Raw genomic sequence first — 143273 nt, forward strand, 5'->3', positions numbered from 1 at the left:
ACCTAAAGCTAGTGGACCTTGAAGCTCTGGGCATGGGGTCCAAGGTCCTAGAGGTGGGGAGACCAGTAAAGGATGCAAATGGGAGCGGTCAGGGAAGCTCTGTACTGAAGGCCGACACTGGATTGGAATGGAGGGAGACCCCCGCCCCCCGCGCGCGCCCCAAGCAGGCTATCGAAAGTCCCCTGCGGGTCAGCTATGCGGTCCGCTGGGATCTGAGGGCTCTGCAGCCAGACAGTAAGAGACAACTGTATTCTCGGGTGTTCGAAACCCTCATGGGCTGGAGACGAGGTCCTCTGGGAGCTTTATGGGGACTCCTAGGCAACCTCCCCCCGTCCCGAGAGCGCAAAGCCACTGGAGTTGAGATTTGGGTCCTTGGAGTGGGAAGTGGGCATCCTCTGGGTCCTTCATTAACAATCCCCTCACCCGCATCCACCCCACCCCCACCCCAGGCCAAGAAGCTGAGAAAACCGGCGTGTGCCCCGAGCTCCAGGCGCCGCAGGCCGACGGGAACTGCATCCTGGACTGCCACTCCGACACCGACTGCGCAGACAACCGCAAGTGCTGCCCAGCGGGCTGCAGCGCCCTCTGCTCCATGCCCAACGGTAACGCCCAAGCCGGCCACCTGGCAGGGGACAGGGCGGGGCCGCACACGGCTGAGGGGGGGGGGGTTCCGGGAAGATGGGCGCCCCCCAGACCTAGAGACCCCTGCAAGGCCGAGGCAGATGAAACTGGATCTTCCCGTGCCCTCCCTCGGCCCCCCTCGGAGGTGTGTGCGCTCGGCGTGGTGGTGGGGGGGGAGACAAAGACATCACTGAGGCATGCACCAGGGCAGGGCGGTGTCTCCCCCACCCGTCCCCCCACTTCTGGGCTGGACTCGAGGCGCTGGTGCATGACGAGCTTCCGGGCACGCACAGCAGGACATTGTTCCGGGGGACCCGGGGTGCAGACGTTTCATTCCCAGGCTAGCTGGAGGCTGGATGCCCGGGCTGGCGTCAGAGCTGGGATCGGAGCCCAGGCCTCCCCAGAGTCCCTGCCTTGGAACCTTCCGCCACTGCAGGGTGGCTGGGGTGATGGACCGAGGGTGCCTGGCTTGTCCCAATCCCTCGGATCCCTCCCGACGGAAAGAACTTTTCAGGCTTAGGAGAGATTGGCCCACATTTTAGGTCCGTGGAAGTTGAGAGGCAGAAAGAAAATGCTCTTGCCCAAGGTTACACTGCCATCCCGTGGCTGGCAAAAAGTCCGTTTCTTCCTCGTTGAGTGGTTTAAGGAAAAGTTGACTCTCCCTGGGCATTCCATCTCTCCTTTATCTGTAAAACAGAATCTCCCCTACCCAGAGGGACTGAGTGTGTGAGAGAGGTCCTGGCGATGCTCCAGGAGAGGTGCTCACTGGAGGCCAAGGCTCTCCACCAGACCACAGACTGATGAGGGAAGGAAGTGGCCTTCATCTAGAACCCACGCTTCCCATTTCCCAGAGGGAAAAGCTTAGGCTGCGGGGGATGTGAGGGTTGGGTGGGGTGAGGTGGGAGTGGAGAGAAGAGGGGACACCAAGGTTCTATCATTACTGGTCTTCATGTAGAAGACAGCGCCTTTGATTCTTTTTTCTTTCTGTCTTTTCTTTTCTGTTTTTTAACATTTTATATTTTTATTTGACAGAGAAAGGGGGAGGGAGAGAGAGAATGGGTGCACCAGTGCCTCCAGCCACTGCAAATGAACTCCAGATGCATGTGCCCCCTTGTGCATCTGGCTAACATGGGTCCTAGGGAATTGAACCTGGGTCCTTTGGCTTTGCAGGCAAATGCCTTAACCACTAAACCATCCCTCCAGTCCGTCCACCCCCCCCCCCCACTTTGTTTTGAAGTAGGCTTTCACTGTAGTCTAGGCTGTCCTGGACTTCACTATGAAGCCTCAGGGTGGCCTCAAACTCTCAGATCCTTCTACCTCTGCCTCCAAAGTGCTGGGATTAAAGGCGTGTGCTACCACACCCAACTCTTTGATCCTTTTTAAAAAATATTATTTATTTATTTATTTGTTTGTTTGTTTGTTTATTTGAGAGAGGGGCAGATAGGAAGAGAAGGGGTGGGGAGAATAGGCATGTCAGGGCCTCCAGCCTCTGCAAATGAACTCCAGATGCATGTGCCATCTTGTGCATCTGACTTACATGGAGTACTAAGGAATCAAACCATGGTCCTTTGGCTTTGCATGCAAGTGCCTTAACCACTAAGCAATCTCTCCAGCTCCTGATTCATTTCTTTCTCCTCTTTGTTATTTCCTCAAAGAATGCTAGCAGAGAATAGTGTTTCCAGTGACCAGACACCAAGAGCAGAGAGGTGGAGGGACAACTTGCCTATCAAGGGTAACTTTTGGATATGTAGATCCTATGGATGCACAGGAGAGAGGAGGACCAGAATGAGAGATGGAGATAAGCAGACTGACATCAGAGAGGGCGCGGAGGAGGGATGATAGGGGCCAGTGTTGCTATGTGCATAGAGACCTTGTTCCCTTGTCTCAGATGGACAGGCAGGAAGAGAAATAGGCCAGATGGTCTCTTAAACTAGGAAGGGAGCAGGGAGGCCTGAATCTCAGCCCCACTATTTCCTAGGTGTGTCGTCCTGAGCCATTTGCCTTATCTCTCTGGGTCCCTGATTTCTTATCAGCTAAGTGGGAATGATAATCTCAAACACTAGGATTGATATGAGGGCTAAATAAACTGGCACACAGGAATTGTCTCCTGAGTGAGTGAACAGTCTGTACAAGGTAGATTGCTTTGTAAATTGTTCCCTGTTTATTCTCATTCTGTCCCGGGCCAGCACTGTATCTTCTGAGATCACCTAACCTACACTAGGAAGGAAGTCAGGACACAACTTCTCCAGCTACTTAAAAGAATATTTTAAAAAAATATTTATTTATTTATTTTTATTTATGAGAAAGAGAGAATGGGCGCACCAGCCACTGCAAATGAACTCCAGATGCATGCACCACCTTGTGCATCTGGCTTACGTGGGTCCTGAGGAATCCAGCCTCAAACCGGGGTCCTTAGTCTTCACAGGCAAGCCCTTAACCACCAAGCCATCTCTCCAGTCCCCAAAAAATACTTTTAATGTGTATATGTGTGCAGGTGCACATGCATGTGTGGGGGCCAGAGTGTCATCCTCAGGAATGCTGTTACCTTTTTTGTTTTTTATGCAAGAGAGCAAGAGAGAGAGAGAGAGAATTGGCACATCAGAACTCTATAGACTCATGCGCCCTCTTGTGTGCATGTGTGACCTTGTGTACTGCGTCATTTTATGCATCTGGTTTATGTGGGACCTGGAAAGTTAAACATGAGTCCTTAGGCTTTTCAGGCAAGCACCTTAACCACTAAGCTATCTCTCCAGCTCTGTTACTTATTTATTTATTTATTTTTGGTTTTTCGAGGTAGGGTCTTGCTCTAGACCAGGCTGACCTGGTAGTCACTATGTAGTCTCAGCCTGGCCTTGAACTCACAGCGATCTTCCTACCTCTGCCTCCCGAATGCTGGGATTAAAGGTGTGTGCTACCGTGACTGACTCCCTGTTACCTTTTTTTTTTTGAAACAGGGTCTCTCATTGGCCTGGAGCTTATCAATTAGGCCAGAGTGGCTGACCCAGGGATCCTCTTATCTCTGTCTCCCCAGGGCTGAGAGGACAAGTGTGTGACACCATGCCTGGCAGTTACATGGGTTCTAGGGATGGAACTCAGATCCTCATGACTGCAAAGCAAGCACTTTACCAGCTGAACTATCTCCCCAGTCCCTTTGCCATTACTTATACTTACCCCGTTCTGTGTCTGTATTTTACCTTTTACTGGGCCTCACTCTCTCTCCACCTGCAGGAGTATGGCAGGTGTGAGTGTGTGTGTGTGAGTGTGTGCATGCACACGCACACGTCTGTGCATGTATTTAATCTATGCATGAGTTACTGAGTATATGTGGAGGCCTTGGTGCTTAGCGGTTCTATGGAAGTGAATGAAGGGAACGCAAGTGTGTCATCTTTTAGATATGCCCTGCACTTTACAGTTTCTGAAACAGCATGGAGCCTGGTGTTTAGTGCACACACTCTGAAGCCAGATTTCCCTTGGTTCAAATTTTGCCTCAATCCTGTAGAACTTTAAGCAAAGTAACCCCATAGTGCCTCGGTTTCATTCTCATTAGCTACAGATCCATTTCCTTCTTTTAAGATGGCTGTGAGCAGGGCTGCTGACCCAGTTTTGATTCCCCCAGTACCCACATAAAGCCAGATGCACGAAATGTCACAGGAATCTGGTGTTTGTTTTCAGAGGCAAGAGGCTTTTGCATGCCCATTCTCTCTCTCAAATATATAAAAAAAATGTAATAAAAAAAGTGATTGGGAGCCGAGCATGGTGGCACACGCCTTTAATCCCAGCACTCGGGAGGCAGAGGTAGGAGGATCGCCATGAGTTCAAGGCCAGCCTGAGAATACACAGTGAATTCTAGGTCAGCCTGGGCTACAGCGAGACCCTACCTCGAAAACAACAACAACAACAACAAAAAACCCAACCAACCAACCAACCAACCAAACAAACAAAAAAAAACAAAAACAGGCGATTGTGAGAATTAGATCCGATAGTGCCTAAACACAGCCACTGGCCACACAGCAGAAGCTCATTATGTGTTTGTGGTTATAATTACTCATTATTACCAATTAGCCTGACTCTTCAATGAGAAATGATCCATGTTGGCTTCTCTTGCAACAGCCTCATGAAGGCCAGCGCTCTGGGAGATTTCTAGCCATTGCTCTCAAGGTTAGAAAATGGCAGATCCGGGGCTCAAACCGAGGATCTGTGGTTCCAAAGCCAACTGGGAACACGATGAGGGAGGAAGCGATCTCCCAGGATATGACGGAACAGCGCGAGCCCTGTACATAACTCAGGCCGGCAGCTCTGCTGTTGGTGAGGCAGCCGAAGGACTGTGAGCAAGCATGCTTTTCTGCTTGGCTCCCTGCATCCCTAAGCCTACTTCCCCTTTCCTTCTTTTCTACCCAGAAAAGCCGGGCACCTGTCCCAGTGTGGACTTACCCCAGCTTGGCATCTGTGAGGACCAGTGTCAGATGGACAGCCAATGCCCTGGCTTAATGAAATGCTGCCGCAATGGCTGCGGGAAGGTGTCCTGTGTCACACCCAACTTCTGAGGTAGGTGAGGATGGAGGAGAAAGTGCACTGACACCCAGGGGTGGTGATAACCTTGCAGCAGATCAAAAGGGGAGACCTTGGGAAGCACCTCAATGCTGGTGAACGTTTCATTAGTTCAACCAATGTTTATTGAGCATGTGGCACATGCCTTGTTTGCTCCATGAACTAGTCAGTCAGACATGTATCTGTGATGGAGTTTATGGTCTACAGTGTGATAAACTGAATAAGCAAAAATAATTTAGTAGGATTTTATATGGACATAAATGCTATGAGAGCCAGAAAACAGGTGGGGAATATGAGGTACCTGGAGACAGGGGACATTATTGCATGGAATAGAAGGTGAAGACCTCAGCAACAAAAATAGAGGCTAGAGCTGGCCATGGTGGCTCATGCCTTTAATCCCAGCACTCAGGAGGCTGAGGTAGGAGGATCACCATGAGTTCAAGGCCACCTGAGACTACACAGTGAATTCCAGGTCAGCCTGAGCTAGAGTGAGATTCTACTTCCAAAAAAAAAAAAAAAAAAAGGAGTTTCTTATTTTGGGGGCTGAAGAGATGGCTTCATAGTTAAGGCATTTGCCTGCAAAGCCTGAGGACCCAGGTTCGATTCCCTAGTACCTACGTAAGTTAGATGCACAAGGTGGTGCATGCATCTGGAGTTTATTTGCAGTGGTTGCAGGCCCTGATTTGGCCATGCTCTCTCTCTCTCTCCCTCTCTGTCCTCTCTCAAATTTTTAAAAGGAAATGGAAACTAGAGAAGTCACGATGGGAATGTCAGGAGGTGTTGTAAGCAGAGGCAGCAGCAGGTACAAAGGCAGGAGCATGACTGGGGCATTTCAGGAAGCGCCGTATGACTTGGCCAAAGTGAGCAGGGGAGAGAGAGAAGACAAGAAGCATGAGGTCAGCGGGACGTAGGGCTGCTCATTTGGAGCCTTACAGGCCATGTCTTGACCCAGCGATGGTATGGCCTCAGAAAGAGACGTGTTTTGACTGACATTTTCAAAGGACTCTCCTGTGATATGCTGTGGTATGGATAGACTGTAGAGGGCAGTACAGGTTCATATGTGAGTGGACACATGAGATGACCCAGATGGAGGCAGGGTTTGCTGATCAACTTGTCCCTGAAAGAAACAGATGGGTTTTCACGTTGTTTAACTTTAACAAGTCAGAAGTGAGAAGAGAATAGCTATATCACGGGGCGGGGGGACAGAAGCTGGAAGTAGAAGGGCCGGTGTGGCCTGAAGGGCTGGAGAGAAGCAGGAGTCTCTCTGCATGGGAAGCAGAAGAGTTGACCTTTACTTTCACAAAAAGACTTTGCTTGGTGGAGCATTCATGGCAGAGATAGTTAACTTGAGCCCAATGTATCAGATGTGTTTTTAAACATTTTTATTTATTATTTACTTGAGAGAGAGAGAGAGAAAAGAGGCAGATAGAGAATGGGCACACCAGAGCCTCCAACCACTGCAAACAAACTCCAGACACATGCTCCACCTTGTGCATCTGGCTTATGTGGGTACTGGGGAATTGAACCTGGATCCTTAAGCTTCACTGGCAAGCACGTTCACCACTAAGCCATCTCTCCAGCCCCCTCGGATGTGCATTTGAAGTGTTAAGCACTTAACTCTGAGCAGAAGGCATGGTGGGGCTTCATAGTGGAAGAAAGGTTCCTAGGGAAGTAAACTGTGACGGGGCCTTCAGGAAGGCCACCGTGGTCAGTGGGGGCTTTGATACACCCAGGAATGCCCTGGTGCAGATAGGGTATGAAGCAGAAGAGATGAGCGTGGAGCCCGCAGAGAAATGCCAGTGTTGCTGTGTGGGAGTGGGGTGGGGTGGGCAGGGAGAGCTGGTCCAGGATTTAAGCTGTGGGTACTGTTGTCTAGTGTACAAATATTATTGCTGATGGCACTATTACGCCCTTCTTCTTTCAGCTTGAGCTGCCAGCAGCCTGAGGAATGGGGCGGGGACATTTCTGCTGAACGTTGCATCTGACTCCATCCCCGCTGCCCTCCCCGCTCTCTCTGGCATCTGCATTTCTTCCTGGATGAACCACAGCATCTCCCGTTTTCAGCCAATAAAGTGTCCGCTTTCAGCACTGGTGGAGCCGTAGTGTCTGTTCTTATCACTGTGTCTCAGTTTTCTCTGACTTGTCTTCAGGTGGGTGGGCAAGTCAAGGGGCTGCCACGCCATCTGGGCGTGAAGCCCGGGGAGAGATTAGCTCTGAAACAGTGAACGGTAATTTGGAGCTTGCCTCGCGTGTGTCAGAACTTCCCTGGTGATTGTTTGCCCCAGTTCTGCAAGGCTGGTCATTGGATTCTCCAAGGCTGAGGGATGTGGACACAGGCTCGGAAACATGAAACATGTCCAACATCATTCAGATTCACTGCTGGGCACTCTGGTAAGAGCAACATAAGTCCCAGGTACCGGCCACATGCTGAAAGGCTTGCTTATGAGATCTTCTGGCTATTCAGAATCCTTGCAGTAGCTAATTGCAATGCATCATCCGGGACTCCAAGAGGTTACTTGAATCTGGCCACTCATAAAGCACCTTGGGATGGTTATCCATGTTAACTCCTTTTTTAAAAATTTCTTTTGTTTTTTTCTTTATTTGTTTTGAGAGTGACAGACAGACACAGAAAGAAAGAGGCAGAGAGAGGGAGAGAGAGAGAGAGAGAGAGGGAGAGAATGGGCGCAACAGGGCCTCCAGTCGCTGTGAATGAACTCCAGATGCATGTACCACCTGTGCATCTGGCTTATGTGGGTCCTGGGGAAGTGAGCCTTGAACTGGGGTCCTTAGGCTTCACAAGCAAGCACTTAACTGCTAAGCCATCTCTCCAGCCCATGTTAACTTCTTTCTGAAACTTTTATCTCATAGGCTGGACTCTCACTCATGGCTGCATGAGTCACTCTCAGTTCTCAGGTTGACATGGAGGTTGTTGGTCCCTGGACCACACTTTGAGGGACATGGGTCTAATCATGTTTTCTGAGTGATGTTGCAGTTTAGGTGTGTTATTCATAAAGAGATAGTACAGTGCCCAGTGCAAGGAATGGTAGCTTGGGCTGGAGGAGAGGACCTGAATGAGTGTGGTGTCCAGGTAAAGTGTTCCCTCTTCATTTCTGCTCTACATTTCCAAGGACAGAGGGAATCTTGGAAGATCATGGGGAGGTCACTGCAATGCAGTAGAAAGTTTTTGTTTTTTTTTTTTGTGGGGAGGGGGATCAAGAATGTGCTTGTGGGGACTGGGGAGATGGCTCAGTTGGCTACGTGCTTACTGTGCATGCATGAGGTCCTGAGTTTGGATCCCAGAATCTACATAAAAGCCAGGAGCTGGGCGTGGTGGCGCATGCCTTTCATCCCAGCACTGGGGAGGCAGAGGTAGGAGGATCGCTGTGGGTTTGAGGCCAGCCTGAGACTACAGAGTGAATTCCAAGTCAGCTTGGGCTAGAGTGAGTCCTTATCTCAAAAGACAAACAAACGCAAATCAACAACAAAAAAAGCCAGACACAGTGGCATGCAGATGGGAGAATCCATAGGGCTTTTTGGCCAGCGAGTGGAGGAGAATCAGTCAGTTCTAGGTTTAGTGAGAGACCCTCTGTCTCAAATAACAAAGTGGAGAGCAATTGAGGAAGCTACTCAGTGTCTTCCCCAAACACATTCCTATGTGCATGCACACCTGCACACAAACACGTGCACTCACACACTCCTTTAAAAATGTATGTGTCTACTTGATGTGTGTGGGAGTGTGTGTGTGTGTAATTAAGGACATGGGAGAGGGGTGTACATGTGTGTCATAGCACTTACAGGATATGTTGTGGGTATGTTGAGGCTACATTTTGGCACGGTCTCTTCATTGCTGTTCAGTGTTTTTTCCTCCTGCTGTTTTTTTTTTTAAATTTTTTTTTGTTTTAAGATATTTATTTATTTTTATTTGAGAGTGACAGAGAGAGAAAGAGGCAAATAGAGAGTGAGAGTGAGAATGGGCGTGCCAGGGCTTCCAGCCACTGCAAACGAACTCCAGACGCGTGTGCCCCCTTGTGCATCTGGCTAACGTGGGTCCTGGGGAACTGAGCCTCGAACCGAGGTCCTCAGGCTTCACAGGCAAGCGCTTAACCGCTACGCCATCTCTCCAGCCCTGTTTTTTTTTTTTTTTTTTGACTTGTGATTGATTTTGGCCTCCCTACTTATTGACTCTGTTTTGTCCTCAAATCCCAATATTCTGCCCTCCACATGATCTATTCTGATAGGCTTTCTTTTTTTTTTTTTAATTATTTATTTATTTATTTGAGAGCGACAGACACAGAGAGAAAGACAGATAGAGGGAGACAGAGAGAGAATGGGCGCGCCGGCGTCCTTAGGCATCACAGGCAAGCACTTAACCGCTAAGCCATCTCTCCAGCCCCTGATAGGCTTTCTTAAAAGCCTTTTAAAAGAGTTATTTTATTTTTGTTTTCTATTAAGGCTTTCCTTCAGTATCTCCATCTGTTATTGAATTCATTTTCAAGTAATTAACTGATTAATTAATTTGACAGAGAAAGAGGGATACAGAGAGAATGGGCACTCCAGGGTCTCCAACCACTGCAAACAAACTCCACACACATGTGCCCCCTTGTTCATCTGGCTAACGTGGGTCCTGGGGAACTGAACCTGGGTCCTTTGGTTTTGCAAGAAAATGCCTTAACCACTAAGTCATCCCTTCAGACCCATTTTTATTTCTTAATTTGACTTTCTTATTGTCTCCTGGAATTCATTCCTGCATTTAATCATGTCCTCAGTGAGTTCATCCCACTGCATGTTCAGCTCTTTTTATGTTGTTCATGATCCTCATCTGTGGTGGCTTGAATAGATGAGCCCATAGACTTAGACTTGAACTTGGCGTCTTCAGTGGGTGGAGCTTTACTGGGTAAGCCGTGTCACTGTGGAGGTCGGGGGTGGCTGTTGGAGTCCAGCCCTAACGTGTGTTTGGAGGAGGATCTGAGTCCAGCCGTACTAGGTGTGTTCAGAGCACTTTGAGCTCTGGGTGTTCATACTTGCTGGTGTTGGTGTTTGCTGGCTGCAGTGGTGTCGTTCTGTTTAGATCTATGAAAGGAAGCCAGCTTCTCCACCATTGATGATGTCCCCTGGATTCTGCAAGCCTTAACTAAACCCCTTTCTTCCCATCAGCTGTGTCTGCTTGGATGTTCTTCCCAGCAACGAGAAGCTGACTGCAGCATCATCCATCTCATTCAGCCATTTATTAAGTTATATTTGATTCTCTTCTGTTCTAGTCAGCCACCTGCCTGGGTCTCTCTCTTTTCTCTCTTGTTTCTCTTCCACATAATTTAGCCATATGTTCGTGCCCTTCTTACATTTATTGTACGTACCCATCATGATTGCATTTTGGAATTCTATGTCTGGTGTTTCTTCTAAGTAGTTTCATAGGACGCGTCCACTTTGGGACTAGCATTCTTGGTGGGGATATTTTACCTTGTCTTCCTCTGTTGTTTGTCTACCACAGACAATGTGAGGAGGATCATCAGACCCACCTAAGGTCCAGACACCCCTGTGCCAGCTCGATACAATGACACGCAATGTCCCACGACCTCACGAGGGGAAATAGAGTGTGTAGAGAATAAAAGATCCAGGAACAATGTCCTCCACTAAGCAGTAGCTTCGGAGTCTCCACTCTCTGTAGCTAAGCCCTCAGCCGAGGCTGATGGAGGAGCATTTGAAGGGGTAATCCTGGTGTAGTTAGACCCCCAGAAGTGCTGTTTCAGGGTCTCATGCTCTGTAAGTAAGCCCTCACTCCCTGCTGAGGGAGAAACATCTGTGCGGGTAACCCTGATATCGTGAATCCCACTGAAGCGATGCCTATGGTCTCATACTCCTTTACAGGGAAATGGAGCTTCTAGAATGGTCACAGGGAAGATGTCAAGTTGTCACTCAGGGTGCAAAGAGACTTCTCCATGTTGCAGCTGCTCTGGAGTCCCGATGCTCTGTTAGGAAGCCCTCATCCTGAGGCTGAGGTAGGAGCATCCTAGGAGTAATTTTGACATGAGAATCGCCACCAGAGTGGCTGTTTTGGGGATGCCATGTTCCTATAGTAACCCCTGTTAGTAACCATAAGTGGCTTTCCCAATAAACTCGGTCGTTCACCCAGCTTGTGTTGGCGTCATGGCACCTTCATGTGACATCTGAGCGCAATCTGTGCCAAAGATGTGTGTCTGCATCTCCCCAGAGGAAAAGATTCCCACAGCAGACATGCTGACCTCTTGTTCTCTGAAAGCTGTTCAGAGAAGGTTATGAATACATGTAAGTTACTGGACCTAGAGATGTCAGTTCTCACAGGGCACTTTATTGAGGAAGCCAAAATATTTGTAGGGATAAATGTGGGTCCTGAAAGGTGAAGAGAAAGGGCCTCTCAGTGGGAAAGGGTCACGGGTGAAGGGCATAGTGTTTGAGGAGAAGTTGAGTTATGGGAAGAGAGAAAACAAATCCTGGGCTACATTTGAAAGAGTCAATGTCTTGGTGGCAAAAAATGTGCTCATAGCTCATAGCTGACTAGGTGCTCTCATATTGCTTCTTCCAAGCCCTTTCTGGGAGGGATAATTGACACAGAAGTTGAGTCAAAAAAGAAAGAAAGGTCACTGGGGTGGAGAGATCAGGAGTGAAAGGATTACATTTGCCAATATAGAACACTAGTCAGGAATTCATGGATAAAGCCCTGGATTGAGACACATTCTTGAGATCCTGGAGATCTTCCAACTTCCAAAATTGATACCAGGGTTTTTTCTCTGAAATACAGTAGAAGAAAAGTTTAGATGCTTTGGACCTGAACTCCTTAGGAACCGAATCTTCTGATGAATGGGAAAAGGGACATGGGATCATGTTTTTACACCTTTTGGCAAGATGTGCCGAGAGAGGTGACAGGGCCCTGGTGGCTCACAGAGGGTCAGCCATACATTCAGGTGTGCTAGCTTCACAGCTGTTGTGCTGACCTAGTAGTCCATGACAACCGTCTTTATCTCCCCTGGGACTCGGTCTGGTCCTTTACACCACTTGTGGTTCCTTTCTGCTGCTCACGTGACACCTGCTGCCTCCTTCTCATCTCTCTTCCCCGGTGTATCCTTCAACCTACACCTCTAAAACGTGCATTACTACTGTCCACACAGGCCACCCCAAGACTGCCAAGGTCTTGCAATGGACTTTCACAAAGATCTCTGTTTGAGCCTGGAAGTTGCGGGAGAGGGGAGGGGCGCGGAGCTTGGCGACTTACTTGGTTTTTTCTCACAAGCTTGTAAGCACATTTGTTCAGTTTGGAAGTTGTTTTCGTTCCCAAAGCAACCACCGTAGTTGAATCGTTCACATTTGTTATCTGTTGCTCTATACCACCAGCGTGGAATGCGGCCCCTACAGTGTCCAATTACACGTGGAAGCGTGCAGAAGTCTGCGGAGAGACAATGGAACACTGATGCCTGGGTGCCAACTGCCCTGGACAGCACCCACCTTCCCTTCCTTGTCCATGGCTCTCTTACTCGCCACGAGAGGCAAACCTGACCCAGGCTGTTCTCCTCATTCTATGGGATCTGGACCAGTCCCTGCAACGTCTCTGGGCTTTGACTTCCTCGCACCTGAGAGAGAACACAGACTTCCTGCTCGTCTCACAGGATCCGTGCAGGAAGCAGAAGAAGCATCGCCACCAGCGCTCAGCTGTGTCTCCTCCACACCCGGACACCTAGAGCTTCGGGATCGAGCCCGTTACACGGCTCTCCGTTCACTCCTCTCTGCCTCTTTCTTTTGTAAAAATTTATACATATACATAAATATATATATAGGTATATATATATATATAATAAAATGAAATAAGTATTAAATAAATTATTTTTATATTTTAAATGAATTAAAAATATTCAAATAATTTTAAAAAAACTTAAGTAAATTATAAATATGTATATTAACAGGTTAAACTCTTTCATCCCCTCCCTCCTCCTGTGTTCATGTGACCCTCCTCAGTGTGGTTATAGGATTTACGGTAGAGTCATGAAGGCCTTAGCTAGTCCCCTAAACGTATTGGGGGGACCATTCCTCAGGGTACTCTTACCTACTCTATGGTTATTAAAATCTTACCGCAGTAATCCTGGCACCTTGTATTTTTATTATTTGTTTGTTTGTTTTCTGAGGTAGGGCCTCGCTCTAGCCCAGGCTGATCTGGAACTCACTGTGTAGTCCCAGGCTGGTGTTGAATTCACAGTGGTCCACCTGCTTCGGCTTTCCCCTTGCTAGAATTTAGGGTGTGTGCTTTCCCTCTTCCTTCATCCAAATAGCATCATCAATTGCCAAGACTGTTAGCAGGGGTGGCCATGTGACCCCCAAGACCAAATCTAGTCACATCTGTGTCCACAATACACTGCTCTGTGCACCTTCAAACCGCTGTGCCGCCCGAGCTCAGAGCCCAATCCCGCCTCTCCAGCTTCCCTCTGTTGCCACCTCTGACACTCATCTTCTCAACCTCATGCTCTGCGATCACGGGTTCCTGCTCTTGTCCACCCAGGGTAGATCCCAAGCTTTGCTAGCTGCCTAGGTGCTCTCCTATTGCTTCTTCCAAACCCTTCCTGGGAGAGATACTGGACACACATGTTGAGGAAAAGGAAGAAAGGAAGAAAGGAAGAGAGAAAGAGAGAAAGAAAGAAAGAAAGAAAGAAAGAAAGAAAGGAAGAAAGAAAGAAAGAAGGAAAGAAGGAAAGAAAGAAAGAGAAAAATGGGAAGGAAGGAAGAAAGAAAAGAAGAAAAGAGGGAAAGTGTTGAAAGGTCACTCTGGTGGGGGGTTGGTAAAGGAAAAAATTACATGAAAACAATGTCAACATGAATCTATTCCAATAAGGGCGAGGGAGAAACCAAACAGAAAACCCCCATAGAAGGTGGACAAAACTTAACCCTAAAGCCATGGGTTTTGATGGTAAATCCCAGGGCCAGAATTGAGTTGCCCCCCGCCCACCACCACAGACACAATGAGCGATTGGTCAGACTGATACATGAGGTCCCCAAAATAATGCATGCCATGGCCAAAGCACTTGGTTACCTGCCAGATTAAAAGGTAAGACTATCACTGCAGACACCCCAGCCTGTGGTCACAGGACTCTGATAGACCATGCTAGAACAGAGAGGGAATCAAGTCTGCTCCTGCTCGCCCTCCTAGCGCTGGAAACTGCTATGGGAGTTGCTCGGGCATCATGTTTGCAAACAGTGAATAAGCAGGAGGTTCTGCCAGGTTATAACTCACCCAGCTGGACAAGAAGTACAGACCCATGCAACAGTGGCACAAAGCCTAAGCAGGCAATCAACTGTTCTTGAATTGGACAGGAGCCCTTCTCAGAGGGCAAGAACTTTTATTGAGTGCTAGGAACTGAGCCAGGTTGCCAAGGAGAGACTCTAGAGGGAACCTCCACTGCTCTTTGACTATGCAGTTGGGCGTACGCATCAGGAAATCTAATGACTCTATTTATCCTCTTTAATTGAAGCTGCTCTCAGTTAGGGCTGGAAAGTTTCTACATGTGTGTGCACCCACACACGCACACATGTGTGCATAAAGTATGAGTGGGGTAGTGTATGCACACGTGTGTACAAATGTGCAGACTCTAGGGGGATGTTTGGGGAGGCCAGTAGGGAATGTTGAGTGCCATTTCCTATTGCTGATCCACATCCATCAACTTCCTTTCTTTTTCTTTTTTCTTTTTTGTAAAGACAATGGTGTTTTGAAATTTTCATATATTTATTTATTAGAGTAAGAGAGAGAGGGAGAGAGATTACAAGAATGAGAATGGGCACTCCAGGTCTTACAGCCACTGCAAACGAACTCGAGACACATGTACCCCATTGTCCATCCAGTTAACAGGGATCCTGGGTTATGAAAGTTGGATCCTTTGGCTTTGCAGGCAAGCTCCTTGGCCCCTAAGCCATCCTTTCAGCGCGGCCCCCTCTTTTTTTGTTTTTTTCTATGTAGGGTCTCATTCTACCCCAGGCTGAACTGGAATTCGCTAAGTAGTGTCAGGCTGGCCTCGAACTTACAGATATCCTCTTACCTCTGCCTCCCATGTGCTGGGCTTAAAACCATGTGCCACTATGCCCAGCTCTAAATACTTATTTGAGATAAGATCTACCCCTCAACTAAAAGCTGCCCTTGGTTTTTTTTTTTTTTTTTTTTAGTCAGCAAGCCTCTGCTATTTTCTAGTGTCTGGATCCAGCATGATGGGGGTGCAAAGGTAAAAGGCTACACTGAAATGTCATGTGAGTTTTAAGGGAATCTAACCTAGTGGTTTTAAGCCTTCTCAGGCCTTCATCCTCAAAACACGCATTCTTGACCAACATGCCATCTCCCTAACACTGCTGTTTTTAAAGCAGGATATCCTTCAATGTCGTTCCTAGGTCGAGTCTTTACCTCATGATTTTTTTCATTAGTTCCCAGCCTTACATGTTGATGTGCATTTCTCATGTTTGCTCACACGTTCTGACTTCTCACTGGGAATGGAAGGTTATCATGGGCAAGGTCTGAGTTTCAAGTCGTGTCGATGGTGAAGTGCCTGTCAGACCATCTGGCACAGGAAGGATGTGTCAGGAAGGTTCTCAGTTAGAGAGAAAACCTGAAGCTTAGCATTTAATGAGCAGAGGTTTGTCCAGTGCACTATGAGGTAAATACAGCCCTTTAGGTTCTCACACTGTGAAACTGTCGGCTATTGCTCTCAGCATGTGACAGCTGGTATGTGGTGACCCTTTAATGGTCCTCACTGTGCACACCAAGAACACAGAAGCCGAGAGAGGCTGATCACCGTTCCTGAGGTCAACAGCTGCTCAGGGACTTAAATGGAGGTGACGCATCAAAAAGAGCACTGAGGCAGCGAGATCTCAAGATGGAGGCCAGCCTGCGGTGCCGGCGGAGTCGTGCTTCCGAAACAAAGCCCCATCCGGGGAGATGGCTCAGTGGTCAAACACTCGTCATGCAAGGGCGAGGCCTGCCTGGATCTCCAGTACCCGTGTCAGATCTTAGATGTGGTGGCTCACACCCGTAACCCTAGTGCTGAGAGATGGAGGTTGGCTGCTTAGTTTGTTTGGTGAATGCAGCGAGGCCCAGCTTCAGTGAGGAGAGGGGAAGCCTCCACACCACACACACACACATGCACGTGACCTATACCAACCACACACAGACACACACATGCACACATGTGCACTTGACCCACTCCAACATGAATATACCCAGACCACACACACATGCACATACAGCAGTCCCAGAAAAGCTGGGTGGCCCATTGCTCTGAGGATCAAGTTCAGCCCTCTGAGCCTTTCTCCATGTCCAGTTTCATCCTTCTCATTAGTAAACCTTCTCATCTCATAACTTTCTCCAATCGCTGCCCTTTGTAGGTTTAATCATGCTGCTTCTTAATGCAGAGACTTCTCTCGAGCTGTTCCACGTGTCTGCCCTTCCCTTTTATTTGGCTGTGTGAGATCCCTCTTTGAAACCTTCACCCACACATCCCTTTCCCACGAAATCCTCCTATGGACACAGTAAGTGGAGCCCGTCGTTGGTGTCAGTGCCACAGGTACCCAGACTTATTCTTGAATAAATAAATGGACGAAGCCGGGCGTGGTGGCACACGCATTTAGTCCCAGCACTCAGGAGGCAGAGGTAGGAGGATCACCGTGAGTTCGAGGCCACCCTGAGACGCCATGGTGAATTCAGGTCAGCCTGGGGCAGAGTGAGACCCTACCTCGAAACCCCCCACCAAAAAAAAGGGCTAACCGCGTTTGATGGTCTTCTTTGGAGCCCGAGAATATGAGCAGAGAGGTGAAAATAGGGAGGCACTCAGGGTTTTACTAGACAGAGTCCTCAACATTAAACCCGGAAGTACCATGTACATAGTTCCTCCTTGTCATACCACCTGATACACTGTTGGCATCTCATGAGTCCTTAGTGGCTACAGGACAACTTAAAGAGCCCCAAATAGCAGCCCAAAGTTTATGTGGTCCAATACCTAACACTGTGGAATAAAAGATAAAACTAAGGCCCTCAAAGTAAAGCTACATCTTTCTCATCATAAAATGGATGGAAAAATTGAAATAAAGGTCTCTCTAGCCGATTTTGACAGCTTTTTTTTTTTTTTTTAAATTACTTTTGGGTTAGAGAGATGGCTTAGCAGTTAAGGTCCTTGTGTGTAAGAATGCACGTTATGCAAGCATGCAATGTCACAAATGCACCACAAGGGGACGCACGCATCTGGAGTTAGGTCATAGTGGATGAATTGGTGGCTTTTTGTGGATACTGGCATTTGAACCTAGGACTTCAGGCTTACAAATAAGCACCTTAACCACAAAGCCATTTCTCCAGCCTCAAGCAATACAACTTTTGTGTGAAATAGAAGCTACATTGACATTCTTGGCCAGACATTTGCCCTCAGTGAGCAGAGATAGTGGGTGGGAAAATGTTGCAGCAAGAGGAGAGGAGGAAAGGACAGGAGACAGTTCAGCATATTGAGGCGTACCGACACCGACGCGTATACATTTCAACCCACAGCTGTACTTGCAGCATATCTTCTTATTGTCTCGGCAATCCTCGTGCTTTTTACACTGGTTGATTTCATGATATTCACAAGTTACTCTCTTTTTGGGACATTTTCCTGTGGGAAGAGAAGACATGTTCCCTTGAGGCACTGAAGAGGCTAGTATTTCCCTCCTCGGGTCCAGAGCACCACTGCAGAGGTGTGGATGCTATTTTCCCCTCACCTGTCACCTCAAGAATGGGACCCCAGAACCTCATAATTCTCACCAGGCCAGCTGTGCCTCAACCACATACTGGCTCTGCATCCATTCACGAACCCTAAACCTCTGGGGCTCCCTGAACAAGGACCTGCTCCTTTGGAACTATTCTGGTCATTTGGCCTTGTGCCTGGATGGTCTCAGGAGGTCTGTAGCCGTTGGTGACTGACATCCCTATTCTCACTTCAGGAGGCTGGGCTGGGCTGCTGTGCGCATGGTAGGCAACTTGTTCGGACATTGTTTCCCCATTGTCTAGAGGCTCATTTTGAAGTCTAAGGCAACAAATTTTGAAGAGTCACAGTCAAGCTGTCTAGGATTAGATAACAGCTAGTGCATGAAAACACAAAGCTCCTTCTATGTACTTGACCTTTAACCCTTTATCCTCATAACAAAATGATGGCTGAGTCCTACCAGAATTTACAGACGCACTGCAAGCATGTGTAGATCCTGTCATATGTGCAGAGTGCCATAGCTATTAAGGAGTAAAGGCTGGATTTGAAATTTCCACATGGCACCTGAGCACTCAGTTTCAACTCTGACTTATTGAGTGTTCCACAGATTTCAGTTATGAAGTATTTCATCATTATGCAGGAAGTCTATAGGATTTTTTTTTTTTAATTTTGGTCTGGCTTCAGCCATGGCTGACCTGGAATTCACTCTGTATTCCCCAGCTGGCCCTGAATTCATAGGAATCTTCCTATGATTGCCTCCTGAGTGCTGGGATTAAAGATGGGCACCACCATCTAAGAACCCACGCCATCAGTAAAAGTCTTGTTGGTAACCAGTTTCTAAAGCCTATTCCATGAGCTCTTGTTAAGACACCTTCAGAAAGCACACTTTGGGTAGGTGGGGGTAGAGCTCCCTGCTAAAGCCAAGGTCCATGCATTCACCAGGCGGGTCTTCCTGCAGAAAGGTATTGAAATAGAGATTCTACACGTCCCCATTCCCACCTGCAATCCCAGCCTGAAGGGAGACAAGTATTCCCTATTGGTGAAGCTGTCCTTGTTTCCCCACTCAAGTCCCCTCTCTGTGTTCCAAAGACTGTCCCCAGTACTTACCATCAAAGGACCCCTCAGCCAGCTCATGTTCCTGGAAATCGCAGAAAAGGATGAAGGGTACGAGGAATAGCAGAAGTCCAGAGTGTTCCATTAAAGGAGATAGTGACCAGGCTGGAGCGCACACAGCTTCGACGCAGCTAGTCACTTGCCCTGCCTGTGCACTAGGGCTTCCTGAGCCAAACTCCAGGAAGCAAATGTGGACACTCCCCCCACTGGGAACAACAGGTCCCTGAGGCTACCAGTGAGATGCGCTGTAGCTACAGAGCTGACTCTTCAAAGATTCACCCCATCCACGCTCTCTGATTCCTGATCTCCTAAGGAGAAGAAACCTGTTTTCGTGGTTATTGCAGAATCTCTTAACAGAAGTGATGGCCAACTCCAGAACCTTCTTTTCTCTAGGAATACTTTTGGTGTCAATAGTAATGTAGTTCTTAGATGTAGGGACACGAATCAGTTCTTAAGACTTCTCCTTCACATGTGATATTCCCTCACCAAATGGAGAGGACGTGATTTAAGATCCCCAGCAACCACAGATGTGCGAGATGTGGTCATCTAATCAGCCACCTGCCTGGTTCTCTGTTTTTTCTCTCTTGTTTCTCTCCCACATAATTCAGCCATATGTTTGTGCCATCATTACGTTTACTGTACGTACCCGTCATGATTGCATTTTGGATTCTTATGTCTGGTGTTTATTCCAAGTAGTTTCATAGGACGCGTCCACTTTGGGACTAGCATTCTTGGTGGGGATAATTTACCTTGTCTTCCTCTGTTGTTTGTCTACCACAGACAATGTGAGGAGGATCATCAGACCCACCTAAGGTCCAGACACCCCCTGTGCCAGCTCGATACAATGACACGCAATGTCCCACGACCTCACGAGGGGAAATAGAGTGTGTAGAGAATAAAAGATCCAGGAACAATGTCCTCCACTAAGCAGTAGCTTCGGAGTCCCCACTCTCTGTAGGTAAGCCCTCACCCCGAGGCTGATGGAGGAGCATTTGAAGGGGTAATCCTGGTGTAGTTAGACCCCCAGAAGTGCTGTTTTAGGGTCTCATGCTCTATAAGTAAGCCCTCACTCCCTGCTGAGGGAGAAACATCTGTGCGGGTAACCCTGATATCCTGAGTCCCACTGAAGCGATGCCTATGGTCTCATACTCCTTTACAGGGAAAAGGGGCTTCTAGAATGGTCACAGGGAAGATGTCAAGTTGTCACTCAGGGTGCAAAGAGACTTCTCCGTGTTGCAGCTGCTCTGGAGTCCCGATGCTCTGTTAGGAAGCCTTCATCCTGAGGCTGAGGTAGGAGCATCCAAGGAGTAATTTTGACATGAGAATTGCCACCAGAGTGGCTATTTTGGGGATCCCATGTTCCTATAGTAACCCCTGTTAGTATCCATAAGTGTCTTTCCCAATAAACTCTGTTGTTCACCCAACTGGTGTTGGCATCATGGCACTTTCATGTGACATCTGAGCTTAATCTGTGCCAAAGATGTGTGTCTGCGTCTCCCCAGAGGAAAAGGTTCCCACAGCAGACATGCTGACCTCTTGTTCTCTGAAAGCTGTTCAGAGAAGGTTATGAATACATGTAAGTTACTGGACCTAGAGATGTCAGTTCTCAGAGGGCACTTTATTGAGGAAGCCAAAATATTTGTAGGGATAAATGTGGGTCCTGAAAGGTGAAGAGAAAGGGCCTCTCAGTGGGAAAGGGTCACGGGTGAAGGGCATAGTGTTTGAGGAGAAGTTGAGTTATGGGAAGAGAGAAAACAAATCCTGGGCTACATTTGAAAGAGTCAATGTCTTGGTGGCAAAAAATGTGCTCATAGCTCATAGCTGACTAGGTGCTCTCATATTGCTTCTTCCAAGCCCTTTCTGGGAGGGATAATTGACACAGAAGTTGAGTCAAAAAAGAAAGAAAGGTCACTGGGGTGGGGAGATCAGGAGTGAAAGAATTACATTTGCCAATATAGAACACTAGTCAGGAATTCATGGAGAAAGCCCTGGATTGAGACACATTCTGGAGATCCTGGAGATCTTCCAACTTCCACCATTGATACCAGGATTTTTTCTCTGAAATACAGCAGAAGAAAGGTTAAGATGCTTTGGACCTGACCACCTTAGGAACCGAATCTTCTGATGAATGGGAAAAGGGAGATGGGATCATGTTTTACACCTTTTGGCAAGATGTGCCGAGAGAGGTGACAGGGCCCTGGTGGCTCACAGAGGGTCAGCCATACATTCAGCTGTGCTAGCTTCACAGCTGTTGTGCTGACCTAGTAGTCCATGACAACCGTCTTTATCTCCCCTGGGACTCGGTCTGGTCCTTTACACCACTTGTGGTTCCTTTCTGCTGCTCACCTGACACCTGCTGCCTCCTTCTCATCTCTCTTCCCCGGTGTATCCTTCAACTTACCCCTCTAAAACGTGCATTACTACTGTCCACACAGGCCACCCCAAGACTGCCAAGGTCTTGCAATGGACTTTCACAAAGATCTCTGTTTGAGCCTGGAGGTGGCGGGAGAGGGGAGGGGCTGGGAGCTTGGCGACTTACTTGGTTTTTTCTCACAAATTTGTAAACACACGCTTTCACTTTGGAAGTTGTTACCGTTCCCTGCGCAACCACTGTAGGTGAATCGTTCGCATGAGTTAGTTTCTTGTATGTAAGTCCAGCGTTGTGTGTAGGCAACACAGGTGCCAATGACAAGCGGATCCGTGCATACGTCTGTGGGGAGACAATGGAGCACTGATGCCTGGGTGCCAACTGCCCTGGACAGCACCCCCCTTCCCTTCCGTGTCCATGGCTCCCTTACTCGCCACGAGAGGCAAACCTGACCCAGGCTGTTCTCCTCATTCTATGGGATCTGGACCAGTCCCTGCAACGTCTCTGGGCTTTGACTTCCTCACACCTGAGAGAGAACACAGACTTCCTGCTCGTCTGACAGGATCCGTGCAGGAAGCAGAAGAAGCATCGCCACCAGCGCTCAGCTGTGTCTCCTCCACACCCGGACACCTAGAGCTTCGGGATCGAGCCCGTTACACGGCTCTCCGTTCACTCCTCTCTGCCTCTTTCTTTTGTAAAAATTTATACATATACATAAATATATATATGTATATATATTATAAAATGAAATAAGTATTAAATAAATTAATATTAAATTTTAAATGACTTAAAAATATTCAAATTATTGTAAAAAAATTTAAGTAAATTATAAATATGCATATTGACAGGTTAAACTCTTTCATCCCCTCCCTCCTTCTGTGTCCATGGGACCCTCCTCAGTGTGGTTATAGGATTCACGGTGGAGTCATGAAGTCCTTAGCCAGTCTCCTTAGCATATTGGGGGGACCATGCCTCAGGGTACTCTTACCTACTCTATGGTTATTAAAATCTTACTGCAGTAATCCTGGGACCTTGTATTTTTATTATTTGTTTGTTTGTTTTCTGAGGTAGGGCCTCGCTCTAGCCCAGGCTGATCTGGAACTCACTGTGTAGTCCCAGGCTGGCGTTGAATTCACAGTGGTCCACCTGCTTCGGCTTCCCCCGTGCTAGAATTAATGGTGTGTGCTTTCCCTCTTCCTTCATCCAAATAGCATCATCAATTGCCAAGACTGTTAGCAGGGGTGGCCATGTGACCCCCAAGACCAAATCTACTCACATCTGTGTCCACAATACACTGCTCTGTGCACCTCCAAACTGCTGTGCCGCCCGAGCTCAGAGCCCAATCCCGCCTCTGCAGCTTCCCTCTGTTGCCACCTCTGACACTCATCTTCTCAACCTCATGCTCTGCGATCACGGGTTCCTGCTCTTGTCCACCCAGGGTAGATCCCAAGCTTTGCTAGCTGCCTAGGTGCTCTCCTATTGCTTCTTCCAGACCCTTCCTGGGAGAGATACTGTACACATAAGTTGAGGAAAAGGAAGAAAGAAAGAATGAATGAAAGAAAGAAAGAGAGAGAGAGAGAGAGAGAGAGAGAGAGAGAGAGAGAAAGGAAAGGAAAGGAAGGAAGGAAGGAAGGAAGGAAGGAAGGAAGGAAGGAAGGAAGGAAGGAAGGAAGAAACAAGGAAGTCAGGAAAGAGGAAAGAAAAAAAGTCAGGCAGGAATAAAGGAAGGAAGGTGTGGAATGGTCACTGGGGTGGGGAAAACGTGAGGGAAAAAATTACATGAAACCAATGTCAACGTGAATCAATTCCAATAAGGGCGAGGAAGAACCCAAACAGAAAACCCTCATAGAAGGTTTACAAAACTTAACCCTAAAGCCATGGACACTGGTTGGTAAATCCCAGGGCCAGAATTGAGTTGGTCCCCGCCCACCACCCCCCACGCAGTGAGCAATTTGTCAGACAGATACATGAGGTCCCCAAAGTAATGCATCCTATGGCCAAAGCACTTGGTTACCTGCCAGAGCTACAAGATAAGATTACTGCTTTAGACACCCCAGCCTGTGGTCACAGGACTCTGATAGACCATGCTAGAACAGAGAGGGAATCTAGTCTGCTCCTGCTCGCCCTCCTAGCGCTGGAAAGTGCTATGGGAGTTGCTCGGGCATCATGTTTGCAAACAGTGAATAAGCAGGAGGTTCTGCCAGGTTAGAAGTCACCCAGCTGGGTCAAGAAGAACAGACCCGTGTAACCGTGGCACAAAGCCTAGGCGGGCAATCAACTGTTCTCAAATTGGACAGGAGCCCTTCTCAGAGGGCAAGAACTTTTATTGAGTGCTGGGAACTGAGCCAGGTTCCCAAGGAGAGACTCTAGAGGGAACCTCCACTGCTCTTTGACTAAGAAGTTGGGTGTACGCATCAGGAAATCTAATAACTCTATTTATCCTCTTTAATTGAAGCTGCTCTCAGTTTGGGCTGGAAAGTTTCTACATGTGTGTGAACCCACACACGCACACATGTGTGCATAAAGTATGAGTGGCATAGTGTATGCACACGTATGTACAAATGTGCATACTCTAGGTGGAATGTATGGGGAGGCCAGTAGGGAATGTTGAGTGCCCTTTTCCATTGCTGATCCACATCCATCTACCTCTTTTCTTTTTTTAAAGACAATGGTGGTTTTAAATTTTTTGTTTATATATTTGTAAGAGTCAGAGAGAGGGGGCGAGAGAGAAGAATGAGAATGGGCACTCCAGAGCTTACAGCCCCTGCAAACAAACTTGTGACTCATGTGCCCCATTGTCCATCCGGCTACAGGGGTCCTGGGACATGGAAGTTGGATCCTTTGGCTTTGCAGGCAAGGGGCCTAAGCTGCTAAGCCATCCTTCCAGCACTGCCCCCCCGCCTTTTTTTTCTAGGTAGGGTCTCACTCTACCCCAGGCTGACCTGGCATTCACTATGTAGTCTCAGGCTGGCCTCAAACTCATAGAGATCCTCTTACCTCTGCCTCCCATGTGCTTGGATTAAAGCCATGTGCCACTATGCCCAGCTCCAAATACTTCTTTGAGATAAGTTCTACCCCTCAACCAAGAGATGCCCCTGGTTGTTTTTTTTTTAGTCAGGAAGCCTCTGCTATTTTCTAGTGTCTGGATCCAGCATACTGGGGGTGCAAAGGTGAAAGGCTACACTGAAATTTCATGTGAGTCCTAAGGGAATCTAGATTAGTGGTTTCAAGCCGGCTCGGGCCCTCATCCTCAGCAACAAGCATTCTTGACCAACATGCCATCTCCCTAGCTCTGCTGTTTTTGAAGCAGGGTATCCTTCATGGTCGTTCCTAGGTCCAGTTTTTACCTCATGATCTCTTTCATTAGTTCCCAGCCTTACATGTAGATGTAGATGTAGGTCATCATGGGCAAGTTCTGTGTTCAAATCGTGTCGATGGTGCAGTGCCTGGCAGATCATCTGGCACAGGAAGAATGTGTCAGGAAGGTTCTCAGTTAGAGAGAAAACCTGAAGCTTAGCATTTAATGAGCAGAGGTTTGTCCAGTGCACTATGAGGTAAATACAGCCCTTTAGGTCCTCACACTGTGAAACTGTCGGCTATTGCTCTCAGCATGTGACAGGTGGTATGTGGTGACCCTTCAATGGTCCTCACTGTGCACACCAAGAACACAGAAGCCGGGAGAGGCTGATCACCGTTCCTGAGGTCAACAGCTGCTCAGGGACTTAAATGGAGGTGACGCATCAAACAAGAGCACTGAGGCAGCGAGATCTCAAGATGGAGGCCAGTCTGCGGTGCCGGCGGAGTCGTGCTTCCGAAACAAAGCCCCATCCGGGGAGATGGCTCAGTGGTCAAACACTCGTCATGCAAGGGCGAGGCCTGCCTGGATCTCCAGTACCCGTGTCAGATCTTAGATGTGGTGGCTCACACCCGTAACCCTAGTGCTGAGAGATGGAGGTTGGCTGCTTAGTTTGTGTAGTGAAAGCAGTGAGGTCCAGGTTTAGTAAGGAGAGGGGAAGCCTCCACACCTTGCACACAAGAGCACTTAACCCATACCAACATGAATATACACACAGAGACACACACATGCACACATGTGCACTTGACCCACTCCAACATGCATACACACAGACACACACACACACATGCACATACAGCAGTCCCAGAAAAGCTGGATGGTCCATTGCTCTGAGGATCAAGTTCAGACCTCTGAGCCTTTCTCCATGTCCAGTTTCATCCTTCTCATTAGTAAACCTTCTCATCTCATACTTTCTATAATCGCTGCCCTTTGTAGGTTTAATCATGCTGCTTGTTAATGCAGAGACTTCTCTCGAGCTGTTCCATGTGTCTGCCCTTCCCTTTTATATGGCTGTGTGAGATCCATCTTTTAAACCTTCACCCACACATCCCTTTTCCACGAAATCCTCCTATGGACACACTAAGTGGAGCCCGTCTTTGGTGTCAGTGCCACAGGTACCTAGACATATTGTTGAATGAATATATGGACGAACAGCCTTTGATGGTCTTCTTTGGAGCCCACTGATATGAGCAGAGAGGTGAGAAGTAGTTAGGGAGGCACTCAGGGTTTTTACTAGACAGAGTCCTGGAAAATAAACCCGGAAGTACCATGTACATAGTTCCTCCTTTTCATACCACCTGATACACTGTTGGCATCTCATGAGTCCTTAGTGGCTACAGGACAACTTAGAAGAGCCCCAAATAGCAGCCCAAAGTTTATGTGGTCCAATACCTCACACTGTGGAATAAAAGATAAAACTAAGGCCCTCAAAGTAAAGCTACATCTTTCTCATCATAAAAGGGATGGAAAAATTGAAATAAATGTCTCTCTAGCCAAATGTGACAGCTTTTTTTAAAAAAAAATTATTTTGGGGCTGGAGAGATGGCTTAGCAGTTAAGGTGCTTGTGTGTAAAGCCTAAGAATGCATCTTCAAATCCCCAGGTCCCACATAGCTATACACAGAGATGCAAGCATGCAATGTCACACATGGACCACAAGGGGGCGCACGCCTTGGAGTTACATCAGAGTGGATGAATTGGTGTGCCAGGGCCTCAGTTACTGCAATGAAATTCCAGATGCTTCTGCCACCTAGTGTGTGTGTATGACCTTGCGCTTGTGTCACCTTTGTGCTTCTGGTTTACGGGGTATCTGGAGAGAGTTTGTACGTGTGTCCTGAGGCTTTTCAGGCAAGTGCCTTAACCACTAAGAAATCTCTCCTGCCTAAAAATTATTTATTAATATTTGACAGAGAGAAAAAATGAATCTGGGTGGCACATGCCTTTAATGCCAGCACTTGAGAGGCATAGGTATGAGGAACCCTGTGAGTTTGAGGCCATCCTAAGACTACAGTGTGAGATCTGGGTCAGCCTGGGCTATAGTGAGACCCTACCTCAAGAGAGAGAGAGAGAGAGAGAGTGAGCACCCCAGGGCATCTCGTCCCTGTAAACAAACTCCAGATGCATGGGCCACCTTGTGTATTTGGCTTTATGTGGATACTGGCTTTTGAACCTGGGCCATCAGGCTTACAAATAAGCACCTTAACCACTAAGCCGTTTCTCCAGACTCAAGCATGACAACTTTTGTGTGAAATAGAAGCTACATTGACATTCTTGGTCAGACATTAGCCCTCAGTGAGCGGAGATAGTGGGTGGGACAATGTTGCAATAAGAAGAGGAGGAGAGGACAGGAGACAGTTCAGCATATTGAGGCGTACCAGCTTTGACGTCTAAACATTTCATCCCACAGCTGAAATCGCAGCACTTCTTCTTGTCTGGGCAGTGCTGGTCCTTTGTACACTGGCCGATTTCCTCATATTCACAAGTTACTTCCTTTTTGGGACATTTTGCTGAGGGAAGAGAAGACATGTTCCCTTGAGGCACTGAAGAGGCTAGTGTTTCCCTCCTCGGGTCCAGGGCACCACTGCAGTGGTGTGGATGCTATTTTCCCCTCACCTGTCACCTCAAGAATGGGACCCTAGAAGCTCATAATTCTCACCATGCCAGCTATACCTCAACCACATACTGGCTCAGCATCCACTCACGAACCCTAAACCTCTGGGGCTCCCTGAACAAGGACCTGCTCCTTTGGAACTATCCTGGTCATTTGACCTTGTTTCCTAATGGTCTCAGGAGGTGCTGACATCCCTATTCTCACTTCAGGAGGCTGGGCTGGGCTGCTCTGCGCATGGCAGGCACCTTCTGAGGACATCGTTTCCCCATTGTGTAGAGGCTCATTTTGAAGTCTAAGGCAACAAATTTTGAAGAGTCACAGTCAAGCTGTCTAGGATTAGATAACAGCTAGTGCATGAAAACACAAAGCTCCTTCTATGTACTTGACCTTTAACCCTTTATCCTCATAACAAAATGATGGCTGAGTCCTACCAGAATTTACAGACTCACTGCAAGCATGTGTAGATCCTGTCACATGTACAGAGTGACATAGCTGTTAAGGAGTAAAGCCCGGATTTGAAATTGCCACATGGCACCCGAGCACTTAGTTTCAACTCTGACTTATTGAGTGTTCCACGGATTTCAGTTATGAAGTATTTCATCATTATACAGGATGTCTAGAGGGTATTCTTTATTTATATTTTTTAATTTTTATTAATTTATTTGCAAGCATAGAGAGAGAGAGAGACAGACAGACAGACAGACAGACATTGAAAGAGAGAATGGGCATGCCAGGACCTATAGCCAATATAAACAAACTCCAGATACATGTGCCCCTTGTACATCTAGATTACGTGGGTCCTGGGGAATTGAACCTGTGTCCTTTGGCTTTGCCGGTAAATGCCTTAACCACTAAGCCATCTCTCCAGCCACCTCGCCCCTTTTTAAGGTAAATTCTTTTCTAGTGCAGGCTGACCTGGAATTTACTCTGTAGTCCCAGGCTGGCCCTGAATTCATAGGAATACTCCTATCTCTGCTTCCTGAATGCTGGGATTAAAGATGGGCACCCCCACCTAAGAACCCACGCCATCTGTAAAAGTCTTGTTGGTTACCAGTTTCACAATCCATCCCATGAACTCTTGTTAAGACACCTTCAGAGAGCACACTTTGGGTAGGTGGGGGTAGAGCTCCCTGCTAATGCCAAGGTCCATGCATTCACTAGGGGGTCTTACCTGCAGAAAGGTATTGAAATAAAGATTCTACACCTCCCCTTTCCCACCTACAATCCCAGTCTGAAGTGAGAAAAGTATTCCCTATTGGTGAAGCTGTCCTTGTTTCTCCACTCAAGTCCCCTCTCGGTGTTACAAAGACTGTCCCCAGTACTTACCTCGTAAGGACCCCTCAGCCAGCTCATGTTCCTGGAAATCCCATAGGAAAATGAAGGATACCAGGAATAGCAGAAATCCAGAGTGTCCCATTAAAGGAGACAGTGACCAGGCTGGAGTCCACACAGCTGCGAAGCAGCTAGTCACTTGCCCTGCCTCTGCACTAGGGCTTCCTGACCCAACCCTCCAGGAAACAAATGTGGACACTCCCCCCACTGGGAACAACAGGACCCCGAGGCTGCCAGTGAGATGTGCTGTAGCTACAGAGCTGACTCTTCAAAGGTTCACCCCATCCACGCTCACTGGATCCCTGCTCTCCTAACGAGAAGAGATTGATTTTTCTGGTTATTGCAGAATCTCTTAACAGAAGTGATGGCCAACTCCAGAACCTTCTTTTATCCAGGAACAATTTTGATGTCAATAGTAATCTAGTTCTTGGATGTTGGGAGATGGATCAGTTGGTAAGACTTCTTCTTCACCTGCCTTCTGCCCTCACCAAAAGGAGAGGACGTGATTTCAGATCCCCAGCACCCACAGAAGTGCTAGATGTGGTGACATGCTGCTTGGATCCCAGTGCTTTGGAGCTGGATGTGGGAGCATCCCTTACTTTGACAGTTAGCCTTCGATTGACGATTTCACCCTATAAGCATGTTTCTGGAACTACCTGGGAGGTATTTTCTAGATTAGGTTAACTGACATGTGAGGACCCTCCTTAATATAAGGTGGAATAATTTCTTGGATTAGAGTCCCCAATTGAAGAAATAACAGAAAGTAAGTGACGCATGCATCACTCTGTCGTGCGCCACACTCCCTGCCCCCATAAACTAAAAGCGATCGGCTACCACCATCTCCTGCCACCTTAACTTTCCCAGCATGATGGACCCAGAATCTCTCTCTGAAAGCAGAGCTCGCAGATTTGGCTAGGTGATCTTGACAGCTTGCCCAAGCGTGTCAGCTACTTTCGTCATTGCTGTGACTTACTCCTTGTCAGAAAGCAGCAGGTGGAAGGAAGGGCTTATCTGGGTTTACACTTAGAGGCAGCAGTCCATCATGTCTCTGTAATTTTTTTTTTAGCTTTTTCCTACTTTTCCTCTTTATGACCCTCTGCCTTGATGTGGTTCTTATCCTTCACCTCCTTGTCTTCTCTTTGGTCCACCTCTGATCTTCAGCCATTGTCAAACAATCAAGATGTTGTCAGGTGCATAGGAAAACTCCTATTCCTGGTTGAGTATCAGCTGAAGTTATGGTACTCGGAAAGCAGGAGAGTACGAGAAAGCCAACAGAGATACTCCATTGTCAAGTGTAATTTAGCACAGACAGTATGGGAAAAAAAGAACATCACAATTATGGCTTCAGAACCAGGTCCCACACAGGACTGGGAGGAACACAGTAAGACTCTCACACAGCTGCCTTTAGCCCAGCCAGACCATGCTCTTTCTTTGCCTCATAATCTAAACCTCACAGTCCTTTGGTCCTTCTGCATCTAGGTCACTCAACTCTGACCAGAATGGTCCATCAAACTATGCCTTTAGCACTGCAAGATATCTCTTTGACCAAGGCCCAACAGTATTCCAATAGTCTTCTTTATTCCAGTCAGCTTTTGGCCTCGAAAGACAAAAAGCTGGGCTGGAGGGATGGTTTAGCAGTTAAGGTGTTTGCCTGTGAAGCCAAGGGACCTGGGTTCGATTCCCCAGGACCCACATTAGCCAGACGCACAAAGGGATGCTCAAGTCTGGAGCTCATTTGCAGTGGCTGGAAGCCCTGGTGCACCCATTCTCTCTCTCCCTCTTTCTCTGTCAAATAAATAAATTAATTAAAATAAAATATCTGGCTTTACATGGGTAACTGGAGAAATGAACCTGGGTCCTTAGGCTTTGCAGGCAAGCACCTTAACGACTACACCATCCCTCCAGCCCCAGAAAGTTTTTTTTTTTTCTTTATTTGTCTTATAGTCTTGAGGCGAAACTCCATGATGGCAGGGGAAAGACGGTAGAATAGAGGCTGGGCCTCACCTTGCCACAGCAGGTAGCAAGCAGCAGCGAGAGTGAGCTGAGCTAACACTGGCCAGTTAGGACTAATACTGACAAGGTCCACCCCAGCAATACAGCTCCTCTAGCAAGGCTCCAACCTCCTAACTGGCCATCAGCTGGGGACCAAGCATTGTGAACACATGAGTTCATGGGGAACACCTGAACCATGTCACCACATCTATGGGTTGTCCTATTTCTGCCTACGAACATCTGGATTGTAGGCATGTGTTGCCAGGTCTGACTCTTCCTTGGGTGTTAAGGGCCTGAGTTCAGGTCCTCATTCCGTTGTGGCAAGCACTTCTCTAGTCCCATCTCTTATTTATTTCCTGTTAAATTTGAAAGATGGTCTCATTAAACACCCCAGGCTACTTGTGATTCTCCTTCCCCAGTCTCCTCTGTGACCAGCAGGCTCACTGTCTTTTCTGGACAGTCATGTACAGTACGTTTTGATGCTTCCCCAGATGTAGCATTGTATCACTGTCACTTCTAACTATGGCTACAGAATACCCAGCACTGAGTGACACAAACTCGTCTCCAGCAGCAGGATGCTTACTTGACTGTTGTGGGTTACCTCTGGGTTCCTGGGTGTTTACTGTGTCTGCATATTTGGGAGCAGTGAAGGATTTACTGTCAAAGGTACCCAGATAGGCAACACTGGCTCAGTCTCTTAGCTTCCTTGTCAATGGACATAAATGAAAAAAAAAAAAAAAAGGTGCCTCTGTATAGCAGTTACATTGTCGTTGCTATGACAAAACACTAGACCTGAAGCAGTTTATGGAAGGAAAGGGTTTATCTCCAGCTAGCTTATGAACACCCAATAGGGTTGGACAAATCAACCTCAGTGACAAACTTCCTTCGACAAGACTCCATGTTCCGAGACTCTGCCAGCTGGGAGTTCATTGTGAATGAAGCTTCATCACAGATTCATGAGGCTAAGGGAGGGGTTTCCACTCACACCACCATGACATGGCTCCTTGGAAGGTAGCCGAGGGAGCTGGACTATAGTTCCCTGTGGCAGACAGCCCAAGAATCAGCTCAATTGTTATAAGTAGCTTGAGAACAAAGCTTGCCCTGGACCTGTCCCTCGCAGTGACACGTGAAATTGGAGGTGAGTCAAGTATGCTGAGGTGAGGCAATAGCAAGCAGTCCGTGCTCCTGTCTACCTCAGGCTCCACCTTGTGCTTCTTGGGACATCTCCACAATGAACCCCTTGACCCTGTGCCCTTGTAGCAGGGTCAGTCTCTAGAGCATCCATACTAAGGCAAAAGCCATGGGCATTAGAATTTTACCATCAGAAACAAATTACTAGGGCTGGAGAGATGGCTTAGCAGTTAAGATGCTTTCCTGTGAAGCCTAAGGACTCGGGTTCAATGCTCCAGATCCCACATAAGCCAGACGCACAAGGTGAGGCAAGTGCACAAGGTGGCACATGTGTCTGGAGTTCAACTGCAGTGGCTGGAGGCCCTCTCTCTCTCTCTCTCTCTCTCTCTCTCTCTTGCTATCTCTCTCTTGCTATCTCTTTCTCTTTCACATAAAAAAGTCCAGTTTGTTGGGCTTTTCTCAAAAATTATTATTCATTTGTGTGTGTGTGTGTGTGTGTGTGAGTGTGTGTGTGTGTGTGTGTGTGTGTGTGTGTGTGTGTAAGAATGAGCCTGGACCACTGAAAGCATGTGGAAGTTGGCAGAATCATTTATGCCCCACCGTTATTTGTTTGTTTGTTTGTTTGTTTGTTTGTTTTGGTGAAACTGCCTCTTGCTGCTGCAGACAAGCAGTGAACAACAGGCTTTACAAACAAGCCTCTTTAACTGCAGAGCCTTTTCTCCAGCCTACCTTTAAAAAATACTGAAAGAAAACATCCATGGAGTTCTCTCCTCTCAATTGTCTGACTGTCCCCATTCCCTAGAGTAGTGTCACCAGAAGTTTCACTGATACCTTGCTCTTCCCAAAGTGTGACATGACAACCAGATAGAAGTTGCCTCAGAATGGCAGATCTAATCTAAGTATTTTAAAGTTTCATTTTATTTTCATTTTATTTATTTGAGAGAGGGGAAAATGGGTGTGCCAGGGCATTCAGCTGCTGCCAGTGAACTCCAGAAGTATGCTTCACCTTGTGCATCTGGCTTATGTGGATCCTGGGGAATCGAACCTGGGTCCTTTGGCTTTGCAGGTAAGTGCCTTATCCACTAAGACATCCCTCCATCCCTAATATAAGTATTTTATTGAGAATAATTTGGAGCTACTCAGGGATATTCAAGAACCACTGGAAGTCTGGCAGGAGCAAATGAGGTATTGTTAGCTCTGGAGTGCACATAGAAGACATTATGCATCCAAGAAGTGTAGATGGAGAAAGGGAAGACAGATCCTTGGATTCACTGCTATGCTGAGCTGAGACCTTGCAGTGTTGGGAGTAGGCACTAGGCGCCGTTCAGGATCAAGGCAGGGGCAGAGCCAGAGTCTGGAGCAGGAGCCCAATCCTGATGATGCCTCTGGCGCATCTGTCTCCAGTCTGCCTACTGAGAATGTAAGAAGAAATAGTTAAGCATCTTGGAACCTACAACCTCACACCATGCAAGTGTTGTCCAAACAGGCTGCCTGTTCCTTGCTCCCCAGTAGTTGGTCTCTTAGGTGTCAACCCCTCTTCAGCCCAGCACACTCTTACCCTGCCCAGTCCTTTTATATCAGCTTCTTCCTTCCTCAAGAAATCTCCTCTAGGGCTGGAGAAATGGCTTAGCGGTTAAGCTCTTGCCTGTGAAGCCTAAGGACCCCAGTTCGAGGATTCCCCAGGGCCCACTTTAGCCAGATGCACAATGGGGCGCATGCGTCTGGAATTCATTTGCAGTGGCTGGAGGCCCTAGCATGCCCATTCTCTTTCTGTGTCTGCCTTTCTCTCTGTGTCTGTCATTCTCAAATAAATAAAAAGTGAACAATTTTTTTTTTAAAGAAATGTCCTTTATTCTCTCCCTCCTTCAATTACCTATTGCTCAGCATATTAAAGCAAGCATTTTCATTTCTGTCAAGATTTGATGAACGGGGATGGAAGGACGGCTTAGTGGTTAAGGCGTTTTCCTGCAAAGCCAAAGGCCCAGGTTCGATTCCCCAGGACCCACGTTACCCAGATGCACAAAGGGGCATACACGTCTGAGGTTTGTTTGAAGGGGCTGGAGGCCCTGGTGAGCCCATTCTCTCTCTCTCTCTCTCTCTCTCTCTCTCTCTCTCTCTCTCCACCTCTTTCTCTGTCAAATAATTAAATAAATAAATGAAATATTGTTAAAAAATAAAAAAATTAATAAGATTTGATGGATGGTGTTGAGAAGGAATCCACTGGGTCTTTTGTTTTCCATAGCATCGTTCACATGATCATCTGAGACGCTCCTGGATTGGGCAGTTGACTCAAGGTTGGAAACTAGTACTGGCTCTCAGCTAGAGCCTACCTTGGGCTGGGGGTCAACACACCCACAAAAACATCTCTAGTATGGCACTGAGTATGGCTAGGCCTCTTCTACAGCCTCCATTCGCTCCCCCCTCTCCACAACAAGCTTCCCATGAGGACCAAGTAAAAGCCACCAATTTTTGTCCCAACATTTGAAGTCACTCTGCATCATTTCCAGTCATTCCTTTGGTTAAAACAGAGCAATCCAAAAAGAGGGCACCCAGATGCCAGTGCTATGTGGGAGGCATATGAAATTCTTTTGACACCAAGTGTTTAATTTTTTTTTTTAAAAAAAGGATATGTTGCTTACTCCTGTTTCATTATTCACCCTTCCTTTCTTACTTCACTCCACCTCCTCCTGTTATTTTGTAACTGGAGTATCAAGGCCACAGAAAAGAAAAGGAAAAAAATCTGACTCCTTACCACAACCCAAAAGACAGATCCAGATGGAAGAGAGGCCTTCTGGAGGGCAATTGACAATGAAAATGATGGATCCAAGCCTTAGGGTTCCCCCTTGACCAAGCCCCTCTAGTGATTGTAGGAATGGTTGTATCCCATGTGTTCAATTTGGCAGTGACTGGTGACATCTGAAAGTAAGATGTTCTAACCAGAAGCAGCCACCCTGCTTTCCTTTATAATCTGTCATCACACTTCTCCTGGCTCAGGTCATACTGGAATGGATGCCAGGGTTTTTGGCACCCAGACAAAAGGAACTTGATTGTGGGCCACATTTAGTTTAGTGCCAGTGAACTGTGTGTAGGTTGCTTGCTGCCATGTCTCCTTGTTGAGACTGGATCCTGGCTGCTTTGGTAGAGTGAAGGCTGCCACAGTGTGTATTGTGTACTGTGCCCAGTCCTTGACCCCGAGGAAAGGCACTAGGGATGACATCTTGGTATGCGTGTATCTACCCGTACATGGATGAGCATTGTGGGGGAGAAAGAGTTTTTGAACATGTTGAGGAGTATGAAATGCAAGCTTCTAGAAAATTCTTCTAAACTCCAAATACACAAAATATATGTAGAAAACAAATCTTTCTGTATGTGTTGTAGGGGATGGATCTCAGAGCCTCACAAATGCCACATCCTCAGCAGCCCCCCAAAAATAAGTTCCTATGGATGCCTGCTTAGATCTTGACTCATAAGAACAACTGTAATAAGTCAATATAGGATTTGAATGGTATTATGAATATTTCTGTTTTAAGAAATGTTATCAAAATACCTTTATTATATTTCCCATGCTTTTGATCGCCTTGCTCAGTTTGTTATAAACTGACTTACCGTGAGAAGCACCGTTGGTATGCCTTCTCGTATGCGCAGCATACAACTGATCAAATGTGACTGGAGAGATGGCTCAGCATTAAAGATGCTTGCAAAGCCTGCCTGTCTGCCCAGGTTTAATTCCCCAGCAGCACATAAATCATGATGCTGTCTGCAAGAGTCCCTGGCACACCCATGTGGACATACACACACACACACACACACAGAAATTAATTTACAAAGAATAATAAAATAAAGCTTAAAAATAAAAGATTACTGTGTCATAGCTGGGCGTAGTGGCACACACCTTTAATCCCAGCATTTGGGAGGCAGAGGTAGGAGGATCACCATGAGTTCAAGGCCAATCTGAGACCACATAGGGAATTCCAGGTCAGCCTGGGCCACAGTGAGACCCTACCTTGAAAAACCAAAAACATATTTTGATCAGTTGTGAGTGGAAAGACTGAGTTTTCTCTCCATTCTTTCTATAAAAATAGGTTGTTTAAACTGAGGACCAAAAAAAGTAAAAGCCACACCCTCACATCCTATACCTAAATCGGTGCAAAACTGAACTGCAGTTTCTCTCCAGCCTGGCACAGATAGGATTTGTCTCAAGTAGAAGGTAAATTGAGATCCTTGGTCAGACATGAACCCTCAGTGACATGGAAAAAAGGCTGGGACAAGTTCAGAACAAGAGGACTGGAGGGCAGACATGAGGCAGATCAGGGCATCAGACAGGCACCTTCTTGGAGGCATCACATGTCCTGCCCCAGGGCAGCACCTCATGTCAAATGGACACTTTCTGTTGGTTTACACTCATGTTGTATAGGCGCTTTACCCAGTGCTCCTGTTAGAGGACAAGCTGGTAGGAGAAGAGAAGACAGGGTCACATCAGGTTTTGAAGAGGCTGTTGATCTCCCTCCCCAGATCCAGGGCACCATTGCAGAACTGGGAAGACTATGTTCCCCTCACCTGTCACCCAAAGAATGTAATCCTCAGGGGCTCTGGACTCTCGCCATGCCAGCCATGCCCCCCACCACATAGTGACACAGCATCTAATCCCCACCCATGTCCCCTAGCCCTACCACTTCTGGGGTTCCCTGTACAAGGACCTGCTCCTTTGGGGCTATTCTGGTTATTTGCCCTTGTATTTGGATGGAGTTAGGAGGTGCTGTAGCCATTGGTGACTTCCATCTCTATTCTGGCATCAGAAGGCTAGCCTGGGCTACTCTGGGGATGGAAGGAAAATTCCCTGGCTATCATTTCTCCATTGTCTAGAGGGTCATTTTGAAGTCTAAGGCAACAAGGTTTGCAAAGCCATCATCAAGTTGCCTAGGGTGACATGGCCACTGCGGATGCAGTACTTCCTAGGCACTTGGCCTTTTCTCCTTAGTCTTCATTAGAAAATGCTGGGTGAGTCCCACTGGCATTTACAGGCACAGCAAAGGCATAAGGACGCTACGTCATGCGTAGTGACATGTAGATGTTAAGGACCAGAGTCAGGATTTGAACTTCCTCTATCTCCTGAGCACTCAGTTTCATCTCCAACCTTGTCCATGTTCCCTGTGTTTCAGCTGCTTAGTGTTTCATCCTTACACAGCGTTTCTAGAGGCTATTTGGTACTCCAGAGGTGAGGGTCCTCTGTGGCTGTATGAAATCTTCTAGAAGCTGATGAGTGTGGGGCCACAGAAGCCAGTCCTTAAAGAAAAAAAAAATGTCTTTATATGTCAAGTCCCTAGAGTTGATTTTGGGAGCTCTAGTCCAGGCACCTTGAGGGACTATGCATTTGAATGGTCAGGGGAGGAGAAAATACCAAAGACCAAGGTCCCTCAGTTCACCAAGGGCGCCTTACCTAAACCAAAGGTGTGAAATAAGTCTTCTACATCACCTCGTGCCTATCTGCCATCCGAGGCTAAAGTCATTTCTCAGCGGTGATGCTGTCGTGTGTTTCTCCAAACTGCAAGTTCTCTCTCTCCATGACAAGGAATGTGTCCCCAATATTTATACTTCAGGCACTGCTCGGCCAGCTCCTGTTCCTGGGAAATGTACAGGCCGATGAAAGGCACCAGGAATGGCAGAAGTCCTGAGTGTGTCCTTAGAGAAAACGGTCTGCCTAGCAGCATGCAAACGGAGAAGCAGCTACATGGATCTCTGCCTACGGTTTCCCGACCCGCTTCTCCAAGACACAAATCTGGACGCTCCCTCCACTGGGAACAACAGGTCCCCAGGGACACCAGCTGTACCTACAGTGCTGACTCTTAATAACTTACTTCTGATGCTCAGGAAGCCAAGCCCTCCAGCTCTGTGATCTACTGAGGAGGACAAACTGGTCTGGGGTATTGCAGAATCTCTCAGCAGAATGGATGCCCCACCACAGAGCCTTCCCTTCCCCTCGGGCAGTTTGGAGGTCAAGATGTCCTAGTTCCTTGGGCAGAGAGATGGATTAGTTGGTAAGAGTGCTTGCTGCCCAAGTGTGAGGACAGGTGCTGCTAACCCCCACGCTCCCCTAGGTGCAGGGCAGGGTGATGTAATCCCCGGTGATCAGGAGAGGAGATAGGCAGAGGTACAGGGGTTTAATGGTGAATCTTTGTTTATCAGCTTGACAGAGTTGACATTGACCACAGAAACACATCTAGCCACCACAAGCATCACAGGTGCCTCACTCTCATGTCCACTACCTGACTCGACAACTACACGTGAATAACTCAGCCTCAGAAGTGCAAGACTAAACCAAGGTCTTTATTGAGAAAACTGGAGCTGGGCAGGGGGCCTCAGCGAGCTCTGGAAGTTGGGCCTGAGAAAGTGAGGCGTAGTCAGAGTTGGAATGCGCACAGAAGACATGAATCCAAAGAGTGGAGGTGGAGGAGGAGGAGGCAGGTCCAGGGATTCACTGCTGCGATGGGCTGAGGCCTTGCAGAGCTGGGAGGGGTCGCTGGGAGCCAGCGTGGAGCACGGCGGGGGCAGAGGCTGAGCCTGGAGCGGGAGCCCAGTGCTGGAGCTTCCCAGTGCGTCCTTCTCTGGCCATTCTGCTGACGACGTGGGAAGATGTCACCAAGCGTCTTGCCTTCAGCTTCTCTCTGGAGCACGAAGTTCCGTTTATACATCTTTACAAAGGAGGAGATTAAAAGTGGGTTTGGTAAGGTGGGGGCAAAAGTGAGCAAAGTGCCAGCATAAACATGTGTAAAAACAAAATAAATCTCATTATTTTCTATGCACACTAAAATTAACAATAAAACAAATATGAGTAAATTTGCTCGTCCAGGGAAATATTAATGCAATTTGTGTGTGTGTGTGTGTGTGTGTGTGTGTGTGTTTTGAGGCAGGGTCTCATTCTAGCCCAGGCTGACCTGGAATTCACTATGTAGGGCAGCCTTGAATTCATGTTGATCCTCCTACCTCTGCCCTCCCAAGTGCTGGGATTAAAGGTGTATACCACCACTCCAGGCTTAATACAACTTTATTGTTGGAAGAAAGTAGTGGTGATCTTTTAGATTTCAACCCCTCTTCTGCCCAGCCCTCTCTGACCTTGCCCAGTCCTTTGAAATCATATTCTTCCTTCCTCAAGGCATGTTCCTATTCTCTCCCTCCTTCAATTACCCACTGCTCACATTTAAAAATAACGATTTTCATTTCTCCTGAGAGTTGTTAGATGGAATCAGGAAGGAATCCACCTGGTTCTCTTTTTCTTCCCTCCTTTCTTTTTTTCTCTTTCTTTCTTTCTTTCTTTCTTTCTTTCTTTCTTTCTTTCTTTCTTTCTTTCTTTCTTTCTTTCTTTCTTTCTTTCTTTTTGGTAACATCGTTCACCTAATCATCTGAGACTCTCCTGGACTGGGCAGCTGACTCATGGCTGGAAATGAGTGCTGGCCATCAGCTAGAGCCCATCGGGGGCCATAGGTTAGCCCGCCCACAAAACATCTCCAGTTTGGTGCTGAGCATGGTTAGGCTTCTTCCACAACCTCTGTTCCTTTCCCCCTCCCCACAACAAGCTTCCTATGAGGATCAGTAAAATCCACCAATTTTGTCCCAACATTTGAAGTCACTCCATCATTTCTAGTCATTCCATTGGTCCAAATAGAGCAATTCAAAGAGAAGGCGCATAAATGCCAGTTTTAGGTGGAAGGCATGTGAGATTCTTTGGATACCCACGTTTTAATATTTTTTTTTTTTTAGAGAGAGAGAGAGAGATAGAGAGAAGAGAGAATTGGAGCACCAGGGCCTCAGCCACTGCAATCGAACTCCAGACCATTGCGTCACCTAGTGGACATGTGCAACCTTGCACTTGCCTCACGTTTGTGCATCTGGCTTATGTGGGATGGAGAGAGTCAAATATGGGTAGCCCTGCTTTTAATTTTTAAAATGTCATGTTGGGCCTGAAGAGATGGCTTAGCAGTTAAGGCACTTGCCTGTGAAGCCTAAGGGCCCATGTTCGACACTCCAGATCCCACATAAGCCAGATGCACAAAGGTGAGGTAAGTGCATGGTTTCACAGGCCCACTAGGTGGCGAAAACGTCTGGAGTTCGATTGCAGTGGCTGGGGCCCTGATGCACTCTTTCCTCTCTCTCTCTCTCAAAAAAATTAAATTTAAACAAGTACTATAAACACCCGTCATCTTGCCCCCTATCATTTCATTCTTTACCTTCCCTGCCTTTTCTCCTCTCTATCTCCTTCCTTTATTTTGTATTTGTAGTAACAGAGTCACAAAAAAAAAAAAGAAAGAAAGAAAGAAAGAAACCTCCTCTTACCATAGCCCAGAAGACAGATCCATGAGTCTTCTGGAGGGCAATTGACAATGAAAATGATGGATCCAAGCCTTAGGGTTCCCCCTTGACCAAGCCCCTCTAGTGATTGTAGGAATGGTTGTATCCCATGTGTTCAATTTGGCAGTGACTGGTGACATCTGAAAGTAAGATGTTCTAACCAGAAGCAGCCACCCTGCTTTCCTTTATACTCTGTCATCACACTTCTCCTGGCTCAGGTCATATTGGAATGGATGCCAGGGTTTTTGGCACCCAGACAAAAGGAACTTGATTGTGGGCCACATTTAGTTTAGTGCCAGTGAACTGTGTGTAGGTTGCTTGCTGCCATGTCTCCTTGTTGGGACTGGATCCTGGCTGCTTTGGTAGAGTGAAGGCTGCCACAGTGTGTATTGTGTACTGTGCCCAGTCCTTGACCCCGAGGAAAGGTACTAGGGATGACATCTTGGTATGCTTGTATCTACCCGTACATGGATGAGCATTGTGGGGGAGAAAGAGTTTTTAAACATGTTAAGTATGAAATACAAGTATCTAAAAAATCCTTCCAAATTCCAGATACACAATATATATATAGAAATAAAATCTTTTGGAAGCTGGAGAGATGGCTTAGCAGTTAGGGAAATTACCTGTAAAGCCAAAGTACCCAGGTTCAATTCTCCAGGACACATATAAGCCAGATGCACAAGATGTCACATGTGTCTGGAGTTTGTTTGCAGTGGCTGAAGACTCTGGTGCTCTCCTTCTCCCCCTCCCCAAATAGATAGATTTAAAAAGAAGAAAGCAAACCTTTCTGTATGTGTTGTGGGGGATGAATCTCAGAGCCTCACAAATGCCACATTCTGAGCCCCCCCCAAAAAATATAATTTCTAATGGGTGCCTACTTAGAAGATCTTTACTCATAAGAACAACTGTAATAATTCAACATAGGATTTTAATGGTACTATGAATATTTCTGTTTTAAGGAATGTTATCAAAATACCTTATGAAGTTTCCCATGCTTTCAGTTGCCTTGCTCAGATTGTATAAACTGACTTACCACGAGACACACTGTTGGTATACCTTCTCATATGTATCACTTGCAAAGCGTGCCTGCCTGCTCAGGTTCGATACCCCAGCAGCACATAACTCATGATGCTGTCTGCAAGAGTCCCTGGCACACCCACGTGCACATGCGTGCACACACAAGCAAATAACTTACTTTTAAAAGAATGATAAAATAAAGCTTAAAATGAAATAAAAGAGTTCTATGTTTTTAGTGCATATGTGTGTAGGTAAAAGTACAAACATCAAGCATGGCTTTGCATTCAAGTATAATTTTTAAAAAATATTTTTAAAATATATTGTGAAAAATCATTTTTAAGTATATTTTATTTATTTAATTACTTTTTTTTGAGAGAGGGCGAGAGAGAAAGGGCAAGTCAGGCCCTTCAGCCCCTGCAAATGAACTCCAGAAGCATTCACCACCTTCTGCATCTTGTTTACATGGGTCCTGTGGAATTGAACTTGGGTTCTTTGGCTTTGCAGGCAAGCACCTGAACCACTAAGCCATCCCTCCAGCCCAAGTCATGTTTTTTAAAAAAGACTGAATTTTCCCTCCATTATTTCTATTAAAATTATGTTATTCATCCTGAGGCCACAAAAGGGAAAGTTAGATCCTGGCATCATATACTAACACAGGTGCAGAAATGAAGCATAGGTCTCTCCCACCCAGAACCGATCAATTTGTGTCAAGGAAAAGACACGCTGAGAGCCTTGATCAGACATTAACCATCAGTGTCCTGGGAAAAAAAAAAAGTGGGGGGCTGGAGAGATGGCTTAGCGGTTAAGCGCTTGCCTGTGAAGCCTAAGGACCCCGGTTTGAGGCTCGGTTCCCCAGGTCCCACGTTAGCCAGATGCACAAGGGGGCGCACGCGTCTGGAGTTCGTTTGCAGAGGCTGGAAGCCCTGGCGTGCCCATTCTCTCTCTCTCTCCCTCTATCTGTCTTTCTCTCTGTGTCTGTCGCTCTCAAATAAATAAATAAATAAATAAATAAATAAATAAATAAATAAATAAAAAGTGGGGAAATTTCAGAGCAAGAGGGCAGAAAGGAAGATCAGGGGATCTGTGAGGTACCTTTAAGGACATTTGCACATCTCTTTCCACAGGGCATGTGGCAGCATCTCCAGTCATATGGGCAATTTACGTTGGATTGACACTCATGTATTAAGTCATCTGCACATGCTCCTTTGACTCGAGGACACGCTGGAATGGAAAGAACAGACATGCTCCTTTGAGGTTTTTAAGAGTCTATTGATACCCTTCTTCAGGCCCGGGCCACCATCTCAGAACTGAGGAAGCTATTCCAGCCTTTCACACCACCAGAAGAAGGCGTCCCTCAGGGGCTCAGCCACGTCTCTCACCACACAGTGACTCAGCGTCTAATTCCTATCCCTGCCCATACCCCTACTACATATGAGGTCCCCTTGACAGGAAACTACTCCTTTGGGACTATTCTGGGCATTTGACCTTGAGCTTGGAGGGTCTCGGGAGGTGCTGTTGCCATTGGTGACTGACATCTCTATTCAGGCTTCAGAAGGCGAGGCTGGGCTGCTCTGGGCATGGCAGGAACCTTCTCTGGACATCATTTCTCCATTGGCTAGAGGGTCATTTAAAAGTCTAAGATAACAATGTTTGAAGAGTCATTGTCAAGTGCCCAGGATAAAATAATGACTAGTGTAGATCAAGTACTTCCTACGTACTTGGCCTTTTTGCCTTATTCCTCATTAGAAAATGGTGGGTGAGTCCTATCAGTATTCACAAATGCATCAGAAGCTTATAGAAATTAGGTCATATGTGTAGTGTCACATAGTTCTTAAGTAGTAGAGCCAGGATTTGAACTTGGCACATGACTCCTGAGCACTCAGTTTCAACACTGACCTTTTAGCGTTCTGCATATTTCAGTCATCAAGTATTGCATTGTGGTATGGGACTTCTGAAGATTATTCTATTTTTCTTTCCTTTTTGTATGTTTTATGAGAGAGAAACCGAGAGAGAGAAAGAGGGAGAGGAAAAAAAAAAAAAAAACACACAGAAAAAATTTGCACACCAGGGCCTCCAGCCACTGCAATGGAACTCCAGATGCATGTGCACCTTGCACGCTTGTGTCGCCTTGTGCATCTGGCTTACATGGGATATGGAGAGTTGAGCATGAGTCCCTAGGCTTTGCAATGAAGTGCCTTTACCACTGAGCCATCTTTCCAGCCCGGGTGGCTATTCTCAACCCTAGAGGTAAGGGTCTTCCGTGGCAGCATAAAACTGTCTGGGAGCTGATGAGGTGCTAGAGAGAAGCCTGTTCTTAAAGCAAACATGTCTGTTTAGGGCTAGAGAAAATGACTTAGTGGTTAAGGCATTTGCAAGTCAAAGGATTCCAGTTTGATTCTCTAGGACTCACATAAGCCAGATACACAAGGGGGCACATGCATCTGGAGTTCATTTACAGTGGCTGAAGACCCTGGAGTTCCCATTCCCTCCCCCTCCCTTTCTCTGTATCAAATAATAAATAAATAAAATATATATTTTTAAAAAATGTCTGTTTATAAGAAGCTCCTAAAGTCCATTTCATAAGCTCTAGTCTAGGTACCTTGAGGAACTATGTATTGGAATGCTTGGGGTGGGGGCAACTGCCACAGACCACAGTCCTTGCATTCAGAAAGGGTGTGTTCCCTCAAGAAAGTGCCTGAAATAAAGATTCTACATCTCTTTCCTACAAGGGGACCCAGGATAAAGAGGGGGCAAAACTGTCCTTGGTTTCACCACACCTCAAGTTCTCTCTCTCCATGACAAGGAATATATCCCCAGTACTTACGCTTCATGAGCCCCTCCACCAGCTCATGTTCCTGAAAACCCCACAGGAGGAGGAAGGCTATCAGGAATGGGAAAAGTCCTGAGGGTCCCATTAAAGCAAACAGTGGTTTGGGTGGTAGAATCAAAACTGAGAAGCAGCTACTCTGCTACACTGACCTGGCTCCTATGTCTTCCCAAGCCACCCACCCAGGAAATGATTCTTGACACTCCACTGACTGGGAACAACAGGTCCCTGAGGCCACCAGTGACACTAACTGTACCTACAGGGCTGACTCTTAATAACTTACTTCTGACCTTCAGGAAGCCAAGTTCTCTGCCTCTCTGGTCTGGGGTGGGGGGGGATGAGGGGGTGGGGAGAAGGACATACTTGCCTGGGGTGTTGCAGAATCTCTCAGCAGAACGGATGCCTCACTACAGAGCCTTCCCTTCCCCTCGGGCAGTTTGGAGGTCAAGATGTCCTAGTTCCTTGGGCAGAGAGATGGATTAGTTGGTAAGAGTGCTTGCTGCCCAAGTGTGGGGACAGGTGCTGCCAACCCCCACGCTGCCCTAGGTGCGGGGCAGGATGATGTAATCCCTGGTGATCAGGAGAGGAGATAGGCAGCGCTACAGGTTTAATGGTGAATCTTTGTTGATCAGACAGAGTTTAGATTCACCACTGGAACACACCTCTGATGAGGGGCTTTCCTGGTTAGATGGATTAACATGGGAAGATGCACCTTGGGTGGCGTCACTCCATTGGCTGAAGTTCCCCCACTGAAAGAAAGCAAACAAGGGAGAGTGAGTTGAGCATCAACTTTTGTCACTTTCTGGTCCCCCACCATGGACTGAAGCTCCAGCCATCACCCCTCTCCACTATGATGCACACAGGGTCTTTCACTGTTGGACATAGGCAGGTCCTGGGTTAAAGCAAACCTAAGCTGGCCCCAGGCTATGGAAAGGTCACAGCAGCCTGAACTGTAGGTCATATCTCAGGGACCAGACTGGCAGGGGAGCTCCCCCCCCGACCACATTCTCGGGGGTTGCAGTGAGCCAGGATCCTCTCCTCATTCTTGGAGGTCGCAGTGAGCCTGGACCCCTGGACAAAATCTCAGACCCCAAGATCAGCAGGAAGTAAGGCCACACCCTCTCCAAGCACAGGATACCTGGACGTTCAGATAAGACAGGTTTTGCCCATAACCCTGTGACCTTTGGCCAGTTGCCTAGGAAACTTCTTATATGGTATCAGCCAGCACCTTTGCCCAGCCCATCCCCTTGTCCCATTGCCTACTTGCTGGAATGAACATCACCATATGCTAATTAGGCATCATCAAGTAACCTTGTACATCCAATCCCCTTAGGACCCTCAACTGCTTATAAACCCATTTCCCTACTAATTAAAGCGAGCTATTCACAGAGACTGCCTCCCACGAGTGATTCTTTCTCTCCTTACGCACTTGCCACAGTTGCCTGGGTGCCTTCAGGAAACCGCAGCTGCCCAGAGGACCCAGGGACCCACATCTCACTGAACCCAGAATTCACTGAGTTGGCCAGGACATCCAGCCACCTTGCCCATGTGCCTTTGCTATTTTCTCATTACTGTGACATAATACTGGACAGAAAGCAACTGGAGGAAGGAAGGCCTTTTTCCAGCATACTCTTAGAGGCAGCAGGCCAGCATGTCTCCTCATGTTTCTTCCATCTGCCTATTCTCCTTCATTGACCCTCTGCCTTGGTCTCTTCCTCCCAGTTGCTCATTTTGGTTCTCTCTAGGGCCCTCTGTTCTCTCTTGTCCACTTATGATCTTTAAACCTTCTCAAACAGTAAAGATATTGTCAGCTACATGCTCCAGGGAGGTGGCCGTGGTCACTGAGGACCCTCCAAAGTCAACAGAAAGAAATCCAGAGGTTGCAGAGAGCTCAACACTAACGTAGACTTAGAATACCCCCCACTAAGGCTCCTGTAGTGTAGAAGAGAGAGAGGAAGGGTTATACCAGCCACAGGATGGGCAGGAGTATTCCTCGGCATCCTTCCTTCTTCCACAGAGACTTACTGGCACATTCATGATCCCACAGTGAATACCAATAACACCACTAAGGAGGGCCCATTCTTTTTTCAAAAAAAACTTATTTTTGTTTATTTTTATTTATTTATTTAAGAGCGACAGTCAGAGAAAGAAAGAGGCAGATATATAGAGAGAATGGGCACTCCAGGGCCTCTAGCCTCTGCAAATGAACTCCAGATGCATGTGCCACCTTGTACATCTGGCTTATGTGGGTTCTGGAGAATTGAACCTGGGTTCTTCAACTTTGCCAGCAAGTGCCTTGACTGCTTAACCATCTCTCCAGCCCTGGTACTAGCTGCTGAACTCGAGCCCTCTTGCTTGTGTGGAAGCCCTTTACTTCCTGAATCATCTCCCCTTCCCATCTCTTTATCTGTTCTTTTATTTTTTTTTTTAACTTGAGACATGTCTCCTTAAGTAGCCCTGGATGGCCTTCAACTTGTGAGTCTCCTGCCTCACCTCCCTCAGTAGTTTGGATTATAGGCCTGAACCAGGATCATCTTCTATTCTGGATATGACATATAAATAAAACCTTACAGTTTGTGTTTTGAGGTTAATTCATGATACAGTGCTCTATTTGGGAGAGCACAGCCATCTGGAACTTTCCTATCCAGAAGTGATCAAATTGCTTCTAGGAGCAGAGCCGCCAAGATAGGGGAGCTAACTCCTGATATCCCTATGTCATTATCTCTCTCCCTCTCTCTCTCTCTCTCTCTCTCTCTCACTGTCTCAAATAAATAAATATAAATAAATAAATATATAAAATAAATAATTTTAAGAAATTTAAAAAAAGAGAAGTTGGACAAAACAATGGACCAGTTTATGGAAGGAAAGGGTCTATTCAAAATTACAGTTTCAGGGAGAAGTTTCATCTTGTTGGGGAAAGCATGGCAGGAGTAGTTAGCCAGCTGTCGTATCTCGCCACACCAGCAGAGAGGAAGCCGCAAGTGTGTTCTAGCTATAAACACCTAGTAGGGCTACATCAAGAAACTTTAAGGCCTTGTTCAGTGACACACCTTCTACAACAACACCCCAGAGGCTCTATCAGCTGGGGAATCAGTATGAGGCTTAATTACAAACATAAGAGGCTTAGGGGAACACTTTTATATTAAAATCATGACAGTGCAGCTCTTTGTTAGGTGCTCAAAGAGCTGAACTACAGTTCCCAGTGGCAATCAGCTCAAGAATTACTTCAGTTTGTTTTTAAACATTTTATTATTTATTTATTTATTTGACAGAGGAAGAGGAGGGAGAGAAAAAAAGAGAATGGGCACACCAGGGCCTCCAGCCACTGCAAATGAACTCCAGATGCATGCGCCCTCTTGTGCATCTAGCTAATGTGGGTCCTGGGGAATCAAACCTGGGTCCTTTGGCTTTGCAAGCAAATGCCTTAACCGCTAAGCCATCCCTCCAGCCCTTATTTCAGTTTTTATAAGTAGATGGAGAAAGACGTGTGCCCTGGACCTGTCCCTTGCAGTGACAGGTGAAACTGGAGGTGAGTCAAGTATGCTGAGGTTGGGAATAGCAGTCACTGCTGCCATCCATCCTTCCCTGAGTGAGTCACATACCTCAGGTCACAATTTGTGTTTCTTGGGAGAGCTCCAAAACAAACCAAGTTCAACTATACCCTTCTGCCAGGGTCAGTTTCTGGAGCATTCAAATGAATGTAGAGTCCATAGGAATTAGATTTTTTACTTTTGAGAAACAAGTTATTCAGTTTTGTGCATGTATATGCGTATAAATGTGCCTGGGCAATGACATGCATGTGGAGGCAGACTTGTCTGTCTTCCATCTTAAAAAAAAAAAAACAACAGGGTCACCTGCTACCGCAAATGAAACTACCCCCCATTTGCACCAGGCTTTACATGGTTGCTGGGAAGTGAACCAGGGGATAACAAGACTTGCAAACAAGTATTTTTAACCGGTGGGCCATCTCTCTAGCCTACCTTTTTCTGCAAAAACGTTGGCAGTGGGGAGCTGGAGAGATATCTAAGTGGTTAAGGCACTTGCCTGCAAAGCCAAAGGACCAAGGTTTAATTCCCCAGGACCGATGTAAGCTAGATGCACAAGGTGGAGCATCTGGAGTTCATTTGCAGTGGCTGGAGGCCCTAGTACACCCATTCTCTCTCTCTCTCTTTCTCTCACTCATAAATTAGTAAATCAATAAATAGGAACCAATAAATAGGAACATTCCTGGAGTTCTCCTGTTTAAAAGATCTGACTGTCTTCATCGCCTTGAGTTGTGTCATCACAAGTGTAATGGAAGTCTTTTTCTCCCTGAGGGAATTACTCAGTCTCCAAAGTGTAGGATTAAAACAAGTACTTTATTGAGAGAAATTGGGAGCGAGGCAGGAGTGAGCAGGAGCTCTGGAAGTTGGACCTGAGCAAGTGAGAGTTGGAATCCACACAGCTGAAATTAGGCATCCAAGAAGTGGAGATAGAGGGTGAGGAGACAGGTCCAGGGATTTGCTACTGCGATGAGCTGAGGCTTTGCAGTGCTGAGAATGGTCCCTGGGAGCCAGGCTGGAGCAAGGCAGGTGCAGGGTAAGAGCCCAGAGCAGGAGCTCAATCCTGGTGATGCTTCCAATGCGTGCTTCTCCAGTGAGGTAGAGCGGAGCCGCCTGGTGAGAACGTAGGGGAAGATGTAGCTGAGCATCTTGGCCAAAGCATCCCTCTGACCCATGAAGTTCTGTTTATACATCTTTTCACAGGAGGAGATTAAAAGTGGGTTTGGCAGGGCGTGGTGGCGCACGCCTTTAATCCCAGCACTCAGGAGGCAGAGGTAGGAGGATCGCAGAGAGTTTGAGGCCACCCTGAGACTACATAGTGAATTCTATGTCAGCCTGAGCTACAGTGAGACCCTACCTCGAAAAACAAACAAACAAAAAACATGGGTTTGGTCAAGTGGAGGTGAAAGTGAGAGTAAAGTGCCATGGTAAACGTGTGAAACAATAATAAAACTGTTTTGTTTGCTCATGAAAAATAATAGTGAGCTAAATAGAAGTGAATTTGCTCTTTTAGGAAAAGTGAAGGAAATCAGTTTGCTGGCAGAGAGAAAAGTTGAGGAAACCGATACTCAGGAATGGTTGGTTGGTCGGTTGATGTGTCTATTGCTATCATGCTCTTTGGGTTGGGGATGGAACCTAAGGCCTCACTCACACTACCTAAGTGCTCTCCCTCTCAGCTGCACACCCTGCGCCTGGCTGTTCTTTGTCCCCTTGTAGCTGGTCTCTTAGGTGTCCACCCCTCTTCAGGCCAGCCCACTCTTACCTTGCCCAGTCCTTTTATATCAGCTTCTTCCTTCCTCAAGAAATGTCCTTTCTCGCCGGGCGTGATGGTGCACGCCTTTAATCCCAACACTCGGGAGGCAGAGGTAGGAGGATCTCCGTGAGCTCGAGGCCACCCTGAGTGAATTCCAGGTCAGCCTGAACTAGAGTGAGACCCTACCTCCAAAAACAAAGCAAAACAAACACACAAAAAAAGAAATGTCCTTTCTCCCTTCTCTTCCTTTCTGTCCCTCTTTAATCTACTGATTGATCAGTGGTGTAAAATAACCATTTAAATTTTTCTCATGCTTTGGCTAGTGGACTTGGAGAAGGAATCCTATTGTTCCTTGTTTCATAGCATCGTTCACATGATCACCTGAGACTGGACTGGACTGGGCAGCTGACCCGTGGCTGGAAACTAGTGCTGGCTCTCCGTGAGAGCTCATCTGGGACTGTCCATCCGCAAGCCCTCACAAACATCTCCAGCACGGCTCTGAGTGGGGTTAGATCTCTCCCATAATAGCTGTTCCCTTCCCTCACACCACAACAAGCTTCCTAGAGGACCAAATGAAAGACATAATTTCCAGCACCCTCCCAACCTTGGAAGTCACTTAGCGTCATTTTTCCTTTATTCAGTTTTTCAACACGGAGCTATCCAAAGAAAGACAACCAAATCCCACTTTTAGGTGTGAGGCAAGTGAAATCGTTTTGAGTCCCTGCTTATAAATTGTCACGTTGCCTAGTACCATTTCTTTACTCACACCTCCTCTTTTTCCTTCTACATATCTCATCCCTTTATTGCCTACTTTTGAGTATCAGGGCCACAAGACAAAACTGTCTCTTTACTGTGACCCCAGAAGATAGATCCGTGAGCCCTTTCAGGGGGAGATTTACCATGAAGACAATGGAGCCAGGCCTCCAGAGCTTTCCCTTTTCATGGTTCAGGCAATGGCCATAGCTATGTGTTCTCAGGGTTTAATGATCAGTAACATCTAAAAGTAAGATAATCTCACCATAAGCAGCCAGGCCACCTTCTCTTATACTATGCCACCGATCTCCTAGCTCAGACATATTGAAGTGGATGCCAGCATTCCTGGCACGAAGTCAAAAGGAAATTGATTTAGAGTCATATTTAGTTCAGGCTTAGTGAACTATATTTAGATTGTTTACCATCGCTTATATTTACAGAGATCTGCTGAGGGCTGTCCTGGTACAGCACTGACTAAAAACATTACACTTACTGACTACTGTGCCAGGTCCCTTATCCCTGAGGTGTGGCATCAGGGATTACCTCAGGGATGGTGTTCTAGTATGCATATGTCCACCCATAGAAGGATGTGGGTGGTGGAAGAGGAACGAGTTTTAAAATATATTGAGTAGGAAATGCAAGCATCTAGAAAATTCTTCCAATTTTGATACACATAAAATATATGTAGAAAACAAACCTTTGTGTGCGTGTAGTCTGCTGGCAATGGAAGCCAAGCCTAACAAAAATCACATCCTCAGTGTGAAGAAAAAAACAGGGCTGGAGAGATGGCTCAGCAGTTAAGGCACTTGCCTGCAAAGCCTAAGGACCTAGGTTCAACTCCCCAGTACCCACATAAACCAGATGAACAAGGTGTATGGAGTTTGTTTGCAATGGAGGCCCTGAAACACCCATTCTCTCTATAGATCTGCCCCTTCCTATATTTCTATCCCTCACTTGCTCACTCAAATAAATAAATAAATAAATAAATAAGCTATTTTTAAAAATAAAAGAATTCTTTTTTTCCACTTAGTCATCTTCTCAGCTCATATTATGTATTTTTAAAAAATATTTTTATTTATTTATTTGAGAGAAAGAGGCAGAGAGAGAGATAGCAAGTGTAGGCACGCCAGGGCCTCCAGCCACTGCAAACCAACTCCAGATGTATGTGCCACTTTGTGCATCTGGATTTATTGAGAACTAGATAATAGAACCTGGGCTGTCAGTCTTTTCAAGCAAGCACCTTCAATGGCTGAGTCATCTCTCCAGCCCCCCAAAACCAATTCTTATGTGAACCTTTTAAGAATATCTTTAATAGTTTTGGAGGTATTTGTTTACTGAGGTTACTCTCCAGTAATTGAACAAAAATATAAGAAATAGGGCTGGAGAGATGGCTTAGCGGTTAAGCGCTTGCCTGTGAAGCCTAAGGACCCCGGTTCGAGGCTCGGTTCCCCAGGTCCCACGTTAGCCAGATGCACAAGGGGGCGCACGCATCCGGAGTTTGTTTGCAGAGGCTGGAAGCCCTGGCATGCCCATTCTCTCTCTCTCCCTCTATCTGTCTTTCTCTGTGTCTGTCACTCTCAAATAAACAAATAAATAAATAAATTTTTTAAAAAAGAAAAGAATATCTTTAATAATAAGAACAACTATAATAATATAATATATTATTTTAAATGTAGCATAAATAATTTCATTTTTATGGGATGATTCATAAATAATTTACCAAGATTCCTGTGTTTTCAATTGCCTTGTATAGGGTTATAAACTGACTTACTATGATATGCACTGTTGGTATGCTTTCTGAAGTGTATTGAAAAAGAGTGATAAAATATGGGTGGAGAAATGACTGAGCAGTTAAAGTCACCTGCTTGCAAAGCCTGCCTGCTCAGGTTTGATTCCCCAGCACCATGTAAATCACATACTATCAGCAGGAGTCTCTGTCATATGCCTCCTACATATACATGTGTGCATAAATAAATTAACTTAAAAGAGTGATAAAATTAAGCTTAAAAATAAAATGAAAGACTACTGTGTTTTTTATGCATAAACATGTTGACAAAAGTACAGACATCATGTATGGATTTTCAGTCAGGCATGAGCTTTATACATCTAACTCTAACAAAAATATAAACATATTTTGACCAGCTCCTTTTAAAGAAAGATTGAATTATCTTTCCATTATTTCTGTAGAAAATGGATATTGGAGACAGATCCATACTGCTGGGATGAACATTAAAATCTGGCACATTTCAGGGGAGGAGAGGATTTATTCCAAGTTTACAGATCCGGAGGGTGGGGGTAGGGGATTCATCAGTAGTGGAAGAAGCTGCTTCTATACATCCAAGTAGAGAAAGACCAACACCAGCAAGAAAACACCAAAAGTAGCAAGCCCAAAACCAGAAAAAAAAAAAAAAACAGTAGGGACCCTCCCAGACTTCAAACTTCTCTGTATACCTTTAGTCTGGAAGTCAGATCCACCCCCAAACACACCTTAGGGCTGGACCACAGGATCTGCCCCTAGTGACACCTCTTCTAGCCATACAACTGGAAATCCAAGTTATATGCTTTAATAAAATACTTGAGTCTGTAGCCAGGTGTGGTGGTGCACATCTTTAATCTCAACACTTGGGAGGCAGATATAAGAGGATTGCTGTGAGTTTGAGGCCAACCTGAGAATACAGAGTGAATTCCAGGTCAACCTTGGCTAGAGTGAGATCCTACCTTGGGAAAAAAAAATATATATATGAGTCTATGCGGGACATACATTCAAACTACCACCTTCTGCTCCAGCCCCCAATAGACTCATGACCATCTTGCAATGCAAATTGTATTCAGTCCAACTTCAAAGGTCACAGTTTTTTTTTTTACCAACTTTAAGATTGTTGCTTAACTATAAGCCTTGGAAAATCAAAACAAGTTATATACTTCTAACATATAATGCCACAGAGTAAACATTCCCTTTGCTGTACAGTATAATAAGGGAAGACTGTACCAATGCAGAATCAATTGCCATCAGGTAAACATCAAACCCCTGCAGTTCAAGTCCAACATCCATAACCAGTGACAACAGTCTCTGTATTTCCAATTTCCATCCCTCCAACTGGACTGAGAAGCCAGGGGAAACTTCCATCTTGAGCAAACAGCATTCCATGGTAGCTCTTGCACAGTCCTAGTATATCCAGAACATTTTGGGGCCTTCATTGCAAACCACAATCCATCTGTAGCTCTATACACTGGCTCTTCCAGCCTTTAAACTAGGAATATCCTGTTTCCCATGTCTCATCTGAGCAGATGCATCTATTTCGCTTCAGCCAAAGGCCTCACTGTCCACACAGGAACATTTTGTCCTGCTTCACAAGCCATTGCATCTCAGCAGTGGCTCTTGGAACCATGTGCACTTCCTGATCCATTTCCTTGTATTTTCCATGTTTCCAAAACCAATACCAGGTGTGCAGCAACACAGCCACTTTGAGGAAATAAACTGTGATCTTGAAAAATATGTTTCTGTCTTTCAAAAGGGTGTGCATTTTTACCATTCTGTCTTTCCCAGGTACAATCACCTTATGCATCTTTTCCATTGTTTCCATATAAAGTAGTTGAGACATCTTTAAGGGTGGTAATCTCTTTAACAACAGCACTTTAGCGACCAGTCTCTGCCAGTAACCCTGAACTTCCTTAAATTTTTCCAACAAGTCTTATATCTCACAGTTCCATATCTTTAAAATTCAATCTTGATCAAACTTTTTGGGCTTGGGCAGAAGATTGCAGCCAGTATCCCAGTTACAACAGAGTTTTCTGCTGTATTTCTTTCCCCCCTTGAAAGTGCCAAATCAAAGCCTCCAAATACAATTCTCTCTTTATTAAGAATTTTTAAGCTCTCACCAAAATAGCCCATAAATTTTGCCTTACCACACTGCTAGGCTTCTGCAGTCACAAGTTCCAAGTCCCTGTGTATTCCTCTTCTAGCACACAAGTTCCAAAAGACCAAAATCCACACAATCAGATTTATCTCAACACCACCCCACTTCTAGGTACCAAATTTTTGTTGAAGACAGCTCCATGTTGCTGGGATGAACATTACAACCAGGCACAGTTTAGAGGAGTAAGGGATTCATTCAAGCTTACAGATCCAGAGGGTGAAATTCCATCAGTGGTAGAAGAAGCTGCCTCCATACATCCAAGCAGAGAGAAGCCATCACCAGCAAGAAAACACCAAAAGCAACAAGCACAAAATCAGCAACAAGCAGTGGGGACCCCCACCAAAACTAAGGCCACTCTGAATACCTTTAGCCTGGAAATCAGATACACCCCCCAACACACTTCAGAGGTGGACTCCAGGACCCTCCACCAAGGTTACACCTCTTCCACCCAGGCATCTAGAAATCCAAGTTACAAGCTTTAATAAAACCCCTGAATTATTGAGAGACATCCATTCAAACTACCACAGTGTGTTACACCAACGTGATATCATAATTTAAAACACTGATTAATATAACATTTCTATAGATTTATGCAATTTCTTATATTTGTCTTCTTTTAAAAGTTGCCGTTTGCCCTGCAAACTTCCCCAATAAAACACATTGGGTCACAAAAACAGACATAAAAGATGAAGGGTGCAAGTTGGGAAGAGTAAAGGGATCCCTGGGAGAGGGAAGTAGGTTAGAGAGAATAATGAGGGTAACCATGATCAAATTATACATATGTGACAATTTCATAATGAAGCTTTCTCTTGTGTATAATTAATATATACCAATAAAAGCATAAAAATATGTTTTTCTGTTGTAAATCTTTTACTTATTTGAAATTATATTCTGTCTCTCTAGTTTTCAAACATTATTATTTATGATTTAATATTTTATTTATTCACTTGCTATTGTGTATGAGGGCATACCATGGACACCTGCCACTTCAAATAAAGACCAGATTCATGTGCCATGATTTTCATCTGGGTATTCATGGGTACTGAGAACTTGAACCCTGGCCTGCAGGCTTTGCAAGCAAGCACATTCAACCACTGACTCATTTCCTTCACCCTCCTTCCTTGTTTTATAAGTGCTCTGAACTGCTCTTGCACCACTGACAAGCATCTTAGGGTAAATTTATCTGAATGTTTTGCTTTCATAATTTTCATATTCTTCTCTCCTTTGTTGTTACTGGAAGAACAGATGACCTCTTGTTCTGAAAACTAACACAGAAGGATGTGAAAACATGTGAATTATTCAGACCCAGAGATCTCAAACCTTGTAGAGAACTTTATTAGAGGAAGCCAGAGGCTTTATAGGAATAAATGGGGGCCCTGAAAATTGAAGAAATAGGTCCTAAAGTTGGGGAAGGGTGATGTGTTTGAAGAAAATCTGAGCTAGGGAATGGGAGAAAGTAAATCCTGGGGTTTTGCTTTTGAAATAGTCAAAGTCTTTCTGGAGACAATGTGGCCAGTGGGAGGCAATATGGAACACGTGTCAGGCACTTCTAGAGAGAGCCCTGGATTAGAAGCCAAATCCTGGAGGCCCTTCCCACTCTTCTTCATCCTAACCTGGTAGGCCTGCCTGCAACACAGCAGAAGAAAGGTTAAGATGCTTGGAATCTGACTATTAAATGAACCAAAATCTTCCAATTAATGGGAAAAGCAGAGATGGGACAATCTTTTTTTTTTTTTAATTTCTTATTGCTAGAAGTAAAAAGAGAAGTTTTATAGGTTTGAGCGCTCACAGAGGGGTCAATAATACTTCCTGCTTTCCTCAGTTTCATGCCTGTTGCACTGACCTAACAGCCCTCTTCTTTCTCCCCCTTCCGACTTGGTCTGGTCCATGGCACCACTTGGGTCTCCTTCCCGCACCTGCGACTCACCTCACACTTGTCAATTTCCCTTGGCCTGCTGCCTCCTTCTCATCTGTTCTTTCCCAGTATATCCTTCAACTTACAGCTATGCAAAGTGCATTCCTGTCTTCTGTCCTGCAGACGCTAGGAGTGTCATGGTCTTGGAATAGACCTTTAATAAGATCTCTGTTTGGAACTGGTGAAAAGGGGGCTCTGGGAGCTTTGGGTCTTACATTTATTTTTTGAAGTAATGTACACACAGACATTCAGATTGGAAGTTGTAATGGGGGGGGGACTTCGGTCACGATGGCCTCCGCCTAACCACGCCACACCTCCCAGGGAAGGAAAGGCAAGGCATTAAGGGTTCACTGGGTCTTTTAGAGGAGAGCAATCTCTAATAGATCAGCAGTAGGAGGGCACAGAGGGGGAAAAAAAGGGATTCAACTGATCCCCTTGCTCTCAGGTAACCCACCAGTCCCCAACATCCCCCCAAGCAGCCGCCCTAGCCACAGTCCCAGCCTCGGGACACCCCCGCACTTACTGCAAGAAAGGGGACCCAGGCCAGCATAGTTCCACTTGCCTCACTGAGCAAGGGTGATCACCCTGCTAGCCTCGCCCACACGTGACCTCAGGCCGGCTCCACCCACCAGCCCACCTGAGCTCAGGCTTCATCTGCCTGCTGTGCATGTGGGGGCTTAGGCCACCCATCCGCCTGTGTGAGCTCAGCCTGCTCCGCATATCTGCCCGCTTGTTGCCCCCGCTGCCCATCCATGCAGGAGCTCAGGCCCATTCCTTCTGCCCATGCGTGAGCTCATCCACCCATGCCAGCTCAGGCCCAATGCTCCATTTGCCAGCCACACCAGCTGCCCACCCATCTGCCTTCCATGCGCAAGCTCAGGCCACTCCAGCCACTCACCCATGCATGAGCTCTGGCCCGTTCCACCTGCCCACGAGCGAGCTCAGGCCCGATCTGCCATTTCGCATGGCAAGATCAAGCCAGCTTTGCCAGTCCGCCTTGCAAGCTCAGGACCAATCCCTCCCCACCCCAGTCTACTTGCCGGGCTCATGACCTCAGGCTGATCCGCCCACCTACATGTGAGCTCAGGACCTCTCTGCCCATCTGCTTGACTGATGTGAACTCAGGCCTGCTACCCCAAAACACACCACTTCCCCCACCCGTCAGAGAACACAGTCCTACTCTCCCTGCCCATACATTGTGATGGGCAGACTACAGTGCAAAAGAAATAACATAAAAAATCAAATGCAAGTAAATCAGGTAAGATCACACAGTCCTACAACTAATGTCTCTATCAAAACATTGAAAAGACATTAGGATCAGAACACCAAAATGAAGCTATGAGCAATGCAACCCTGACCAAGCTACTAGTAGAACTTGCAGAAAAGCAACAAAGGACCAAGAATCGCGTGGATGGTGCCATTACTAAACTAGACCTAAGAGATAAGAAAATGAAAGGAGTTCAAAGACAGTTAAGAGATATGAAGGAGAGTGGGGAAAAAAAAAAGAGGGCCTCAAAAATCAGCTGGCAATGCTAAATGAAGACATAAAGAAATGCAAGGCTGAATTCCAAGAAGCATCAAGAAAGTCAGAAAATGATGTGAAAAGGGAACTTGTCAGAGGGATGGAAATGACACATAGAAAAGTAGTAAAAAATGCAGATCTAATTGAACAAGCCCAAAACTCTCTAGAAGCTCTCAAGAATAGAGTCAGCTATGTGGAGGATATAAACTCAGATCTGGAAGACAAGACACAAGAAACAGTTCAAGAGTTCAAGTTTCAATAAGTTCAAAATTTTCTGTGAACAGAACATGAGGGAATTGTGGGATGCCCTTAAACGTCCTAACATCCAGATCATAGGAGTACCAGAAGGGGAAGAAATTCAGACCAAAGGCATGGAGAACTTATATAACAAAATAATCAAAGAAAACTTTACTACTCTCTCAAAAGAAAGTCCCTTCAAGATACAAGAAGCTAATAGAACTCCAAACAGATTGGACCAAAGGAGAAACTCTCCAAGACATATTGTCATTCAGACTCTAAAAAAAAGAGAAAATCCTAAAAGCAGCTAGGGAAAAAAACAGCACATTGCTTTTAAAGGTAACAGCATCAGAATTACTTCAGATTTCTCAATGGAAACCCTGAAAGCCAGAAGGGCCTGGAATGGAACACTGAAAAGTCTAAGAACCTATGGCTTCCAATCCAAACTACTTTACCCAGCAAAAGTATCCCTCATAATAACTGTTGAAAGAAAAACTTTCCGTGACAAAACTCAGCTTTACAATTATATGAACATAAAACCAAACCTACAGAGAGTGTTTTAGGAAATTCTCCACTCAGAAGAATCAAATAATCAACCTCAAATGCCTACAAAAAGCAGATCACAATAACCAAACTGAGAGAAGGCACAAAAATCTTCAAAGTTCATGAAAACACCAAACCACATAAACCAACACAAAATGGCAGGGATCAAATCAAACCTCACAGTCATTACCCTGAATATTACTGGCCTTAATTCACCCATCAAGAGATGCAAGCTAACAGGATGGATAGAAAATTAGACCCCTCAATCTGTTGTCTTCAAGAAACCCATCTCACCACTAAAGACAGACACCTCCTCAGGGTGAAAGGGTGGAAAATGATATTCCAAGCAAATGGGAATAAGAAACAAGCAGGTGTAGCCATATTAATATTGGACAAAATAGACTTCAAACCAAAAATAATCAAAAAAGACAAAGAAGGCCACTTCCTACTGATCAAGGGAACAATCTATCAAGAGGATATCACAATCATCAATCTTTATGTACCAAACACAGGGGCACCACATTTCATAAAACAAAACCTACTTGACAATAAAACAGAAATAATGACCAACACCATCATAGTTGGCAACTTCAATACACCATTATCAGTAGTAGATAAATCATCCAAACAGAAACTCAACAGGGAAGTAAGAGAGCTCAACAAAACCATAGGTCACTTAGACCTAACAAACATCTACAGAACATTCCATTCCTAAATCCACAGACTACACATTCTTCTCAGCAGTCCATGGGACCTTCTCTAAAATAGATCATATACTGGGTCACTGGGATCTGGACCAGTCCCTGCAACGTCTCTGGGCTTTGACTTCCTCGCACCTGAGAGAGAACACAGACTTCCTGCTCGTCTCACAGGATCCGTGCAGGAAGCAGAAGCAACATCGCCACCAGCGCTCAGCTGTGTCTCCTCCACACCCGGACACCTAGAGCTTCGGGATCGAGCCCGTTACACGGCTCTCCGTTCACTCCTCTCTGCCTCTTTCTTAATCCAATTAACATTATCGTTTGCCAGGACTGCCAGCAAGGGCCAACCTCCAAGATTTAAAATCTACTCTACATCTGTTTACAGAATAAATAATCTATTGACCTCCAGAAAAGACTGAATGGACCCGGAAGAATTCCAGAATCCACATCCTCCTCTTCAACGTTCCTCCTTTGGTGCCCCTAACACCCATCTTTCGCACCTCGTCATGTTCTCAAAGTATCACGTTCTTGCACATTCCCATGCCTCCCCATGGGATAACTAACCAAGCTCTTCTAGGTGAGTTCGTATGCTCCTATTTCTCCTTCCAAACACCTGCCAGAGTCAGGCACGCTGTCAAGTGGGTTGCCGTGATTTCAAGGCTAAGCAGGACCACACAGAAGAGGAGAGCTCAGGGAGCTGGTCTTGATCTTACGAGCAATGCATGGTCTACTTTTGTTTTCGTTTTTGCGCACGCACACACATTGTATGAGTTCTGTATGTTTGTGAACACACGTGGTGTCGTGTATGCATGTGTGCAGATGTGCACGTGTCGTGGCTATGCGTGAAAAGCCAGACTAGAACTTTAAGTGCCCGTCTCTATTGTTCATCCACAAACTTGCTAGAGCTAGAGTGTGCTGACCCCAAACCAAGAAGAGCTGCTGTCTTTTTTTTTTTTTTAATTTTTATTTATTTATTTATTTGAGAGCGACAGACACAGAGAGAAAGACAGATAGAGGAAGAGAGAGAGAATGGGCGCGCCAGGGCTTCCAGCCACTGCAAACGAACTCCAGACGCGTGCGCCCCCTTGTGCATCTGGCTAACGTGGGACCTGGGGAACCGAGCCTCCAACCGGGGTCCTTAGGCTTCACAGGCAAGCGCTTAACCGCTAAGCCATCTCTCCAGCCCAGCTGTTGTCTTTTGATTGCTTGTTTGTTTTGGGTTTTTGTTTGTTTGTTTGTTTTTGTTTTTTGTCATCGAGCCTCAGTTATTCTCCAGAATAACCATGACTCCTGTGGACTTGAGCTGCACTCAGATTGTTCTGTGGGCTCCGGAGGATTGTTCTCTAGTGGGCTCAGTCCTTCACAGACCCTCATCATTAAGTGGCAAGCACTCCTGACCACTGCTTCATCTCTTTAGCACCTTTTCGTTTTTGAAGCCTTTGTGGTGACTCTCCTGGCTCATCTTTACCTCCTGAGTTTCTTTATTACTTCCCAGTCTGTCATGTGGATTGCAATGTGATTGCACATTTATGATATGTTTCTTCAACTTTCTGACTTCTCACCATGAGTGTAAGGTTGTTGAGAGTAAGGACTGTGGTCTAAGTCATTAGGAGGGACCAGCTTCTAAGACAAAGAATATTTCAGGAATGTTCTTGGCTTGAATAAAAACTCATCCTGAGCATTTAAGGAGGAACTGTTTGGCCACCATACTGTGAGTTAAGCACAGTCCTCTAGGACTTTACTCTCTTGAAATGTCAGCCATTGCTGTCAGCATGTGACAGATGTTAACATTTCCCCTAGTGTGTGGCCCTCTGCCCTCATTTTGGACACCAGGGACCTGAGAGACTTGAAGAGGCTGATAATCTGTCCTGAGGTCACACAGATGGTCAGGGATTTAAATGTAGATGATCTAGCAAGGGTGAGTACTGAGACAGGAAGAGCTCAAGATGGAGGCCAGCCTGAGGTGCAGGTGACACCATGCTTCAGAAACAAACAAACAAAAAAAATGCGGGTAGGGGGATTGCTTAGCGGTTCAGGCTCCAGGTTCAATTACCCAGGACCCACATGGTGGCATATGCATCTGGAGTTTGTTTGCAGTGGGTGGAGGCCCTGGGTGCTCATTCTCTCTTTCTCCTCTCTCTGCCTCTCTATCTCAGATAGATAGATAAATAAATAAATAAATAAATAAATAAATAAATAAATAAATATTTTTTTAAAATTGGGGTTTGGAGAGATGGCTTAGTGATTAAGGTACTTCTGCCTGGGAAACCTAAGGACTCATGTTTGATCTCTCTCCAGACACCACGCAAGCCAGACACACAAAGGTGTCACAAGTTCAAGGTCACACATGGGCACTAGGTGGCTGTGGTCCCCCCAAAATTTAGGTGTTCTGCATGCTAGGTTTCCAGCTGATGGAGATTTGGGAATTAATGCCTCCTGGAGGCAGTGTATTGTGAGGGGGGTGGGCTTATGTGTATTATAGCCAGTGTCCCCTTGCCAGTGTTTGGCACACTCTCCTGTTGCTATGATCCACTTTACGTTGGCCAGGGGGTGATGTCCACCCTCTGCTCATGCCATTGTTTTCCCTGCCATTGTGGAGCTTCCCCCTTGAGCCTGTAAGCCAAAGTAAACATCTTTTTTTCCCACAAGCTACTCTTGGTTGGGTGATTCCTACCAGCAATGCGAACCGGACTTCATCTGTGGCATAATCATCTCGAGTTCTATTTCAGTGGCTGAGGCCCTGGCATACCAATTCTCTCTCTCCCTCTCTCTCTCTCTCTCTCTCTCTCTCTCTCTCTCTTTCTCTCTCAATCTTTGTCTCTCTGTCTCTAAAAAGAGGGGGACTAGGCAGAGGGCTTATAAGGTAAAACACTTGTCTTGTAAGGATGAGGACCTACATTTGGATCCACAGTACCCATGTAAAATGCTGGATGTGGTGGCACATGTCAGTAATCCCAGTGCTGGGAGATAGAGACAGTTGGCTGGTTGGTTTGTTTAGTGAAATCAGGGAGCTCCAGGTTCAGTGTGAGATCCTGTCTCCAGAAGTTTTCTGGAGAGTAATTGAGGGAGACATGATATATCAGCCTCCGCTTCCCCCACACATTCAGAGACACACACACGTGTGCATGTACCCATACCCTCATGGGCTCACAACACCCACACACACACACCAATAAATGTAGATGGCCCAGCGTCCTTACGATCAAGATTGGATCCCTGAATCCCCCTTCCTTATGAGTTTCAGCCTTCTCAGTACTTACCCAGCTCATTCTTTCTTTGCTTGCTGGTCTTTCTAGATGGGGCCATACTGTCTCCTGTCCCAGAGTCTCTCCACAAGCTGTTACATGTGTCTGCTAAAGCTAAGTCCTTTCCACCACCTCTGCCCCTGACACCTTTTTTTTTTTTTTTTTTGTCCATGTTGGCTCTGGGAAAAGGAAGATTCTGGATTGGGTATCACTTCTGCTAAGAGATCCTGGAACAAACCAGCCAGTTATGACTTTCCCGAGTAGACCAGGCATGCAGAGAGCCTTGGTTGCCTCAGGGTCAGAACGAACCTATTAAGAGTCAGCTGTAGGTACAGCTAGTCCAGCTGCTGGCCTCAGGGACCTGTTGTTCCCAATGGAGGGAGTGTCCAAATTTGTTCCCCAGACAGTCGGGTCAGGAAGTCAGAGGAAAGAGGTGTTGGTAGCTGAGTACCTGTTTCTCAGTTTTATATACCAACAGCAGGGCCGCCAATTCTTTAATGGGACACTCAGGGTTTCTGCCACTCCTGGTACCCTTCAGGCCCCTATTGGGTTTCCAGGAACATGAGCTGGTGGAGGGATCCATGGAGGGTAAGTACTGGGGACACAGTGCTCGTCTCAGAGAAAGGGAACTTGAGGTGTGGAGAAGCAAAGGACGGTGTCACTGATGAGGAAGACTTTCCTCACATTAGCCTGGGGACACTGGTGGGAGAGAACAGGTGTGGAATCCTTATGTCACAACCTGTGTTCAGGAAAGATAGCCTGGATGAATGCAGGGACCTTGGATTGTGGCAGTTCCCCCACCCCAACGATTTCGATGAATACTTTCTGAAGTTGCCTGGATTAGAGCCCATGGAATGGTCTTCGGGAATTCATTATCCAAAGACTTTTTTTTCTTTTAAGGACAGGCTTCTCTCTAGCATCATCAGCTTCTAGAAGCTTTTACACAGCTACAGAGGACCCTCACCTCTGGTTAGCCTCCAGAAGTCCCATATAATGATATAATACTTAGCAGCCGAAATATGCAGAACACCTTAAAAAAATCAGAGTTGAAATTTACTGCTCAGAAGACATGTGGCAAGTTCAAATCCTGGTTCTACTCCTTAATATCTATGTGACACCACACACACGACACAACTTCCTTATCCTTCTGCTGCATTGTAAATACCACTGGGACTCACTCACCATTCTCTGACAAGGATTAAGGATAAAATGCCAAGCACACAGGAAGTACCCCACTCACACTGGTCATTATTTTACCCTAGGCAACTTGACAGTGACTTTTCAAACTTTGTTGCCATAGACTTCAAAATGACCCTCTAGACAATGGAGAAATGATGTCCAGAAAAGGTTCCTGCCATGCCCAGTGGCTACAGCACCTCCTGAGACCATCCAAGCTCAAGGCCAAATGACCAGAATTGTCCCAAAGGAACAGATCCTTGTCCAGGGAACCCCATAGATGATACAGATAGGGACATGGAGAGTAATTAAATCCTGAGTCACTATGTGGTTGATGTGCTGAGAATGCTGAGCCCTTGGAGGTTACATCCCTTGGGTGACAGGTGAGAGGGAAATAGCTTCCCCAACTCTGCGGTGGTGCCCTGAACCTGAGGAGAGAGATCAATCGCCTCTTCAAAACCTGAAGGGAATATGTGTTCTCTTCCTTCACCAGTGTGTCGTATAATCAGAGGAGAGTGTTCAAAAAAAAATAATGGGGGCTGGAGAGATGGCTTAGCGGTTAAGTGCTCGCCTGTGAAGCCTAAGGACCCCAGTTCGAGGCTCGGTTCCCCAGGTCCCACGTTAGCCAGATGCACAAGGGGGCGCACGCGTCTGGAGTTTGTTTGCAGAGGCTGGAAGCCCTGGCGCGCCCATTCTCTCTCTCTCCCTCTACCTGTCTTTCTCTCTGTGTCTGTCACTCTCAATTAAATAAAGAAATAATTTAAAAATAAATAAATAAATAAATAAAAATTAAAAAAAAATAATGGATGAGTGTAATAGGAACTGAGACTGCCCACCTTCCTAGAAGGCTGCCCATGCCCCGTACAAAGAGGCGCATAAGCTTCTGTAAACGTAGCTCTCTAATCTGCCTAATTGTCCAGCCCTCTTCCCAGAACACTGAGAGCTAATGTCTGACCGGGGGGCCTCAATGTGTCTTTTACTTGAGACACATCCTGCCAGCGTCAGGCTGGGGAGAGACTGGATTTCATTTTTGCACCTATTAGGTATATGATGTGGGCCATGTAGCTTTTACTTTTTGGGCCTCAGTATGAACAACACCATGTTTTTCTTTTTATTGTTTTTTTATTTTTTTTATTTTTTTGGTTTTTCTTTTTCTTTTTTTTTTTTTTTTTGGTTTTTCGAGATAAGGTCTCACTATAGCCCAGGCTGACCTGGAATTCACTATGGAGTCTCAGGGTGGCCTCGAACTCACAGCAATCCTCCTACCTCTGCCTCCCAAGTGCTGGGATTAAAGGCGTGTGCCACCACGCCCGGCGACCCTTTCTTACTTTGAGATGCAATTGCTTTAATTCTTGTCACCCCGTTTATTCCTGTAAATCCTCTGGTTTCCCCTAATAAAGTACTCTGTGAGGTCTGAGATCTCTGAGTCTTAATAACTCACCTGGGTTCATATTCTCCTGTATTAATTTTTGGGGAACAAGAAGTTATTGGTGGTGCTGAAGGGATGGCTCAGCAGTTAAAGATGCTTGTAAAGCCCAATGGCTTGTGCTTTATTTCATTGTACTCATGTCGAGCCAGACCCACAAAATGGCCTGTGCATCTGGAGTTCCTATGCAGTGGCAGGCAGCCCCACATGAGCACTCTCTCTCTCTCTCTCTCTCTCTCTCTCTCTCTCTCTCTCTCTCTCTCTCTCCTATTTCTGTCTCTCTCAAATAAGAAAAAAAAAAGTCAATGAGTCTTCCTTTACCAACAAAAGAAGAGAGGAATAAAATCCTGAAAACTAAGTATCAAGTTAAATTTATCCTCAGATGCTGCAAGAGAGCAGATCTAGAACCCACGTCAACTACCAGCTCTTGTTAACACAAGGGAGGAGGGCTGGTAATTGTCTCACTCCTAAAAGGTCGTTGTTTCCAAAGCCTGCTTCTCCGGATTCAAATCCCCAATACCCACAAATTCCCACATACAAAAAGTGGCACATGAATTTGGTGTTCATTAGCAGTGGCAGAAAACCATGATGTGTCCACATACCCCCCCATACATGTACAAATGAATAGATGACATGTAAAAATAAGCCAGCCATGGTGACACAAGACTTTAATCCTAGCACTTAGGAGGCAGAGGTAAGTGGATTGCTGTGAATTCTATGCTAGCCTGGAAATACAAAGCGAGTTCCGGATAAGCCTGGGCTAGAATGAGACCCTGCCTCAAAAAAATAAATAAATAAGGACTGGAGAGATTGCTTAGTGGTTAAGGCACATGCCTAAGGACCCAGGTTAAATTCTCCAGGTCCCATGTAAGCCAGACATGTAAGTGCATGGTGTCACATGCGTCTGGAGTTTATTTGCAGTGGCTAGAAGCCCTGGCATGCCCCCCCCTCTCTCCTTCTCTCTTTCTGACTGTAATAAATAAATAAATAAAAATACATCTTTAAATAAATAATTTGATTATCAAGTAAGAGGGCACACTCTTAACCTTGCCCAATCCTTTTATAACAGCTTCTTTCTTCCTCAAGAAAGGTCCTCTCTCCTTTCCATTCCTTTCTCTATCTCCTTCTCCTATCTATTGTTCAGCAGTCTAAATCAACCATTTTAATTTTTCTCAAGATTTGGTGAATGAAGTTTGAGAAGGAATACACTTGGTCTTTTTTGTTTGTTTGTTTGTTTATTTTTATTATTTATTTATTTATTTATTTATTTATTTATTTTTGGTTTTTCAAGGTAAGGTTTCACTGTAGTCCAAGCTTACCTGGAATTCACTATGTAGTCTCAGGGTGGCATTGAACTCACTGCAATCCTCTTACCTCTGCCTCCCGAGTGCTGGGATTAAAGATGTGTGCCATCACGCTTGGCCCTAGGAAATTCCTTGAGCTTACATGGGACGTGGAGAGTCAAACATTAGTCCTTAGGCTTCGCAGGCAAATGAGTTAACTGCTAAGCCATCTCTCCATCCCTCAGCATTCTTTTGAAACAAGTACCTTTAACCACTGAATTGTTGCCCTAGCTCTCCTCATTTCTTTTTATTTATTTATTTATTTATTTATTTTGGGTTTTCAAGGTAGGGTCTCACTCTAGTCCAGGCTGACCTGGAACTCACTATGTAGTCTCAGGGTGGCCTTGAACTCACGGTGATCCTCCTACATCTGCCTCTTGAATGCTGTCCTCACTTCTTTTTAAATGAGCATGTAGTTCATGGCATTCCAGATCTGCTTTTGTGCCGTTGGTCAGCATCTGAGGACAAATTTACCCTCATGCTTAGTTTTCAGTATTTTCTGGCAAGCACTTTAACCACTAAGCCATGTCTCTAGCCCAGTTTTCAGAATTTTCATGTTTTTCTCTCCTTTAGCTATTACTGGCAAGAATGGATGATGTCTTGTTCTGAAAATTAACACAGAAGGATGTAAACACATGTGAGTTATTCAGACCCAGAGATCTCAGTACACATAGAAAACTTTATTAGGAGAAGCCAGATGGTTTGTAAGAGTAAATAGGGGTCCTCAATGTTAAAGAGATGGGGTCTTCCAGTAAATAAGGGGCAAGGTTGAAAGGCATCATGTTTGAGGAGAAGTTGAGCCTGGCAGAGAGAGAAAGCAAATCCGTCAAGGTCCTGATGGTAAAAAATGTGGCCAGTGGAAGGCAATATGGAGCCCTGGTCAGGCACTCTTGGGAGAAAGCCCCGGAGTGGAGCCAAATCCTGGAGGTCCAGCTCCTCAGCCTCCTCCTCATTGCTTTGGATATATGTCTACAACATAACAAGAGAAAGACTGAGATGTTTAAACCTTGCTACCTAAGGGACCAAATTTTTCACTTGAGGGCATAAAGGATGATGGGATCACATTTTTATATCACTTGGCAAGAAGTAAATATGGTAGTTACGTTGGCTTGGAGGTTTCCAGAGGGTTAGTCATGCGTTCTGATATGCTGTTTCATGACTGCTGTTCCAGTATATAACTGACAACAGTATATAACTGACTCTCTTCCATCTCCTACCCCTGACTTGGCTTGGTACATTGTGTCATGCATGTTTTCTCTCGGCAGCTGCTCCTCATCTCACCCTTGCTAATTTTCCCTTGGCCAATGCTGCCTCATGTTCTTTCCCCAAACTGTACCTTTACAAAGTGAATCCAAGGTCTTGGAATGGACTTTTCCTAAGATCTCTTTTTGGGGCTTGGAGAGCATGGGGATCTGGGGGCTTTCCAACTTACGTTTATGTATGCAGTTGGTTAGACAGACTTGTTCATATAAAAAATTGTTGTCATTCCCTTGGCAACCACCATATGTAAATAGTGAACATATTTTCTCCTCAACATCATACCACCAGCGTTGGAATTTGCCTTTGCAGGGCCCAGGGTCCTTTGGAAGAAGACATTCTTCTGCAGAAAAATCAAAGAACACAGATTCTTGGACTCATGTCTTCCTAGAAAGAATCCACCTCCCCCTTTCTCTGTCTACTGCTCTCTTAGTCTCAGCCAAGAGGCAAATTTGGCTAAAGTTATACCCTAAATTCAATGAAACCAGTCCCTGTAACGTCTCTGGGCTTTGACTTCCTCGCACCTGAGAGAGAACACAGACTTCCTGCTCGTCTCACAGGATCCGTGCAGGAAGCAGAAGCAACATCGCCACCAGCGCTCAGCTGTGTCTCCTCCACACCCGGACACCTAGAGCTTCGGGATCGAGCCCGTTACACGGCTCTCCGTTCACTCCTCTCTGCCTCTTTCTTAATCCAAATAATATTATTTGCCAGGACTGCCAGCAAGGGCCAACATGTGACTGCCAAGATTTCAAATCTGTATCTGTTTCCAGAATGAGTGATCTCTTCACCTCCAGACAAAGTTGCACCCAGAAGAACTCCAGAATCCACTTCCTCCCCTTCAACTGTCCTCCTTTGCTGCCTCTAACACTCGGCTTTCACAACTCATGCTCTAAAATGATCACGTTCTTGGGCTGCAGAAATGGATTAGCAGTTAAGGCACTTGCCTGCAAAACCTAAGGACCCAGATTAGATTCCCCAGAACCCACACAAGGAAGATGCATATGATAGTACATGTGTTTGGAGTTTGTTTGCAGTGGTTAGAGGCCCTGGCATGTTCTCTCTCTCTCTCTCTCTCTCTCTCTCTCTCTCTCTCTCTCTCTCATAAGTAGATAAATAAATAAGAATAAAATGATCGTGCTCTTGCTCATCTTCTTGCCTTCACAATGGGTAAATACTCAAGCCTCTCTAGCTGACTAGGTACTCTCCTATCGCTTCTTCAAAACCCTTCCCAGACTCAGATGTGACCGCAAATGGGTTGCCATAATTTCAAAGCTAAGATGGGCCACACAGAGGAGGAGAGCTCAGGGGTCTTGTCTTGACCCTAAGAACAATACATTAACTATTTTTATTTCTTGTTCTTCATGTGTGCACACATCATGTGTGCAGGTTTGTATGTGTGGATAATGTATGACATAGTGTGTGCATGAGTTTGTACAGAAGTGTATGCATCATGGGCATAAGTGGGAGAGCAGAGCTCTGTGTGCCTTTCCTTATTGTTCATCCACATACTACTGTTCTTTTTTTAATCAGTCATTGAACCCCAGTTATCCTCCAGTCTGTGATTCCAGTCAATGTGGGCTACCCTTCCCACACACAGCATCCAGCACAGCTGATCTAAAGAGTAAACCAACTCCACCTAGATTGTTATGTAGGTTCTAAGGGAAGAGAATTCTGGTTGTCTCAGGACTTCTCCACCCCTCATCCTTGTGGCAAACAATTTCACCCTCCACTCCCACTTCTAAGTAACCAAAACCCTAACATACTTCTACCAGCCTTGTTCTTTTACCCACCAACAATAATTGAAATCAAAAGTAACATTATTGTGTGCTGGGGAGATGGCTTAGTGGTTAAGGCACTTGCCTGAAAAGCCAAAGGACCCAGGTTCAATTCCCCAGGACTCATGTAAGCCAGATGCACAAGGTGCTCCGTGTGTCAGGAGTTCATTAGCAGTGGCTGAAGGTCCTAGCACATCCAATCTCCCCCCCTCAAATAAATAAATACAAAAAATTTAAGTAACATCTTTGTCCTTGATACTAGGACATTTGAAAATCAGGCATATCAAACAGCTTGGGTCACTCATACTCTTACTTTGGAAGTGATATAGAACCACATACGGCACCTGCAGCTTCCACCCTGAAGATATGATTTCTGATTTGCCACATCTAAGAATACAGCAGAAAGTCAAAGCACTGAAATAACTCAAGATGCAAAAATCTCTATGTAATTATACAAGAAGCACAAAAAGTTAAGACAACATAATTCCTCCCAAAAAATCATAAATCCAACAGAAATGACCTCCAATGAATTAGATGAAGTGTAAGAGAATTCAAGAAAAGGATTATGAGTAGGTTTGAAGGAATTAAAGAGGAAAACAAACTTCTAAAAGAGAGCACAGAATATTAACTTAATGAAATAAGGTGGCTAATACTAGATATGAGTAAAGAAATAGAGATGCTAAAGGATTGCCAATCAGAAATACTAGAAATGAAGAGCACAGTAAGTCAAGTAAAAAGTTCTGTAGAGCCAGGCATGGTGGCACATGCCTTTAATCCCAGCACTGGGGGTGGGTGGGCAGAGGTAGGATGATTGCTATGAGTTCAAGGCCACCCTGAGATTACATAGTAAATTCAGTTCAGCCTGGGCTAGAGTGAAACCCTACCTCAAAAAAAAAAAAAATTAAGAATGGCAGGAATAAACACACACCTTTCAATAATAACTCTTAATATCAGTGGTCTCAATGACCCAACCAAAAGATGAAGACTTGCTGGCAGGATCCTTTTGTTTGTTGCCTCCAAGAAACTTACCTCTCCATAAAAGACAGACACTACCTCAGGGTGGAAGGATGGAAAATGGCATTTCAAGCAAATGGGCCTAGGAAACAAGCAGGCATTGCTGTTCTACTATCTGGAGAGATAGACTTCAAACCAACATTAGTTATGAAAGATAAAGAAAGACACTTTAGACCTGGAGAGATGGCTTAGTGGTTAAGCGTTTGCCTGTGAAGCCTAAGGACCCCCGATCGAGGGTTGATCCCCTAGGACCCACGTAAGCCAGATGAATAAGGTAGTGCATACATCTGGTGTTTGTTTACAGTGGCTGGAGGCCCTGGAGAGCCCATTCTCCCTCTATGTATCTGCTTCTTTCTCTGTCTGTCACTCTCAAATAAATAAAAATAATAATAAAATAAACAAAAAAAATAATATTTTTTAAAAAAAGAAGGACACTTTATACTGATTTAGGGAAGAATCTAACATGAGGACATTACAAAATATATAAGCACAGAATATGGGCACACTCAATTTCATTAACAAAATGCTATTAGATCTTGTGTTAGTTAAGTTTTGTTGCCAACTTCATCTGTTTAAGGATACACAGACACTCCTCTTGAGGGGTCTCCAGGAAAGATTAACTGAAGGAGGAAGTCCTTCCCCCAGGGTGAGCATCTCCCCCTAGAGTGGGAGTCGTCCTCGGGGGAGAAGAGCTTTATCTACAAGGCTCTGGGAGGAAAGAAAACCTTTCCTTCCACCTGACTTCCTGTGCTGCTGGCTGTCTTGAGGCACAGATTGAAGACCACTGAAGACCAGCGTGGACTGAAGAGCAGCGTCACTCCAGGAAGCCTCCAGGCCTTCAGTGCCAGATTGGGACTGCTGAGGCATCCAGCCTCGTGGACTGAGAGCTACAAAGTTCCTTGATTCTTGGGCCTGCAAGCCGCTATTGTTGGACTGCTGTAAGCTAGTCCAATAAATTCCCTTTTGACACAATTCATTCTATTGTTCTGTTCCACTACAGAACTCTGACTAATACAGATGTAAAGTCACAGATAACCCCAAGAACAATAATAGTGAGTGACTTCAATACCCCGTTCTAACCAATTGACAGGTCGTCCCAGTTTAAAAAAAAAAAACAAAACAACAGAGAAACAACTGGATTAAATGACACTATAGAACAAATGGACCTAATAGACATCTATAGAACATTCTATCCAAATGTTGCGGAATATACATTCTTTTCAGCAACACATAAAACTTTCTCTAAAATTGACCATAGATTAGGACACAAAGTAAATCTGAACAAATACAGGAAAGTTGAACTAATTCTTTGTACTCCATCTAACCACGATGGGATTAAACTACAAATCAACAGAAATACATAATACACAAACTCATGGAAACAAAACAATACACTACTGAATGAATGGGATATTGAAGAAATCAAAAAAATTCTTATTCTGTTAAAAACCTGAAAAATATCAGTAAACACAAGACATTAAATTTTGTCTTTAAAGTTAACCCTTTTAAAATTTTGCTCAAATTAGATCAAGATTGTAAGAAAATTACTTTGAATATCAAGCATTAAAAAACATAATGTTTGGTTATGATCAATCTAGTTACATATTATAAACTCTTGCCATAAGATTTATTCTTAGAAGTTTTATATAAATGTATATCTATTCTCAAGCAAATTATTGAGGTCACTTATCAATACAAGCATTATCTATTCATAAAAAAATTCCAAAAACTATGAAAAAGAAAAAATTCATAGAATTAAATGATAATGAAAGCACAACATAACAAACCCATAGGATACATTGAAGGCAGTCCTAATAGGAAAACTTACAGCTTTAAGGGGCTATATTAAGAAATTAAAGAAGTCACAGGTAAACAAGTTAATGCTATAACTTTAAGAACTTGGGAAAAGAAGAGCAAGAAAAACTGAAAATCAGTGGACAGAAAGCAATAATAAAGAACAAAACAGAAATTAATGAAAAACAGCCAAAAAATACAAATACCACATCTTCAGCCTGAAAAAAATTATGCATTCATGCTTAGAATCTTTTTACTTGGTAACAAAAGCTCTAACAATGAAATTTATAATTTTTTTAAATGTCAAATGAACATTTTTTGTCTTATGGAATTATACAAAAATACCTTCTTAAGATTACTGTGTTTTCAACTGCCTAGTTCAGTTTATAATACGCTGACTTACCATGGCCATAATAGTTGGTATGATCTTTATTGGGTCCTGAAAAAGAGTGATATTAGATCTTGTGTTAGTTAAGTTTATAATACGCTGACTTACCATGGCCATAATAGTTGGTATGATCTTTATTGGGTCCTGAAAAAGAGTGATATTAGATCTTGTGTTAGTTAAGTTTTGTTGCCAACTTCATCTGTAGAGATGGCTCTTCAGTTAAAGATATTGCTTTCAAAGCCTCCCTGGATAGGCTTGATTCCCCAGCACCTTGCGAATCAGGATGCCCTCAGCAAGAGTCCCTGACATACACACAAACACACACATACTCTATCTCATCTCACATACACACACACACACACACACACACACACACACACACACACACACGGGCAAATAAATTTTAAATGAATGGTAAAATGAAGTTTAAATTAATAAAATAAAATAAAATAAAAACTGTCTTTTTGTGGGCTGCTATGGGCATGGCAGAAACCTCTGGACATCATGTCTCATGGTCTAGAGGGTCATTTTGAAGTCTAAGGCAACAAAGTTTGCAAGGTCATTGTCAAGCTGCCTAGAGTAAAATGGTAGCTAGCATGGGCGAAGTTGTGCTTATGTGCTTGGCCTCTGCTCCTTAGTCCTTATTAGAAAATGGCCAGTGAGTTCCACTGGTACAGATGCATCAGACACATACAGAGGCTGGCTGTGTCACACGTATGTGGGGAAATTTTAAACTTGCCACATCTCCTGAGCATTCAGCTTCTACTCTGACCTTGTTACTCTTCCATATTATTTTAGTCGCTAGGTATTTCATCTTTATTTTTATTTTTTTAATCATCATCTAATAGCTTTATTTTTATTTATTTATTTGAGAGCGACAAACAGAGAAACAGGCAGATAGAGAGAGAAAGAGAGAATGGGTGCACCAGGGCTTCCAGCCACTGCAAAACGAACTCCAGATGCGTGCACCCCCTTGTGCATCTGGCTAACGTGGATCCTGGGGAATGGAGCCTTGAACCGGGGTCCTTAGGCTTCATGGGCAAGCACTAAACCACTAAGCCATCTCTCCAGCCCTAGGTATTTCATCTTTAAATGGGACTTCTGGAGTTTGTTCTTTATCCCAAAGATGAGACTCCTCTGGGAAGGTGGTAAAATCTCTGGGAGTGGATGAAGGTTGTGCTAGAGAGAAGTCTGTTCTTAAGGGAACATGTCACTTGGATAACAAATTCCCAAAGTCCGTGAGCACCAGTCCAGGCACCTTCAAGAAGTATGCACTGGAATTGGTCTGAGTGGAGCCAAGTGCCACAACCCAAGGTGCCTACGTTCACTGCTGGTGTCTTCCCTATAGAGAAAGGGTGAAATAATCACTTCACATCATCTCTTCCCACTCAGCATCCCAGGCAAAAGTGAGGAGAACCTTCCTCCTCTTGCTTCTCCACCCCTCAAGGTCCCACAGTCAGTGACAACAAATGTGTCCCCCGTACTTACTCGGAATCAACTCGCCAGCCAGCTCATGTTCCTGGAAACCCCACAGGAGGATGAAGGCTAACAGGAATGGCAGACATCCCAAGTGCCCCATTAAAGAAAACAGAGAAGCAGCTACTCCGCTACACAGATTTCTGCTCTATGACTTCCTGATACAGGACACAAGTCTTGACACTCCCTCCACTGGGAACAGCAGGTTCCAGGGGCCACCAGTGGAACTAGCTGTTCCTATAGTGCTGACTCTTAATAGGACAGTTCTGATCCTCAGGAATTCAAGCTATCTGGCTGCTGGTCTTTTTGAGAGGGGCATGTTTGGCTGTCCCTTATCTCTTAGCAGAAGTGAAAACTGCTTGGTGGCGCACGCTTTTAATCCCAGCACTCGGGAGGCAGAGGTAGGAGGATCGTTGTGAGTTCGAGGCCTCCCTGAGACTACATAGTGAATTCCAGGTCAGCTTGAACTAGAGTGAGACTCTACCTTGAGCACCCCTGCGACTCCCCCCCCCCCCAAAAAAAAAGGAAGTGAAACACCAGAGCTTTCTTTGACACAGGGGCAGGCGGAGGTCAAGAGTATCATTGTTCTTGTGGCTGGAGAAGTGGCTCAGTCAGTAAAAAAAACGCTTGCTGCACACGTATGAGGACATGAGTTCACGTCCCCAGTGCTCACATGAGGGCTACGTATGGTGATGGGCGCTAGTGATCAACCGCAGTGATCAAGCACTGGAGATGGTCGAATCCCTGGTTTGATGAAGAATCTTTGATTGTCAATTTGATAGTCCTTAAGGTCACCACGAAAACAATTCTGTGGAAATACCTGGTGAGGAATTTTCAAGATCAGGTCAATTGACATGGTAGGGCCCGCACTAATGGTGGGAGGCATCATTCCATGGGCTGGAGACCCAGAGGGCAGGGGGGAGGGGCGAGGACAAGAGAAAGTGAGTTGAGCAGCAGCTGGCTCCCCACTGTGCACTGATAGTGACCAGCTGTCACATGCTCCTGCCACCATACCTTCCTGGCCACGATGGACACGGGCTGTCTCACTGAACACGGCGCAGGCTAATCAGGCTAGAATAGAATAGACCAACCGTACTGGGTCTTTTCTCATTGCTGTGATATGACTCCTGACAGAGAACGACTTCAGACAGGATGGTTTTATTTGGGCTTACACTTACAGGTTGCAGCCCATCATGCCTCTTTGTGATTTTTTTTTTTAACCTTTTGCCTGTTTTTTCTCTTCAGTGACCCTCTGCCTTGACCCTCATCTTCCCCTCCCCCTCCCCTCACTTCCATTTAGTCTATCTCCCTCTCTTCTCTTTAGTTCACCTGGGATCCTTAGCCATTGCCTAACAGTGAAGCTATCGTCAGATGTTGGAGAAAACACGTATCCCAGGCTGAGCATGTACTTAAGTCATGGTATTCTGAAAACAGGAAAGAACACAAGAGCTAACAGAGAGCCTCTGTTCTCAAGTATAATTCAGGATGGACGACGTGGGAGAACAAGATTGCGTCAGTTACGGCTTCAGAAACGGTTGCGATAGAGCACTGAAGAACGGTACACAGGCAGTATCTAATTTGTTCCACCAACTTGATCATGAGGCATCAAAAAGCAGGCAGTTGGTCTATAAGCCACCCCAGCTAAACCCAGTGTCAGAACACAGACTCGAAGGCTGAGGGGAGCGAGTGGGAAGAAGAAAGGGATGGATCACCGGGAATGGGAAGCGGGCGGGGGAGGGCAATGGACGCTGAATATGACCGAGTCACACATGTGTGACAAGGTCCTCGTGACGCCTGTTCTCGCACATAATTAACATAAGCTAATTCTAGCAGGAAAATAAAAGGCTGCACTTGATTATAAACCTTTCTCCTATTTGAAATTATACCCTCTCCCTCCTCTCTTGTTTTTAAATATTGTTATTTACTTTTGAACATTTTATGTGTTTCTTTACACATGGGGGTGTGGAGGCACCAAGTCCTCTCGCCACTGCAACTGAACACCAGGTGCATGTGCCACTGTCTGACACTGAGAATGCATGGGAACTGGGGGTTTGAACCCGGGCCAGCGTGCTTTTCAAACGCTACCTTTAACCACTGAGCTATTGCCATAGCTGTCCTCACTTCGTTTTAAGTGAGGTTATAGTTCACAGTGCTCTGGGTCTGCTCTTGCACCCTTGGTCAGCATCTAAGGATAAGTTTACCCAGATGCTTAGTTTTAAGAATTTTCATATTCCTTTTCTCCTTTAAAAAAATATTTTTAGCTGGGTGTAGTGGCACATACCTTTAATTCCAGCACACAGGAGGCAGAGGTAGGAAGATCACCGGGAGTTTGAGGCCATCCTAAGACTACAGAGTGAATTCCAGGTCAGCCTGGGCTAGAGTAAAACCCTACCTCAAAAAAACAAAAACAAAAAAAAAATTATTGGTGGTTAAGATGTTTACCTGCAAAGCCAAAGGACCTTAGTTCAGTTCACTAGGACCCATGTAAGCCAGATGCACAAGGTGGTGCAGGCATCTGGAGTTCATTTTCAATGGCTGGAGGCCTTGTGCACCCATTCCCTCCCTCCCTCTCTCTCTACCTCTTCTCTCTCATAAATAAAAAAATAAAATATTAAATATATATATGTATATGTATTCATTTACATTTATGTGTGTGTGTGTGTGTTGGCACATGAAGGACACAGCATGTATGTGGACATCAGGGAAGTTGTCTGTACTCCACTTTGTGGGGGGAAAGGGTCTCCTACAGCTACAAAGGAGTCTGCCCCACTTTGTACCAGGCTTAATGTGGTTGCTGGGGAACTGAACTTGGGGCCAACAGATTTTTCAAGCAAGCATCTTTAACTGCTGAGCCATTTCTTCATTTCTTCATCAACCATTTAAAACATAGGGGAAGGGGGCTGGAGAGATGGCTCAGCAATTAAGGCATTTGCTTGCAAAGCCTGATGACCTGGGTTCAATTACCCAGTATGCATGTAAAGCCAGATCCACAAAGTGGTGTACTATCTGGAGTTCATTTGTGGTGGCTAGAGGCCCTGCCCCCCCTTTCTTCCTCTCTCTTTCTCTCTCTTTCATGAGCACTCTCACTCTCTCTAGTTGCAAATATATATATATACATATATATATATATATATATATTTTTTTTTTTTTTTTAAATAGGGAAAGAGAACCATAACCAAGGAGTTCTCCACTCTCAGGCACCTGACTGTCCTCATCCCCTTAAATGGTGTCACCAGAAGTTTCTTTGATCCTTGCTCCCCCAAAAGTATGGCATGACAGACAGATGTGACTTGCTCACACCCAACAGAGCAGGACTAAAACAAGTTCTTTATTGAGAGAAATAGGGAGCGAGGCAGGAAGGAGCAGGAGCTCTGGACATTGGACCTGAGCAAGTGAGGGATGTTAGAGTTGGAATCCATAGCCGACATTAGGCATCCAAGAAGTAGAGATGGATAAAGGAGAGGCAGGTCCAGGGATTCACTGCTGTGATGGGCTGAGCCCTTGCAGAGCTGGGAGGGGTCGCTGGGAGCCAGCGTGGAGCACGGCAGGGGCAGAGGCTGAGCCTGGAGCAGGAGCCCAGTCATGGAGGCTCTACCAGTGCGTCCTTCTCCAGTCAGGAAGAGCCACCTGAAGGGAATGTGGGGGAAGATGTAGCTGAGCGTCTTGGCCACAGCTTCCCTTTGAAGCATGAAGTTCTGTTTATACATCTTTGCACAGGAGGAGATTAAAAGTGGGTTTGGTCAGGTGCGGGGTTGGCAAATATGAGCAAAGTACCAGGATAAACATTTGTGAAAAACATAATGAAACTCATTATTCTGTGTGCTCATGAAAAATAATAATAATAAAATAAAATGAACAAAACTGTATTTCTGACAAAGAGCAATGATGAGCAATTCAACATTCTGAGTGGTCGGTTGGTCCATATGCCCATGGCTAACTTGGATGCTCTTGGAGTTTTTGTTTTGTTTTTGCCATACTTGGGGTGTAACCCAAGTTTTCTCACATGCTACACCAGTGCTGTACCACTAAGGTACATCCCCGGCAGACTGGATTCTCCTTGTTCCCTTGTCATTCTCCCATCACTCCTCCCAAACCCAGTCTTCATATTGGTTAACCCCATGTATCTTACTGTCTTTGGTTCCCAGAAGGCTGCTGGCTCAGCTCTGCAAGATGCGTTCTTACCACCTGACCACAGCAAGATCTTTCAAGGGCAAAGCTATCTGCAATGATCCAGCTAGCACCCACACATCCTTGAATGCCTCTGGTAAGAATGGAAAACCAGCCGGGCGTGGTGGCGCACGCCTTTAATCCCAGCACTCAGGAGGCAGAGGTAGGAGGATCGCCATGAGTTCAAGGCCACCCTGAGACTACAGAGTTAATTCCAGGTCAGCCTGGACCAGAGTGAGACCCTACCTTGAAAAACAAAAACAAAAACAAACAAAAAAGAATGGAAAACCAGGGCCCAGAGACTCACGGCTTTTGTAGCAGGTGTTCTCACACATGGCTTTGGTTTGGAAGTTGTTGTTGTTTCCACGGCAGCCACCGTAGATGAACTTGTAGCAGGTATTATTTTCCTTACTATACCACCAACGTGGAAAATAAGCCAGGCAGAGACCAGTTTCTTTCGGCAGACTGCATACATCTGTAGAGAGACCTCCGAACTGAAAACTCAAGAGTGTTCGTTCCAGAACCACACAGTCATGGTTCTCCCTGGCAACTGCTATTGCTACAAACGAAACCAAAACGGGGTCCTTTTGCCCTCTCACACCACAGGGGGTGAGCACCATGGACATATTGCATACATTGGCCTGGTGACTCTGTGGTCAGCGTCTGTATCCCAGAGACAAGTCGCTGCCGATGGCTGTGGTTGGAATCTGAAATATCCCCCCCACCGCCCCCACAGGCTCAGATTTTGACTATTTCTTCTTCAGTTGGTGGTGATAATTGGGGAGGCTGTGGGACCTTTAGGAGATGAGGCTGGCTCACAGAAGTAGATTCCTAGAGGCTGTAAACCAGCCTCTAGTTCTAAGCAGTTCTGTGATCCTTGGTCCAGAGCCACACAGGAGAATTCTCTACAGCATAATCCAGACACCGTGAACTCTGCCTGGCCTTCCTGGCCATGGTGGACCAAAACCCTCTGGAATCATGAACTGAAATAAGTATTTCTTAAGTCAGTTGTTTCTGTCAAGTGTTTTGACACAGACGTGCAAAAGTTACTGACATACAGGCAATTCCCCTTCCTTACTTTTGAGGTGCAGGAACACTACTTGTGATCTCACACATGCTAGACAAAAACTACATCTTCAACCTGCAGGTGTAATTAAGTTAAGACGACCTCATATTAGAATACAGTGGGTCCCTATTGCTGAAGACTCCACATACTTGGGCTTCAAGGCCACTGAAAAATCCTGCTGGAACTGAGCTGATAACCTCCTCCATGTAGACCAGCTGACAGAAAGCTGGAAGCCATTCTGCATGCAGTTCAATGAGAGAGAAATCACCAATGAGATACTGAACAGTGGACACTGCAAGTCTTGTATTTTTCCAACCAGGCCAAATGAGCCAACAGGTGCAATAGTGGCACGTCTGTCATGGTGGAAACCAACTGCCCTCTAACGGGACTGGAGGCCTGCTCCATGGGAGGGACTACATCTCTAATATTGAAAACCTGAAACAGGGGTAGTCATGAGCCCTAGGGGTGTAACATCTGCTGCTGTCTGGCTAAATGTATATACTATGCTCATCAAACTGCCCAGTAAGCACTTCTCTTAATGTTCATACTCATATATTAATGCTACTCTCACTTTTGGTATAGAACTATCTCTTTTCAGATGGCAGTGACCTTAGGATGACTCAGAAGGCATCATGGTGCTGGGAAGAAGTGACAGGAGTGCTCAGTACTGCAATATCTCTATCACACCTTCCAAGGCTCAGGGTTCATTGCAGAAGAGTTGACCAAAAAAACGTAATAGCCAAAGGAAGGGTAGGACTCCTTAAACGTGCTCCCCCAGACACAAAATGGCCTGGATATGGATATCCATGACCTCACAGTGGCTGACACTACAAGACCATCATAATAAGAGGAAAAGATCATGACATCAAAATAAAAGAAAGACTGAGTGAGAGGGGGAGGGGATATGATGGCGAATGGTGTTTCAAAGGGAAAAGTGGGAGGGAGGAAGAGCATTACCATGGAATATTGTTTATAATCATGGAAGTTATTAATAAAAAATAATAAATTTTAAAAATTTTAAAAAAGAATATAGTGGGTCATAATCTACTATGACTCACACCCTTATACAAAAGGGTAAGTTGAGACAGAGAAACACACAGAGAGAAGACCATATGAACGTGAAGGCAGAGATCAGAAGGAAGCCAAGGAATGCTGAAGGCTGCCAGCAAACCACTAGAAATTAGTAGGTTAGTTAATAGAACGGCATGGGGCAGAGCCCTCACTCACAATCCTGAGAAGGGACCGAACCTACCCGCGCCTTAATCTCAGACTTGTGGTCTCCTGGCCTGTCAGACACCACAGCCCTACTGCTAAAGCCACTGACCTGGGGTTCTCTACTCCAGTGACCCCAGCAAACCAATCCAGGTTCCAGTGAAGCCACGAGTTCCATGAAGGTAAATCTCCTCAGCGAAAGCGTTAAGTCTTGCTGATTTCTTTTCTGGGTGTGTGTGTGTGTGTGTGTGTGTGTGTGTGTGTGTGTGCTCATGTTCAAGTGTGTGAATGTGGGCACACACGTGCCACAGGGCACATGCGGGTGTCACAGGGAAACTTCGGGTGTCCGTCAGTCCTCGCCTTCTACCTTATTGGAGGCAGGATCTCTTGTTCACGTTGTACACTTGTTGAGCCATAAGCTTCCTTTCTCCACCTCCCTTCTCGGGAGCCCTGGGAGTGGTTTACAGGGGCCAGCACGACAGCTTCTGGCTTTACGTGGGACCTGGAGATCTGAACTCAAGTCGCTCACACTTGTGCGGCAGTTGCTCTATCCACTGAGCCATCCCCCCTGGCCAAGGCTTGTTAATTTCTACCTCCCCACAGTTCACCTTTCTGTTAGGCTCTTTAGTCCCAGCGTCTCACACCTGGGCTGTTGAGGTAGCCTCCAGTGGATCCTCCTGACTTCAACTGTGGGCCCTCCAGTCAACCCATCATATTGTCCACCAGGGAAGAAGGGTCCAGTGGACTTGGAAACCAAGCTTATCACGTCACTCCACACATAAGCAAGGCCCTTCACCCCCTGGCTCCTATTATTGACTCTGGCCTCTTCCGCTGCCACGGGACCCATGTGAGCAGCATGCTGTGGCAATATTCAACACACCATAGCAACAATGGTAGTGTATGTTAGGACCACGATGACTACTCTAGGACTCAGAAAGTTGTGCGCTGAGAGGTATTCAGGAAACCATCTAGTTCAACCGCATCCTCTATTTGGAGAAACTAAGGCCCACACATTGCCTGACAGAATAAGAACTGTCATACACCATATCAGGAGCAGTAACGAATCTAAATGCCAGGCCTTCCAAATCCAGCAATCTTGCCCAGAGACAGACTCCCAGTGAACTAGGGAGCAACTCGGCCCAGATGGCCAGAAGAGAAAGTACGGAGAGAGGAGCTGGTTATGCGGAGGCCCTGATATTACCTTTCGTGAGGTCCATACATTTTTTTCCACAGCTGAAGATGCAACATCTCTCATTTTTGGGGCACTGTCTGTCCTTTAAACATACGTTCCTTTCCTTGAATTCACATTGCTCTCTGATTCTGGGACATCTCCCTAGGGAGGAAGCAGTCTTTCAACAAAGAGCCTTCCAGGAAACAGCACCCACTCTTCTCCAGACCCTACTGTGGGGCACCAGGGAAGGATGCTTTCGGCTTCACGCACACCCAGGAGTCCTTCCCCTCAAGGTGCCCCGCATGCATGTCTCAGCACTGCCCATGATAACTGACCTTGGACCTCCCCTGTCTCCATCTGTAGTCCCACTCCCAGCCACAGCTGGCATTTGGGCTGGCATTTGGGCTGTCTAATCATTTGTTCGGAGTAGGGCTGCCCTGTGTTTGTAGAACGTTTAGCGCCAGCCCTGGCTTCCACTTACAAGATGCCAGCAGCACCTCCTCCTCCACCAGAACCACCAAAACACATCTCCCAGACATTGCCAATAGCCTCTAGGAGAAAAATCACCCCACAGAGAACCACTAGTTTACCCAGCCTTGCTGGACCCCCGTTTGTGAGCCCCTCTGTGAGGTTGCAGATGAGGGTGACATCAAATGATTCCGATCACCTTAGTTTTTAATTCTAATCCTGCTCTATCACTTAGCTTCTCTGAAACTTGATTTCTTCATTTGTAGACATTGTTTTGTCCATCCCTATTGGGCAGATGAGGAGACTGCAGCGCATGAAGATCTTGCCCAAGGTTACATGGTTAACAGGATTCAACCCACCAAGTCTGACTCCAGAATGCTCTCGTTTTCTTTCTTTCTTTTTTCCTTCCCTCCTTCCTTTGTAAAATTATTTATTTATTCATTCATTACAGAGAAAGAGAGAGAAAGGTATGGACACATCAGGGCCTCTTGCCACTGCAGAGGAATGGGAGGACAAACTCCAGATGCATGTGGCCCTTTGTGCATCTAGCACGGGTACTGAGGAGTCAGACCCCAGGCCATCAGGCTTTGCAAGCAAACACATTTAACCATTGATCCACCTCCCAGCCTGCTTTGTTCCCTCCTGTTTTCCTTCCTTCCTACCTACCTATCTTTTTCTCTTTGAAATCTCTTATAAAAAAAGTTCCCACTTTCTCTGGGTGTGGTAATGCACACCTTTAATCCAAGCACTCGGGAGGCAGAGGTACAAGGATGGCCAAGAGTTCGAGGCCACCCTGAGACTACATAGTGAATTCCAGGTCAACCTGGACTAGAGTGAGACCCTATCTCAAAAAAAAAAAAAATTCCCACTTTCTAAGACATCAGAAAATGTGCTAACAAGTAGCATTATTATTATATAGTCTCAGAATATTATTGTCTTACATTTAAAGGGATTCTAGCTACCATCCCCTTTCAAATCAAGAAATGCCCAGTGATACTTGATAATATTACATCTGAAAGAGCCAAGAAAAATTGAGATGATGTCCTGAGAAAAGGGTCCATCTTTCTTGTGGGGTGAAGACAAAACCCTTAGTGGTCTCAAACTCCAATAGCCCTTCCCATAAAAGCCAGAGCTATGATTTCTTCTCACCTCCCCAGAAGGATCCTCCTTTGCAAAGGGACAGAAAACAAGACTTTCCCAAGTCCTGGTTTCTGTATTCATAGAAAATATATTCCATAGAAAAGCCTTGTAAATATCTCTCTCCTCTACCGACCCCCATACAGGGATAAGATGGAGGAAAATACTCCTCATGCAGGGAATCACTCCTGGATCCTTCCTCCTGGCAAACCTCCCTCTCCCCAGGGCAATACTTACTTGGAAAGAACCAGTCAATTACAGATCCCTGGACATACCCAAAGAAAACAAAGAGCACAAGGATTCTCAGAAGTCCAGAAAGCTTCATTATAAAGAGGGGCTGGCCTGTCCAATGCTTCCACAATATGGAAATGGCTGCCTCTGCCCAGCCTACTCCACCAATAGCCAGTATCTTGGATATTAGAACTGGAGAAAAGCCAGCCACCTCCCTACTTACTGGGAACACCAAGTTCCAGACTTCATAGATGAAACCAGAAGCATCTCCATCCCACATGTCTGGGGGAAGTGTCTCTCACTGAATGATCCCTACTGGTCCTGGGCTGTGCTGGACCCCCTGTCAATCATGAACAGTGAGCAAAGCTCATCTCATACTTTCCAGGGTAGCTTGAGAGTGAATGTCACCCCCTCAGGCCTTCTTCTTGATTAACAACATCAAACTTGGGCTGGAGAGATGGCTTAGTGGTTAAGGCACATGCCTCATGCCTGTAAAGCCTAAAGACCGCAGTTCAATTCTCCAGGTCCCACGTAAGCCAGATGCACATGGTGGCACATGCATCTGGAATTCATTTGCAGCGGCTAGAGGCCCTGGTGCACCCATTCTCACACTCTCTCCCTCTCTCTGTCTCTAATAAATAAGTAAATAAAATGTTTTTTTTTTTTTATCTGAAAACATCAAACTTGGATATATGTGGAATCCCCTCTTCCCATTCATTTCCCTTTTCACTGCTGATCAATAAATAGTCCCCTTGTCTCTGTTGATTTCTTGGTATGTCTTTGTTTCTTTGTGTCTATATCTAGTTCTTCTTCTTTTCTTTTCTTTCTTGTTTTTTGTGGCTCAACCCTGGTCTCTATGTTCCTTTTTCCTCTCAAAGTTTCTCCCCACCATTCTCCTTTTATCTCCTTTCTAGGTCATGCATTCTTTATCCAAGGCTAAAGAGTCAAGAGTTGCCACAAAGCAGGGCATTGGAATCCACTTGATAATAGTATCTGCTTTGAGAGCAGGAGAAAATGTTGCAGACCACAGGGAGCCTCTGGAGCCTCCCCTTCCACACCCACACCCACACTATCTGAGGGAAAAACTAAAATGAAGACACTAATCTGGGAAACTACAACTGGGTCAAGTTCAATAGCCCAGCAGAGCTGCTAGATTCCAATCGTGCTATTGGGAAGAGAGCTGCAGAACTGGGGCAGCTTTCCTCAAGCCATGCATCCACACCACAGTCCGCGCTGGCCGTGGGAGAGACGCTCTGCAAAGGATCAATGCAGCTGCTAGAGCTCCCATTGGTCCCATTGGTGTTGTTGCACCAAACATCCTCCTCCCGATCCTTTTATTGGTTCATAAGCGTGATGATTGGGTGTTCACGCTCTTGCGTGACGTGTGCCTCCCACTAAACCTTGTTACGCTCTGGCACATAACCCGCCTGACGTGAAAAAAAACAAAAAACATCCTCCTCCCAATTTTCATCCATGGCAGACAGAAACCAGACCCACTTCTGTTCTAGGACAAATCACATGCCAGAATATGATTCAAGAGTCAATCCTTGGGCTGGAGCAATGGCTGAATGGTTAAGGTGCTTGCCTACAAAGCAAAAGAGCCCAGGTTTGATTCCCCAGGAGCCATGTAAGCCAGATGCACAAGGTGGCACATGCATCTGGAGTTCGTTTGCAGCAGTTGGAGGCCATGGCATGTTCTCTCTCTTTCTCTCTCTCTCACACTTTCTTTCTCAAATAAATAAATAAAAATACTTTTTAAAAAGCGTCAATCCTCAGTAAGTCACAAACTTTAGATAAAAGGAAAATGGTGGGAAGGACCTGGGAGAGGGAAAAAGGGACACATGAGTTTTGGGGAGACACCTAATTCAAACCACCACAAGGTTGGTTGAAACACAGGAAAAGAAGTATCTGAGAAGTGAGGCTGTTGTGGCTCTTCTTGTAGAACTGGTTTGTGGGAGGAATGTGGAAGGGTCTGTGGACTAGAGAAGGCTTACGATGCTTTAAGCAGAGCTTAATGGACCACTTTGTGGTAAAGGCATGAGGCGGAGAGAAATTCAGGACAATGGAAGCTTGGCTCATGAGGTCTTAGAGATGAGTATGAACCCTATCTGTGTGGCGTTTATGATAAATTTTCTATTTATTCCCCACTGAATAGAGCATTTGGGAAGCAGAGCCCTGCTGGAGGAAGCATGTTGGTTACCAGGGGCGGACCTTGGGGTTGAGTCTAGTTCTGTCTGTGTTCAGAGCCAGCTCAGGCTTGCCAGCGCTGGCTGCCGTCTTCTCTGCCGTGGATGTGTGATGGAGCGAGCCACCTTTTCCCACCATGCTAAAGCTTGGAATCAGTAAGCCCAAAACAAACCCTTTCCTCTCATAAGCTGCTTCTGGTCAGGTGTTTGTCCCGGCAATAAGAAAGTAACTGCAACAACTGGGAACTGGGGTAGAGGCTAGAGAGATCACTTAGCAGTTAAGGTGCTTGCCTGCAAAGCCTAAGGACCCATGTTTGACTCCTCAGATCCCACATAAGACAGATGTGCAAGGTGACACATGTCCCCGGGGGCACACACGTCTGGAGTTCAATTACAGTGGCTGGAGGCCCTGGCGTGCCAATTCTCTCTCTCCCATAAAAACAGGCCAGTCTGTTGGGTTTGCCTCAAAAAAATAAACGAGTGTGTCATGGACTATTGCCCCAAGGCTCTAGAAACCCACTGGTTCTAGAGACCCACTGAGGCTAAGCAATGTGAGACAAGGTTGGAGTCCCATGAGGCCACTGCAGGAAGCCGTGAGGTGAACCCCCAGTAGCAATGGAGACCTCAGGATGTTTGAGATGCCAGGACCATGGGACATCTGCGACCAAAAGCCACAGGTTTGTTGTAAATTTAGTCCACAAGAGAGGCTACAGGCAGCAGAGCTAGAGGGACAGAGCTACCCAAGCTTTTGTTTTCATCCTGAGTCCCAGCTACCAGACATGGAGCTGTAGGACTTGAAGTTTTCCCTACCGGGTTTCAATCGTACCTTAATCAAATCTTGTCTTGCTATATCCCCATTCCTCCCTATGGGAATAGGAATGTTGATTCGGTGTCAGTATATGTTGGAAGTATACATAACCTGTGTTTTGACTTTATAGGGCTTACAGTTAAGAGATTGTTATGAATCTCAGATGAGACTTTGGATTTTTTCTTTTTTTGAGACAAGCCCAACATACTGGCCTTATTTTTTTTTTTTATGTGAGAGAGCAAGAGTGAGGGAGAAAGAGAGAGAATTGGCATGTCAGGGCCTCCACCTACTGCAATCAAACTACAGATATGTGTGCAACCTTGCACGCTTGCATCACTTTGTGTATCCAACTTACATGGGGCCTGGAAAGCCGATCATGGAGGAACAGACAGTCAGGGATTGGACAGATGGTGAGAGGTTGGACAAGTGAATAAATGGATTGAATAGTTGGTGGGCAAATGGATGGGTAGAGGCATAATTATATGAGTGATAATAAGTAAAGTTAGAGATCTGAAAACAATTATGCAGAGAGGTCTGGGCATGGTGGTGCATGCCTTTAATCCCAGCATTTAGGAAGCAGAGGTAGAGAATTGTCATGAGTTCGAGGCCAACCTGAGATGACACAGTGAATTCCAGGTCAGCCTGGGCTAGAGTGAGACCCTACCTTGGAACAAAAAAAGAAAGAAAGAATTACGCAGAGAATCATTTATACTAAAGCAATATATTACAATATATAGAAAATGGATCCATTTTAGGAAAACATAAAAGATGGAAATTTACAGAGGAAAAGGGCAGAGGTACAAAATACTGATCTTCAGTGAGCCAGTCCCAGAGGTAAGGGGTGCCACGTGCGCTGAGTCCATGCGTGTGCCAGGGGCGCAGCACAGCGTGACCGTGAGCGGCTGCGGTGGCTGCGGGTGGGGAAGGCGATGGGCCCCGGGGCGGAGCGTGCACGGAGGCAGAGTATGCGCAAGATTCAGGGCGTCGTGTTCTGGTGGGGCAGCGGTGGGTGTGAGGACCAGCAAGCCCCCCTGCAGCAGATTGTACCAGTGGACCAGCCTCTTCTGTGCTCCTCTGGCTCAAGCCCAGCGAGTTGGCAGAGCTCCAGGAACACGTGGCCCACAGCACCCTGCACGGCAGTGCCAAAGCCAAAGATGCCAAGGGTGCAGAGGATAAGGAACGTCGGGCAATGTAACGTCGGAACCGCTGTGTAGCCAAGTGTGTGGAAGACCACACGCACCTCATTCCAACAATTGCCAAGAAGACGGGTTTGGGGGGGGGGACCTCTTCTGTCCAGTAGGAAAATGTCTTTACCAGTGGCCATCCAGGCCCAAAGCTCAAGAACCTGTACAAAAAGAAGAATGGGATTTAGTCTTTTAAGAAAACCTTTGCTGTATTAGTTACTTCAGTGTTGCCATGAAAAACATTTGGCAGAAATAACTTGAGAAAGAAAGGGTTTATTGTAGCTCATGGATTCAGAAGATTTTAGCCCGTCCTAATATGGAAGGAGAGGCCCAGCAGTTCGGCCCATGCAGACTGTTCATAAGACAGTAGGCCAGGAAGCAGAGAAAAGGACCAGAACTAGGGACAGGGCTGTAACCCACCCCTGGCAACCTCCTTCTACCAGCTAGTACCTAAACATTCTGTACCTTCCTAAAATAATACCGCTGGAAGGGGAACAAGTGTTAAAAACATGAACCCGGGCTGGAGAAATGGATTAGCAGATAAGGCATTTGCCTGCAAAGCCAGAGGATCCAGGGTCGATTCTCCAGGACCCACATAAGCCAGATACACAAAGGGTACATGCATCTGGAGTTCGTTTTCAGCGGCCAGAAGCCCTAGAATACCCATTCTCTCTGTGTCTGCCTCTCTTCTCTCCCCCCCCCGTCTCTCTCTCTCTCTCTCCCTCTCCCTCTTTCTCTCTCTCTTTCTCTGCTTGCATATAAATAAATAAAATTTAAAAAATCATGTACTGATGGGGAGTTTCAAATTAAAATATTCATGAATAAAAAGAAACAAAGAATGGGGCTGGAGAGATGGCTTAGCCATTAAGGCTCTTGATTGCAAAGCCAAAGGACCCAGGTTCATTTGCCCCAGGACACATATAAGCCAGATGCACAAGGTGGTGCATGTGTCTGGAGTTCGTTTGCAGTGGCTGAAGGCCCTGACACACCCATTCTTTCTATCTTCCTTTCTCTCTCAATGTCTTTCTCTCTCAAATAAAATTTTTAAATAAAAAAAAAAAAAGAATGATAACCAGTTTAAAACAGATTTTGGTCTATTCACAAAAGCCATGATACAGTTGGACAATGGAACACTCCGAAGCCACAGATTGTTAACTAAAAAATTTTCCATGTCAGGGATGGGATACCTTCCAGTGAGTTGTTGGCCAGGGATGTCAGGAGGCGTGCTCAGCACTGTAATATCTCTATCACACCTTCCAAGGCTCAGGGTCTATTGTGGAAGAGGTGGTGGAAAGAATGTAAGAGCCAAAGGCAAGGTAGGACTCCTTACAACATGCTCCTCCAGACACAAAATGGCCTGGATATCCATGACCTCACAGTGCCTGACACTACCTACACAAGACCATCATAACAGGAGGAAAAGATCATGACATCAAAATAAAAGAGAAACTGATTGAGAGTGAGAGGAGATATAATGGAGAGTAGAGTTTCAAAGGGGAAAGTGGGGGGAAGGGAATTACCATGGGATATTGTCTACAATTATGGAAGCTGTCAATAAAAATAAATAAATTTAATATAAAATAAAAAGACATGATATGGAACTGACCTAGATGCCTATCAAATCAACAGATGAATGGATAAGGAAGAATGAAATTATGTTGTTTTCAGGAAAATGGTTAGAACTAGAATTCATTATGCAAAGTGAAATAAGCCAGACTCAGTAAAAAAAAAATCCCATATTTTCTCTCAGATGTAGAAAGTAGTTTTAAATATAAATATATTTTTTATGTTTACATATAGGTATGACAAGAAAAAGGGATTATTACATGGTAGGAAGAGAGCTAAAGGAAGGGGAAACAAGAGGGGCAGATAAAAGAATAAAAACAAAATTATGCATGTTTTCTCCTATGGTTAATCTATACATGTCTGCGTATATATAATATATATTTGTAACATGAAAGCAGAAGGGGAACTCTTTGGGGGCAGGGAAGGGAGCAGCAAGAAGAGGGGCAGAGGGAGGACAAGGGAGGGGTGAATATGAGCAAGGTATAATGATATACGTGTGTGGAAATCTCATAATGAACCATTGTTTTAGATGTTAAATTTTAAAAAAATAATAAACAAATTTGCCTGCCCTGGGACAGTGGTTCTTTTCTGTTTTAATCCCAGAAAACAAAATGTAAAAAATAGCACAGGACAATGTTTAAGAGCCTAAATTTCACGTGGTAAGCTCTGGTCCTGGCCGCAGAGATCCGCCTTGTACCAGACCGGAGCCCTCCTAGGTACCACCAGCTGCCAGGTCACCTGCCTGTGATCTGGTGGAACTTCAAGAGAGGGGTGTGTGATTGTTGCCAACTTCCTGCTTACTAGGGACTTAATCACACCATTTTTCATAAGCTGTAAAACAATGTGTGACCCAGGAAATCACTATTTTTTAGAGTGTGGCTAAAAAAAATATTTTTTAAAGGTTTCAGGGTCTTTATTTTGCTAGGGCTTATTTTATACACAAAGGCATGGAACAGTTGAAGATGGGTTGGATGACAGAGCACTTTGGATGAGAATTTTGAAGGGCCCCTGAGTTTTGTTTGGTTAATTGGTTCTTATTTTTAGCTTTAGTTTTCATTTATTTATTTGCACATTGTGTGTGTGCGTGCGCACACATGTATGTGCACACGTGTGTGTGCACGCGCATTAGGCCTCTTGTTGCCCCTTGACACTGCAAACAAACACCAGACCTAGTTTGCATCTGGCTTTTCATGGGTTGCTGGGGAATTGAACCCAGCCAGTGTTTTGCAAGAAAGTGCTTTTAGCTGCTGATCCATCTTCCCAGTCCTGGTGTTTTGTTCTGTTCTGTTTTGTTTTTTTTTAACACTCTCCCTACATAACTCTGGCTGGCTAGAGTTTGCTATGTGCACCATGTTGACCTCACACCTGTGGTAGGTAACTCGCCTCTTAGCCTTCTAATGCCTGGAGGAGAGGCATGTGCCCCCAAACCCAGCTGAAAGATCCTGTGGGTATATTTTTCTAGCCATTAAGATGCTAAGCTGTGAGGCTGGAGAGATGGCTTAGCAGTTAAGGCATTTGCCTGCAAAGCCAAAGGATCCCAGTTCGACACTCCAGGACCCTCTTAAGCCAGATGCACAAGGGGGGCGCGCATGCATCTGGAGTTCATTTGCAGTGACTGGAGGTCCCTGGTATGTCCATTCTCTCTCTCTCTCTCTCTCCCCTCTTCTTCTCAAACAAATAAATTAATTAATTTTTTAAAAAAATAGATGTGGATGTGCATTTCTTTAAATTATTACACAATGCATCTTTTGCCCTGGACATCTCTCCTAAAAGCATGAGTCAATGCCCTATGGAGTATGGAAACCAGGCCTCTTTTCATGGGCTTGATGGTCCAGGGGCTTTCTGCAGCACAGTACCAGGACACCCTTGGGGTTTTTTTTTGTTTTGTTTTTATTTTTGTTTTTTGAGGTAGGATCTCTCTCTAGTCCAGGCTGACCTGGAATTCACTATAGTCTCAGGGTGACCTTGAACTCACGGTGACCCTCCTACCTCTGCCTCCTGAGTGCTGGGATTAAAGGCGTGCGCCACCACGCCTGGCTTTCCAGGACACTTTTTCAAGGACATTTTCCCCATGAAGGGAAAGGGGTTTTGGAACGCAGCTGATGCCACTATCTGGGTTTGAGCAGTAAAACAGGAAATGTTGGCACTGGACTTGGAACACGCCAGCTTTCATAGAACAGAATGAAAGTTAAACCTAAAGCTAGCATGCTTGACCCCTGAATTAACAGGGCTATAATGAGAGCAAATGCAACAGAAAGGTCAAAAAATAAAAGGTCACAGGACAAGCTGTGACCCCTTTAGACAAAAGAAGGGCAATTCCAATTACTAAGTGACCTTTCACCATGGTGTCCTATTTAGAAGACAAGGGTTATCGCTGTCATTTTACCAACTTTTTACTTAACATGGTAATACAGCCTGTGTGCTTGCTGTGATATCAAAACCGTGATTACACATGTTGATTTTAAAACAATAAAGCTTAAAAAAATAAAACAAAAAAGATTAAATATTTTTAATTACTAGAATATGTAACTAGGGCTGGAGAAATGGCATAGTGGTTAAAGCACTTGCCTGCAAAGCCAAAGGATCCAGGTTCAACTCCCAGGACCCACATAAGCCAGATACACAAGGTGGTGTATGCATCTGGAGTTCATTAGCAGTGGCTGGAGGCCCTGGCACGCCCATCCTCCCCTCTCTTTTTCTCTCTCAAATAAGTAAATAAATATTTTAAAATAAAAAAATTTTTAAGAATATATAACTATGCAGGGCTTGGGAGATTTCTCAGTGGTTAAAGACACTAGCTTGCAAAGCCTACTGACCTGGGTCAAGTTCCCCAGGGCCAGGTAAAGCAAGATGCACAAATTGGAGCATGCATCTGTAGTTCATTTGCAGCAGCAAGAAGCCCTGGTGCACACATTCTCATTCTATCTATCTACTTATCTATCTATCTATAATATATACATAATATATATATGTATATATATATCTTATATATATGTATGTATATATGTATATATATATATATATATGATCTAAATATTTAGGACTACAGAAATTATATATTATTAATTTTTTTCAAATAATAGATAAAAGTAGGGAAGTGCCCCACTTGATTTCTCATTCATCTTTTTGGAAAGTACTATGAACCAAATAGCAAAACAAACAAAATATACAAACCAATTTTTCCTTTGACTGTAGATGTGAAATTTTCAAATAAGTTATTTGCTAAAAGAATGACATGTATTAATACAAATATACTAAAATGATTAAGTTATTCCAAGAAATGCAGGATAGTTCAATATGACAATTTAATAATAAAAGTTGTTACAATCTGATGTAGTGGTGCACTTCAAAGCCAGCCTCTGGTATACAGAAAGTTTGAGGTCAGCCTGGGTATTGTGAGATCCTGTGCCAAAAAAAAAAAAAATTAGGGGACTTGAGAGATGGCTTAGCAGTTAAGGTGCTTGCCTGTAAAGCCTAAGGAACCATGTTCAACTCTACAGGTTCCTCATAAGCCAAACGCACAAGTTAACACAAGCATGCGAGCTCACACATGTACACAAGGTAGCGCACACATCTGGAGTTCAATTACAGTGGCTGGAGTCCTTGGCATGCCAATTCTCTCACTCTCACCCTCGCTCTTTCTCTCTTGCATTAAAAAAAAAAAAAAAAAGGTCTGTCTGCCTGGCTTGCCTGAAAAATACAGAGCTGGAGAAATAGCTTAACAGTTAAGGCACTTGCCTGCCTGTAGCCTAAGGACCCAAGTTCGACTCTCCAAAACCCACGTAAGCCAGACACACAAGATGACACATGTGTATAAGATCACACATGTGCACAAGTGGCACACATGTCTGGAGTCCGATTGTAATGGCAAGAGGCCCTGGCATGCCAATTTTCTCTCTCTCTCTCTCTCTCTCTCTCTCTCTCTCTCTCTCTCTCTCTCTTTCTCACTTTCTCATAAAAATATTTTTTAAAAAAATACATAAATTCTAGGGCTGGAGAGATGGCTTAGTGGTTAATTCTAGGGCTGGAGAGATGGCTTAGTGGTTAAGTGCTTGCCTGTGAAGCCTAAGGACCCCGGTTTGAGGCTCGACTCCCCAGGACCCATGTTAGCCAGATGCACAACGGGGTGCACACATCTGGAGTTCATTTGCAGTGGCTGGAGGCCCTGGCGCGCCCATTCTCTCTCTCCATCTCTATGTGCCTCTTTGTCTGTCTGTCGCTCTCAAATAAATAAATAAATAAAATATTTTTTAAAAAAAGTATTTGAGATGGAGAATGGAATTTCAAAGGCGAATGTGTGGGGGGAAGGAGGGAATTAACATGAGATTTTTTTTATAATCATGGAAAATGCTAATAAAAATCAAAAAAATAAAATAAAAAGAAGCATTTGAATAGCCAGGCATGGTGGTGCACACGTATAAACTCAGCTTCTTGGGAAGTTGAGGCAGGAGGATTGCTTGAGCCTAATAATTCGAGGCTAGCCTTAACAACACAATGAGAACCTGTCTCAAAAAGGCAAGGATAGATGCAAAAAGACTGGAGAGATGGCTTAGCAGTTAAGCTGCTTGCCTGCAAAGCCAAAGGACCCAGATTTGATTCTCCGGGGCCCACATAAGGCAGGTGCACAGGGTGACACAGCTTCTGAAGTTCATGTGCAGCAGCTGGATGCCCTCGAACGCCCATTCTCTGCCCCCTCCCCCGAAATAAAAATAAAATATTTTTAGCCGGGCGTGGTGGCGCACGCCTTTAATCCCAGCACTTGGGAGGCAGAGGTAGGAGGATCACTGTGAGTTCGAGGCCACCCTGAGACTCCTTAGTGAATTCCAGGTCAGCCTGGGCTAGAGTGAAACCCTACCTCAAAAAACCAAAAAAATAAAAATGAAAAAAAAAATAAATAAAAATAAAATAAAATATTTTTCAAAGGCAAGGATAGTTTAAAAAGAAATAGCTGTCATTTCCAGTAGCAGCTTTAAATGGATAGTAAGTAACCTTAGGAGAACATGTTATGAGGCATTGTCCTCCCACAGGAACAAACCAGTGGATACTGGCCCCACAGGGATTATGCATACCCGCCCGGAGGTGGCCTTCAGTAATCAGGTGGGGAAGAGGAGACAAGAAAAAGGGATAATCAGATGAGAATATGACCAATGTGCAATATGGTCATATTAAAGTTACCAATAGATTTTTAAAATAATTTTTATTTATTTATTTGTTTTGAGGGGGAGGAGATAGAGAGAAAGAGAGAGAATGGGCAGGCCAGGGCATTTAGCCATTGCAAATGAACTCCAGATGGATGTGCAACCTTGTGCATCTGGCTTACATGAGGAATTGAGCCTGGGTCCTTTGGCTTTGCAGGCAAGCATCTTAACCACTAAGCCGTCTCTCCAGCCATAATTTTGTTGTTGTTGTTGTTAAATAGCAAATAACCTGGGCTGGGGCTGGGGCTGGGGCTCAGTTGGCAGAATGCATTTGCAACCAGTCTTTTTGGCCCTCTCACATTGGGGGATTTGTACCTCACAAGCATGCACAAAAGCCCTGTGTTTGACCCATAGCAATGCATAAACCATGCAGGGTGGTGCATGCCTGTGATCTAAGCACATGTAAGGTGGAGGCAGGAGGACCAAAAGTTCAGTCATCCTAGCCTAGCCTACACAGAGAGTTTGAAGAAAGAAAGAGAGAGAGAGAGAGAGAGAAAGGAGGAAGAGGGAGGAAGGAAGAAAAGGAAAATAACCTAACATCCTAAATGTAATAAAATCTATTTACCCCAAATCCCACAGCATATATCTCTTTAGTCAGCAGAAGACATTGACTTTATAATAAGGAGCTATTCAGTGATAAATTCCATTGCCTTTATGTAAAATTAAATTTATTTATTTATTTATTTAATCCTGGAAATTGAAGCCTGTTCTCCCTCTGAGCTACACCTCCCCTCCCCACTTTAATTGCCTTCATTTTCAACATCATTTCAGAGGTCCTACACAACAGAAGGGTGCTTGTTTTTAATACCTGAAGTTACAAAAAAGAAGCTATATTTGTTATCATGTTTAGGTTAATGTGATTATATTAAAACTCATAACAGCCCTATTAATATCGTTAGAATTGGCAACACAGCTTGTCAAGGTAGTTGTCTACAGGAAAAATGAAAATGACAGCTTTGTACCGTGCTCTTGGGGATGCATCATTTGCAGGGGGATATTTTCCACTTACTGGTCAGTGTCTGGGTTCCACACACTTCAGTCCACAGCGTGTACAGCACTTGTCCCCCAGCGGGCAGTCGCTGTCCTGTAGGCATTTGGGTTTATCGATCTTGGTACACACCAGTGGTTTACGTGGGCAAAAACCTGTTTTGACTTCATGAAGAAAAATTAAACAATTGAAATTCTTGGTCATAATTTGATACGATTTTGGGGACACCTTGGAAACCTCAAGCTGGGTTTTGTTCTTTTTTTTTAATTTGAGAGCAAGAGAGAAGGAGGGAGAGAGAGAATGGGCTCACCAGGGCTTCCAGCCACTGCAAATGAACTCCAGACGCATGCAACCCCTTGTGCATCTGGCTTGCGTGGGTCCTGGGGAATCGAGCCTCGAACCGGGGTCCTTAGGCTTCACAGGCAAGTGCTTAACCACTAAGCCATCTCTCCAGCCCAAGCTGGGTTTTATTCTAATTAAGTTTCTTCCCCTTCCTCGACATTAACAACAGAGTGGAGGAATAGAGTATCCACTCTCTGGCTAGTAACTCGAAGAGTTCAGAAAAGTCTCACTGTCTTGGAATAACACAATCTGATAGGATTCCCACCTGACCTCTTAGGATTAATGGATTTGGGTTATATAGTCCCAGAGCAGCAGCAATGGAAGGTGTATTGGGGGTGGGGGGAACAGAACTTCCTTGTCTTATAAATTGTACGCGTTGAAAACCAGTGCCCAAAGCCACAGAGACGCGGAGGAAACGGTGGCCAGTTGAAAAGCTTTCCACTCTCGTCACCCTCCCAAAATGTGCCTTAACGCACTGACAGCCCCTGGGACTATGTTGAAAGATTTGTACCTCACAAGCACTGACAGGGGCTGGGTAAATGTCTCGGAGAACTCAGCAAGCGAGAGGGCTTGAGACAGACTGAATTCAACTCCCTCACCTACGCAAGCAGCTGAGCAGGGTCACGCGTGCCTGTAACCCCAGTACTGAGAGGGACAGAGATGGGAATCCATGATCAGCCCATCTGTCCAAAAAAAAAAAAAAAAATAGTGAGAACTCTGTCTCAAGGAAACACAGCCAGAGAGTGAGAGACGGACACACAATGGTCTTCTCTGACCTCTGCCCATGTACACATAGGGCACATGTGCAGACACACGTGTATACACTATACATATGTACACACATATACCACATATGAGAGAGAACATTTGCAACCAGCTTCCCCCTCCCCCACCATGGATGTGAGATTTTAGGAACGTACCTAACCACTGTGTGTGTGTATGCGTGTGTCAGTGAACATTGTCACACTCTGCATTGTCACTGAAGAATAAAACTCAGAACAAGTAAATTCTCCTGGGGAAAATGGAAAATGATGCTGACTTTATGGACAATCAGCTTTGAGGAATAGCATGACAGCATCCAGAGGTCAGGAGGTCAACAGGAGTGCTGGTTGGACATTCAAAGGGGGAAAATCTCCCAACATACCCGAAAGGTCAATTGAATAACCAGCATGGTGGTGCACAGACCTGTTATCCCAGCACTTGGGATGCTGAGGAAAGAGGATGATGAGTTCAAGACCAGCTTGGGATATACAGTGAGTTCCCTACTAAAAATGAACTACCTAGTGAACCCATGTTTCAAGGAGTACCCACCCCTTCCCATTTCAAAGGCTGTCAGGTATCAGTGTGATATATTGGCATATGCCCAGTAAACTTTGGGGAGGGGAGGGGTTATTTCACCAGTCCTTACCTGTCCAGACCTCGGCACAAATAAAACCACAGCTAGATTCACAACATTTTTCTCTCTCGAGGCAGTCCATGTCATTCATACACGTGAGCGGACACTGGACCGGAGTGTCGTAAGGGAAGAGCGGGCACTGTCCTTTCTTGACTAAAACAAAAGGAGATGTGAGTTGCTCCTCTTCAACTTCCTGCAACGTGTTTCTTCCTGTCGCTTGTTTCCCTTCACCCTGACCGTCCCCAGGAGTCTGGGAAGGAACAAAACATGTCACCCTGTCATGGAATATGGTGGCCTGGCTGTCTAAAGCCCTACAGTAAGGCTCTGGACCTGTCATTCAATGTGTTTCTTTCTCAATAAAATGGGGATAATTATGTGAAATTGACACAAATCAACGATGAAAAGAAAAGGCGCTGCCTCGTTCTCAGTAGAGCTCTCATGATTTGAAAAGATCTCTGTGCTCATAATAGCTGGTAAAAACAGAGGCAGGGATGTAAGCAAGCAGTCCTTTGGATGAAGGTGAGGAGATGGGAGGTCAAATCAGGGTAGAGCTGAGGGGGGAGGTAAGAAACGGTCAGATTCTGGGTCTGTTTTCAAGGTAGATCTAAAGTACTCTACATCAACTCATTTTAATTAAGAAAGGAGGCTGGAGAGATGGCTTAGTGATTAAGTCACCTGCCTGCAAAGCCAAAGGACCCAGGTTCAATTCCCAGGACCCACGTAAGCCAGATGCACAATGTGGCACATGTATCTGGAGTTCATTTGTAATGGCTGGAGGCCCTGAATTGCCTATTCTCTCCCCCTTTTCTGTCTCATAAATAAATAAAAATAATATTTTAAAACTCAACTTTAAAAAGAAAGGAAGACATCAAGTATAATTTATAGAAGCTTTTTTTTTTCAATCGAAACAGGACAAAGTGGCTAGAGAGATGGCTTAAAGCACTTGCCTGCAAAGCCAAAGAACCTAGGTTTGATTTCCCAGTATCCACATAGAGCCAGATGCACATGGTGGCGCTTGTGTCTGGGATTTGTTTGCAGTTGCTGTAGGCCCTGGCTTGCCCATTCTCTTACCGGCCTCTCTCTCTCTCTCTCTCTCTCTCTCTCTCTCTCTCTCTCTCTCTCTCAATAAATAAAAATTAAAAACAGGACAAAGTATGAGGGGTTTGGTTTTAGACAAGTTAAATATGAGAAGTTTGTGAGACCAGACGAAGGTATTGACAGTTGACTGGATGAGACAGCTTCGTAGGTTCCCCAGGATGTGCAAAAGTACGTAAATAAATCCTTGAAGATTCCGTATGATTGTCCCGTTCTCATCATCTGGTAACAATTCCTCTAATGGAAGGAATTGTCTCTTTCTTTTTTTTTCAGGTCAGGTTTAGTCTATGTGCTTAACTCTTTTGAAACACAAGTTCACATCACCCAGGCTTGCTTGCCCTTGAACTAGATATGCAGCCAAGGGTATCTGTTGTAGTCAGGTTCGCATTGCACACAGCAATCACCTGACCAAGAGTGGCTTTTGGGGAAAAGGGATTTATTTCATCTTGGGGAAGCTCCATTGATGTCAGGGGAAAACTATGGCATGAGCATAGGGTGGACATCACCCCCTGGCCAACATATAGTGGACAATAGCAACCAGAGCTTGTGCCAAACACTGGCAAGGAGAAACTGGCTATAATACCCATAAGCCCGCCCCCAACAATACACTGCCTTCAGGAGGCATTAATTCCCAAATCTCCATCAGCTGGGAACCTAGCATTCAGAGCACCTAAGTTTATGGGGGATACCTGAATTAAACCACCACATTCCACCCCTGGCCCCCACAAACTGATAACCATACATGATGTAAAATGCAATGCATTCAACCCAACTTTAAAAGTCCCCATAGATTTTTTTTTTAATTTTTATTTATTTATTTGAGAGAGACAGACACAGAGAGAAAGACAGATAGAGGGAGAGAGAGAGAATGGGCGCGCCAGGGCTTCCAGCCTCTGCAAACGAACTCCAGACGCGTGCGCCCCCTTGTGCATCTGGCTAACATGGGATCTGGGGAACCGAGCCTCGAACCGGGGTCCTTAGGCTTCACAGGCAAGCGCTTAACCACCAAGCCATCTCTCCAGCCCTCCCCATAGATTTTTATCAATGATGTTCAAACATCCCCATAATCCAAGGTATTTTAACTGAGCCATAATACCAAAAGATCCCCAAAATCTCTTAAGGGCACAGACTAAACATTTACACTGCAAAAAATGGCACTGGGCATAACAAAGAAATATTCAACCAATACAAGATTTAAAACAACCAGGGCAAACATCAAACACTGTAGCTTCAAGTCCAACAACTCTAGTCACTGACAAGTCTCCAAGCCCCATAATTCTAACCAGCAACAAGTCTCTGGCATTCCAATTCCACCCCTCCAGCTAGGCTACTCACAGTCCTGGAAAACTACATCTGGGCCAGCAGCTTTTCTTTGCAGACATTTAGTGGTCTTGGCATCTCCACTGGGTCTCCACTACAACTCACCATCCATCCTCACAGCTCCATCAGGTCTCCATGCAGACAACCAACAAACCTGCTTCACACTGCCCATGGCCATTTCCAAAAACACAAGACCACATTGCAAACTCAATGACCCTCTCTTTCCTGCATTTCTTATAATCCATAATGTCAGGTAGGGTGCCAATTTGTTAATCCAGGGGGGGAATAAAGCAGACTTTGAAGAACAGGGCACTTCTTCAGCATTCAGTCCCCTTCAAAAGACTGCAATTTTTCTGTTGTCCCAGTGCAAGCCAGCTGGCCCAATCTCAATGGTTGTAATCTCTCATATAACTGCAGTTTAACAAGCAGCAGTTTTGGCCCAAAGTTGTTTTTTTTTTTTTCTGTGCCATGTCCCTCTGTTCATACCAGTCCATTTCTACACAAAGCAACCCACACAAGCTCTCAGGACACAGGCATAACAGCAATCCTCTCATACAAATTGCTTCTTGCCCAGTCCAGGCAAAGCTCTTTTTCACCCTCTCAAGCCAAACCTCACAGTCCATAGTTCTTACTGCATTCAGGTCTTTCAACTCTGACCAGAATAATCCATCGAGCTGTACTTACAGCACTGCAAGGCATCTCTTAGGCCAAGGTTTCAAATACTTCCACCTTCCTCTTGAAAATCAGCTCCAAAGGCCAAAGCCACACAGTCAGGTGTCTAGCAGCAAATGACCCCACTCCTTGGTACAACTTACTGTTGCAGTCAGGTTGGCATTGCTGGCAAAAATCACCTGACCAAGAGCAGCTTTTGGGAACAAAGGGTTTATTTTGGCTTACAGACTTGAGGAGAAGCTACATGATGGCAGGGGAAAATTATAGCATGAGTAGAGGGTGGATATCACCCCCTGGCCAACATAAGGTGGACAATAGAAACAGGAGAGTGTGCCAAACACTGGCAAAGGACACTGGCTATAAGAACCATAAGCCCACCCCCAACAATACACTCCCTCCAGGAGGTGTTAATTCCCAAACCTCCATCAGCTGGGATCCTAGCACTTCAGAATGCCTAAGTTTAGGGGATCACCTGAATCACCTGAAGGATGGAGGTCTTGCCCATGATGCCATGATTTCTTATAGCCTCCAAGAGAGGGAAACACGCAATTCTAGTATCATCAAGTCAGGCCATAAGATTCAGTCCCACTGAGCTTTAAGAGTAAAAAGTTCAGCTCTAACCCTTGGCCATCTCTAGGCAATTAAGTCCACTTCTGTTTTCTCATCTGTAAAGTGCTGGCCATGGAGCTGGATGTGATGGTTCAACCAATAATCTCAGTACTTGGAAGGCTAAGGCCAAAGGATTGTCATAAATTCGAGGTCATACTGGGCTACATAGTATGTTCTAGGCTCACCTGTGCTATATAATGAAAACAAACAAAGGAAAGCATAAAGTGGTAGCCATGGCATATTCCTCAGCCTGCCTCATAGAATTGAAGGTTGAAATCCCAATGCTGACACAGTGATTCCAGGGTTGGTACAGTGATTTCAGGGCTGGCACAGTGATTCTGGACTGGCACAGTGATCCTAGCTCAGGCACAGTGATTCCAGGGCTGGCTCAGTGATCCCAGCTCAGACACAGTAATTCCAGGCTAACACAGTGATCCCAGCTCAGACTCAGTGATTCCAGGGCTGGCACAGTAATCCCAGCTCAGGCACAGTGATTCCAAGGCTGGCACAATGATTCCAGGGCTGGCTCAGTGATCCCAGCTCAGACACAGTAATTCCAGGCTAACACAGTGATCCCAGCTCAGGCTCAGTGATTCCAGGGCTGGCTTGGTTATCCCAGCTCAGGCACAGCAACTCCAGGGCTGATACGTGCATCTTGCAGATCCACAGCCATCATTTCAATTGCTGCCCTTTAGCGAGTCACACCCTGAACAGGTACCACCATGTCAAGTCTTTGTCCCTTTGATCCCATGGAATCCTGCCTACACCTCAGTGAGATGCTTGCTGTTATTCCAGAAGCACAGAGGCAAAGAAACTTGTGGCAAATGAGAAGAGTAGAATTTTAATCCAGGCCATTTGATGTGTAAATTCTGCAGCACACTGTCTCCCCACATTGCTGGGGCTGGCCTTACCTGAAGATTGTATCCATAGGGTTCACCTTCACCCACCCCAGTCCCCATCTCTACGGTCTACACTGACTCCGTGAGATTCCAGAGCTCACCTCTCTGTGCTTCCTTCGTGGGTGACGAGAAAACATCTCCTCCAAAGAGTCAGACCTGGTCACAGGCCCCTGCAGGCCAAAGTTTATGAATATTTAGGTACACAGCCCCATTTGGGGCAGTGGGGAGAAGGAGGGCATGGGGAGTTGTGGGTGACCAGGGCATAAAACAAAGAGCTGAAAGAGTAGGGTTAAACCCTCAGATAAGGTCCAAGATGAATCAAAGGGCTCAGGAATGAGTGGTGTGAAGACTTGGCTGTGGAAAGAGGAAGTGATGCATAAGTCACCAGGTTGCTCAGAGAAGGGAAACAGAAGGATCTGGGGCATCCATCAAGGTTGGCTGGAAGCAAATGACAGAGCCAGGATTTGGAATAAAGGCAGCTTAACAGCAAAGGTGAAGCCTACAACCTGGACTTCAGTTAAGTGAAGCCCTCACACTAATGGGAACAGGGGTCTTACCAATCATCATGCAGGCGCTCTTACAGTTATCCTTGCTTAGGAAGTTGTTGTTGTTCCCATGGCAACCACTGTACGTAAAGGCTCTGCATTGATGTTGTTCAATGTCAAAATACCAGCGGTCCAACTTCTCCTTACAGTCTCCTCTGTCTACGGGCAGCATGCAGGGTTCTGAGGTCAAGAAGCAAAGAGAGGACGTAAAGTGTAGAGATACAAGGAGGGTATCAGATCCTCAGCCCCCCAAGCCGGAATTACAGTTCACGGTGTTACTGTCCCACTCATGAAGAAGCCAGTCAAAACAAATTAAAATAAAAGACATGGGTTCTAGTTTTGTCTCTGCAACTAATGTTCTAGGCTCTGCAGCACTTCTGAGTGTCGTTTATGTGTTATGTGCCAAAAATGACGCAAGCATCTAAGTTGGTAGAGGTTCCATCATTTTGTGTCAGCCATTAGAATAAAGTTTTATTTGCAAACAATAGTCTAGAAAGAGAGAACATAGAAAAGGCCCTAGTTATTTTTGAATAATTGGCTGTTGGACCAAAGAACGCTAGCATCAATATTAATAAATTGATCTCTACCGTGCCTAGATCCATGGCTGATACTTGAGGATGGAGAGTTACATTCTAGAATGGGGAAAAGCATGCATGCACCCTGCTCCCTGTCCTCCCATCCAAGGGGATTGTTCAAGCAGTTCTGGACACAGCAAGAAGCTGGAGACCAGAGCCTGGATGCCACATACCTTCATACGGATCCAGGCAGATCTTCCTGCAGCCATAAAAACAGCACTTCAGGTGGTCGCGGCACTGGAAATCAATTCTGCACAGCTGTTGAATGTTACCGTCACATTTGAACTCCTTCTTGGGGCACACTCCTACTTTTTCTGCAAGAAAGAAATGTTCAAACTCACATCCCTAGAAAGGTCCAGCTCCTCTCCCCACCTCCTCCCCATGATGAAGGTGGGTTATGAAAAATCTCTCAGCCTGGAGATGGGGAGATGGCTCAGGAAATCAAGTGCTAAGGAACTGAGTTCAGATCCCCATAACACACAAAAAAGCCAGATGCAGCAGCATGTGTCAAAAACCCCAGTGCTCCAGTGGTGAGATGAGAGGCAAAGCCAGGAGAATCCCTGAAAACTCACAGGCCAGCTCACACAGCAGTGAATAACAAGAGACCCTGCCTCAAACAAGGTGGGAGGTAAGGACCAACGCTTGAGATTGTCCTCTGACCTTCACACACATGCACCCCCCCAGACAGACACAGAGACATAAAATTTTGAATAAAGAAATTTCTCCGTGCTTCCTCAACTTTCAGTTCTCAGTTAATGCTCTAATTATACTTAGAATCCACATCTATCTCTTACCACTATTGATCCATCCAGGGCTGTCCAGCTTTTGACATTGTGGCATGACACTGTCCACTATAAACGTGTTGAACTATACCCATAGCTACCTTGGGACACACGTAGCCTGTGGGCCACAGGTGGGATATACATCAGGAATTTATGTTCTCGCAGTAACTGATCCACGATGCTTTTCCTTCAGTTGTCTTAAATTAAGGAGCCCTTTTTTTTTTTCTTCCAAATTTTTATTAACAACCTCCATGATTATAAAAAGTACCCCATGGTAATACCTTCCCTCCCCCCAATTTCCCCTTTGAAACTCCATTCAAGGAGCCCTTTTCTTGTGACCTAACGTTCTGCAGTGGGACTCCTTTGGCCTCTAGCACCTTACTTAGCAGGGAAATTGATAAGGAGTAGTGGAAATATCCTTACTGCCACTCTGTCAGGTCAACATTTCTTGTCTCAACTACTACAACAGTGTCCTCTTCTCTCAGGCTCATGCCTAATGAATTAAAAATAAATAAATAAATAAACCTGGAGGGCTGGAGGGATGACTTAGAAGTTAAGGCACTTGCCTGCGAAACCTAAGGACCCATGTTTGACTCTCCAGGTCCCGTGTAAGCCAGATGCAAGGTGGTGCAAGTGTGCAAGGCCACAAGTGCCCACTAGGTGGCGCAAGCATCTAGAGCTCGATTGCAGTGGCTGAGGCCCTGGCATTCCAGTTCTCTCTCTCTCTCTCTCTCTCTCTCTCTCTCTCTCTCTCTCTCTCTCTCTCTTTCTCTTTCTGTGTCTCTTGCTCTAAAATAAAAATAAGGGCTGAAGAGATGGCTTAGCAGTTAAGCGCTTGCCTGTGAAGCCTAAGGACCCCAGTTCGAGGCTCGGTTCCCCAGGTCCCACGTTAGCCAGATGCACAAGGGGGCGCACGCGTCTGGAGTTCGTTTGCAGAGGCTGGAAGCCCTGGCGCGCCCATTCTCTCTCTCTCCCTCTCTCTGTCTTTCTCTCTGTGTCTGTCGCTCTCAAATAAATAAAAAAATAAAAATTTTTTAAAAATTTTTTAAAAATAAAATAAAATAAAATAAAAATAAATAAACCTGGAAGACACCTGCTAGGGAAAGCTAGGGAAATATTTAGATGAGTCAGATAAGAGAAGACCCAGAGCAGTGAGCAGGGCTGGCTTCCTGTGGCCTTGAACCCAGAAGTGACTTTAAACCAGACTAGCCCTTGTCTCATGCCTGCCCCTCAGCCTGCATGATCCACCTCCCAGGAAGAATGGCCATAAGCTTGGCTGAACCCACCTATAAAATACTTGTGGAACAATGAGAGCGTCTGCTCCAAGGAGAGGAAAAGAAACAGCAGGAGAGCTCTGCTCCTCCAGGAAAAGCTGGAGCTGTGGGGAGGAAGATGCCTGTGTGAGAGAAGAGGAGTAGGAGGTAGGCACATTCACCCGGTGTGAGCAGAGGACTGTCGAGAACATATCTCCACCCAGTTCATGGATGAGAAAACTGAAAGCTCAAAGCAGAAGGAATTTGCCTGAGGTGGCGACTGAAAAGAATAATCCTGCAACATGTATCCCAGGACCCGCTACATTGCTCCTAGGTAAGAGATCACACTTGAATAACCACAGGAGTGAGGGGTTTTTGGGTTTTTTTTTTTTAACAGTTGCAGGATTGCCTTGCTCACAGTCATTCCTGGGAAGTCTCCAGGTCCCGCATAAGCCAGACACAGGTGATACAAGTTCACGAAGTCGCACATGCGTGCTAGGTGACACATGTGTCGAGTTCGATTGCAGTGGCTGGAGGCCCTGGTGTGCCAGTTCTCTCTCACACACTCTCTCTATCGTTCTCTCACATTAAAAAAAAAAGAAAGACCAATCCGGGCTGGAGAGATGGCTCAGTGTTTAAGGCACTTGCCTACAAAGTCTGATGACCTGGGTTCACTTCCCCAGTACCCACACAAAGCCAGATGCACAAGGGGGCACATGCATCTGGAGTTTGTTTGCAGTGGCTAGAGGCCATGATGCACCCATTCTCTCTCTGTGTTTCTCTCTCTCTCTCTCTTTCTCTCTCTCTGTATCTCTTTGCTTGTAAATAAATTAATAAATAAATTTTTAAAGGCCAGTCTGCTGGGCTTGCCCCCCCCAAAAAAAGATGACCCTTTAAACTGGTGAATGGATAAGGAAGATATGGTAGGCATATTTATACAATGGAGTCTTATTCTGCTACAAAGAAAACTGAAATTATGATATTTGCAGGGAAATGGATGGATCTGGAAAAGATTACACTAAGTGAGGTAACCCAGGCTCAGAAAGTCAAATGCCACATATTGTCTCTCATAGGTCTATCCTATATTCAAATGTTTAGATTAGGATGTGAATTGGAATAAATGTCAGTAACAACGGCCAGGAGGCTCGAAAGGGGCTATGCGGGAGAGATGAGAAGGAAAGGTTTAAGGGTAGGGTTTATAGTAGATATATAAGGAAAGGAACAGAACACTGGGGTGGGAGTTAGATGGTAAGACCCTATTTCTGAAAACTCCATATGCTTGGGTCCCTGAGAAATCAAGCTAGAGCTGAGCTGAATGCCTCCTTCCTACTAACTAACTCTAGGGATGCTGGAAAGAGCTATGTAGCACAAAGCCTGTGGGAGAAGGAAAATCGTAAATGGTCTTAACCCTGAAAGCTTTATGGCTGGCCAGCCACACCAAATATACTAACTGTTACAATGGTGGCATGTCTGTTTTGGAAGAAACCAATTGCCCTCTGACTGGATTTGAGGCCTGCTCCATAGGGGGGAATTTATGCCTGGTACTGAAAACCTAACCAAAAGTCTATGGCTGAGGTCAGAAGCCCTAAGGGAAACTACCACTGTTGTCTGGCTAAATGGATATATCATGGCCACCAAACTGCCCTCTACATGCATATGTTCATGCCCATATATTAATGCTGCTCTCGCTTTTGTTTAGGGAAGCTTCTCTTTTCAGCAATGGGATTATTCAAATTTGATCAAAGTGCTGAGTGGAAGTGACAGCGGCGTGTGCAACACTGAGACCTCTCTATCTCACCCTCCAAGGCTCAGGGACCATTGCAGAAGAGGTGGTGAAAATAATATAAAAGCCAAAGGAAGGGGAGAACTACTTACAGTGCAATACTCCAAACACAAAGTAGCCTTGTTATTCGTGACCTCACAGTGGATAGGAGGGGGGAAATGATGACATCATAATAGAAGAGACCAGCTGGAAACAGAAGGGATTCAGTGGAGGGTGGATTTGGGTAAAAGAGGAGTATCGCGAGGCATTTATGATCATGGTATATTGTCTATATTTATGGAAGCTGTCAATAAGAAAGCTTAAAAAGATGAGAGCTGAAGAGATGACTTAGCAGTTAAGGCACTTGCCTGAGAAGCCTAAGAGCACGTATTCGAATCTCCAGGTCCCACATAAGCCAGATGCAGAATGATGCAAGGGTACAATATAACATGTGCCCAAAGGAGTGCACGCATCTGGAGCTCGTTTGCAGCTGCTAAAGGCCCTGGCACACTTGTTCTCTCTCTCTCCTTCTCTGTCTCTGTCCCTCTCTCTCTCCTCCCCTCTTTCTCTCTCTTGTGCACACTTCAAATAAATAAACATAAATTAAAAAATAAAAAGATGGAAGGAAGATGTACTTTGGCGAGGATGTAGAAAAGCAAGTAGTTTTGCATGCTGTTGATGGGACTAAAAACTGGTACCATTGTGGAGACTATTAGTGATATTATAAAGAATAGCATGAGATCTTTTAAAAGCTAAAATTAGAATTTTCATATGGTCCAGCAATCACACATACATATGTTATAGACTTATATTATATGCCCATATATGGATACATATATATATATATATATATATATAAAATCAGAATGTGAAAGAGATATCTACACTCCCATTTTATTGCACACACACACACACACATACCATATATAGGCATCGCATAGTAGGCATCATATATATAATATATACTGTAGTATATATTATATATAAAACTCCCATTTTATTGCACCATTATTCACAATGGCCCAAATATTCTATTTTTTGTTTATTTTTATTTATTTATTTGAGAGTGACAGACACAGAGAGAAAGAGGCACAGAGAAAGAATAGGTGCACCAGGGCCTCCAGCCACTGCAAACAAACTCCAGACATGTGCGCCCCCTTGTGCATCTGGCTAACGTGGGTCCTGGAGAATCGAGCCTCGAACCGGGGTCCTTAGGCTTCACAGGCAAGTGTTTAACTGCTAAGCCATCTCTCCAGCCCCCAGATATTCTAAATACTTGCCAATGGATAAGTGGGTATAAATATGATATACATGCACACAGTGGGATACAATTCACCTTCAAAAGAGAAAATTCTGTCCTTTGTGGATTGACCTGAAGGGTAGTCATGCTAAGTGAAATACAAATATTGTGCAGATCTAAACTAATGATGCTAACAGAGGGAGAGAGGAGAATGGTGTTTATCAGATACTGAAAATGGGGATGGGAAAGTGGGAGATGTTGGTCTAAATTTACAAATTTTCAATTATACATAGGCATTTTCTTCCAAGCACATAATGTCCTTTCACAATATTTACCCCTCTGTACACTCCCCTTTCTCCCCCGTCCCCTAACACTACAGTATATATTATATATATGATGCCTACTATGCGATGCCTATATATGGTATGTGTGTGTGTATATATATACATACATATATATATATATATATATACATATATATATATATATATATATATACACATACACACACACATATGATGCCTACTTTCTTTCTCTCTCAAGTAAATAAATAAAAATAAAAATATTTTTTAAAATAGCAATGCTATCCAGAACCTACCTTGTTCTCCAGCTTTTCCAAGTGGCAGACATTGCTCTTGGCAGTAATGTGAGGAGCATTCTGCAATTGAGAGGTTTACAAATGGCCAGCAGGTGGGAGAGAGGCGTGATTTTCCAGATTGCCACTGCCCAAGCTATCCTACTTCCTCCCTCTCCTCTCCCAATGGGAACACACCCAGGCCCACTGTCCAGGTTCCACAGATGAACGCTCCTTGCTCACACCCCCATAAATCCCAGTGGCCTGACCTATTCTGTCGCATGGCCAGCCAACCGGGAATGGGCCTTAGGTATGGTCAGACCTTGAGGAGGACAGCTCTCTATATGGATCTCTCTCATATACTTTGCCTGAAGCCCAGGCAGAATAAATAAGCCTGCCCCATAGATATTGCCTTCTCAATAACTGCTACTTGGCTATCTGCATTCAGAGACTGAAACCGGTGGTTTCTAAATACTGACTATGCAGTGCTCCACGCACAGTCCCATGATGTGTGGCTCAAATACTTTAACTCTTTTTAGCTTGTCGGTGCTTTTGATATATCAGCAACTGAGAAAAGTATGTCAGGAGTTCTCCAACATGCCCAGAAGATTTCTCGATTTCTTATTTTTTAAGATTGTATTTTTATCTATTCATTTATTAGAGAGAGAGAGAATGGACACACCAGGGCCTCTAGCCACTGCAAATGAATTCCAGATGTATGTGCCACCATGTGCATCTGGCTTATGTGAGAGCTGGAGAATCAAACCTGGGGCCTTAGGCTCCACAAGCATGCGCCTTAACAGCTAAGCCATCTCTCCAGCCCTCGATTTATGATTCCTTGTATTTGTTTTTAGAGAAAGAGAGAGAGAGAGCATTGGCCCAGGGCCTCAACCACCACAGTCTAACTCCAGACACTTACACCACCTAGTGGCATGTGAGACCTTGCGCTTGCCTCACCTTTGTGTGTCTGGCTTATGTGGGATCTGGAGAGTCCAACATGGGTCCTTAGGCTTCACAGGCAAGTACCTTACTGCTAAGCCATCTCTCTAGCCCTCAACTTTTTGCTCTCTTTTTAGTGGTGTGTGTGTGTGTGTGTGTGTGTAGTGTGTATGAGTGGTGTGCACACGTGTGTGTGCCCTTGCAGCACCCCATGTGCTTACCTGAGGTGAGGGCTGCTCATCAGAGCACCAGAACAGAACAGCAGTGTTCAGCTCCATTGCTCTCCCACCCGTCTTGATTTCAGCCAAAGGTCTCTTATCAGTACTGGAGTTTGCTGTGCTTTACAAACTCTGGAGATTCCCTGGTCTCTGCTCCCCTTTGCAAAAGTGGGGGTGCAGACACACAGCCATGCCTGGCTGTTCATGTGAGATCCAGAGACTCAAACTCAGTGGTTTCAGGGCCCCCTTCAGGCCATCATGTTTACACAGACTGCTGAGCCATCTCTCCAGCCCCCAGAGATCTCAATTTCTACTTGCAGTTACACAAATGTCTCTTCTCTATATCATGACTCTAGTGCTGTCCCATGAACTCAGTCTTCTATGTGACCACCCATCTAGCTCTAAAGCAAGTCTTCATCTTACAATGTCCTCTTGCCCGATATCAATCTAACCTACCTTTTTGTTTTCTTCCATTTTCCTAGTCCTTTTTTTCTTCTTTTCATCCTTTTTCTTTCAACCATTCCTTGTATTTGTCTTATGTTTATCTTTCAAAAGGTGTAAAGCTACACTGTAAAAATATCCACTCTGGAGCTGGAGCGATATCTCAGTGGTTAGGATGTTTGCTTGCAAATCCTGCCAGCCAAGCTTTGATTCCCTAGTACCCACATAAAACCATATGCACAAAAGGGCCCATGTATTTGGAGTTCATCTACAGCAGCAAGAGGCCCTGGTGAGCCCATACTCTCTCTCTCTCTCTCTCTCTCTCTCTCTCTCTCTCTCTCTCTTTCTCTCTCATATTTCATTGATCAGTCAGTGAGTCAGAGCTATGTAATCCTTCCTCAGGAAGTACTGGAAGTCACAAGACAAAGTAACTGAAGAAAGAATAGAATGGATAGTTGTAACAAATAGTATAATAGTATAGCATAGTAGTATCGTTCATATAATAGTATATTATAATGTAATAGTGATTAATACCATGCCCTGTTGTGCTTACTCCCTTTTCAGTTTCAAAAGAGTTATCTGTACATGACACGTGTGGTGTGTGTGAATATCATACTTTATCTTACAAGGGCTCCTAAACCCCAGTGCCCTCCTCAGGCTGCTGAGTCCTTAACTCTCCCTTCTGGAAAATCTGTCCTCCCTTGTGTGACTGGCCATGACTGCTCCTGGCAGGCCACCCTGTCTTCCAGATGTCCTCCACAAACTCCTTGGGCTGTGACACTCCACATCTACCTGCCTCATGCCTGGACATTCTTCTCCCCGCTGCTCAGGTTTCATTACTTTGGGTCTCAGCCTCCCACCTGCGCTGCCCGTGGATGCCCTCCTTCACCTGTGACAAACAGTCCATAGAGACAGGCCTCCTCTGGGCTTCCCAGCTGGAGTCCTGGCTCAGCCTCTTCACCAGGCTGCTCCTCTGCTTGAACTCCCCCCTCGCCCCACTCAGGTGCTCATCCTGTGGCCCCAGGTCAGTGCCGTCCTTGCCCTGCTTGGGCCAATTTCCATGCTCACTGCTTCCAGCCCCCTCACTGGACACTCTCTGCAAGTGACTGGCTCCCACATCCCGTGTCAGCAGCCCTCCTACAGAGATGTCTCTTTGACCTGACCCAGGCCTCACACCCACACTGGGCCTCTGGGTCCCTTACCCTTGGGGCAGATGCCTAAGTTTATCTCCCTTATCTAATGGCTCTGGGGCTGGCTGGTTCTGTTTCTGAAGGGTAGAGAAGAAAGAAGGAGAGCTACCTTTCCATTCTGTAAAAAAAAAAAAAAAAAAAAAAGTATGTGAAAATATTAAAATATTCCTTAAAGATTAATATTCAACCCAGCCAGGCATAGCGACTCATGCCTTTAATCCCAGTACTCAGGAGGCAGAGGTAGGAGGATCACCATGAGTTCGAGGCCACCCTGAGAATACATAGTGAATTCCAGGTCAGCCTGGGCCAGAGTGAGACCCTACCTCAGAAAAAAAAAAAAAGAAAGAAAGAAAGAAAAGATTAGTTTCAACCTAACAAGCTACCGTGCAATGATTATTCTCTAAGCCATCGTTGAGATCAAAAGAAAGGAATAGCTTCACCGCCAGAAGCTCTTTGTTTGCTTCCAAATCATGGCTCCTTCCTTCTCATCCTTCTGAAGGCACTTGATGATAACAACTTCTTTACTCTTTTCTTCATATTTTCAAAATCTAAGAATATGGGGGCTAGAGAGATGGCCCAGCTATTAAGACACTTGCCTGCAAAGCCTAACAACTTGGGTTTGATTCCCTGGTTCTCACGTAAAGCCAAATGCACAAAGTGATGCATGCATCTGGAGTTTGTTTGCAGCAGCTAGAGGTCTTAGCATGCCCATTCTCTCTGTCTGTCTCTCTCCTCTCTATCCCTCCCTGTTTGAAAATAAATAAAAATACTTTTAAAAAAACTAAGAATAGGGCTGGAGAGATGGCTTAGCAGTTAAAGCGCTTGCCTGTAAAGCCTAAAGACCCAGGTTCTATTCTCCAGGACCCATGTAAGCCAGATGCACAGGGTGACACATGTGTCTGGAGTTTGTTTGCAGTGGTTGGAAGCCCTCTCTTCCTCCCAATCTCTCTCTCTCTCTCTCTCTCTCTCCTTCTTTCCCTCTCTCAAATAAATAAATAAAAATAAAATATACTTTTTTAAAAATCTAAGAATAGACTTCCCGACACATGTAGCCAGGTGTGGTGGCACACGCCTTTAATCCCATTACTCAGGAGGCAGAGGTAGGAGGATTGCTGAGAGTTCGAGGCCATCCTGAGACTCCATAGTGAATTCCAGGTCTGCCTGGGCTAGAGCGAGCCCTCAAAATAAATTAATTTTTTCTTTGTCTCTTCCTGTTCTATATAAGGAGTCCTTTAGAAAGAATTCTTTTGTTCCTGGATTTTCATGCTCAATGTTAGCTTCATTTGCATGTGGCTGTGTCATTAATTTTTATTGCTGTGTCATCTACTGGATGACTACCCACAACATTTAAATTCTGCTTACATTTCCCAACCTGCAAAGGGCTATGAACACTTGTATGTATGTGCCAGAGCACTCAGGCAAGGGTTCCTGCAGGTTACATACCCCAGACTGGAACAGCTGGGGCACAAGGTCTGTGTATCTTTGGCTTCTGAAGTGGATGCCAAACTATTTCCCAAAGAGCCTGCACCAATTCCCTCCCCCGTCCCTGAGAGTTGGAGGCCTCTGCTGTTCTCTATCTATGCCATTTGTGGCATTTGGTCTCAGGATATTTTACTTTTTGCCATCCTGAAAAGAGTATCATTATGTGTTTAATTAGAATTTTTGAATGTCAATGAGACTAAGTCTCTCTCTCTCTCTCTCTCTCTCTCTCTCTCTCTCTCTTTCCCAGAGGTGGGGTCTCGCTCTAGCCCAGGCTGGCCTGGAATTCACTATGGAGTCTCAGGCTGGCCTCAAATTCACATCAATCCTCCGATCTCTGTCTCCCAGGTTCTGGGATTAAAGGCAGGCACCACTACTCCCAGCTCATTTTTTAACATTTTATTTATTTATTTGTTTGTTTGTTTGTTTGTTTGTTTGTTTATTTTGAGAGAGAGACAGACAGAGAGGGGGAGAGAGAAAGAAGCAGAGAGAGAATGTGTGTGCCAAGGCCTTCAACCGCTTTGAACGAACTCCAGATGCATGCGCCCCCTGGTGTCCATGGGCAACATTGCGTGCTTGTGTCACGGCATCTGGCTATGTGAGACCTGGAGATTCCAACATGAGTTCTGAGGCTTCGCAGGCAAGTACGTTAACCACTAAACCCTCTCTCCAGCCCCCAGCTCATATTTTTAATTGATAATTTTAATTTTAGTGTAACTTGACTGTATTCCATTATTTTTTCACAGGTACTGGGGAATCGAAATCAGGTTGTTAGGCATTGCAGCAAGTGCCATAACCGCTGAACCATCTCTCCATCCCCCTTAAAGCCAGCTTTTTCGGTCTTTATGGGCTGTATTTGTACAAGGGAAGACTTGCCATTCTACTCAGCGCAACTGGAGATTTTGAAGGCCTTTCATATATATTCTGTGGTCGTGTCTTCTCTGGATTTGTGGGGTGGGGCTTGCTTTTATTTTTATATTTTATTTGCAAGGACAGAGAGAGAGAATAGGCATGACAGGGTCTGTTGCCACTGTAAACAAGCAAATTCTAGATGCATGCACCACCTTGTGTGTGTGGCTTTACTTGGGTACTGGGGAATAGAATCCAAGCCACCAGGGTTTGCAGGCAAGCATCTTTAACCACTGAGCCATCTCTCCAGCCCTGGAATTGTGTGTTTTAAATACCTTATTTGAGAGATTGGGTCTTCTTTGTACAGGAGTTTACAATCTTCTACTCCCTCTGGTGTCTGTCTGGTATACCACAGGTTTTCCCAATCCGCAACACATTGCCTAAAGTTTTCTTTTTCTCTCAGCAGTCCTGTCGGTACCGGCCCTAAAGCAGCCCCTCGGAAATTTTTGAGTGGGTTGGAGAGATGTCTCAGTGGTTAAAGTGGCTTGCTTGTAAAGCCTGACTATCTGAGTTCAGTTCCACAATACCTACAAAAATCCAGACACACAAAGTGGTGCATGCATCCCGAGCTCATTTGCTGTGGCATGCCCATTCTCTCTCTCCCTCCCTCTCTTTCTCTCTCTCTCTCTCTTATAAATAAATAAATATTTTTTAAATGTTGAATGTTGGAAGCGTTGCTTAGTCTTCTCTTTCTCTTCCCAGGGAGAAGCTGGGGCTGGCAGCTGCCCCCGTTCTGTCACTTCAAGCCATGGAAAGGACTCCGGCAAAAGGTGCTACTTTCGGGCTGGAGAGATGGTCTAGCGGTTAAGTGCTTGCCTGTGAAGCCTATGGACCCCAGTTCGAGGCTTGATTCCCCAGGGCCCATGTAAGCCAGATGCACAAGGGGGCACATGCATCTGGAGTTTGTTTGCAGTGGCTGGAGGCCCTGGTGTGCCCATTCTCTCTCTCTCTCTATCTATCTGCCTCTTTCTCTGTCTGTCTGTCACTCTCAAATAAATAAATAAATAAATAAATAAATAAAGGTGCTACTTTCACTCTGGCTGGGGTACCGATGCCTCACAACTGGTTCCTGCTTCCCGTGAAAGAAAACTGGAATTTGCCTATGTGGTCCTGTTGGGTTGATATTCTGCGGGAGATGGAGGACCCAGGTCTCCCTGACCCACCGTCTTGACACTGTTACTCTCTGTCAGTCTTAAGCCCTTGAAATGTCAGCAGTCACTAATCAAGGACTTTTGCCATTTGCTATGTGTTTTCTAGTCCTCTTATTTCTACTTTGTTTCACCACTACTGCTTCTTTGTGTATACTTCTTTTTTTTCCAGTATACAATTTTGATTCCTTTTTCATTTTCTATATTCTCAAGGTTTTATTCCCATTAAAATTTATTTATTCTACGTTTTGAGACTGGAGTGATACTAGAACCACAGCATGTTTTCACGCGTGAGAAGAAGATGCCGTCTTCTTCCTGCAGCGCAGATACGGATGGCTGCTGGGCCGTCACTAAGAACCTTGGATACCACAGGGACAGGACAGCTAGGGAGTCAGAAGGACTAAAAATAGACATGGTGATACTCATGACCAATCAAACATGTTATCTCATCAGACATAACTCTTGGGCAGGAGGGTGCATAGTCCATTCGGTACACTTGGTTCCTGCAGGCTCAAACCAACCAGTTCCACCTTGGTTCCTTCCCAGAGGGTGATGGAGAGCCATGCATTGGCGCTGCTGGGGTTTGCCATGGACTTCATGCGCACCAACCTTCTCCGCTGTGTTGCTGCTTCTCTTGCCTCAGCCTCCCAAGTACCAGAACTGGGAGTACACACTCCCAAGCCTGGCAGCTCCACAGAATTTCCATAAATCTCTGTATCTTTATTATAGCAATTGGCTGATAGATAGGATAAGGCAGACCTGGGTATCTGTGTTCAAGGTAGCACTGGACCAGCCATTAGTACTGCAGTAAGAAGAGAACTTAAGGAAGAGTACAAAGACGGAGTCTTCGGGCTCATGCATTAGTTTATTTGGCAAGTTGTGAATCTACTCAGAGTGAAGAGATCAAGGAGAAAGAAAAGGGATCCTCAGCTGGAGTGAGGGAGAGTCCCAGCGCAGAACCAGCCAGCACTGCTCCTACCCAGCCTGCCTCCAGGCCATATTAGATGGACCAGATAGGACCTAGGGTTTTAAGATTGTTTTTAAAGGCTCCCTGGAAAAGAAAAATGAGAGTGGTTAGAAATTGGTAACCCTGAGGAAAATCCATTTCCAAAGAAGGAAGGAAAAGAAAGAAAGAAAGAAAGAAATGGAGGGGGCCAGGCGTGGTGGCGCACACCTTTAATCCCAGCACTTGGGAGGCAGAGGTAGGAGGATCACCGAGAGTTCGAGGCCACCCTGAGACCACATAGTTAATTCCAGGTCAGCCTAGACTAGAGTGAGACCCTACCTTGAAAAAACAAATTAAAAAAAAGAAAGAGGGCTGGAGAGATGGCTTAGCGGTTAAGCGCTTGCCTGTGAAGCCTAAGGACCCCGGTTCGAGGCTCGGTTCCCCAGGTCCCACGTTAGCCAGATGCATAAGGGGGCGCACGCATCTGGAGTTCGTTTGCAGAGGCTGGAAGCCCTGGCACGCCCATTCCCTCTCTCTCCCTCTATCTGTCTTTCTCTCTGTGTCTGTCGCTCTCAAATAAATAAATAAATAAATAAATAATTTAAAAAAAAAAGAAGAAAGAAAGAAAGAAAGAAAGAAAGAAAGAAAGAAAGAAAGAAAGAAAGAAAGGGGCTGGGAAGTGGCTTAGCAGTAAAGGCATTTGCCTGCAAAGCCTAAGGACCCTGGTTTGATTCCCCAGTACCCACATAAACCATATGCAGAAAGGAGTGCATGCATCTGGAGTTCATTTGCAGTGGCTAGAGGCCCTGGCACACCCATTCTGTATCTATCTATCTATCTATCTATCTATCTATCTATCTATCTATCTATCTGCCTTTCTCAAAATAAATTTTAAAATACTTTAAAAAGAAAAAGAGGGAAAGAGAAAGAAAGAAAAAAAGAAAAGAAGGAAGGAAGGGAGAAATCAAGTATGTTCAAGCCCTACCCATCCCACTCCAAGAAACTCACTCATTATCCAAGCAGATTCGTCCACAGTAGGTCCAGCAGCAAGTAGAGTTTGGACTTACACACTTCTGCAGGTGTGTACACCTTTTCCCACAAAATGTTGATGGCGGCTGTACCCAGCACTGACTGATTTCTCTTTCTTCATCTGGAAACAAGATGCTAGAGTTTATCAGGGTTTATCTAGTCATAACTTGGAGAAGAAACCCTTTTCAATCCAAACAATCAATTCTGTAATTTACACATCATTCCACAAAGTATCCCTGCCTTCCAAAAGAAACAAAAATCCCTTCCTAAGGAATTAATTGGAAAGAAGAAGGGCCTTCAAGAGTGGAAGGGGGTTATGAGAGGGCAGTGATGGGTGAATTTAAAATACATATATTCTCTTGCATTATTTTTTGTTTGTGTTGTGTGTTGTGTTGTGTTTTCTTGAGGTGGGGTCTCACTCTAGCCCAGGCTGACCTAGAGCTCACTCTGTTGTACCAGGCTGGCCTCGAACTCACAGTGATCTTCCTACCTCTGCCTCCCAAATGCTATAATGCTGCATTCTTATTTTTTTTAATTATTTATGTATTTATTTGAGAGTGACAGACAGAGAAAAAGAAGCAGATAGAGATATATAGAGAATGGGCACGCCAGGGCCTCCAGCCACTGCAAATGAACTCCAGACGTGTGCACCCCCTTGTGCATCTGGCTAACATGGATCCTGGGGAGTCGAGCCTCCAGCTGGAGAAATGGCTTGCTGGTTAAGGTGATGCCTGCAAAACCGAAAGATGCAGGATCAATTGCAGTGACTGGAGGTCCTGGCACGCCCATTCTCTCTCCCTCTTTCTCTGTCAAGTAAATATATAAATAAAATGTTTTAAAAATACCGGGCTGGAGAGATGGCTTAGCGGTTATGTGCTTGCCTGTGAAGTCTAAGGACCCCAGTTCAAGGCTCAATTCCCCAGGACCCACATTAGCCAGATGCACAAGGGGACTCATCCATCTGGAGTTCATTTGCAGTGGTCAGAAGCCCTAGCGTGCTCATTCTCTCTCTCTCTCTCTCTCGCTCGCTTGCTCGCTCTCGCTCTCAAATAAATAAATAATAATAAAAATACTGTTTCTTTGCCTCGGCCAGCGGGGAATTGAACAAGGACTCAAGGAGAAATTAACCTGAATGAGAGAAGGCAAACAGACACAAGAAGGAGACCATGCTAGATGTTTGTCAAGACATCAGAGTCTTTATTTTTTACGCAGTGGTTATATAGGGGAAGAAAAGTGGGGGAATAAGCTGGCTGATGTGATTTAGGGCTTTGGAACTGTCAGGAAACCTAGAGGGGATGTAATTTGGTGTTCATTTAATCTTGCCTCAATGGCTTAACATCCTGACTGCACCATGCTTCACATCCTGACCATAAACTGGCCTTTTGCAAAAGATAAGATTCGGTAAACAGTCTGCTGACCGATGTTCCAGAAGTACCTAACAGAAAGCTGGATGGACCAGCTTTCTGAGTAATGAGTCAGCTTATGAGCAGGCCCAGGCAAAATGGAGAGGCTTTTGCTCTATGGCTCCTGACATTTCTTGGCTGGACATGGTGCACACCCCTTTAATCCCAGCACTCGGGAGGCAGAGGTAGGAGGATCGCTGTGAGTTCAAGGTCACCCTGAGACTACATAGTGAGTTACAGGTCAGCTTGGGCTAGAGTGAGACCCTACCTGAAAAAAACAATATGTGTGTGTGTGTGTGTGTGTGTGTGTGTGTGTGTGTGTGTGTGACCTGGAATTCACTATGTAGTCTCAGGGTGGCCTCAAACTCACAGCAATCCTCCTACCTCTGCCTCCCGAGTGCTGGGATTAAAGGCATGAGCCACCACGCCCAGCTAAAGCTGTTTTTGTTTTTTTTCTGTTTGGTGGGGGGGGGGGGCGTGTTTGTTTTGGCTCTGATCTTTAGAATGCTAATTTTTAAAATTATTTTTATTTATTTTTCTGAGAAAGAGAGAAAGGCAGAGAGAGAGAATGGGTGCGCCAGGGCATCCAGCCACTGCAAACGAACTCCGACCCATGTGCCCCCTTTTACATCTGGGTTTACGTGGGTCCTGGGGAATTGAACCTGGTACCTTTGGCTTTGCAGGCAAGCACCTTAACAGCTAAGCCATCTCTCCAGCCCCTAAAGTCTGAGTTTTGAAAACGTAGACCCTGTGCCAGCCATGACAGGCACGCCAGCAGCAAACAGAGCGCTCCCCAACCCTTGCCATACCACTGCCAGTACCATTTTGGTTCCTGATGCCCCCCAGCACAGGCAGAAGCACCACGACCCCGTGGATGAACATGGTGAGGAGGAGGATCCAGCTTCCCATGGTTGTCTCTGTGTTGGGGTCAAAGTGCTGGCAGAAGGCAGGCCTTTCCCCGGTGCTGCTAGAGGCTGAACAGAGACTGAGGAAAACAGGGTAAGGAAGAGAAGGAAAACACAAGTGAATACTGTTATTCTTTCTCCTGCTTTTCCTCTCCCACTCTGGTACTCAAAAACATATTGACTCCCAAACTAACCACTATTTCCTCCCCCGCCCCACAGCTTCTTCTTGTCTCATCACTTCTTTGCATTACTTTTCTGATGAAAGTAATGAAACACTTAGATGATGCAAAATAAAAAACACAAAGAGGAAATGGATGAGTCCTAGTAATTCCACTGCCTTCCACTGACAAGCATTTGCGCGTGCTCTGATGCTGTCCTCACTGTTTTATTTGTGTGTACATGGGTGGGGTAGCGAGCGATGTGCGCACATACAGATGTGCACCCCATGTGCGTGACTGAGGAGGCCAGGGGAGATCTTTGGATGCCCTTCACCGGTCAACTGCATATTTCCCTGAGACAAGGTCTCCCTCAATCTGAAGCTATGAACAGTCAGAGAGTTCCAGTGATTCTCTTATCTCTGCCTCCCACAGACTGGGGTTACAGATTTGTGGGCCACCCCCATTTTTGGTTGTTTTTTTTTTTTAAGTAGGATCTCACTCTATCCCAGGGTGACCTGGAATTCACCCTGAAGTCCCAAGCTAGTCTCAAATTCACAATAATCCTCCTACCTCCACCTCCCTGAGTGCTGGGACTAAAGGCTTGTCATGTCCAGATTTTTTAACATGGATACTAGGAAGTGGAGCTCTGTGGACTGGCCCTAGAGACCCTCATGTTTTAGAAGCAAATGGTCTTAACCACAGAACCACCCTCTCAGCTTTCTCATAAATTTTTTTTTTTTTTGAAATTAAGTATACAGACCCTGGTCAGGGCTGACCTGGAATTCACTATGTAGTCTCAGGGTAGCCTTGAACTCACAGCAATCCTCCTACTTCTGCCTCCCGAGTGCTGGGATTTAAGGCATGAGCCACAATGACCAGCTCATATATTTTATTTTAAAACATATGTAATAGGGGGTGGAGAGATGACTCAGCAGTTAAGGCACCTGCCTGCAAAAACCTAATGACCAACTCCTGGTTAAGATGGCGGATTAAGAACCATGCCAAAGCAGCCTAGGGGAGAAAAAGCCCCCCCCCCCAAGAAAAAAAGAATACCAGCAAAATACACTCTTCCACTAAATAATGAGATGTATAAGAAACTACCAATGGCAGCAGAGAAGTAGGAAAGATCCAGAGCATCCAGAGCCCCCATAGGCAGGCAGAAGTGGCTCCAGCAGCGGCGGCACCAGGTCCGTGGGGCCACAGCTGCCAGGCTCGGCTTGAGCCACAGGAAAAGCCAAGTGAGGGGGGTTTTCAGTCACACTGGAGCACTTCGCAAACTCAAGAAACGTGAAGGGAGGAGCACAGCCAACAATGAAGGAGCACAGCCAACAATGAAGGAGCAGATCATGAGGTAGAGGAACGCGTGGGCCAGCGGGAGAGCTAGAGCCACCATCCACAGCCTCCCCTCCCCCACCGCCAGCACAAGTGCCAGCAAGCACCAGAGACCAAGGGAAGGGAGCTCACAGTACCCAGCACCAGCAACCAGAGCAGTGATCCAAGGACCTAGCCAGCCTACTTGAACCCACAATGCACCAAAGAGGGACCCGAGCAGGAGCGCAGCATAACTGAGACCAAAATCATCCCAAAAGGTAACTGTGATACACCAGGTCAGTGCCCACCAAATATGCCTGGTATATAGGCCTGAACTGGAAGCGCAAATTGCACCTTCCTTATCAGGATAAATTACATGTTGAATCTGATGGATGGTCGGATTTGCCATTCTTTTTGTTTGTTTGTTTGTTTCTTTTGTTTTGTTTCATTTTGTTTTAGGGGGGAATTTGCCATTCTTAAATAAGCTATATTTTGGGCTTGTTATTTGTTGCTTCCTGATTGATAGTGGCTTTGTTTCCTCTTCTGTTGTTCATTAGGGAAGGGTCTCACTTGGTCACAAGCTGACTTGGAACCCTCAAAAGACCAGAAATTTTAACCTCCTAGTTGACAGGATTAAGGGTGTGGGGTACCACAACCCCTAAGAGACAGTGACTCTGTTAGAGGATCTGGTTATCATAATACCTATTCTTGCATAAATACTCTGTGATGTTTTCCATTGAATGTGTACATTGTTTAGTTCAATTTTAGAATCTGTCTGTATTTTGTTCCACTCAGCCTTCTTGAATATTCTCATAGCAGGCAAACCCAACATCAAGGGTCACTTTTGTAGATACTCTGAGAGTCTTCAGAGCCACACCTAACACCTTAAGCTCCTACCCTGAAGATATATAACATCAGATTGATTGATACAACTAATAATACTGCAGCTAACTAGAAAATCCAAGTAATAAATTAATCAAGATGCAGAAATATATACGTTATAACACAAGAAACACCAAAAATTGAGACAATATAAGTCCACCAAAAGTATTAATGAATCAGAAATGACCTCCAGTGCCAGGTGTGGTGGCGCACGCCTTTAATCCCAGCACTCGGGAGGCAGAGGTAGGAGGATTACCGTGAGTTCGAGGCCACCCTGAGACTCCATAGTGAATCCCAAGTCAGCCTGGGCTAGAGTGAGACCCTACCTTGGGAAAAAAAAAAAAAGACCTCCAGTGAGAATGAGTTAGAGGAAATGCCTGAGAAAGACTTCCAAAGAATGATTATAAATATGCTCAAAGAAGTCAAAGAGGAAATCAAAGGAATGAAAGCAGAAATCAAAGGAATCAAAGAAGACACAGGAAACCAATTTAATGAAATAAAGATGTCAATACAAGACATAAATAAGGAACTAGAAATAATAAAGAAAAACCATTCATAACTACTAGCAATGAAGAACATAGTCAATGAAATTTTTAAAAACTCTGTAGAAAATCTCACCAGTAGAATGGATGAAGGAGAGGACAGAATATCTAAACTAGAAGACCAGGTAGCAGATCTAATACAGTCCAACAAAGAGAAAGACAAACTAATAGGAAAGTATGAATGGGAATTTCAAGATATTCAGGACACTATGAAAAGATCAAACATAAGAATTCAGGGTCAATGATTGAGATGGGGAGGTAATATGATAGAGAATGGAATTTCAAAGGGGAAAGTGGGGGGGGAGGGAATTACCATGGGATATTTTTTTATAATCATGGAAAATGTTAATAAAAATTTTAAAATTTAAAAAAAAATTTCTTTAATTTTAAAAATACTATTTAAAAAAAAAAAGAATTCACGGTATAGTAGGAGAAAAATTTAATTCCAAAGGCATAGTAGGCGTTTTCAACAAAATCATGGAAGAAAACTTCCCCCAAATTAGGAAAGAGGTGCCAATGCAGATACAGGAATCCTTTAGAACACCAGCCAGACAAAACATGGAAAGAACCTCTCCTCTCCATATTATAAGTAAACTACCAAACATACAAACCAAAGAAAATATATTAAATGCAGCTAGAAAGAAAAATCAAGTCACCTACAAAGGCAAGCCCATCAGTATCACAGCAGATTACTCAACACAAACTTTAAAAGCCAGAAGGGCTTGGAGTGATGTATTCCAAGTTCTGAAAGATAACAACTGTCAACCAAGGTTACTTTATCCTGCAAAGCTATCTATTTAAATATTTGGAGAAATAAGGACATTCTACAACAAAAGCAGGCTAAAGGAATATTTGAAGACAAAACCAGCTCTACAGAAAATACTTGAAAGAATCCTCCATGCTGAAGAGAAAGAAAAGCACACATATAAAGAGCATGGAAAAAACAAACCATACCAAAGTACTACTTAACACAAGACAGCAAAGTTAAACTGGAAGAACTACAAAAAATGGCAAAAATAAATACACATCTTTCATTAATATCTCTTAATATCAACGTCCTCAATGCCCCAACCAAAAGACATAGGTTTGTAGACTGGGTTAAATAGCAGGATCCTTCAGTTTATTGCCTCCAAAAAACTCACCTTTTTATAAAGGATGGACACTATCTTAGGGTGAAAGGTTGAAAAATGGTGTTTCAGGCAAATGGGCCTAGAAAACAAACAGGGGTTGCTATCCTAATATCTGACAAGGTAGACTTCAGTCCAACATTAGTTAGGAAAGATAAGGAAGGTCACTTTATATTGATTAAAGGCACACTCCTACAGGAGGACATTATAATCCTAAACATATATGCACCTAACATGGGGGCTCCCAACTTCATCAAACAAACACGATTAGAACTAAGGTCACAGATAACTCCAAACACAGTTTTAGTGGGTGACTTCAACACCCCACTGTCATCAATTGACTGGTCATCCCAGAAAAAAATAGAGAGGCAAAAACCCAATGACCCAGGCTCAACTCCTCAGTGCCCATGTAAAGCCAGATGCACAAAATGGTACATGCATCTAGAATTCATTTACAGTGGCTAGAGGCCTTTGCGTGCCCATTCTCTCTATCTCTCTTCTCTCTATCTCTGCTTGAAAATAAATAAATAAATAAAATGTTAAAAAAAAAAAAACAGGGCTGGAGAGATGGCTTAGCGGTTAAGCACTTGCCTGTGAAGCCTAAGGACCCCGGTTCAAGGCTCGGTTCCCCAGATCCCACATTAGCCAGATGCACAAGAGGGCGCACGCGTCTGGAGTTCGTTTGCAGTGGCTGGAAGCCCTGGCGCGCCCATTCTCTCTCTCCCTCTATCTGTCTTTCTCTCTGTGTCTGTCACTGTCAAATAAATAAATAAAAAATGGATTAAAGAAAAAAACAGATGTAATCAGGCTAGAGAGATGACTTAGCAGTTAAGTGCTTGCCTGTGAAACCTAAGGACCCCAGTTCAAGGCTCCATTCCCCAGAACCCAGATTCACAAGGGGTCGCATGCATCTGGAGTTTGTTTGCAGTGGCTGGAAACCCTGGCACGCCCATTCTCTCTCTCTCTCTCCCTCTCTCTCTCTCTCTCTCTCTCTCTCTCTCTCTCTCTTCTTTCTCTCTCTCTCCTTTCTCTCTCTCTCTCTCTGTCACTCTCAAATAAATAAATAAATGAACAAAAATAGAGGTAATGCATTAAGGCTGAATAATAGTTGTGTGTGTGTGTGTGTGTGTGTGTGTATGTGTTTTACTATGGAAAGATCATAGCCATGAGAGTCAGACTTTGACTCAGTATTTTTTTTAAGGTTTAGTATTTTATTCATTTTTTTTTTAATTTGAAGGAGAGAGAGAATGGGCATGCCAAGGCATTCAGCCACTGTAAACGAACTCCAGACGCATGTGCCACCTTGTGCATCTGGCTTACATGGGACCTGGGGAATCGAACCTGGGTCCTTAGGCTTCTTAGTCAAATGCCTTAACCACTAAGCCATCTCTCCAGCCCTAACTCTGCATTTTGCTGCAGCAATTCAACAACCTGGATAATATTTCAGGGAAGGCAGAATCAGTTGGGCAATAGCAGGACAGGAGCAACTCTTCATAGTATTGAACATGGTATCACTTGGCCACATGAGACTATTTAAAAGAATTGCCTCAAAACAAAGTGTCTGCTGGGCATGGTAGTGGCACACCTTTAATCCCAGCACTCAGGAGGCAGAGACAAGAGGATCACCATGTGTTCAAGGCCACCCTGAGACTACATAGTGAATTCCAGATCAGCCTGGAATAGAGTGGGATCCTACCTCAAAAAAAAAAAAAAAATGAATGACCATTTTCAGCCATTTCAGGTATTCAGTAGCACCAGGTCACTGGGTCCCGTTATATCCAATGGTTCATAGAACATGCCCATCATCACAGAGGTTCTGAGCCATGCCGCTCTAAACAAAACCACCAAAATTACTCTGCTGCAAAGCTAGCATAATGCCAGAGAATACTTAAAAGGCACAGGACTTTTCCACGGGGGTCTATGAAAGCTCATTCTCCCCCTGGTATAAGTGACATGTGAGCCAGACGTGGTGGCGCACGCCTTTAATCCCAGCACTCGGGTGGCAGAGGTAGGAGGATCACAGTGAGTTTGAGGCCACCCTAAGACTACATAGTGAATTCCAGGTCAGCCTGGGCTAGAGTGAGACCCTACCTTGAAAAACCAAAATAATAATAATAATAATAATAATGACATGTGAGCATTGGGATACGTGAATCATTAGATGTACTGACTTCCAAGCAAACTGGCTTTAGATTAAGGAGAGGCAAGAGCAAGAATGGATCAGGGAGAGAAAGAAGAGAAGGGAGATGTTTGCTGGTTTTCTCTCTTTGAGGCTATAAGCTGCTCTCCAACATAATCCATTCAGAACCCAACTCCCCTCCAGCCTGCCTCAGCATGGCTGCATGATGGAAATTGATGGGATGCAGAGGTCTCATGTGCCACTGGGCAATATTTACTCCAGAGGATACAGGTGAGATGGTGATGCTTTCTGTCAGGAGAGGACGATAGTAAGTTTGGCAGATTTTAGATATCCTGCAAGTCACTCACATTCTTGACATAGAAAAGCCAACTCCCTGTGGCTGTTGTCTAGTCCCTGAAGAACAGAGTGGCCATCTGATCCTGCAAAGTCACCACCCCATAACAAGTCAGATGTACAGTATACAGCTTCCATTACCCACTCACTGGTGGGAACATGAGGTATGAGTTAACCTGAGTGGGGCTGGGCATGGGTTGTACTGTGGGTTCCTGGTACTTCCTCTTGCATAGAGAAGGAGGGAGGTCCATGCATTGGCACAATAAAGCCAAAGCACTACGTTCTATGAGACTGTTTCTGTCTCATAGACATGAACAGAGCTCAGAAATCTGTTCATTTAAACCGCAAGTGGTGGCGCACACCTTTGATCCCCGCACTCAGAAGACAGTGGTAGGAGGATCACCATGAGTTCAAAGCCAGCCTGAGACTACACAGTGAATTCCAGGTCAGCTTGGGCTAAAGAGAAACCTTACCTTGAAAAAAGAAGTATGTCTATTTATTTAGGTCTTTTCTTACTTAAATACACTGGCCCCTATAAGGCAATGTCCAACCCCCTCCCCTACACATTTCAGATGTCCTCCACTATCCCAGAGAAGAGAAACACTATCAGACACAAGTGATCCCTCACATAACACCCAAAGCATACTATTTTGGTCATCTGTAAGAAAATATAGGACAACTAAAGCACCCATAATCATCAGAAAGACACAACCTCTGTCCTCACCCCCATTATTGAAGCTCCTGAGTTTTCCAAATAAGTGTAACAAGAAACTTGGCTCAGAGTCAGGCAGGCTAGTCTCTGGTTTCATCTGTTCTGTGAGTTCAAGGCCACACTGAGACGTAAATCCAGGTTAGCCTGAGCTAGAGTGAGACCCTACCTCGAAAAAACAAAAAACAAAAAAATTAAAAAGTGGTGCTCTTAACCACAGAGCCCTCTTAAAAATGGTTGTTACAGGGTTTGAGGGATTGCTTAATGGTTAAGGCATTTGCCTGAAAAGCCAAAGGACCCAGGTTCAATTCCCCAAGACCCACATTAGCCAGATGCACAAAGAGGTGCACGTGTCTGGAGTTCATTTGCAGTGACTGGAGGTCCTGGTGTGCCCATTCATCCCCTCTCTCTGTCTGTGTTCATGTGTGTGTGTGTCCCTCTTTCTCTGTCAAATAAATTAATGAAATGTTTTTTTAAAAAAATGGTTGTTACAAAATGTGGGAACACATCACCCCATCAAAGGTTCAGGAAACAATGTAGAAGAAGGGGCAGAAAGAATGTAAAAGGGCTGGAGAAATGACTCAACCGTTAAAGCATTTGCCTGCAACACCAAACTTCCCTAGCTTAATTCCCTAGTGCCCATGTAAAGCCAGATGCACAAGGCGGCGCATGCATCTGGAGTTCATTTGCAGTGGCTAGAGGCCCTGGCACACCCATCTCCCCCACTCTTGCAAATAAGTAAATAAAGACCCAATTTTTGAAAAAAATAAAAAGAATGTAAGAGCCAGAGAATGGGGAGGAATGCTGTGTGCTGTAGTCAGCTTCATGTTGTTGGGACGAACATTCAGACCAGATACAGCTTATGGGAGCAAGGGGCTTATTTCAAGCTCACAGATGCAGGGGACGTTCCATCAGTGGCAGAAGAAGCTGCTTCCATACATCCAAACAGAGAGGGAAAAACTGCAGCAAGCAAAACCAACACCAACACACACACACACACACACACACACACACACACACACACACCAGAAAGTAGCAAGCACAAACCTTCAGCAAGCAGGAACCCCCCCCCAAGAGCTCACGCCTCTCTGCACAGATCCACCTCCAAACACAGCGGAAGGCTGGAACTCAGGATTCACTCCCACTGACACCTCCTCCAGTCAAGCAACTAAAGACCCAAGTTAATTAAACACCTGAGTCTATGGGGGACGTACATTCAAACTACCACACTGTGGAATGCTCTCCTCCAGGCATGACATGGCCATTTCATTCGTGAGCTCACAGTAACTGTCGTAACCTTCACAACACCTGAACAATATTGGACACATCATGGATGACAGAGGAGGGTATGGGGACCCCATCCTTCCCTGAGGAGCTACTGGCAGTTAATGGTGGTTGGAGGTGTGAGAGAAATTTTCTGCAGTGATATAGCCACTGGTATGATCTGGTAAATTATCTCCCATCCATGCCCATTCAAACAACCTAATTAAACTCAGTAAGCCACATCCACACACACACACACACACACACACAAATCAAAGTAGAAGATGGCTGATTTGGAAGAAGAGGTTCACTGGAAGGGGAACAGGGAAGGAAGGTAACAGAAGTGTGTTATAATCAAATACATTATATACATATATATAAATGGTCATTTGAAAATATTTGTAAATGAGAATACAAAGGACTGTTGGCATTAGTTGCATGGATAAACTAAGATAATACAGTAAAATAAGTCAATTTTAACTGGTGAGAACATAGCCATTTAAATGCTATTTTTCTTATCTTTGCTCTATAAAGTAGTTGGTAATTAGAAAACCTAAATAAATTGTATGTTTCATAAAAGATATTATGTGGGCTGGAGAGATGGCTTGGCGGTTAAGCGCTTGCCTGTGAAGCCTAAAGATACGGGTTCAAGGCTCGATTCCCCAGGACCCACGTTAGCCAGATGCACAAGGGGGCGCATGCGTCTGGAGTTCGTTTGCAGTGGCTGGAGGCCCTGGAGCGCCTATTCGTTCTCTCTCTTATCTCTATCTGCCTCTTTCTCCCTGTTGCTCTCAAATAAATAAATAAAAATAAACAAAAACAATTTTTAAAAAGATATTATGTTAGCAAGAAGGGAGGGTTGGAGGTGCTGAGATGATTCAGCTGTTAAGGTGCTTGCGTAAGGACCCAAGTATCTCTCTCTCTCTCTCTCTCTCTCTCTCTCTCTCTCTCTCTCTCTCTCTCTCTCTCAGATAACTTGTTTAAGTTTAAAGAAAAATAAAAAAGAGAACAAGAGAGGATTATGTGAGAGGGTACATCCTCCCTGAGGCTGGCCAATTGCATAGGCTAAGGGAGAAAGTTTGGCTCTTGCTCTGCCCTGGCTTGGCCAGCAGAGGCAGCAGAGAGCAGGGAAGTCTGCGCCATCCTGACCAAGTCTAAGCTCAAAGCTCTGGTCTGAATCATGTCGCCCCAGGCTCAGCTCTTCAACGTGCTTCTCTGTGCGCTGCTGCTGCTGCTGCCGCCGCTGGCCCAGGGAGGAAAACGTAAACACTTCTACATTGAGGGTAAGTAATAGGCACAGTGGGCATGTGCAAGACAGGCAAGGAGATACTGAGCACAGACTGGGGAGGGCGGAGGACATGGTGATTCTTTTGCACACCCAGATCTTCTGGGTGATCACCACCCACAGCCCTCGGTTCCTAATAGCCAGCATTGGAAGTAGTGATGGGGGAACCTGATGGGGGCAGGGAATCCTGTGCTTAATTCCAGAGATCCAAAAACAAATGGTCTAAAACTGTGGTAAAAAGGGGCCCCAGGACTGAGACTGCAATGGACAAAGGTGAATTATTCTTTGATGCATGCACATTTAGGAAGGGCAAACATGCAGAGATGTTTGCGGAGGTAGACATGGATGCAGGCATAGAAATAAAAGACACTGGGCAGAAAGAAGTTACCATCAGAGAGAGCAAAAGAATGGCAAGGGAAGTCAAACTACTGGAGACAAGAAGAGTGGGCAGGCCAAAGGCGAGTCTTCTTCATGGATGCTACAAATTCTGAAAAGTGGGGAGGATCTGGGAGATGTCTCGGGCTTCTTTGAGAGCTCAGAGTGAGAGTACAATTCCATGGGGGTGATGTAATCAAGGCTGTGTCTGTTGGAAGAGACAGGTCCCAGATGCAGGTATAGGGATAGAGCCCAGAAAATGCTGGCATTAGGTCTGTAGAGGAGATGGGGAGGACAGCCAGAGGAAGGGCATACAAAGACTTACTGAATGTCAGGAGTTAATGGGGTACACAAAAGAAGGTGCCTGAAAAGTTGAGGAATGCCTCACAGGGTATCTGGGCCCTGGTGTCTTAGAGGAACTTTAAGCTTAAGAGTAATTCCCTCCAGTTGCTTGTACTCACCTGTTACTGCTCCTTTTCAGCCGTGCACAGTCCTCCACTCGTCCTCCCCTGTGAGAAGAGGCCCAGCTTATATCTGTGCAAGTACAAATGTGAGAATGACCGAGACTGTCAAGCAAACAATGTATGCTGCTCAACCTTCTGCGGAAATGTTTGCATGAACAAGCTGTCCAGGTAGGAGGGTGAGCTGTGCCTCCTGCCCCTGCCCCAGAACTTCTGTTCGGAGACTGAGCCACATTCAAACCAGGGGGACCTCAAATCATGAGCACAAGAACTTCAGCAGGAATGCCACCCTCCCCACTGTGTGAGCCCCTCGTCCCTGTCAAATAAACCAAAATAAATGCACAGAAAAGCAGCCTCTTGACAAATACTGTTAATGATCACTAACAACAGTGTGGCCTCACAAATGCCCCACTCTTCCCAGGCCTGATCTCCCCTCCGTGTGTGTAGACATTGGTCTCTGCAATTTGCTCTTTTGACCCACGCACCCACTCTAACTCCCAGATGGCTCAGCCCACAGAACCAGCTCTCACACAGTGAACTGCTTGTGCACAGTGTCTCCCAATGCTGCAGACAGCATTCTTCACCCTGGGGTCTGGACTGGCTAAACGTCACACAGGTAGAGGTAAAACCTGGTTCCTTCTCTTCTTCAGACCTGGACCCCCCTTAGCCTGCTCTCCTGAGGCTCCTTCTCAGCTTCAGCTTCATCATGTTTGTTTACAATGATGATACGGAATTCAGAAAAGCCAAGTGACAAGATTGTGTCACAGAAGAGCTGTGATGTGACTAGAGAAAGGTGTCTCCTCTGGATTCCTTTTGCTTATTTCTCTCCATGACCTCAAAGCAGAGATATTCTTTTGAATCCCTACATCATTTCATTTATTTATCTATCTACCTAATTATTTATTTGAAAGACAGACAGAGGGAGAGAGAGAGAATGGGCACACCAGGACCTCCAGCCACTGCAAATGAACTCCAGACACATACACCTCCTTGTGCATCTGGCTTATGTGGGCACTGGGGAGTTGAACCTGGGTCCTTAGACTTCACAGGCTAGCATCGTAACTGCTAAGCCATCTTTCCTGCCCTTGAATGCCTACATCAAACCTCCTCCTGTCCATCACCTATATGTATCTGGAAAGCCCAATGGAGGACCTAGGTTGTGGATTGGGATCTGAGACTCCTAGAAATTATTCACTGAATGTTCTCTACAGCTCTCAACCCCATTCCTTCTCTTCTTTCAATCTCTTCTTTTGATTGAGAGGACCATCAAGGTGAGGGGAAACAGGCAGTTCATGTTGGTATTGCCAAAAGGTTACAAGTTTAGCTGTACGTGTTGCCCATACACTATTGTTAGTAGAAATAATCACCAGGGATACAGATTCCTGCCTAAATTGTGCCATCAGACCTCCTTGGAGATGATCCTAAGTCTAAATTTGGTTGTATTAACCATCTTTGCATTACTACAACATACCTGAGGTATTTAACTTAGAAAAGTCTTACTCATAATTATGGGCTGAAATCCAAGATGACATGGCCACATGGGTTTGGAGTACCTAGGGAGGGTGATAAATCTTGGTAGGAGCATGTGTCAGAGCAGCCACACACATCACCTCCAGGAAGCAGAACGAGAAGACAGGCAGGATTCCCAAATCATCTCCAGAGGAAAGACTCCTTGTACTACCAGCTACTTTTGTCATTGCTGGAACAAAATATACAGCAAAAATCAGTTTAAGGGAGGAAGGATTTATCTCAAGGTTACAGTTCATCATGACATGGAATGTGTGGCAGCAGAAGCACGAGGCAGCTGGTTAGATTGTCAGTCAGTAAGTAGACAGTGCTCACTTAACACTCTCCTAGTAATCCAGCCCAGGACCGCTACACACAGTTAAGGTGGGTCTTTCCACCTTAATTAACCAAATCAAGACAACCCTTCACAAGCATGCCCAGAGGCTTGTTTTCTCAATGATTCTTGATCCTGTCAGGTTAAGAATCAATATAAATCATCACATCCCTGTAACCTAAAGACTCTCCTTGGGACCTATCCACTAAGAGTCCATAGCACTTTTCAACAGCATCACCTTGATAACCAAGCCTTTCGAGTATGGACCTTTAGAGGACACTTATCTAATATATAGCAGTGGCCACTAGGGACATGTCATCAAATATGAAGAGCACAGCTGGAGAGATTCCTCAGTGGTTAAAGTGCTGGCTTACAAAGCCTAAGGACTCAGGTTCAGTTCCCCTGTAGCCACGTGAAGCCAGATGCACAGAGTGGCATGTGTGTCTGGAGTTTGTTTGCAGTGGCAGTGAGGGAGGAATCCCCCACTTCTGGGAGTTATATAGTTAAGAAACTTAGAAACAGGCTGAGAGATGGCTTAGCGGTTAAGGCACTTGCCTGTAAAGCCAAAGGATCCTGGTTCAACTTTCCAGGACCCACGTAAATCAGATGCACAAGGAGGCACATGTGTCTGGAGCTCATTTGCAGTAGCTGGAGGCCCTGGTGGGCCCATTCTTTCTCTCTCTCTCATAAATAAATAAATATATATATATTTAAAAAAAGAAAGAAAGAAACTTTATGGACAGACTACATGGGTGACTGGGAACAGGTTGGGGCTCTGGGAGCACCCACTCGGAGAGTTCATCCAAAAACACTGTAGCTGGCCAAGGCAGTTAATTAATCACTGCTTCTGTGATCAGTCTGCCATTTCCTGTTCCATCCTTGACAAAAAAAAAAAAAAAAGAAAAAAAAAAAAAGATCTCCTGGTTACTACTAAACCTTCAATAGACAATCAATCATCCCAGGACACTCTCAATTATGGGTAGAGTCAGCCTCAACATACTTCAGACCCCCAAATCCAGCCCTCATTCGAGGTTCCCACTTTCAGGGGCCCCCATCCATATTCCCAGTTGAGCTCTGTGCTTGCTTGTGATTCAGCCTGCCTTGGTTGTTTCGTCTTTGCTATCATTCTGAGAAGCCTAAGCACTCATGTTCAAATCTCCAGGTCTGCATAAGCCAGACGCACAGTGATGCAAGCACACAATGTCGCACATGCACACAAGGGGGTGTGTGCATCTCGAGCTCATTCACAGTGGCTAAAGGCCCTGGCATGTCCATTCTCTCTCTCTCTCTCTCTCTCTCTCAATTAAAAAAAAAACAAACAAAAAACTATGAAGAGCATTCAGGCAAGCAGGCCACGCCCAGAGGTGGCATCCAGTGCTATGTTCCAGTCTTTCTGCTGTTTTCTTAGACCACTCAATGAAAGACATGCCAGCAGAGAAACCCTCCTCCATCAGTTCAGAGCCTCTGACCCACCTCAAAATCTCAGAGCTCTGAGTACTTCAAGTGTATCCTCATTTCTGCACAGGCTGCTGGGCGACAACAGGGGTCTTAGAGGAGAAAATGTCATGATCATCATCAACCTAATTTATCATTGGAGGCAGGTGGGCAAGGAGGGAATATGCTTCAAGACTTCTTGTCATTAATGACACTTCTCACCACTGTAACCAAGAATCTGACAGAAACAACTTAAGAAAGGAAAGGTATATATTTGGCTCACAACTTCAGAAGTGTCAGTCGGTCACAGTGGGGAGGGCAAGATGGAGCAGAGCAGCTCACATCATGGTGACAAGGCTGCAGACAAAAGATTACTCCAGAGAGGGGGCAGGGCAAGATCATAGCTCCAGGTGCACATTCCCAGGGATCTAACGATCTCCCAAAACCATGAAAGGGTTAATCCATTCGTGATCTAATTGTCTCTAGAAACAGCATCACAGGCATCCCCAGAGGTGAGCTTTCCCAATCTCAGTGCAATCAAGTTGCCAAATAAGATTAAACATTATTCATATTTTTTTATTTTTTTGTTCATTTTTATTTATTTATTTGAGAGTGACAGGACAGAAAGAGGCAGAGAAAAGGCAGAGAAAGAGAGAGAGAGAATGGGCACACCAGGGCCTCCAGCCACTGCAAATGAACTCCAGACGCATGTGCCCCTTGTGCATCTGGCTAACATGGGTCCTGGAGAATCGAGCCTCGAACCAGAGTCCTTAGGTTTCACAGGCAAGCGCTTAACCACTAAGCCATCTCTCCAGCCTACATTATTCATATTTCATCTGCCTCTTCTCCTGAAATATTTCCTGAGCCCTTCCAGCTATGATAGAAATGACTTATTCAGTGAGAGGCATTGGCTTTCTCTTATCATTTTGATGAGTCTTGGGTGTCCATGGTATTGCCACCATAAAAAAAAAAAAAAGCAGGTCCTCTTACCAAGAGTAAGAGCAGCACTGATCAAAGGAGATTAACATAGACATTTAGAAGGCTTTCTTTTCTGTTTTATTTATTTATTTATTTTTTGGCTTTTCAAGGCAGGGTCTTGCTCTAGTCAAGGCTGACCTGGCCCTGAATTCACAGTGATCCTCCTACCTCTGCCTTCCAAATGCTAAGATTAAAGGCGTGCCCCATCACACCCAGTTTAGAAAGCATTTTGAAGGGCACAGATAAGCCAGAAAAACCTTCTCCATGGTGATAGAAGTAAACATTGAAGAGACTCAAAATTCATCAAAGCAGAAAATGGGAGACCTGCCCAGATCTCAACGCTAAAGGAGACTTAATATATGCCCCCAAAGGCTCAGGAAATATTGTGGCAGAAGGGGAAAAAAGAACATAAGAGCTACAGGGTGGAAAGGCATGGTAGGAGACACTGTCCTCCCCATAAGAATGATGGGTGCATCCATGCCCCACAGTGATTACAAATACCACCACTAAGGAGGGCCCTCAGTGGGATGGGGCGAGGGAGAGGGGACAAAAGGAGATTACTGGTTTGTAGTATGTTCATGTATTAAAGCTCCTAATTTTAAAAATGAAGGGACTGGGAAGATAGGTCAGCAGTTAAAGGCACGCACTTACAAGGCCTGATGGCTTAGATTTGAGTTTAAAAAAAAATTTTTTTTTTTTGAGGTAGGGTCACCCTCTAGCCCAGACTGACCTGGAATTCACTATGTGGTCTCACACTAGCCTTGAACTCATGGCTATCCTCCTACCTCTGCCTCCCAAATGCTGGGATTAAAGGCGTGCACCACCATGCCCAGCTTGATTTAAGAAAGAAAGAGAGAGAGAAAGGAAGGAAGGAAGGAAGGAAGGAAGGAAGGAAGGAAGGAAGGAAGGAAGGAAGAAATGAAGGAACGAAGGAAGGAAGAAAGAAAGAAAGAAAGAAAGGAGGAAAGAAAATAAGGGAATGGAAAGATTACATAGTTGCTAAGGTACTTGTCTGCAAAGCCAAAGGATCCAGGTCTGATTCCCCAGTACTCATGTAAAGCCAGATACACAAAGAGCACATGCATCTGGAGTTCCTCTGCAGAGACAAGGGGCCCTGGTGTGCATTTTGGTGCATTTTGAGTCTCCTCAGCATCTGTCTCCATCACCCTAGGCCAGGTTTGTCGGGCTTGCCTTGGAAGCGGCACTCTTGCTCCTCTCGTTGGTTTCACCTAGGCCCTGGCTGCTGTGTGAAGGGCGACAGAAGCAGCCTAGCTCCTATTTACCTAAATACCTCCGTGAAGGTCACCAAAACTGTCCAGTCTCAACTTTGTCAACTTCGTATAGGAACGCGTGTGTGAACCTCCTCTGAGAGGGAGTGGGGCCTGTGTGCCTCCTGCTTCCCCCCACCCTGTGTGCAGACACTGAGCCCACGTCTGAAACATGAAGGTCTCAAACCATGAGTTTGACTGCATCAGAAACACCACCCACACCACGGCCTGAGCCCTTTGATCTCATCAAATGAAGCACAACAATGGCCCAGGGACTGACCCGCAGCCTCCAAGTGCTCATGACCCCTGAAACAGCCAGTGCAGCCCCCACAAGAGTCCTGGCTTTCTCAGGCCCAGTCTCCATCTCCCCTGGTCACGTGTCCCTATGCTCTTTGATCACGCACCGCCCTCAGGTGGCTCCTGCGGCTCTGTTCACTAAGCCAGTCCCATCATGGGGAACTGCTCCTGTTCAGATTCTCCCGGTGCTGAGAACAGTCCTCACCCTGAGGTCAGAAGGATCCCTTAAGTATGAGGTAGATGGAGGTAAACTTGAAGAATAGGGTAGGAGTGTCCCTTGACTAGTTTCTTGTCTTAGTCTTAGGGCATACCTACCCATTTCTCCCAGTCTCATTAGGAATCTGTGATTAATGTCTTTCTATAATTATTATGATGAATTCTGGGAAGTTAACGACCTCACCAAAGCCACAAGTGAAGGACTGTGGTGTGACTAGATGAGGTTGTTTCCTCCAGATTACTCTTGCATATGTTTATTAACTAAGGCCAGAGGCATGTTTGTTCACGCCTACACCAGCCTTCCTTCCCTCCATAACCAATCAACACAACTATTCCTAATAGAAAGAACTAGGTTGGTCATTGACATCTGAAACTCAATTGACTCTATTAACTGACTGTTCCCTACCATTGCTAAGACTTTTCTTTATGGTTTCATTGTGGGTTTTTTTGTTTATTTGTTGTTGTTTTTTTTTGTTCCAGAGGGACATCAAGAGAAATATAAATGTTTTGTTCTGTGTTATTAAGGACTCATTAGCATAGGGTGGTACTGTAGACAGTTCCATGTTGCTGGAATGAACTTCCAAACAGACACAGTCTGCAGGAGGAATGGGAGTTATTTCAGCTTACAGATCCAGGGGAAGTTCTATAATGGTAGAAGTGGGTTCCCTTTCACAGATCCAAACAGAAAGAGACACCATCAAACAGCCAGCCCCACAAGCAAGCACAAACAGGCAACAATAGCAGGGAACCAGCCTCCACAGCAGGGGCCAGGCAGAGCTCTGTACATACTGCCTCGCGTACTTTTAGGCTGGAGATCAGATCCTCCCCTAGTGACACATCCTTCAGCTGGGTAGCTGGAAATGCAAGTTAACACCTGAGTCTATTGGGGGACACACATTCAAATTACCACAGACAGGTACAGCCCTTTCTCATATCCTATTGCTTGTCAGCAGGAATCCATCATTAGGGATACAAACTCCCTCCTAGACCAAGCAATCACAACCCCTCTGAAACATTCCTGAGGCTAACTCAAAGGTTGAATCTTATATGACTGTATTAGTCAGCTGTGCTTTTTTTTTTTTTTTTTTTTTTTTTTCGAGGTAGGGTTTCACTCTAGCCAAGCTGACCTGGAATTCACTATGGAGCCTCAGGGTGGCCTCAAACTCACAGTGATCCTCCTACCTCTGCCTCCTGAGTGCTGGGATTAAAGGCATGCACCACCACGCCCGGCAGCTTTGCATTATTATAGCAAAATACCAGAGGCATTTCTCATAGAAGAGATGTTATTTACCACACATCTTAACAATTCAAATCTAAGAGTGGGTAGCTTCAAGACCTCTGGAGAGGTCAGCAGATCATGGCAGAAGCAAGTGCCAGCTTGCAGGCGTTCTTTCCTGGTTTTCTCTATTTAGTATCTCAAATGCCTCCTGTATCTGGATGGGCATCCTTCTTCTTTTTATATTTGGGACATTACATCCTATGATTTTATTGAAAATGTTTTCTATGCATTTAGCATGAAATTCTCCTCCTATGCCCATGATTCATAGATTTGGCCTTTTCATGGTTTCACAATTCCTCTGCCTTGTCTTCAAACCCTGATGTTTTTTCCTCTCCTTGATCAGTTTCGCTGGTGAGACTTTAGTGTTTTATTTGATTTATTGACTCTTTCATTTCCAGTCACTTAATTTGGTTTTTCTTCAGTATTTCCATCTCCTCGGTGAGTTCCCCTTTCAGATCCTGCATTGGCTTCCTCATTTCATTCACTTGTTTAATTATGATCCCTTGAAATTCATTTAGGAGTTTACTGGTGCCCTCTTTGGTTTCTTTTAACATGCTTATGAACATTCTTTTTAGTCGAGGCCATTACTGTGTAGTTAGTAATTTCTGAAGCAGTCATATTGCCTTGGTTTTTCATGTTTCCTATGTTTCTGCATCGGGATTATGCATCTGAGGTAGGTCTCTGGTTGAATGCAGTATTCATGAGATACTAGGTTGTAGTCAGGTTGAGGTGTCGTTTTCCTTTGCTATACTGGTATTTGGGGCAGTAGGCTTGATCCCCAGCAAAGTAGAATACTATTTGCCAAAAAAAAAATCACATGTCTAGCCATTCCTTTGCAAACTCAGGTCTCCAATGCTGGTCAAATCTCTGGGCAATCCTTCACGGGTTGTATTTCAAATTCTGTCCTCATGGTTGGGTTATCCTTTGTGAGATCAGGTTGTAGATGTTGGTCTGGTCAGCAGGTTGTGTTTCACATATCAGTCACAAACATTAGTCACCCCTCTGGACAAAAGTTCTGTTGTGTTGGGCTGGAGAGATGGCTTAGCGCTTGCCTGTGAAGCCTGAGGACCCCGGTTCAAGTCTCGATTCCCCAGGACCCACATTAACCAGATGCACAAGGGGGCGCATGCCTCTGGAGTTCGTTTGCAGTGGCTGGAGGCCCTGGCGCGCCCATTCTCTCTCTCTCTCCCTCCCTCTTTCTCCATCTGTTGCTCTCAAATAAATAAATAAAAATAAACAAAAAATTAAAAAAAAAATGTTCTGTTGTGAATGCTGTCCCTGATCCCAAGCAGCCCTTTGCAAAGTTAGGCCATAGCAGCTGGTTGGGTTACAAATGTGGTCCCCACCCCTGTGCAATCCTTCCCAGTGTTCAGTGAATTGTGTGGACACCAAGTCCATGTTCCTCTACACTGGTTCTGACCAAATTTCCACTTCACTGACTTCTTTCCTATAGTTGAGGCATTCTGCTGGCTGGGTTTTGGCATATAGTCTCTCAACGCTTGCTCTGAGTTTCCAATGGTGTGGTTCACAGAGGTCCTGAGGCCACCAAGCTGCTGACTCAGCAGGGGTCTTTATAGATGGCATCCTGTGGCTGCTCTGGGTGAGTGTCAAGAGCAGAGAAGAGGAGATTCTCACAGCTTCTCTCCTCCCTCTCCCAGGGCCGCTGCAATACACGTTCTGCCTTGCTCCCCTCCCCCTCCTTTTCTCCTCTTTAAAGCCCCTGTTACAGAGAGAGTGTTCAGGGGTTCTAAGCATCTCTGTTTTCAGCCATGGCCCCCTGTTGTCTGCTGTTGCTACTCCCTCTTGCTGGGAGTGGGGAACCCCCCAAATAGAGCCAACCCCTCTGGAACAGAGAGACTCTAGTTCCTCTCTCCCTCTCTCTCTCCCTCTCTCTCTCCCTCTCTCTCTCCCTCTCTCTCTCTCTCTCTCTCTCTCTCTCTTTCTCTCTTTCTCTCTCTCTTCCCTGATTTGTAAGTTCTCTGTTTTACTTGGCCATTAAAGCTAGAGATAGTCAGGTATCGCCCATCTCTCCTGGTAGCTGTTATCCAACATTCCCAGTTCATTCTCTGGAAATTATAACAGATCGTGCTTGAGTGCTGTCTGCCACTGTGGTGGTTTGAATATAAAATGCCCCCCATAGCCTCATGCGTTTGTGATTAATCTTCATACTTTATCCCAGCTGGTGGAGCCTTTGGAAGGTAGAGCCTTGCTGGTGGAGGTGTGTCACTGGGGGGAGGCTTGAAGTTCATTGAGTCCAACCACATTGTGTATTCACAGCTATCTTAGCTACCTCACCCTGCAGCTGATGTGACAAGATGTAATGCTCATTGCCTGTTCTGCCATGCTTGGCTGCCATGATGAAATGCCCACTTGAAACTCCAACCTGAAATAAACCCTTTTCTTCCATAAGCTGCTTCTGGTCAGTGTTGTGTCTCAGCAATGAGAAAGCAACTGCTATAGCCATCTTCGTGAGTTTTTTCAAAGTCTCTTTCTTTGGCCTCTGTACAATTATCAGATGAGTTTGGCCCTTTGGGATATTAATGTACCATGTGATAGTTACAGATTTCAGTATATGGAATGCATCATTCTTTTATTAAAAGATTTTTATTTATTTATTTGAGAGTGACAGAGAGAGAAAGAGGCAGATAGAGAGCAAGAGAGAGAATGGGCACGCCAGGGCTTCCAACCACTGCAAACAAACTCTAGACAAGTGCGCCCCCTTGTGCATCTGGCTAATATGGGTCCTGGGGAATCTAGCCTCGAACCGGGGTCCTTAGGCTTCACAGGCAAGCACTTAACCACTAAGCCATCTCTCCAGCCCAAGAATGCATCATTCTTAATGATAATGACCTTCTTAACATCTGCTTTGGCTTGTCAGCATTTTGTTTGGGGTTTGTGCACCTACTAGGGGGTGTAGCGTGGCAATCCTGCACTCTGGGTTGTACTTAGTATCAGGGGCACTAGCCCAGAGCCATGGGTACTGACTAGAAGCCTGTGACCACTGCTGTGGACCTACCTAGTGTTCAGGTGTTGAGGTACCAATCTAGGGGCAATATCTGGCCTGCTTCTTAGATTCTCTGGAGCAAGCCTGGGGCTGAGGTACACAGAGGTAGTTGTGGAGCCTGGGACCAACTCTGAGGTCTAGAGACAGGCTTGATCCTTGGGTCTGCTGTAGCGAGAGGCTGCAGGAACCAGACTGTAGGATTGGGCTATAGGAACTGGCATGACACTAACAGACCTGGAATCCCTGTGCTCGGGGAGCCATCTGGTATTTGAGACCAGGGATGCCAACTCTGCAACTCACGAGAGTCCTAGGCCCATGGGACCCTGAATGAGCCTGAATCCTATGACTTCAGAGACCAGCCTGAAAGTTGGGTCCACACAGCCTGGTGCTAATGTAGGCCTTACGCCTGGGGAGCTGAGAGCGGTGCTGGTGAGCAGTCCAGAGTCTGGGGTTCTGGTGGTTTGAATTAGGCGTCCCCCACAAACTCAGATGTCTTGAATGCTAGGTCCCTAGCTGATGGCAATTTGGGAATCGGAGCCTTGCTTAAGGTGTGCTGTTAAGGGCAGGCTTATGGGCGTTATAGCCAGCTTCCCCTTGCCAGGGTTCACCACATTCTCTTGTTTCTGTTGCCTACATGATGTTGGCCAGCAAGTGACGTCCAGCTTCTTCTCATGCCACAGTTACCCCTGTCATCATGGAGATTCCCCTCAAGTCTGTAAGCCAAAATGAATTCTTTCCTCCCACAAGCTGCCTTTGGTCAAGTACGTTGCTCCAGCAATGGTAAGGTGACTACAGCAGGGGTTTAGGGACTAGATTGGTCTTGTCATGTTCCAGGGGTTGGCCTGACAAAACCTGAGGCTCAGGGCCTCTGGTATTGGCCTAGCATTGAGGTAAGCCCAGAGATAGAGTCATCTAGGAAGTTCTGGATCCTTGGACAATAGGATGTCTATAGTGCCAAGGTGAGATTGGAACCTTAGTCTGAGGTTAATGAATTTGAAGTTAGGGTGCTGTCTTGGCATGCTGTGTGCCCTACAGTAATTGCATGGGTCACCATAAAGGCCAGGGCCACAGTACTGACCTAATGACTAGATCTACACAAGTCAGTCTGGAGTTTGGAACAGCCTGGCACCTAATGCCACAGAAAGTGACCCAAAACTCAGAGAACTTTGCATCCTGGGGCTGCTGATGTAGTCTTAGTTGTAACCTGGCTCCTATCAGTCATCTACCAATTATTCATGCATTATACTTGTGTGTACTTTATTTACATGTACTGTGCATTAAGAATTATTGATACAGACCTATAAAAACAAAGTGACCAAAGATCTGATCTTGAAAATACTAAATGAAAGGGATGCTTGCCAATTCCGCACAGCTGAAAGAAAGCTGGAAGAAGCCACTCTGCATGTAGTTCAATGGGAGAAAGAGAAATCACCAGTGAAGATTCTCAACAGTGGACACTGCTATAGACAGGCCAAATGAGCCAATGGGTGCAATAGTGGCATGTCTGTTATAGGGGAAACCAACTTCCCTCTAATTGGACTGGAAGCCCGCTCCATGGGAGGGAATACATCCCTGATACTGAAAACTTAAAACAGGGGTAGTCATGAGCCCTAGGGGTGTAATGTCTGCTGTTGTCTGGCTAAATGTATATACTATGCTTATCAAACTGCCCAGTAAGCACTTCTCTTAATGTTCATACCATTATATTAATGCTACTCTCACTTTTGGTAGAGAATCTTTTCCTTTCAGATGGCAGTGACCTTTGGGATGACTCAGAAGGTATCATGGTGATGGAAAGAAATGACTGCAGTGCTCAGTACTGCTATATCTGTATCACACCTTCCAAGGCTCAGGGTTCATTGCGGAAGAGGTGGCAGAAAGGATGTAAGAGCCAAAGGAAGGGTAGGACTCCTTACAACGTGCTCCCCCCAGACACAAAATGGCCTGGATATCCATAACATCAGAGTGCCTGACACTACCTGCCCAAGATCATCCTAAGAGGAGGAAAAGACCATGACATCAACATTAAAAGACAGACTGATTGAGATGGGGAGAGGGGATATGATGGAGAATGGAGTTTCAAAGGGGAAAGTGGGGGGAGGGAGGGTATTACCATGGGGTATTTTTTATAATCTTGGAAGTTGTTAATAAAAATTTGGAAGAAAAAAAATTACGGTCTATGAAGTCTATAGACTAGCCTATAAATTCCAAAATTGCTACATAGGGTGGCAAAAGGCCCTACAATTAGGAATTTTAAGTGTAATTAAAAGTAGTAAAATGAGCCGGGCGTGGTGACACACACCTATAATCCCAGCACTCAGGAGGCAGAGGTAGGAGGATCGCCATGAGTTTGAGGCCACCCTGAGAATACATAGTGAATTCCAGGTCAGCCTGGCCTAGAGCAAGACCCTACCTCAGAAAACTAAAAAAAAAAAAAAAAAAAAAAAAGTAGTAAAATGAGGGCTGAAGAGATGGCTTCATAGTTAAGGCACTGGTCTGTGAAGCCTAAGGGCCCAGGTTCAATTCCCCAGTACCCCCATAAGCCAGATGCACAAGGTGTATATGCCTAGAGTTCATTTGTAGTAACTAAAGTCCCTGACATGCCCATTCTCTCTTTCTTTCTCTCTCTATTTGCCTCATTCTCTCTCTCTCTCTCATAAATAATTAAAATATTTTTTAAGTAGTAAAATGAGGCCAAGTATGGTGGCACATGCCTTTAATCCCAGCACTAGAGAAATAGAGGCAGGAGGATGACCATGAGTTCAAGGCCACCCTGAGACTACATAGTGAATTCCACGTCAGCCTGGGCTACAGCAAGACCCTACCTCAGGAAAAGAAAATAGTAGTAAGATGAGGGCTGGATAAGCTTCTCAGTGGTTAAAGGCGCTTGCAAAGTCTGTTTGCCGGTGTTTGATTCCCCAACACCTGTGTAAAGCCAAACACACAAAGTGGCATGCATTTCGAATTCATTTACAGCAGCAAGGGGCTTTCTCCTCTTCTCCTTTGCTCTGTCTTATAAATAAAGAAAATATATTTTTTAGGAGCTAGAGAGATGGCTTAGTGGTTAAGCACTTGCCTATGAAGCCTAAGGACCCTGGTTCCAGGGTCGATTTCCCAGGACCCATGTAAGCCAGATGCACAAGTGGCGTGTGTATCTGGAGTTCATTTGCAGTGGCTGGAGGCCCTGGCAAACCCATTCTCTCTCTCACTCTCTGCCTCTCTCTCTCTCTGTTGCTTTCAAAGAAATAAAAATAAAACAAAAAAAAATTTTAAAACAGAGTATTTTTTACAAACAATAGTAACATGGGGAGCTGAGGCAATGGCTCAGCAGGCAAGCGCCCTTGCTGCACAAGCATGAGGCCCTGAGGGGGCCTGAGACCACCTGAATTCAACTCCCAGCACCTCCACAAAAAGCTGCGCACAGCCACGCACACCTAAAACCCTGATCCCACAGGGAGCAGAAACAGGAGACTCACTGGGGCTTGCTCATCAGCTGGTCTGACCAAAACCAGCAGTTCCAGGATCAGTGAGACTCCATCTCAAGGAAACAAGCGGG

At 45.3% G+C, this 143273-nt stretch overlaps 5 protein-coding genes and 1 non-coding gene across 7 annotated transcripts in view; 3 read left to right on the plus strand and 3 right to left on the minus strand.

The window, feature by feature from the left end:
* The window catches only part of Wfdc2 (WAP four-disulfide core domain 2), a 7543-nt gene extending 286 nt beyond the window's left edge, over window positions 1-7257 (plus strand). For both annotated transcript variants that reach the window (XM_004663908.2, XM_045157196.1), the window contains exons 2-4: window positions 450-602; window positions 5020-5166; window positions 7094-7257. In XM_004663908.2, coding sequence (XP_004663965.2) covers window positions 450-602; window positions 5020-5165 — 299 coding nt within the window. In that variant the 3' untranslated portion in view covers window position 5166; window positions 7094-7257. The remainder of the gene's footprint in view (window positions 1-449; window positions 603-5019; window positions 5167-7093) is intronic.
* A 19761-nt stretch (window positions 7258-27018) lies between these two features.
* Window positions 27019-83308, minus strand: LOC101612387 (eppin). Its single transcript, XM_004663826.1, has 4 exons — window positions 83221-83308; window positions 81409-81540; window positions 78237-78404; window positions 27019-27236 (listed from the first exon to the last, which is right to left on the minus strand). The coding sequence occupies exons 1-4, from the start codon at window positions 83306-83308 to the stop codon at window positions 27019-27021; spliced, it is 606 nt and encodes a 201-aa protein (XP_004663883.1).
* A 1234-nt stretch (window positions 83309-84542) lies between these two features.
* LOC123463267 lies at window positions 84543-84647 on the plus strand. The gene has a single exon (XR_006638853.1). It is a non-coding gene; the product is annotated as a small nucleolar RNA U13 (small nucleolar RNA).
* Window positions 84648-95168: 10521 nt separating this feature from the next.
* On the minus strand, window positions 95169-115131 carry Wfdc8 (WAP four-disulfide core domain 8). Its single transcript, XM_012949967.2, has 7 exons — window positions 115054-115131; window positions 110667-110848; window positions 104666-104757; window positions 102771-102911; window positions 102035-102202; window positions 96895-97035; window positions 95169-95308 (listed from the first exon to the last, which is right to left on the minus strand). Exons 1-7 carry the CDS (start codon window positions 115129-115131, stop codon window positions 95169-95171), a joined length of 942 nt encoding a protein of 313 aa, XP_012805421.2.
* Window positions 115132-115552: 421 nt separating this feature from the next.
* Window positions 115553-129561, minus strand: Wfdc9 (WAP four-disulfide core domain 9). Its single transcript, XM_004663824.2, has 4 exons — window positions 129402-129561; window positions 118732-118895; window positions 116487-116628; window positions 115553-115583 (listed from the first exon to the last, which is right to left on the minus strand). Exons 2-4 carry the CDS (start codon window positions 118817-118819, stop codon window positions 115553-115555), a joined length of 261 nt encoding a protein of 86 aa, XP_004663881.2. The 5' UTR covers window positions 118820-118895; window positions 129402-129561.
* Window positions 128441-129710, plus strand: Wfdc10a (WAP four-disulfide core domain 10A). Its single transcript, XM_012949966.2, has 2 exons — window positions 128441-128563; window positions 129422-129710. The coding sequence occupies exons 1-2, from the start codon at window positions 128461-128463 to the stop codon at window positions 129574-129576; spliced, it is 258 nt and encodes an 85-aa protein (XP_012805420.2). The 5' UTR covers window positions 128441-128460; the 3' UTR covers window positions 129577-129710.
* The last annotated feature ends 13563 nt before the right edge of the window (window positions 129711-143273 follow it).

Source organism: Jaculus jaculus, chromosome 8, assembly GCF_020740685.1.
Source record: "Jaculus jaculus isolate mJacJac1 chromosome 8, mJacJac1.mat.Y.cur, whole genome shotgun sequence".
Classification (NCBI taxonomy): Eukaryota; Metazoa; Chordata; class Mammalia; order Rodentia; family Dipodidae; genus Jaculus; species Jaculus jaculus.

Excerpts from the sequence above, each read along its gene's own strand:
- LOC101612387 (XM_004663826.1), bottom strand. The coding sequence starts at position 83,308 with ATGAAGCTTTCTGGACTTCTGAGAATCCTTGTGCTCTTTGTTTTCTTT. Across the intron at positions 78,405-81,408 it reads ATGTATGGACCTCACGAAAG|ATGTATGCAGTCTGCCGAAA; the intron begins GTAATATCAGGG and ends GTCTCTCTACAG. Across the intron at positions 27,237-78,236 it reads GAACACCTGCTACAAAAGCC|CAAAATGTCCCAAAAAGGAA; the intron begins GTGAGTCTCTGG and ends CTCTTCCCTCAG.
- Wfdc9 (XM_004663824.2), bottom strand. The coding sequence starts at position 118,819 with ATGGGAAGCTGGATCCTCCTCCTCACCATGTTCATCCACGGGGTCGTG. Across the intron at positions 116,629-118,731 it reads GGGCATCAGGAACCAAAATG|ATGAAGAAAGAGAAATCAGT; the intron begins GTACTGGCAGTG and ends TCTTGTTTCCAG. Across the intron at positions 115,584-116,486 it reads CGAATCTGCTTGGATAATGA|GGAGCCTTTAAAAACAATCT; the intron begins GTGAGTTTCTTG and ends TTTCTTTTCCAG.
- Wfdc8 (XM_012949967.2), bottom strand. The coding sequence starts at position 115,131 with ATGAAGTCCATGGCAAACCCCAGCAGCGCCAATGCATGGCTCTCCATC. Across the intron at positions 102,912-104,665 it reads GTTCCACAAGTATTTTATAG|AAAAAGTAGGAGTGTGCCCC; the intron begins GTGGGTTCAGCC and ends TCTTTCTTGCAG. Across the intron at positions 102,203-102,770 it reads CTGCCTGGATCCGTATGAAG|AACCCTGCATGCTGCCCGTA; the intron begins GTATGTGGCATC and ends TCTTGACCTCAG.
- Wfdc10a (XM_012949966.2), top strand. The coding sequence starts at position 128,461 with ATGTCGCCCCAGGCTCAGCTCTTCAACGTGCTTCTCTGTGCGCTGCTG. Across the intron at positions 128,564-129,421 it reads TAAACACTTCTACATTGAGG|CCGTGCACAGTCCTCCACTC; the intron begins GTAAGTAATAGG and ends GCTCCTTTTCAG.